General features: G+C 39.4%; 10 protein-coding genes and 1 long non-coding RNA gene across 13 annotated transcripts in view; 8 read left to right on the forward strand and 3 right to left on the reverse strand.

Annotated features, from left to right (window-relative positions):
* LOC128317451 (uncharacterized) overlaps positions 1 to 4108 on the forward strand; it is a 106616-nt gene extending 102508 nt beyond the window's left edge. Inside the window, exons 14-16 of the mRNA XM_053229357.1 lie at positions 2047 to 2124; positions 3348 to 3394; positions 3480 to 4108. Of these exons, the coding sequence (XP_053085332.1) occupies positions 2047 to 2124; positions 3348 to 3353 (84 nt within the window). The 3' untranslated portion in view covers positions 3354 to 3394; positions 3480 to 4108. The remainder of the gene's footprint in view (positions 1 to 2046; positions 2125 to 3347; positions 3395 to 3479) is intronic.
* Positions 4109 to 14450: 10342 nt separating this feature from the next.
* On the forward strand, positions 14451 to 22605 carry LOC113547594 (uncharacterized). Its single transcript, XM_053229363.1, has 13 exons — positions 14451 to 14687; positions 14865 to 14955; positions 15171 to 15521; positions 15600 to 15815; positions 16825 to 17113; positions 17206 to 17454; positions 19755 to 19863; positions 19991 to 20027; positions 20128 to 20205; positions 20319 to 20396; positions 20469 to 20546; positions 20797 to 20874; positions 21014 to 22605. The coding sequence occupies exons 5-13, from the start codon at positions 16978 to 16980 to the stop codon at positions 21026 to 21028; spliced, it is 858 nt and encodes a 285-aa protein (XP_053085338.1). The 5' UTR covers positions 14451 to 14687; positions 14865 to 14955; positions 15171 to 15521; positions 15600 to 15815; positions 16825 to 16977; the 3' UTR covers positions 21029 to 22605.
* A 3200-nt stretch (positions 22606 to 25805) lies between these two features.
* Positions 25806 to 40651, reverse strand: capn8 (calpain 8). The gene is made up of 21 exons (XM_026947989.3): positions 40328 to 40651; positions 39095 to 39164; positions 38094 to 38212; positions 37195 to 37328; positions 33611 to 33779; positions 32704 to 32787; positions 31823 to 31908; positions 31647 to 31721; positions 31141 to 31301; positions 29613 to 29782; positions 29334 to 29345; positions 28877 to 29088; positions 28292 to 28328; positions 28142 to 28207; positions 28003 to 28060; positions 27841 to 27905; positions 27620 to 27688; positions 27328 to 27406; positions 27009 to 27125; positions 26706 to 26764; positions 25806 to 26034 (listed from the first exon to the last, which is right to left on the reverse strand). The coding sequence occupies exons 1-21, from the start codon at positions 40562 to 40564 to the stop codon at positions 26011 to 26013; spliced, it is 2103 nt and encodes a 700-aa protein (XP_026803790.1). The 5' UTR covers positions 40565 to 40651; the 3' UTR covers positions 25806 to 26010.
* A 3216-nt stretch (positions 40652 to 43867) lies between these two features.
* On the forward strand, positions 43868 to 47030 carry LOC113547603 (uncharacterized). The gene is made up of 4 exons (XR_003404840.3): positions 43868 to 43956; positions 44148 to 44214; positions 45062 to 45300; positions 45530 to 47030. It is a non-coding gene; the product is annotated as an uncharacterized LOC113547603 (long non-coding RNA).
* Positions 47031 to 50939: 3909 nt separating this feature from the next.
* Positions 50940 to 70833, forward strand: LOC113547602 (calpain-2 catalytic subunit). Its single transcript, XM_034299624.2, has 21 exons — positions 50940 to 51458; positions 52174 to 52243; positions 57132 to 57250; positions 57559 to 57692; positions 59023 to 59191; positions 59319 to 59402; positions 59516 to 59601; positions 60018 to 60086; positions 60790 to 60950; positions 61772 to 61941; positions 63144 to 63155; positions 63260 to 63471; positions 64677 to 64713; positions 65023 to 65088; positions 65271 to 65328; positions 65411 to 65475; positions 65693 to 65761; positions 67059 to 67137; positions 67512 to 67628; positions 69278 to 69336; positions 69426 to 70833. The coding sequence occupies exons 1-21, from the start codon at positions 51111 to 51113 to the stop codon at positions 69447 to 69449; spliced, it is 2208 nt and encodes a 735-aa protein (XP_034155515.2). The 5' UTR covers positions 50940 to 51110; the 3' UTR covers positions 69450 to 70833.
* A 3447-nt stretch (positions 70834 to 74280) lies between these two features.
* capn1b (calpain 1, (mu/I) large subunit b) lies at positions 74281 to 104006 on the forward strand. 3 transcript variants are annotated; one of them, XM_026947988.3, is made up of 23 exons: positions 74290 to 74442; positions 77481 to 77506; positions 80995 to 81241; positions 88233 to 88302; positions 94606 to 94724; positions 95732 to 95865; positions 95945 to 96113; positions 96867 to 96950; positions 97386 to 97471; positions 97840 to 97914; positions 98303 to 98463; positions 98652 to 98821; positions 98974 to 98985; positions 99632 to 99843; positions 100045 to 100084; positions 100355 to 100420; positions 100562 to 100619; positions 100721 to 100785; positions 101441 to 101509; positions 101631 to 101709; positions 102539 to 102652; positions 103213 to 103271; positions 103502 to 104006. In XM_026947988.3, exons 3-23 carry the CDS (start codon positions 80996 to 80998, stop codon positions 103526 to 103528), a joined length of 2115 nt encoding a protein of 704 aa, XP_026803789.1. In that variant the 5' UTR covers positions 74290 to 74442; positions 77481 to 77506; position 80995; the 3' UTR covers positions 103529 to 104006. The 3 variants fall into 3 exon arrangements, with proteins under 3 accessions (XP_053085331.1, XP_026803789.1, XP_053085330.1); XM_053229356.1 differs by lacking the exon at positions 77481 to 77506 and having other exon boundaries at positions 74281 to 74442; XM_053229355.1 differs by lacking the exons at positions 74290 to 74442; positions 77481 to 77506 and having other exon boundaries at positions 80957 to 81241.
* A 396-nt stretch (positions 104007 to 104402) lies between these two features.
* mrps28 (mitochondrial ribosomal protein S28) lies at positions 104403 to 107697 on the reverse strand. Its single transcript, XM_026948013.3, has 2 exons — positions 107460 to 107697; positions 104403 to 105236 (listed from the first exon to the last, which is right to left on the reverse strand). The coding sequence occupies exons 1-2, from the start codon at positions 107661 to 107663 to the stop codon at positions 104886 to 104888; spliced, it is 555 nt and encodes a 184-aa protein (XP_026803814.3). The 5' UTR covers positions 107664 to 107697; the 3' UTR covers positions 104403 to 104885.
* Positions 107698 to 108725: 1028 nt separating this feature from the next.
* On the forward strand, positions 108726 to 111925 carry sde2 (SDE2 telomere maintenance homolog (S. pombe)). Its single transcript, XM_026947998.3, has 7 exons — positions 108726 to 108896; positions 109374 to 109491; positions 109674 to 109785; positions 109974 to 110143; positions 110452 to 110557; positions 110759 to 111161; positions 111334 to 111925. Exons 1-7 carry the CDS (start codon positions 108741 to 108743, stop codon positions 111550 to 111552), a joined length of 1284 nt encoding a protein of 427 aa, XP_026803799.3. The 5' UTR covers positions 108726 to 108740; the 3' UTR covers positions 111553 to 111925.
* A 2018-nt stretch (positions 111926 to 113943) lies between these two features.
* wdr83 (WD repeat domain containing 83) lies at positions 113944 to 119511 on the forward strand. Its single transcript, XM_026948007.3, has 10 exons — positions 113944 to 114728; positions 115818 to 115938; positions 116089 to 116194; positions 116335 to 116383; positions 116465 to 116591; positions 116866 to 116933; positions 117024 to 117132; positions 117326 to 117440; positions 117653 to 117805; positions 118757 to 119511. Exons 1-9 carry the CDS (start codon positions 114626 to 114628, stop codon positions 117797 to 117799), a joined length of 945 nt encoding a protein of 314 aa, XP_026803808.1. The 5' UTR covers positions 113944 to 114625; the 3' UTR covers positions 117800 to 117805; positions 118757 to 119511.
* LOC113547598 (persephin) lies at positions 118747 to 119031 on the reverse strand. The gene has a single exon (XM_026948014.3). The coding sequence runs from the start codon at positions 119029 to 119031 to the stop codon at positions 118753 to 118755; it is 279 nt and encodes a 92-aa protein (XP_026803815.2). The 3' UTR covers positions 118747 to 118752.
* Positions 119512 to 129582: 10071 nt separating the features above from the next.
* yju2b (YJU2 splicing factor homolog B) lies at positions 129583 to 136174 on the forward strand. The gene is made up of 10 exons (XM_026947999.3): positions 129583 to 129886; positions 130401 to 130429; positions 130507 to 130560; positions 130938 to 131020; positions 131228 to 131283; positions 132314 to 132374; positions 133200 to 133342; positions 133463 to 133635; positions 133717 to 133855; positions 134114 to 136174. The coding sequence occupies exons 2-10, from the start codon at positions 130427 to 130429 to the stop codon at positions 134590 to 134592; spliced, it is 1191 nt and encodes a 396-aa protein (XP_026803800.1). The 5' UTR covers positions 129583 to 129886; positions 130401 to 130426; the 3' UTR covers positions 134593 to 136174.
* Positions 136175 to 136557: the final 383 nt, after the last annotated feature.

Here is a 136557-nt window from a genome sequence, read left to right on the forward strand (position 1 = left end):
GGACCTGAAGCAGGAAACGCAGTTTACTAATCGAGTCGAATATGTGAACAAAAACAGAAGCTGCACTTTGAAAATGAACCAGCTGACAAAGAAAGACTCGGGAGAATATTGCCTTAGATTAGCTTATAATGATAAAGGTCTCTTCTCTGGTAGACCTGGAGTGGTTCTGAGTGTTACAGGTAATGTCCTACACTGAACCGTCTCTAGTTCTGGACTCTCTGCATTGATGTAAATCTGTTAACTCACTTTCCTTTATTTTTTGCATACTCAGATCTGCAGGTAAGAGTGAGTCACTCTGCAGTGGCATCAGAAGGACAGACTAGAGTAACGCTGAGCTGCATCGCCTCCTGCACTCTGTCTAACAACCCCACTTACATGTGGTACAAGAACGGACAGCCTGTTACTAACAAACTCACCAAACGCAACAAGCTCTACCTGAACTCCAGTGAAGATGCAGGCGATTACTCCTGTGCCGTGAGAGGACGTGAGGATCTCCGGTCTCCTGAACAAACTGTGACACGTGAGCCCAAAATCTCAGTCCATTATACTAAGGTATAGGGTTGTGGTAGCTCAGGTTCAATCTCAGAAACACCAGAGAGCAGCTATTAGTCCTCAACTGCTCAGCTTTATGCTGAGATTGGATTTTGCTTCACTTGTAAGTCACTTTGGATTAAAGTATCAGCCAAATATGTAACTGTGAAAATCCAGAAGTGCTTCGGAGACAATGCTATAAAAAATTATATTGTTCACAGTCATGTTAAATTCGGATTATTCAGGTGTTGTTTATTTTTCTATAACAGCAGTTCTGACAGTAGTTCCAGCTGCAAGACAAATCCCAAATATACATTAATGCTCTCACTGTAATACATGATAGTTTCTATAGTAACAGCTCAGTCACAGGTACGGCAGATGATCCACATATACCGATTTCAAAAAAGTGTGAAATTGTTGATATGGTAACGTTTTCTAACATTTATGGAAGTCAGCACTTTGTAACCTTAGGTTTTCTACCATGAGAAAGTCTTCAGGACAGAGAAGTTTGCATTGTGCAATTTCTTGGTAACATGACAAGCTGACTATCTCTCATCTTATTAACTTCAAGAGAGTGAGACAAATGACTCAAAACAAAACAAAATATGTTGTTCAATCGTAAATGAAGGCAAAATGCTGTAATATAAAAGGAATAATAGACTTTAGTGTTGTTATAGAACAGTAATCAGTTTCATGATGGTAACAGACTCTTTGTAACAGACCCTTTATTACACCCTGCAGTTGATTAAGGAATAAAAGTGTCTTATTCCTTATTTAAGGGAGTAACACTTTACAGATAGTGTTTACTGAAGTGCTGTATAAAGACTAAACAGATTAGTAAAAAGTCATTATACTGGAGTGAAGGTTTTTTTTTTTTACATGCTCAAGAGCATTTCACTTATTTAATTTCTCTGTTTAGAAAAAAATCGTGTATTTGTCAAAAAGTAACAGTATACCCTGTAACAGTAACAGTTACCTCTGTACATGTGCTAAGTTTTCTCAGGTGATGAGCAGAGCTCAACTGTGGTGTGGAAGCTGCATGCTGTATGGGGAGTTGGTGTACTAGTTATTGTTGTTCCGTGCATTAAGTGAGTGACTGAATCTTTTCATCATGGTAATGAATCTGTACCATAAACTTATTCCAGTGTTAAACATTAGCTGAATGAAGCAGAAACAGACTGAACAGCCATGACTTGTCATGTCATTTGTGTGAACAGGAGGAAGAGAGGAGCAGAGAGAGACACAGACATTCAGGTACTGAGAGAACATTTCACTTTATGTCTTTATCTTCATCAAGCTCTACATAAAGTTCCTATAAAGCTGTTATTGAATAAATGCTAAAGAAGTTTTCTCTTAATTTCTATCAGACTGTTCCGACGCCTGGAGGGGACACATACACGACACTGAACCCCATGACTATGTCCCCAGATTATGACACACTGCAAGTATGTATACAGTGTGTGTGTGTGTGTGTGTGTGTGTATTTAGTTCTCAAAACTCTCATTTTCCCCCTAGAATGTTCAAGGCTCTGCCAGTGACACTTACACAACTCTGAACCCTGCAACCATGTCCTCTGACTATGATACGCTGAGGGTAAGTCTGTAGTGTGTATGTATTTGTGTGTGTGTGTGTGTGTGTGTGTGTGTGTGTGTGTGTGTGTGTGTGTGAGAGAGAGAGAGAGAGAGAGAGAGAGAGAGAAACACCCAAGTTTGATGTTCCATATGCAGAAGTTTAATTAAGTCCACACACAATGTCAACAATCCAAAAATCAAAAAAGGTCACACCCAATCAGGGCAAATCCAAAAGCAAAATCAACAAAATGAACCAAGTCAAAATACAAGAATAGGAAAACAATAGATCAAAGGCTCAGAACTTACACACAGTGAATGAGGCAAGACTTTACACTGTGCCTCATTATGAATCTTTTACTAAAGTTATATGTAAATATTTGCATAAGGCAAACCGAACTAAAAATTTATTTCATATTTGCAAAAAAAATTCAGATTTTCTTCGTACTTGTGTGTATTTTGATGAAGGGGAACCACCTGTAGAGTGCTAAGCACTTTCCAGACACAGCTCTTTTGCATTTAGTGACACCCACAAACCTCCATATAAGGTAAAGCACACAGAGAGCTGGAAATGCAAAATGAAGACAAAACAGCTAACAGCTCATAGCTAAGCACAGACAGCGCAGCCCCTCCTCCTTTTTGAGGGTCTGGTCTAATTGTCTTCATTTATAGATTTGTATTGGCTTGCTTTCTTTAATTGTTTTTAATATATTTAATATGTTCATTAGTGCAACAACTGGGTTCCACGAAAAGTTCTTTCAATTTGTGTGTGTAATTGAAATACAGGGTTTTAGCTGTATTTATTGACAGAGACTAAAAAGCACTTCTGTAAATCGCTCTGGATAAGGGCGTCTGCTAAATTCTGTAAATAAAAATGTAAATAAATAGGTGATTTAAACTTAATTATTGTATATTTATAAACATAATCCATATATAAAAGTGCAGTAATCCATAATAATTATGATTTGAAGTTGATAGATGTTTACATTAGTTAGTCTTTTTTAGTAAATTTACACACACTCAGGAGCATGAGTAGGATATGAACAGTTTTGCCAAATTATAGTATTTTCATCAATACTAAATTTCATGTGTAAATGCTTCTCTGAATAAATCTGGTCATGTACTATCTGTGTGTGTGTGTGTGTGTGTGTATAAGAGACAAAGAACTGTAACCCCCAAAAAACATTCCTGTAAACAAGCATATAGAATGTTTATTGAATGTTTATTTTATTTTTGTGCATTTTACAGAAGTGACATGTTCAGATGCTTGAAACCTGTAACCACGTCCTCTGAGAGTAAGTGTGTAGTGTGTAAATGTGTGTTTGTGCACAAGGGTGTTTTATAGGGTCTAATGTGATAATATCCCGTGGTTTTTTTCAGGATGTGGCTACTCTGCTCAGTGAGGAGAAGTACTCCAGAACTGAAGAATGATAACTAACAGTTGAGTTTGGTTTGTGACTTTACATTCAGCATCATGAACAGCACAGGAAGGATGCTCAGGGTGAGAGGTTTAGGATTAGATTTTAGGATTAGAGTTAATCAACATTAAGACGTCACAACAAACTAAATTCTGTCTTAAGTATGTGTCGTTCGCTTATGTTATTCAGGCAGCTCCTTTGGTTTCTCAGTTGTCATTCTGCACATTAGTATATTTTATACATATTGTATATAGCTCTACAGCTTTTCTTCATTGTCATCCCTTCACTCTTTAACTGACCTCTGTTCATCTCTGGTCATGCTAACATCGGATTTAATCAGTTAAATAATCACTGAATGAATCAGTTGATTCTGATCTGTTGGATAAATTTCTTGTTACTTTCTTTTTTATTCATTTAACTAAACATTTTTACAACTTTGTTTGCTGTCATCTGATCCAGTATTTGTCATTTTCATGTGTTGTAAACTGTAGTGAAAAGCTGGATAATGAGAATTCAATTATGTTGGATAAAAGGTTTTTATTTACAAAAATAAAATTGTGCTGGTGAAATTTTACAAGAATGAACACTGTACACTGATTTAAGACCATAAAAAAAATTTACACTTAAAACTTAAAGCACAGTACAAAACATTTTATATAATGTATAGAACAGGGTAGATCAGTGTAATTCGTCAAAATATTAATAAAAAGGAATTAAGCAGAAAAAAAAGTTAAATAAGTAAAAATACATTTTCTGTCCCCAAATAAAAAAAAGACATTCTTCATTTCATTCTTTCAAATGCACAAACTCTCATCAGAAGTGACTGAGATTTCCAAGATGATCACATTACATAACACCACATGTAGGATTTGTTTAGTTGGGATTGTAAAGGCTAATATTAATGATTTGCTAACTGATATATTGTCCAATTCTTCATCTACCTCACTTTTGCTGTTGAAGCTGAAGATCTTGGAGCTGATGCTGGAAGTTTGGTCTGTCTGGATTTTATTCAGGTGCTGGAATGGCTCTTATTGGTTGAAAGCAATTTGGAGAATAATGTATAATATCTCTATCTGTGATAAAGTGGTTATTGAAGGTGAATGAATGGATAATATTTTATGGAAAGGCTTGAAAATCTCATCGGCTTAGGTAGACCACTTCTTGCCTGGTTTACATTTTACTCGACAGACTTTAACCATAATGTTAATGTAAAAGGAGACTCTTCAAAGTGCAGTATGGTGTCTCACCAGGTTCTGCTTTAGGCCTGCTTTATTTATTTATTTATTTATTTATTTTTCGTTCTTTTATATCCAGCCACTTGGACATACAGTTAATTCATAAATGCAGCGTTGGTTGTCACTATTACACCGATGACACACAGTTATATTTATCAGTGTGGTCAGTTTTAGCAGCAGAGCAAAGCAAAACAGGGAACTTTGTTAAAGATAGAAAAGTGTAGAAAAACAGAAGTTACCTTATTTTGAAATCTGGTTTTACAAATCTATTCTTGTGGTACCAAATCTTCCTGTAGCATGGCTATAGCTTTGTCTAGAAACCTAAAACTACAGTCAAGGACTTTGTTTAACCTTCTATGCAAGTCTAACATTTGATCCTTAAATAAATGGGTAGCTCTATAAATGCATGTGAGTTCTTGAGAAAGATTGCCAAAAGTAAATTGACTTGGTTTATTGTTTTAATTTAGTATTATTACTGTCACTTTTATTACTACTTTTTTATTTGTAAACTGAAAATGATGTGTGTTGAGCTTGAGTATGAAATGTTGAAGTAGCGGAAATGTCATCCATTCTAATGTGTAATAGACTTGACTAATGTGTGCCAAGTTCATCTTGCAGAAAAGAAGAGTGTGTGGTCATAAGTGGGAAGGTGCTTCTAAAGAACTGCTGACAAACTACTAAAAGCATACAGAGCTGTGAGGTCAAATTCAATCCGTCATGTCTGTGCTCATGGATCCTTATCTGGTAAAATCATGCTTCAAAATTTATCAGACAGTCTGAACAAACTGAAACCTGACTGGTCAGCGCTCAAAGCCTTTTGAAGGAACAGAGACAGACCCACATTTATAACAAAAGAGAAGCAAAAACTCACATCAGGACACAGTACATCTTCAACTAGTTTTAAAAAAAAAAAGTTAAGATAAATAGACACTTTATTGCATGAAAGAAAGGAATATAGTGTTAGAATTGGGTGTTAATCACACTTGAATGTCTGTTTTCATGTAAAGAAAAGGAAGAGAGTAAGATAGTGTGAGTGCTTAATTGGGATGTGCGGTTATATGCAAATAATCCACTTCACACCATCCTGTCACTGATTATTTTCCTATAACAACATGCTCCATAGTAGATTTTATTCCTTATATATTGAAATTTTTTTTTTTTTTTTTTTAAATAATAGGAAGTTTGTAGCAAACCTTACGGGTTCGGGCAGAAATAAGAAAACAGGAGGCAGGCTTGGGAACAACTCAGGTGTTTTATTCACCAATTTCACTTTCTCTTTCAGCTGTCTATTTATTTACACACACACACACACACACACACTCACACACACACGGCTCTGTGCTGGATAATTCTCTCTCTCTCAAGGCGCTTGTCTCTCTCCTTTTTATCCTCGCTCCAACTCACTGCAACGCAGAACACTCGTTATTAGAATTCCCCGCAGCGTGTCCAGCGTGTGGACAGAGGATTCTGTCCATGAATTGCTGGAACGTCACAGGGGGTCCCGAACAACCAAAAAGGAACGGTCACAAATTGGTGTAACCCAAACTTAGTGGAAAAGGCTGTTTTTTCGCAAGATATTGGAGTCAAGGGGATCTGCCAATATCCCTTTGTCAAATCCAGTGTAGAATAAAAGTGAGCCACGCCAACCGATCGAGCAACTCGTCATTGCGAGGCATTGGGTATGTGTCATTTAGAATTGCCTTTTCTAAAGAACACACAAAAATGGACAGTCTCACTGGCCTTGGGCACCAAAACCACTGGCCTGCTCCAGTCACTGTGGGACTCCTCAACTACTCCCATGTCGAGCATAGCCTTGAGTTCATCCCGAACCACATTTTTCTTGTGTTCGGGTAGACAATAGGGGCGGCTGCATACTACCACCCCTGGGGTTGTCTCTATGTGGTGCTCTGTGAGATCAGTGTGACCAGGGAGAGGCTAGAACACATCGGAAAACTCTGCTTGCAATTTAGCCACATTAGTGATTCGGGACAGAGAGAGGTGGTCTCCATGAGGGACCGGGGTGGATTGAGCTGCTGTTTTTAGATTTACCTCCGGTCCTAGCTCCTCCCTCTCTGGAACAACTGTCGCCAAAGCCACAGGAACTGCCTCCCTCCATGATTTAAGAAGGTTAAGGTGGTACACCTGCAGCGCCCCGCCTCTATCCATTCACCTTACCCAATGTCCCCAACCCGCCGTGTGACCTCAAAGGGCCCTTGCCACTTGGCGAGTAATCTGGAGCTCGACGTGGGTAGTAAAACGAGCACTTTATCTCTTGGTGCAAACTCCCGTAGCAGAGTACCCCTGGTATACAGCCGGGATTGACCTTTTTGCGCCTGTAGCAAATTCTCCTGGGTTATGTGGCTTAAAGGGTGGAGTTTTGCTCTCAGGTCAAGAACATACTGAATTTCGTTTTTACTGTTGGAAAGTCACTCCTCCCAGTTTTCCCGAATGACGTTGAGCATGCCGCAGGGCTTCCACCCATACAATAATTCGAATGAGGAAAACCCTGTGGAGGCTTGTGGGACCTATCGCACTGCAAATAACAGGGGCTCTAGCCTTTTATCCCAATTTTGTGTGTCATTGTGAGCGAGCTTATGAATCATGTTTTTCAACGTTTGACCTGCCCATCCGTCAGCGGATGATAAACACTTGTGCCAATTGATTTAATCCCCAACAACTTGTAAAGCTTGCATAGTGTTCGTGACATTAACAACGTACGCTGATCAGTCAGGATCTCTTTTGGGACCCCGACTTGGGAGATAACACGGAAGAGTGCCTCCACAACAATAAGTGCAGAGATATTGCCCAGAGGCACTGCTTCCGGATATCATGTTGCATAGTCCACTAGAACCAACACAAAGCGATGCCCTCATGCAGTTTGTTCTAATGGCCCAATGAGGTCCATGCCAGTTCAATTCTCTCGAAGGGGACCTCGATTAATGGGAGTGGGCGCAAGGGCGCTTTTGGGGTGGCCGGCGGATTCACCAACTGACAATCGCAACATGCCGTGCACAACCACAAATGCCCGGCCAATAGATGCAGGCCATGACACAGTCCAGTGTTTTATCCTCTCCTAAGTGCCCCACCATTGGATTATGGTGAGCCCCCTGGAATAATAATTCCCGACGGCTCTTCGGAACCAACAACTGGGTCGTCTCCTCTTGTGTTTGAGTGTCCTGTGTCACTCGACATAACCTATCCTTAATAATTGTAAAATAGGGGTGGGAGAATGCAGCATTAGGCTGAATTCGCTGACCATCGATTACCCTCACTTAGTGTGCCTGAGGCTCTCATCGCACAACTGCTCCAAGAGGAACTCCCCAAGGGAAATCCCTGCCAAGAGGGGAGGAGCAGTGCTCCCCCTGCTCTTGATGTCCCTCTGATGTGGAGCACCGTTTTTCACTACTGCGGGATCCATCCACAAACACTTCTCTCTCTAACGCTCGGAACCCCAGCCAATTTGTCCCCAGGATTAGTAGATGGGCGAGGCAAGGACTAACCACTTCCTCTACTCTATATTTTTGCCCCTGGAAGTGAATAATGACTGGCACTAGTGGATATTCACAAACATCCCTGTGCATACACCTCACTTTCACCAAACATGCCTTTCCCAATACATCACCTTGAACCAAGCATTGGTGAATTGAGGTCTGGTTACAGCCCGAATCCACCGATGCGTGGTATGTACCTCCTTGAGCACTCACCGGTATGCGGTACGTCCCGGCTCAATCAGGGGAGGCCTTTGGCGTGTCGGGGATCCGGACCAACGCCCCCACCTCTGTCATGTGGCAGTGGTCCTGGGAATGCCCAGGCTCCCCACAGCGCCAGCACACTGGCCCAGGCCTTACTCCCACACCTGCGGCCCCAGATTCACCCACCTTGGGGAGAGAGGAGACAGACACAGGCTCAGGGCACGGGTTTCTGGGGAACTGGCCCTCATTTCCATGGAGAAGGCACGGGGAAAGGGCGAGGAGGAGGGGGAGAGACATGGGACTGAGAGAGAGAGGGAGAAGGGAGGGGCTCGCCTGCCCCTGGATACGCTGCCATGTGGTACTCTGCCAGCTGGATTGCCTCGTTGAGCAATGCCGGTCAGTGGTGTGGGGATCTGTGTTTTCTTGTTGGTGGTTACCTGCACTGATAATCAGTGTGGGGATCATGTGATCTGCATTGTGTGGCTGCTTGTCTTGGGTCACATGAGGCATGTCACATGACACATTAGGAGATTATAAAGTTTGGCTTGTGGAGTTCACACTCTCTTGCTGCTGCCATTTGCCACTGCAACTAGACTCCCATCATACAGGTAATGGAGTGACTAGACTGTGTTTTAATCGATATAGGAACTGAATTCTCATGTTCTGTTTTAACTTTATCAGGGTGACTGCTAGAACAATGTGTTCCACTCTTCATGAAGGACACAGGTGACTGCGTGGCATTTGAAGGACTTGTGACCTCCTATTGAGTTGCTGGGCTGCAGACACTCTGGTAGTTTGTCTTATGTGATTTCGTTTTTTAAATTGTTTTATATTGGTATTTAAAATGTGTTGTCCCTTTCCTACTTCAGACATCTATGCTACCCCTCTCCACATCTCTGACCATCTCTTGGTCTCCTTCACCATCACCCTCCCTGTCCTGCCTAAAACCATCAGCCATCTATATTTCTCTCCCACTCGTAAAAACCTTCACTCTATCTCCCCTTCCTCCTTAGCTTCCTGCACCCTATCATCCCTTCCTGTCCCTGACTCCTTTTCCTCCCTACCATTAGAGCTTGCCACTGACACTTTCCTCTCCTCACTTTCCTCATCCTTGGACCTCCTCTGTCCTCTAACCTCTAAACCCAGGAAGATTTCCAGCCCTGCTCCTTGGCTATCGGATGTGCTGCACAGTAATCGGAGAGAATTAAGAACAGCAGAGAGGAAGTGGAAGAAATCGCAACTCGACACAGATCTGGTCTCCTATCGTGCTCTCCTGTCCAAATTTTCATCTGAAGTGACTTCTGCTAAGACTGCCTTCTACAAAGAGAAGCTGGAATCCTCTGCACAAGATCCTCGCAAGCTCCACAACATATTTTCTTCACTGTTCAACCCTCCGGCTCCTCCTGCTCCATCCTCTCTGACTGCTGAAGACTTTGCCACTTTTTATGATGAGAAGATTGGAAAAACATGTCAGACATTCACTTCTACTCCTGCTCCTACACTGCACACTGAGGATTCTCCTTCTCATTCGCTGACACAGTTCTCTAAACTAACAACAGAAGAGATCCTGCAAATCATCTTATCCTGCAATCCTACCACCTGCCCATTGGATCCAATCCCTTCGACAATGCTCCAGACCATCTCTCAAGACCTCCTCCCCTTCATCACCACTATCATCAATGGCTCCATAACATCTGGTCATGTACCAACTTCATTCAAGAGAGCAAGAGTTATTCCCATCCTGAAGAAACCCACTCTAGATCCCTCTGTCATCAGCAACTACCGACCGGTATCACTTCTCTCTTTTCTTTCTAAAACCCTTGAACGGACTGTCTATAATCAGCTGTCTTGCTATCTCTCACAGAACAACCTCCAAGATCCCAATCAGTCTGGCTTTAAACCGGCACACTCCACAGAGACTGCACTTTTGGCCGTCACTGAGAAGCTACATGCCGCTAGATCAGCCAAACTGTCTTCAGTTCTCATCCTCCTTGACCTTTCGGCAGCGTTTGACACGGTGAACCACAAGACTCTCCTATCCACCCTCATGAGTCTTGGAATTCGTGGTGCAGCATGGCAATGGTTTGCTTCCTACCTGGAAGATCGGTCATATCAGGTGACATGGAGGGGATCCACATCTGCTCCTCGCAGACTCTCCACTGGTGTTCCACAAGGCTCAGTACTTGGTCCTCTCCTGTTCTCCCTCTATACCCGATCTCTTGGTGCGGTCATATCCTCACATGGGTTTTCATACCACTGCTATGCAGATGACACTCAACTCATCCTCTCCTTCCCTCCCTCAGACTCTCATGTTTCTGCTCGGATATCAGCTTGTCTGGCTGACATCTCATCATGGATGACAACTCACCAGCTGAAACTTAATCCCACCAAAACTGAACTGCTGTTCATCCCATGTGATTCATCCCCATCTCAGGATCTTGCAATCTCGCCTTCGGTTACCGCACACAACCTTGGGGTAACCATGGACAATCGACTGTCCTTCTCCTCTCACATTGCTAATCTAACACGCTCATGTCGATTTCTCCTTTATAACATCAGAAGAATTCGTCCATTTCTTTCCTCACAGGCCACACAGGTGCTTGTTCAGTCCCTTGTCATTTCGAGACTGGACTACTGCAACTCACTCCTGGCAGGTCTGCCTCTGAGCGCCATTCGTCCTCTGCAACTGATCCAGAATGCAGCTGCACGACTGGTTTTCAACCTTCCTAAATTTTCCCACACCACCCCATTGCTGCGCTCCCTCCACTGGCTTCCTGTAGCTGCCCGCATCAGATTTAAAACACTGATGCTCGCCTACAAAGCCAAAAACGGACCAGCACCCACTTATCTCAAAGCACTTATCACACCTCGAGCGCCACCACGCTCCCTCCGATCCTCTAGCACTGCTCGACTGGTCCCTCCATCTCTCAGGGTACAAGGAAGGCATGCATCGAGACTCTTCTCTGTTCTGGCACCAAGGTGGTGGAATGAACTTCCCCTAGATGTCCGAACAGCTGAGTCACTGGCAGTCTTCAAACGACGGCTAAAGACTTACCTCTTCATAAAATACTTAAATTAGCACTTTCACAAAAACAAAACAAAAAAAAAAAAAAAAAACCTCCCCAACAGAGTTTTGGACTGATGGTATTCCTAGTTTGTGACCTACCGAGCCAATATCAGAATGTATTTTTGATAGACTTCAAAGCACTATTGTAAGTCGCTCTGGATAAGGGCGTCTGCCAAATGCCATAAATGTAAATGTAATGATTATGTACTTGTATTTGTAGCACTGGAGTGCCCCATTCTATCTTCCTGGGTTATTGTGCTGCGGGGAGTATTGAACACTCTTGCAAAGTAGGCCAATACTTCTTGTATATGTTGGTTTTATGTGTGCTGGTGAATGAAATTGGGGATTAATGTGTATTATTTCTTTTTAAAGGGACCAGGCCAGCCACTGTTTTGTTGTCAGTGTACAAGTCTTTTTTTAGTTTGTTTGTTGGTTGTTTTGTTTGCCTTTGGCTTTGTCCTTTTTTTTTTTGTCCTTGGTCTGGTGTAACCCTGCCTTGACCAAGCCAGCGCGGTGGTCATTGTGTTGGGAGCTGGCTGTTCTCCTCTTTTTTTTGTCTCTGTATAGGTTCTCTGTACAAGGCCGGATCTGCACCTCACTACTGCTCCTTTCAGTTGGGGGCTGCACTGAGGGGACACTATTTTGGTGTGTACTGGTAACATGCAACACGGTGTGGTATTTTGTAGTGGTAATTACTGACCTTGTGTGTGCAGTGTTTGCTACGTTGCATGCTTGTATGGTGTTGGGTTTGCTGTGTCTGTCTCTCACCAGGGCCTCCTAGGAGAGGAGCTGTGGGTGCCGTGCCGACCCGACCTTATTAGTTTGAGAAGCTCCAGCCAGTTTCCCTTCGTCTCTTTTTCACATTAGCAATTGTACCTACTCAAAATTGTAATAAATTTGAGCTTGTGTACATGCCTTGTGTAAACTGTTCCTTTGCGGGCAGGGTCTAGAATCAGCCACACTACAGAGAGAAAAGGGGTTTCCCCCTCCCATTTTAGGGGGTGGCGTAGTCAGACAGAAAAAAGTACATGTAGATATTCTGCGTGTCAGGTACCACAGTGGCACTGGACAACTCTGCCTTCCTTTCCAGAAGTCAGGCAACAAACTGCTCCAGTACCACAAGGTCAATCACATCCTCGGCGCCTCCTCCAGCACGTGTCCCGGAGCTTCTGGGCGAATGCTAACGGGCGGCCGAGCTCACAGAAGGTGTACGGAAGCGCTGACGGTGCTGTTCTGGGGTGCAGCCGACCCATTGCAAAACCGCCCATTTCAGGTCCGGGTAGTCCAGCATGTTGGCAAATGGCAGCTGCTGGGCCGCAAGTTGGGCTTCACCTGTCAGGAGTGGCAACAGACGGGCTGCCCGCTGACCCCCGGGCCAGCCCCATGCAACCACGGACCACTCATACAGTTCCAGAAATGCTTCGGGATCATCCCGCAGTCCCATCTTGGTGAGGGCGACATGGGGCGTGGCCATGGTCTGTGCTGAATAATTCTCTCTCTCTCTCAAGGCGCACGTCTCTCTCTTTTTTAAGCTCACCCCAGCTCACTGCGACACAGAACACTCGTTAGTAGAATTCCTCACAGGTGTGCATTTCTTACCACTCACCTTCTCCGGCTCCGCCCTCCATTCACAAACCGGTGCTCGACCACACCCCCACAAAGTTTTATGATGTGAAAATTTAAGATCAGCTAAGCTCATGGTAAAAGCCTGATCAGTTATAGATATGGTCACATTTTAAACAAACAAACAACCAAAAAAAAAAAAACAAATTCTACAGCATGATGTTATGCCAATGTTTCCATGTCAGGAGTCCTGGCTCCACTTCTCACTGAGCCTCATTTTTAACAAAGGTACTTCAGACTGTCCATCACTGCTGCTGCGTCCTTCAGCAGCATCATATACACCGATCAACCATAACATTAAAACCACTGACAGGTGACAGGAATAACACTGATTATTCATTACAATGGCACCTGTCAAAGGGTGGGATGTATTAGGCAGCAAGTGAACAGTCCATTTTTGAAGTTGATGTGTTGGAAGCAGGAAAAACGGGTAAGTGTAAGGATCTGAGCGACTTTGACAAGGGCCAGATTGTAATGGATAGCCAATCCCATGGAAGAGCTACTGTAGCACAAATTGCTGAAAAAGTTAATGCTGGCTATGATAGAAAGGTGTCAGGGGAAACCTTGGGTCCTGGCATTCATGTGGATGTTACTTTGACCACCTACCTAAACACTGTTGAAGACCAAGTACACCCTTTCAGGGCAACGATACTCCCAGTGGCCTCTTTCAGCAGGATAATACGTCCAGCCACACTGCAAAGATTATTCAGGAATGGTTTGAAGACCATGACAAAGAGATCAAGGTGTTGACGTGGCCCCCAGATTCCGCAGATCTCAATCCGATTGAGAATCTGTGGGATGTGCTGGACAAACAAGACTGATCCATAGAGGCCCCACCTCCCAACTTACAGGACTTAAAGGATCTGCTGCTAACATCTTGGTGCCAGGTACCACATCACACCTTTGAAGGTCTTGTGGAGTCCATGCCTTGATGAATTAGAGCTGTTTTGGCAGCACAAGGGGGACCTACACAATGTTAGGCAGGTGGTTTTAATGTTATGGCTGATCGGTGTATGATGATATCAAAAATGACTCAGAGACTCTATGAGTCATCTTTCACTTGGTCTTCTTGCATAAAACCCCAGTACTGCAAATGAAAAAATGTCATTCATTACCATTTATGGTGTACATGAGCATACAAGCATCCACATACAAAGATTGGACAGCATCTGTTATGATGTCTAACCACAGCTAAATTTCATGGTAAATTTCACACAGCAGTTGCATCATGTCTTCCTTTTTCTTCACAACCTGTTTTGAAATTATAACTGTGGCTCAACCAACGAAACACAAATGGACTGAAACTAGTGTATGGGTGTGCCGTTTCTTTGTAAATGAATACATTTTTCAAAAATGTTCAATATGTATATAATGTGTAAATTAATTGTAACATTTTCTTCATTTCAGGCATAAGCTCAGAAAAAATGGAAAGAAACTAACCTCTTGCCTTTCATCTGCCAGTCCTTACTTACTACCCACCACATGTTCACACCCCCACAAGACACACACTTGCCCATTATCACTCAGTGAGACAGAAAAAACCCCAAGAGGAGGTAAGAAAAAGCTCTCTCTACTTTCTGCTTATATTCAGTGAACCATATTTACAGATTAGTGTAAATATGAAGTTATTCATTATTAACTCTTAAACGATTTCACAGAAAAGATTATGCAAAGATACATTCAGAACACCTATGCATAACAATCTATGTGTTTTTTTGGCGTTCTCCCAGCTTATTGTGTTTTTCAGTGCAATAAGTGTAACAATGGATAAAAACTTTGAATCCAAGCTGCTGCTGCTGATGCTGTTCATGAATATTACAGGTAGGGCTGTAGAAACCTTTGTCTGCTACATGGAATATGTTAGCTGTGCCATTTTTCCAACAGGCCTAAACAAGAGAGCTACAGATACAAAAGTCAACTAATCACACATATTAATAATATAGTACCAGATTCCTGAATACAGTCAGGCAGGATGCAAGTGTGAAATTGTCACAAGTGTCAGATTTACTGTCTGTTAATATTTCATAACAATTCAGTTTCAGTATCAGCTATCCAGCACGTGAAAGTGTCATGCCGTAATGAGATCTGTGCTCTGAAGGAGTCATCTGTGAACCTGATGTGTTCGTACTCAAATATCGTCATCACCACTGGCTTCTGGTTCAGCCTAAAGGACAAAGCTAAATGGAGGAAGGAGGAACAGCCAGAGGACTTAGCTTTAGACTCAGACTATGCAGGACGTGTGAGCTACACAGAAATGACAAACTTCAGCTCGACTCTTACAATAACAGACCTGAGAGAGAGAGACTCAGGGGAATATCGCCTCATGTTCTTTACGGATAAAGGAGAGAAATATCTGAGCTCAGCTGGAGTTACTCTAACAGTTACAGGTAACAGAGCAGCTAGTCTGTAATAACCTGTGCTGTTATACATGTCTGTTATACACATTCACCTTTTATTTCATTTAGACCTGCAGGTGACCCGTGACTCCACAGAACAATCTCTAACCTGCCGCACTTCCTGCCTTCTGACATTTGCTCTTCACCGGTACTACTGGTACAGGAATGGACATTTCTTCAACAATTACACAGACAACATGGAAACATTCCCTTTAAGAAATGCCGAAGAAGGCAGTTACTCCTGCTCTGTTCACGGCTATAATGAGATTCTCTCTCCTCCACTGTGTGAGTATTCATTTTGCATCATTAATTAATAGGGGAATCTTGACTTCAGTTTTGCCAACTCATTTCAGGGGAAAGTAGTTTATGCATGCACAAAATGTTGCTAGAAGTTGCCAGATGATGGCATAGAATAATTTGCATACTCATTTAATCATTGTAATCATTTACACATCAAAACATGTTACGTGAAGGAGGAAGATTTTCTGAAGAATAGATTAGAATAGAATTTTATCTGAATAATATATAATATATATGTTCCTTTTTCGGCTGCTCCTGTTAGGGGTCGCCACAGGGGATCATTGGTCCGCGTATATTTGATTTGGCACAGTTTTTACACGGGATTCCCTTCCTGACGCAATTTTTATCCAGGCTTAGAACTGGCACTGAGAGCGCACTGTTGCACACAATCCCAGTGGCTGGGGTTGGTTCCCTGGCCAGGAATCGAACCGCTGTGGCCTAACCACTAGTCCTCCAGGGACCCAAATAATATATACTGTATATAATGGATTATAACTTATTTCTTAAAGAAAAAAGTGGTGTTTGGTCATAAACTAACTATGTATTTACAAAATTCTATCATTTCTATGAAGAAAAGAGAAGCAGTGTTGAAGAGGAGTCAAGAAATAGACACAAATGAAACGGTTACACATGGAATAACAAGCTTTTAATGTTTCGTCGGTGTTTTTATTTTAATACTACTTTTATTAATTTATTGTACAAAAGGACAAAAGTGCACAGGTGGAACAATGGTGATGGGTGATTAATCATTGGGAACATTAGCTCTCGCAAACACTACACATTCAGGCTTTATATCGGACTTCGGTGAGTTGCGAGAACCTGCTCTTTCAACTCTCAAAAAGTCGCTAGGCTGTTTTTTTATTGGGAATATGTGAGTAAGGTGAATAAATAAAAAATGAATAGATAGATAGATAGATAGATAGATAGATGGGCAGTAAATGTTTAGCACTTTTTCTGAAGGAGTCTGTCTTCCAATCACCTGTTTCCATTTCAGGTGTTGGCAGGAACTGTTGGAGTGTGACCTACCCAGAGAAAAGAGTCTGTGCTTTGGCAGAGTGTCAGTGAAGTATTCTGGTATTATGTTCAGTCCATTGAACACTTACAGGCCCTGAAGCAGGAAAAACAGATTGATAATCTAGTTAAATATATGGATGAAGACAGGAACTGCACTTTGAAAATGAAAAACCTGACAAAGAAAGACTCGGGAGAATATTGCCTTAGTTTTCTTAGTAATGATGGCAAAAGATTCCCTGGTAGACCTGGAGTGGTTCTGAGTGTTACAGGTAATGTCCTCCACTGAACTGTCTCTAGTTCTGGTCTCTCTGTTTTGATGTAAATCTGTTAAATCCCTTTCCTTTACTTTTTGTACATTCAGATCTGCAGGTAAGAGTGAGTCACTCTGCAGTGGCATCAGAAGGACAGACTACAGTAACGCTGAGCTGTATCACCTCCTGCACTCTGTCTAACAACCCCACTTACATGTGGTACAAGAACGGACAGCCTGTTACTAGCAATCTCACCAAACACAACAAGCTCTACCTGATCTCCAGTGAAGATGCAGGCAACTACTCCTGTGCCGTGAGAGGACATGATGATCGCCACTCTTCTGAACAAACTGTGACACGTGAGCCACAAAACTGATAATAATATATAGGGTTACATTATACTAATGTATAGGATTGTAGTAGCTCACGTTCAGTCACAGAACTGCCAAATAGCAGCTAATTGGAATTCGGAACTTGGAATGACATCATTTTCAACCTCGATGCATTAGAAATACAAAGTGGGAGAAATAATTATGGCCGCCTACATGTTTGTCTTTTGTTAACAATGAGCTAGCCAGATAACTGTGATGAGTGAACAGCGAACTATATAGCCAATGCTAAAGATTTAATGAGTGAATATACACAGATCAGCCATAACATTAAAACCACCTCCCTAACATTGTGTAGGTTCCCCTTGTGCCACCAAAACAGCTCTGACCCGTTGATGCATGGACTCCACAAGACCTCTGAAGGTGTGCTGTGTTATCTGGCACCAAGATGTTAGCAGCAGATCCTTTCAGACCTGTAAGTTGCGAGGTGGGGCCTCCATGGATCGGACTTGTTTGTCCAGCACATTCCATAGATGTTCGATCGGCTTGAGATCGGGGGAATCTGGAGGCCAAGTCAACACCTTGAACTCTTTTTTCATTTTCCTCAAACTATTCCTGAACAATTTGTGCAGTGTGGCAGGGTGCATTATCCTGCTGAAAGAGGCCACTGCCATTAGGGAATACTTTTGTCATGAAGGGATATACTTGGTCCTTAACAATGTTTAGGTAGGTGGTCAAAGTAACATCCACATGAATGCCAGGACCCAAGGTTTCCCAGTAGAGCATTGCCCAGAGCATCATACTGCCTCCACTGGCTTGCCCCCTGGTGCCATCTCTTCCCCAGGTAAGCAATGCATGCTCACCCGGTCGTCCACATGATGTAAAAGAAAATGTGATTCATCAGACCAGGCCACCTTCTTCCACTGCTCCATGGTCCAGTTCTGATGCTTACATACCCATTTGTAGGCGCTTTCGGCAGTGGACAGGGGGCAGCATGGGCGCTCTTTCCGGTCTGCTGCTACTCAGCCACATACGCAGCAAGCTGCGATGCATTGTGTGTTCTGTGATTCATAGCCAGCATTAACTTTTTCAGCAATATGTGCTACAGTAGCTCTTCTGTGGGATTGGACCAGACAGGCTAGCCTTCGCTCCTCATGGGCATCAATGAGCCTTGAGCGCCCACGACTCTGTCGCCAGTTCACCAGTTGTTCTTCCTTGGAACACGTTTTGGTAAGTATACTGGGAACACCCCACAAGACCTTGCCATTTTGGGGATGCTCTGACCCAGTCATCTAGATATCACAATTGGGCCTTGGTCAAAGTTGCTCAGATCCTTGCCCATTTTTCCTGCTTCCAACACATCAACTTCGAGAACTGACTGTTCACATGCTGCGTAATACATCCCACCCCTTCGCTGGTGCCACTGTAATGAGCTAATCAATGCTATACACTTCACCTGTCAGTGGTTTTATTGTTATGGCTGATCGGCATATCTGTATGTTCACGTCAAGTCAAATTTAATTTATAAAACACATTTAAAGAGTAGTTGATCCAAAGTGCTCTACATAACATCATATTGCATCACATTAAATAACATCATATGACAAAGAATAAAAATAAGTTTTAAGAGAAGATTTAAAAATGGCTAAAGATGGGGCAGACCTCACATGAAAGGGGAGACTGTTCCAGAGTTTGGGACCAACCACAGAAAAGGCTCAATCACCCTTTGTCTTAGTACAACAGTGGGGGACAGATATGTTGTATAAGTTATGCTGACTGATCTAAAGCAAATACTTTTATACAGTATAACTCATTTAAAGGTTGGAAGTGCTACTTTGTGTACTGCTGATGCTGGGCACAGCCATGTTGATTTGTTGCCATTTACGGAACTCAGAGGAACTCAACCTAGTGATAACCTAGCTATAACCTAGTGATAACAGGAACTAACTTTCGGATATGTTCCACAACATTAAAAAGTATGATGTGCTTTTCTTCCATTAATTTGAAATAAAGTAATTGTTGGAAAATTACTGTGGTTTAAGTGGAATAAAATACTTTAGCATGTGCTGTTGTAGGAAAATAATCAGCTGTGTTGTTGATTATTTTATAATAAGCAAATGTTTTAATCCTTAATTCAGGGAGTTAAACTTTACTGGTAGTGTTTACTAAAGTGCTGTATGAAGGCTAAACAGATCTAAAGTCCTTCACCTTGTGAGTAGTTACTAGGTTTACTAGGATTTGTTTAATTTCTGCTTTTATAAACATAATTTATTGCACACACTAGCAGTATTTGCATCTGTACATGTGCTGAAAGCTTTTCTTTATCTCAGGTGATGAGGAGAGCTCAACTGAGGTGTCGAAGCTGCATGCTGTATGGGGAGCCGCTGCACTCATTCCTGCTCTGCTTCTCTCTCTTCTTACTGCCGTTCTGTGCATTAAGTGAGTGACCGAATTCTTTCATCATTACAATGAATCTGTACCATAAACTTAATCCAGTGTTAAGGATTAGCAAAATGAAGCAGGAACAGATTGAACAGCCATGTTTTTATGTTCTTTGTGTGAATAGGAGGAAGAGAGGAGCAGAGAGAGACACAGACATTCAGGTACTGAGAGAACTTTTCACTTTATGTCTTTATCTTCATCAAGCTCTACATTTAAGCTGTGCAATAAATAGTAAAGACATTTTCTCTTCATTTCTCTCAGAGTTTTGCTATGGCTGAAGATGATACATATACAGCAACAAACTCCATTTCTATGTTTCCGGATTATGACACTCTGCAAGTAATTATGTCTTTCTGCCTCTGTGTGTGTGTGTGTGTGTGTGTGTGTGTGTGTGTGTGTGTGTGTGTGTGTGTGTGTGTGTGTAGTTCTCTAAACTTTCATTTCTCCCCTAGAATGATCAAGGCTCTGCCAGTGGCACTTACACAACCCTGAACCCTGCAACCATGTCCTCTGATTATAACACACTAAGGGTATGTCTGTATGTGTGTGTGTGTGATCATGCAGAGAGTGTTTATTTCTCTAAACTTTCATTTCTCCCCTAGAATGATCAAGGCTCTGTCAGTGGCACATACACAACCCTGAACCCTGCAACCATGTACTCTGACTATGATACACTAAGGGTAAGTCTGTGTGTGTGTGTGTGTCTGTGTCTGTGTGCGTGTAAATGCCTCCTGACTATGTTAGTATTTGATCATCCATAGGCTATGATTCCTGGAATAGGCTATCGATCTTATTGAAGATGAATGAATAAAATGTTTTCACTTTTGACACAAGTTCTGTTTTTACGAGGAAGCAAAAAAAAAAGCATACACTTACATTTACAATAGTTATTTTTTTATTTCTATAAACAAACTGTTATTTCTTTCCTAGAATGTTCAAGGCTCTACCACTGACACTTACACAACCCTGAATCCTGCAACGATGTCCTCTGATTATAACACGCTGAGGGTAAGTCTGTGCTGTGCGACTTTACAGAAATGACACACATTCTCGAAACCTGAGAGTAAGCGTGTAGGCTGTAAGTGTGTGTTTGTGCAAATGGATGTTTGGTATAGTGTATAATGTGATGATGTGTTTTTGTTTTCAGGAGGGAGGTGTCTGACTCAGCAAGAGGAGAAATATCTCATAACTGGAGAATGATAACTAACAGTTAGTTACTTTACATTCAGCACCATGCATAGCACAGGAAGGATGTATTTGGATTTCATCCCCTGAGGACACATCCCCACAGTGAAGCATGGTGGTGGTAGCTTCATGTTGTGAGTTGCCCTTGGCATCTTGTTTGCTTCTATATCTAGTCCCCTCTTTACTCAGTCAATGGCTTTTGGTATACGGCGTCCTCCATACGTTTCTTCACTTCACTGCTTCACGGGAAAGTCAATAAACAAGTCCTGCAGTGATGCTCAAGGAGCAATAGGTAATTTAAAAAAAAAGATTTCTATTTATCTATTTTGTATTTCAATCTTTAATTTGTTGCATTTTTATCAGTTTTGTAATACTCAGTATACGCAGTATAAATAAAGTTTATTAATGTTTTGTTGCATTTTTAGCCATTATCTATCCATAGTTAGTCCCAGTGCTGGTTTCAACACAAATTACAGACCTTGCGTCATTTGCATGCCATTTCATGACACCACAGTTGAAAATTGTGTTTGGTCAAATCGAAATATGATATTAATAACTATTTAAATTACAATATCAGTGTAATCTCATATGATTAAACTGCACATCATTTGGTATCAGAAGAAATTGCATGCAAAAAGGAAAAAACATGGTAGAGCAATATGTTCAAAAGATATGTCACAAATATCTTATGGCATTGTTAGACAGAAAGTGTGTTGAAAAGTGATTAAATAGAATTAAACAGGAGGAATGTGAGTTTTAATGTGAGAAAACATTCAACATCCTCCAACTGCAAGCTAGTTGCATATACAGGCCATAAGATGGTGCCATTGGCCATTGAGTTAAAGAGAATGATACAGGATTGAGTACATCTCAATCATAATCATGAAAAATAATCATAATCATGAAATCATACAGCAGGATACACCAGTAATACAATTAGTAGCACAATTACTACCTTATAAAGCCAGGAATGGAGAACAACTCAAAATTCATCTGAGATTCAGACTACAATGTTTATCTGTTTGTGAGTATCTATGAATATATTAAGGATGTAACAAAATACCACTATCTGTATCTGTTTAGTGCTCTAAATATCTGTATCTGTATTCAAGTTTAAACCTGAAGTGCACCTGGAAAGGGTTTTTTGTTTGGTTGGTTTTGTTTTTTTATGAACCCTACCACTATGACCACAGAAACTCTGAAAACACTGAAAGTGTGACAGTTCCTCAACCTCAGCTACATCACTCAAGTTCAAGTATAATTATCATAATTCTTGTATATGTATATATAATCATAATTCTTCTTCCAAATATAAGTTTAAAAAATATCTCGAAATAGTTTTAATACTCATTTCAAGCTTTACATTTTCTTGTTGTATTGGCATATAATTTTGCTTCTTTCTACAAATAAATGCTTAAAATTAGCAAAATTATATGCCAATAGAACAAGACTATTTCAAGACTATTAGTAAAAATGTCTAGAGCTAGGTTTTATTAATCTTATATTTGTTTTGTTGTAATCTTGTAATAGGAAATACCAGATAAATTTGACTATATTCAAGACTATATTCAAGATATTTCCACTTTGTCCTTTTTTGCAGTGTAGTCTCAGCGTGTATATGTATGTGTATATATATGTGTATATATATATATATAGTTATAGACCCTGATTATATATTCATACATTTTATCAGGGATATTGCTAGACAAGCTCTTAATTTTTCCATATTTGCCTAAACCAATAAACATGCCTGGTGTAATCAGTTTTTATTTTTGTTTCAATAAAATCATTATTCGTCTACAGATTGTTGACAATTTCCCTCTCAGTCATGCTGAATTCTGCAGAAAAGCTACATAGTATTAACACTGTTAATGAACTGTGAGACACTATGGTCAGTGTTTTGTAAAGTAGAGGAACATACTCCCTTTGGTTTAGAAAAGTGATGTTAAAGTACAATATTTGCATTGATAAATGTATGCAGGATGTATAGGCCTACTGTTTTCATAAAAAAATTCAATAAGAACATCTGTCTAGTGACATGCCTGATCATAAAGATATATATTCAGATTTGCATTTATACATGCACGATTTACATTTAGATATTCAGAATTATAACTATATATTCAGATTTGCATTTATATATTCAGAGGTATAACTATATATTCTTATTTACATCTATATATTCAATACTATATATATATATATATATATATATATATATATATATAATACAGACATAGATGTCTGTGCTATGAAAAAACGTATCTGTAATGACCTCTTCGTTCAGGAATATTTTCACCCCCTAAAGGGCAAAGAGTTTGCTGTCTTTAACAAGACATGCAACCGTACAGGATTATAGACAGCCTTCCTCTAACACACCTTAATAACAGTCCCAGAGAGGGCTGTGTGTGTGTGTACAAGGGTGTGTGCTTTCTTAATAAGCTTGACAAAGGTGTTTTGTTTACATTGCACTCTGGATAGCAGCAGCCAAACCCTGATCCTGGAGATTCCAGTGCTGTTTTAACACACATTTTTTCAAGAAAATCCCTGTTGCTTCGTTAAGGAATGTTTTACTTCCTCTGCCAGCTTGAAGATGTGCTAGATGAGCCCTCGGAGCTGGAGCCAAGAAGTGGAGGCAACATAAGTAAGGAGCTTATTGTAATTGCACACATCATTGTCGAGATCAGCTGTAACTGTTTTGTGCCACGCTGACAATCCACTGTAACCACAATATTTCACCTTGTGTTGGAGTGTAAATACACAAAAAATGACACAAATCATGACTTATTCTAAATATTCAACATAGCACTACAAAAGCATGAAAAAAGTTCATCACACTCCCATGACCTTGGTTTTGTATCTTGTTTTCACATTAAGTCGTGTGCACAATTTACTACTATGTTGCACAAAATTAAAAAAAAAAGAATAGTAGTTAATTTTTACTTCATTCTTTCTGTTTAAGATAAAATGTTGGTCTTTTTTCGGCTGCTCCCGTTAGGGGTTGCCACAGAGGATCATTGGTCCTCATATTTGATTTGACACGGTTTTTTACCCCAGATGTCCTTCCTGATGCAACCTTCCCCAGTTTTATCCAGGCTTGGGACTGGCACTGGAAGTGTACTGTTGTGTGCCGGGAATTGAACCTGGGCCCCAGTGGTGAGGGTGCCGTGGCCTACCCACTGTTCCTCCAGAGACCTCTGCTTAAGATAATATATTAGGCAAAAAAAATTGGTTGTGAGTTATCAACTGCTATTTTATAGGATTGCAGCCAATCAGTGTGGGTGTATGCTGATCATAAATTCAAATTAAGCACCTGCGTAAGCTGAGTCTGAATATCGGGAGGTTTCCTCGTGTAAATATTGACATAAACTGAGAAAGTAAGTCACCAAGTTAACTCAGCAACACTTGGATACTTTCTATTGGATTTTTCATTTATAAATGACACCAGAGAAGCAAGCAGGCAAGATGGAATTATTATCATGGGAACACTGTGCGTGAGGTGGGAATACATATCCTGGATGGGATGCCGGTCCATCACAGTCATTGTTCTTATGAAGTGTGTTTAATTTATTTAGGTTATTTAATAGCCGCTTTGTTAGTTAATAGTGCTTTGTTTTATCTGTTGACTGCAACATGCTTTTCCATGCCATTATAAGTAGGAAGTCGGTCCCAGGAGTGGATCCCTTTAAAACATGGTGCGAGCCACAGAAAGTAAACACTAGATCACTGTTTTCACTCAAACCAGAGATCTGTTTATCTGTTTACACATGACCAAACGTACTGAACTCGGGTCTGAAGTGCTAATTTGAGAACACGCTCTGAGAACACTTTCTCAGAAAATGGACACGTAGAGTGGGAGATCATCATGGAAGTCTGTGGAATTGAACAGGTTTAGATGAACTGGATTGGCTAAGACTTGTTCAGAAATGTGAATGATCAGAAAGAAACCTCTGCGACTTCAACAAAACCTATCTACTTTTTTTTTTTCTTTTTTCTTTTTATCTCTGTCCAAATGTAAAATTCATATTTGGCACATGTTTGGTCCTAAACTTAAAATAAAATAATACAAAAGTAATACATCATATATATATGTATATATATATATATATATATATATATATATATATATATATATATATATATATATATATATATAGGACACCGCAGGACACAGGTCTGTGGGAATTCAGCTTAGGGCCAGGCATAGCCACTGTGTATATATATATACACAGTATATATATATAGTAATAGTATAGTAATAGTATAGTAATACATCATATATATATATATATATATATATATATATATATAATGTAACATTTTGCAATGGCAATAGCGCATTGTCATATTGCCCTACCTTAGAGTGTGACTACACAATTTTATTCTCAACCTTATCTTCAATTCTCCCTGAAACGCCTAATCTTTAATAACACATTATGTACCAGTTGAACACATGCTTATCGTGTTATCATAAATCTTCACTATCAAGTAACAGAAAAGAATTACCCCATTAATAAAGCAACATGTGATTGAGAGGCTTTAGACAAGGTTCCAGGTTTAATCAGGGAATGATTAGTGTTACATTATTACTGTTATACAAGAGTACAGATAGTACACCACTAAGATACCACTGAGCCATGCATTAAAAAAAAATCTAGAGAAGCTTTTTAAGCTGTTTCCAGAATTTGTGCTTTTGAAAGACAAATAGTGTATTAACGATCGGAAAGCACCAAAAGATCAGCCTCATACTGGGATACAGGGCGAGTTAGCATTTATTATTGCATTTCATATTTTCATTTGTCTAAACAAATACCAGTGCACATCATACAACTGGATCGATAACGAAATATGTAAACTCAAACTCCAATTTTCACCGTTTTGGTTAAGAACACAATCATCGTGGAACAAATTGGTGCTATCGGCTCCGCAGTACACCGCAGGAGACAGGTCTGTGGGAATTCAGCTTAGGGCCAGGCATAGCCACTGAAACACAAACACACATTATATTAAAATATTAAACATTATGTAAGGTATAAAACAGGACAGCTGTGCTGTTACCATCACGAACTCAATTATTTTCCTAGAACAGCACATTCTGACGTGTTTTATTCTTCTTATACCTCATATATTTGTCAATCCCTACAATGTTTTAGTTATTCAAGAACACAGTGTACTTTTACGTGTTGGAAAACCTAAAGCTATAGTTTTATCTCTGACTGTTACAAAGAGATGACACTGGAGACTCCTTCCAAAAATTCTAAATTGATAAGAAATGAGGAGACGTTTAGGCGTAGGAAATGATTAGGCATTTTCTAGGTGTGCATCGGATCTGGGATCACATAGGATGCAAGGGTTAAAAAAAAGTTGCTCAAATGGGAGGTTTAACAGCATCCTTAGTAACTGCCTGGGTCACAGTGGTTTCAGTTTGATTATATTTTGGGAAATTGAACCCAATAAAAGGCTTTACAAAATATCTCGGCCAGATATCTTGGTCAGGTTGAGGAACTGTCAGTGTAGTGTTAGGTTTCTTGAACAAATTCTGCTTTAGGCCACACCCACTTCAGGTACAGATACAGACACTGGCATTGCCTTACACCCCTAATACAGTGGAATCATTTATAACGTTACACATAACCATAAATGAAGATGTTTACCTGCATAATATCCAGCTCAATCTTCCCAGTATTGTTCTTGTCAAACTTCTTAAACATATCTGAACACAACCGGGAAAAAAAAACATGATGTTATCATAAGGATGTTTCACAATGCAGCATTGCACAGTTAGCTGGATGACTGTGATGACTGTAGATGTTTTATTAGTGGACCTTACCATAAATACTTTCTTTAATCTTAAAGCAACTTGAGATTTGTGTTGTTGTTATTATAATGTGGGTTGCCAACCAAAAAGTTTAACTCAAAATTGTTCGGTAATCCTAATGTAGGTTTGATCCACTCACGGAAAAGCAATTCCATACGGATTACGCAGCCTACGAAGGCATCGAAGTCGATGGCGCTTTGCTGATCAGCATAGCGCATGACTATCACCTCCAGGATGGCCGTGTTCAGCTGGAAGCCTAGGAGAATCAGTTCGAGTGAATTAGTTTTAGTTCTCATGATAAAATTGATTACGGGCATCAATTCAGTTCAAGTTAACGAGCACAATGGCCAGGTACAGTAAGTCTTTCACTTGCTCAGTGTTAGGGTTAGTGTATGATACATGTTAGTGTATGAAAAAAGCTAAAAGTATGTTCAAGATCCTAGATTAACAATACCTACCTGCTTCGCTGAGAGCTTCTCTCAACTCATGGGAGCTCATGGTGCCCGAGTTGTCCGTGTCATGGTTCTTGAAGATCTCCTGTTAAAGTAATGAGAAATTTGATCTACCTCATATTGTGGGTGGGGACATTTAGCTGGTCATGAGGAAAATTGCTTTTTGTTTTTGTTTTTTTTTTCAAAACTGCAGATTTTATTTAAAGGTGGAATAGTCGATTTTTTTAATTCCTTACTTATAACGTACATATAATCTAATAGTAAGAGAAGCATGGGTGTGTAGGCATGTGTCATGTACCATATATTTCTGTAGCTTCAACCAGAGTGTGTGAAACTCCAACAGCCCGAGTTTCCCGCTGCCATCTCTCTGAGTCCTGTCAAGGCTAAAACTAGATGTTAAAAGTAAATGTTGTCTGGCAAATTAACAGCGTTGCAGTCAAACTGCCTACCCTCAAGTATAATATGTCTGAATAATTGATTGACTCTTCTGAAGGAAGGGGTCTTAGAATAAAAGGATACATCCAATAGGCTGACAATATGGCGGCAGGTCTCCATGCTGAAGCCATCCGTCTTCAGGTCAGTTCCTACGTGAAACAAACCAAAAGAAAATAGGAGCACAATCTACAATATGGAAAAACAAGGAATAAGACGGAAGATGCATGAGAACGAATGAGCTCTTACGCTGAGACACAACTCTGTCCAGAATCTTCTGCAGCTCTAATGCTGAAATTTCAGAATCCTGCAGAAGAGACGACATGATTAGAGCTGTTCCGGGAAGTAGATTAATGGAGCTACATAATACTTTGACATGTTGACATACATTTCCAGCAATCTGCCTAAAGAGGTGTTGGAAATGTGGGTCCACATCTTTGTCGGAGATCTTATCCTATCAGACAGAATGTGGTTAGAGCAGTTCTTATCAAATAAAAAAAACACACAATTCAGATGCCATTCAGAATATTTTGTTTACCTCTTTAATATTGGCATTGATGTCCGTCTCCATTGGGCTAGAAGAGCAAGATGGGATTAGTCGGGGTTAGTCAATGTAATAGGAAATTAAACTTATTAAGTTTCCACAATAGAAATAACATTGGATATCATTATTATCAACATTATTCAGTTTAAATAGAAATCTGTTTTAACATAGATGTTTGTATTACACACATCTGTTCTAAATAGTTGAGTTCTCATAATAATGCTCCTTCCCTTAAATGAACCAACTACTCTATAAGGGCCAAATTCAGAGTTGACTTCAGCAAGTTCTTGTGTGTTTAAAGTGAAAAACTCCATCACAGACGCTTGTATTCAACGTATATTTGGCACCCTCAAAGGCATGAACTACACACGTATTCATATTTGTATAATATGAACAAGGAGTACAGAAAATCTGCTGCGTAACCCGACTCTGAATACATGGAACTTTCCCCATGTAGCTATTAACCAACTTTTGGACTTAAGTCACCAAATCTGATTACAGCCCTTTGTAGCTATGATTTAGGACAGATATTATACCCTGAAGTGTTTTCGCTTAAATCTACGTATACAGCAATCATACCCGGCAGTGGCGTGTTTCTCAGCAAAAACACGGAGTATAAAGGTGCCCTTGCGGTGTGGCTCGAACGTTGAGGGAATAATGACGTATTCACCGGGTGGCAGTTTGAAACGGCAGCACACCTCACGCATGTTTATGAAGGTGTTACTCATGGCCACGGCTCTCTGACGCAGCAAGACGTCTGGGCCGAGGTGAATGTTATTTTGACCTTTATACTGCAGGACAAATACATACACAACAGCCATAAACCGGGTTTTCCCATTTGGTTATCACATTAGCAGAACAAGAAATCAATTAGGATTTTAACTGTTCGTATTGCAAAATTGTATTCATGTGATAATTTGATAATTAACATTCACAAATACATTATGGATGGTAATCCATGGTGCTAATTGTTGTCTTTTAACACCTAACACCTGATGTTGACTGGATGAGAAAAAATGCATTACTCCATACACACCTCATCAGGAACCTGAAACACAAACCCACACAAGAGAATATATATATAAATAGTCTTTTATTTCTAGTTGACTTCGAGCACTAAAATGAAAACTGTCCTTTCTGCCAACTGGAGGTTTAAAACCGAAGATTAAAAACAGTAACATTGCAACATTTTTTAGTGTTACCAGTGCTCAATATTGTGCTATCACCTTAGGGTACACTGCAGTAACCTTGTCTTAAAACCCCAGAAACACCATCATGCTTTGGTAACACCATGGACTGTGCGCTAGGTCATTACCTTGTAGATAGCAAAGCCGATGGTGTTGAGGTCTCGGCCAAACTGCCTCTCTTGGCGCATGTCCTTCTGCATCAGGCCAACCAAAAAGGAGCAGCCGTCTATTCCATCGTGGGGGTCATCGTCCATCTCATCCAGCTTTATCACGTACTGGGGGTTTGAGCAAAAGGTTGCTAGATAGAACACAATTTCAGACATTTAGAATAGTGTGTCTGACCATGCAAAAGTCAAATGCATTGGCAAATTGCTCTCGCATGAGAAGAATAAAACACTTTGGGGCATGCCTGTTATTAGAAAATAATCAACTTCAGGGTGTTAACAGTAACTTTGATTCACATCAGGATGCATCACACCACCCCCTCGTTGATTACTTTCCTATAACAGCCATCCCCAAGTGTTTTATTTCTTTCATAACATACGGAGTTGACCCATCCTTAATGTACAACACGCAACATATTTTGTCATTAAGTCTATTTAATATAACATGCAGTTTTATTAGATTTTACTCCATAACTACAGCAACAAGGTACCAAGGAACATTCGACTGTTTCAATGACTTAAAGCAATGCTTCACATCTTTCATTATCTTGTACATTCTGACCCTTCTCTACCTTTTAAAAGTACAATTGGAGGTCTCGGATTTTGTGGTTTGAGCTGTGCAGTTTGATAGTAAGCTTTACCGTTTCTTGCTTTCTTCGTAGTTCATCTTCCAGCTAGAACTGTAGCACTGGCTAGCAGAAAATTGCTGGTGGTCAGGTTAGCTTCAGAAGAATGAAAGGGGATACAAACATCCATTCCTAGTCTTGGCTGATTTTGGGGCTGTATGGCATTCTGGCTATGCCACGTGTGCGCTGGGGTTAAAAACAATTAGAAGCCAGATGCCAGTTGAGCTCAGGGGGATGGTAACAAGAGCTCAGGACACTTCCCCTCACTACCACTAGAGGCTGCAATCACCTGAATGGTATTGCAACCACTTACAACCACTTTCCAGTTACCTCCTGGTTTAATAGTATGTAACTAGCTCATGTAATCTTAGTCATTGCGAAGTCTTGCCATACCTAGTGTTTGTGTAAGTTTAGAGCCTTTGTTATGCCTTGCTGCATTTATCTTAGATTATTTTCTGGATTACTATTTGGCTTTGTTTACTGTTTCTGTTTTGACTTTCTGACTGCCTTAACATGTTTGGGTTTTGGATTGTGCTTTGACTGTGTCTGCCTAATAAACCTCTTTGCACATGGACCCTTACTCCCTCTCCCATTCCCATGTGTTACAGGGACTAGGCAATTCTCAAAACAATCCACCATTGTCATAATCCACCTTGTTAAAAAAAACAGTATTTATTGACTTTTTTTTGTTAATAGCCTATTTTGCTGGTCATTTGAATTGACTGGGTTTTATACCAAGCTGGATAACTCAAAAACAAGTTGTCTATAAATGATGTCAGCTATTTTAAGAAAAATGTCCTGTGTTATGTTAAACCTTCTCCATTCTCCTAGCTCAAGCTATATATAGTAAGAATAAGACTAAGAACCTGTGTTGTTTCTGCAGCCACCAGCAGTAGAGCCAACCTTCCAAGTGCCCTCAAATTGATGATAGCTCCAGCGGGCGATCCCTTCACTCGTCAGCGTATCAGGAGTCAAGTTACATATCTCCAACTTGGAGTACTGCTGCACAAAATCTGAATAAGCCATCCTGAAAGAAGAGCATAGGAGTATGTGTGAGTGTGTCTTTATTACATATGTTGAATTTGCTTATAAGCAAATGCTGACACCATACATTTGAAATAACATGCAGAAAGCATGCAACAGAAGATGTAAACCAGACTTTTGAATTGAATCCTGACACTTTTAGGGTTTGGTCTACATTATTATCTAAAATCATACATTTGTGCCCAACATATTAATGTCAAAATACAAACACTTCATAGAAACTCTTTTCGAAAATCTTTTAATGAAAATCTGTGAAGTGAGAGACAAAGTAAGAAGAATATGACAGACAGGAAGGAAGGAAGGAAAGAAGACAAAGATAAATCCATACCAGAACTCTCCATCATCTGCCGAGTGATCAAGTTTGGCCTTCTCCTCTGGCAGCACTCGGTCCCACTCTCTAGAGCTGAGAATGATAACATCAAGAGATTTTTACACTAAGAGTTTTCACACTAAGTTATGGCATGGATGATAAATAGATGATCCAGTTGGTCTAATGAAACATACTCATCACTCCAAGCTCCGGTCCATTCCACTTGACCCCATGGATTTCTCAGCCGCACCAGTTGAACCGGGGTGCCATACACATGAACCTAGGAGCATCACACAAGGGCTGCATTCAGAGTAAGTGACTAAAATTCAAAAGCTATGTCAATATTTACACTGGGAAAGTTCTCTGTATTCAGAGTTGGGTTACACGCATGCTTAAGTTGATTTTCTGGGTGGCCCGTTCATGCCTCTGAGGTTGCACTGAAATAAATGTCTAATAGGAGTTTAGTACACTGCCAATATATTGCTGCATTAAAAATCGTCCTAGTTGTAATTTTCACATTAATCACTGCAAACTTGTCATAATTTAACAACGTGGCTTAAATCCTCATTATTCAGAAATGATAAAATAGCACTTGATCCAGCACATCCTGTTATTTTTAAACAATGAACTAGAAGTGCAGCAACATCTAGCGCAAACATTGTACACTATTGAGAGCTGCACCAAGTGACTTGAAGTGGCACAAAAAATACTTTTTACCTGTTATATTGTGCGTTGACAGTTTTGTGCTCACAATATAATTGCTGTTCTAGTTATTGTCATAATGCTGTTCTCATTTTGAGGAGAGCGTACTAAACTAAGACATTTGATTCTGTTTTTACTTAACAAATTGACAAACCAAATGAGCATTTCATATTTCCCTGGAACGCTCTGAGATGAATGAAGACAAGTTCATCTTTAAATATTTGCACAGTGGGAAAGATAGTAAATGCACAGAGTGGTGCAGGTCTTTAACCGGCTGTGACAGTTTCTAAATGTTTACAAATATTTAAAAATGACTGTTTGACTGTACGTATATGCCACTGACCAGGATACGAGAGAGAGAGAGAGGCCTCACCACTTCTGCTCCTGTGACAGAGTAAGCATGTCCCTTCACCAGCTTCTGTCTGGTCACTGCTTCCGAATCATATGCACTAGTGATCTATTCATGAGAAGAATAATGACATATTCATTTACATATCCATTTCGGTCACACTTTATTCATATCAAGATTACAACTAGTAATTTAAAAATAAATAAATAAGTAAATAATAAATAATTATTTATTATTCTTGAATGTTATTTCAAATTCCAGGGTAAGCACACCTTATATAGATGTGTATTAAAGTGAAATAAATCGGAATCGAAATATATGTGAAGATATGGTTTGCTTTACGCTTTGCTCCATATGTTTCAATTACATGGTAAACTGCTACTTGAAAACAGTTACTAAGAAAAATTTGCAATCAGTTGCACTAATGAATATTACACAACGGGTTTTGCATTACTAAACAAATTAGACTGATTGCTCACCTGCAGAATGATGAATGAGGCTTGACCTATTTTGACATACTGTTTGAAAAAGCTCGGCTTGAAGAGCTTAAGGTCTTGCTTGTTGAAGTAATAAGAACTACACAACCTGCTTGGTGTAACTAGTAAACAAATAGTATGATTAACTAGCTAATACAAGGGAGTAAATTAGAAGTCAACCTTTTTCACAAAAACCATTTGGCTGATTTGGAACATTCAAGTGTGTGGTCAAATTGGGAACTCATTGAATGTCTAATAGCAGACAATCAAAGAAACTATCTAATGGGGAATAAGCTTTATTAGAGCAGATAAAGCCCTTAGGTGTGTGGTGAAATGCCTGTAGCCCTTAAAAGTCTGTGATGGTACCTTTGCCATGAATGGTCATATCCAATCATATGTTTTGTTATTTGTGAAAATAATGATGCAAATATAGAACAGATAGTTTCTATGCTCACATCTATGGAGCAGCCGAGCAAAGATCCACGATCCAGTGCTTTCCTGATGATGTTGAACAGAGTAGGGGGGGCTTTTTGTAGTTCATAGGTCTCAGAAATTCCACCGGTAAAATCCTCAAAGCCCTCAGTGGTGCAGCCTCCAGAAAGAGCTTCATAAGAACTGTTCACCCTTGAAAGAAAAACAGAACTTGGACATGGACCTGGAACAGAACAGACTGGTCATATTGACTCTGAACCCCTGAATAAGCTGGATAAACGTGCGGTTTGTTTGAGCAGATCTTAAAATAGCAATTACTCATTCAGCTTGATGTCATGTAAAGTCTTCTCTCCGCATACCTATTGTATTGCTTTAAAGGAAAATATAAAATCAGTTGCGAGAGCAAACATCAGAGAAGAAAATGAGAAGGTGTCCATTTGAGTTGAGTGATCATTTTTGAGCCAGCCTTTGGAATGGTCCAGAGTTTGGAAATCCAGAAGAGACTACTTGAAATGTAGAAGACAGAAACATAGTAAATAAATCATCCCAAGTGATCCCAAGTGACAATATCCCACGTGATATGACCTTCAAATATGTAATCTTCCATTCTACTTGTTTTCGTTCTGGAACGCCAGTGGTTTCCTTCAGAAATAGAGGACGCAAATCATCAAGTGGGTTTGTAACACAACACACACTGATGGACAATACTTGGAAATAGTGCCAATACCATACATTATTGTGAATACGACAACCAGATGGTCAGTAGCTTGAGAGCCCTCACTGGACAGAGGCCTTTCTGGTTGCATATAAGTTTATTAATATACTATAGCATCTAGTGTATAGTGTCTTTGGCAGGTTGTGTTCGGCCACAGTGTGACGTGATTGAAGTCTGGTCTCCACCAGTGTTGTCTTAAGCAAAAACGGTGTCTTAAGTGAAAGCCACTTTATATCCATATCTTCTACTCGTTTATATGGCAAGTTGCACAAACTGCTTAGCACCAAACCCACTGTGGCCATTGATTTATGTGAATGTTAGAGATGCTCCAATCCTTTATTAAAAGGTTTAACTAGTTTATGCTAGAGACAACGCTGATATGTACACTTTTAGAATAGACCCCAAAAGAAAAGAGTCTAGCTGACTCTGCAAAAGGTCCAAAACTTTGTTAATGATGCAAGGTAAGGGTTTATGCCAAATGTTTTTTAGATTGCCTGCATATACCCGGTGTGTATATGGAACATGTACACTAACAAGAATATGTCTGACCCTTTATGAAAATACCATTATGCTGGGATGGTATTTTTCAAATACTGGTCATTCTGAAACCCATAAATTCAAAGTGTGTGGTCTGTTGTGCCACAGACACTTGTTCGTCAGGGACTTCAGGTCTGGTCTGATGGATAGCAAGCATGGAGGACTTGTCAGTAACGTTAACAGCAGGAGAAAGGATGGTCTGATTGAAGAGAAAGTGGCTATCAACACATTGCTTATATTGTCTTTCTGGTTGAGCTTCAGTGTAATCCACAGCAATGGTAGTGACAGAAATTGCATCTCACATATCCTGTCCCAAAGTGTTTGTCTCCAAGAATCACATTGAACAAGGATTTGTCTGTCTGTTCACAAACAGAGCAACTTCCACACTTCTGTAGGTGCTCCTCATTAGCTGAACAACCTTTGCCAATTCTCATGGCGCATGACTGCCGAGAGGCAATGGGTTTGATTGAATCACCCTGATTGGTAGCACTCTTAAGAGTGCTCATCTTTCAAATTGTTCATCTGAAACATTATCAACACTAGCCACACAGATTTCATTTAAATGATATTAATGCACTAATTTTGATACCTGAACTTTAACTTCCCTCTTTGATGGTCTAATACCTCAGATTGTGTGCACACTACTGTTGACACCTGCCTTTGTGATATGGCTGCCAGGTGGTAAACAAATGGTAAATATGGTGGTAAATAAAGTGGCTCACCTGACACATGAGTTAGGCTGAATGCCAACAGTCTGTGAAGGAATCAGGTGACACTCTTTGTGATTTTATCTGAGCACTACCACATGCAAAATCAGGACATTTGTTTGGCTTGGCTCAATCTGCTGTTGGGACTGTCCACCCAGCAGCCAAATGACCAGATAAAGAGGTACACACAGATATTGCTCTAAGGTCACTCGCAAATACTTTTTGAACCCCCTGAATGCTGAAACTACCCAAAAGGGACAGGTACATCATGCCACCTGTATCCCACAGCAGTTGAATGCATCCTTCAGATCTATGGTGATGAGGTGGATTTGACCTTTTTTTCCATTTCTTTTTTTTTTCAAATTATCATGAAGAGAACCCAGCCAGGTGTTCTGGCCCACGTATCTCTATGGCCTGTTTCTGTAGTAATGACTGTACACATTCACTGGCAATCACTGGCAATCAGTATAGCCAGTTGGTGTGGGTCTTGTGCCTTGCTGGACAGACCATTGTCCTTGGCAGTGGTCAACAATGAACTGTAAGCGACTATGTATTTTCAGATAAGATACCTATATGTTTTTTTTACTGCCTTGAAGCTTGGTCATGCTCTGATCTGATCTGACACTAGCTCTTTTTCATTGTTGGGTTTACACTGGGGTGCCAATGTAGCCACATGATATCCTGCATAACTCCATTCATCTGCTGTTGCAGTTTCTGAAATCCAGCTTTGCAGGAGTATTGCAGTGGCTGGATATGTTTTGTTTAGGAATTACTAAATCTTTGGAGTTTTTTTCTCCAGATTTGGGCAAACCATTCAACAGAATCAATTGGATAACTTAACAGACTCAAGTATCTTGATTCACTGAACAGACTCAAGAATTCAGCACTTCAGTGATGGCAGCCAAGGGCCCCTAAAGGGTGCTTACTGCCTTAAAATGTGTAGTTTGTGTTTTGGACAGAAGACGGCAACAATTTAGTGCCTCCCAGGCCTGTGCGCCAAAGACCTGCCAGGTAGACTACTAGTGGCAGGTGGTGCAGTGTGTACCAGGTACCAGGCTACTGACAATGGAGTTTGAGTTAGCAAACTTGCTTTCTCATCTGCATTAACACTTCCAATGATCTGCACTTCATTGCTTTCTCTGCCATTGCTTGGTTAGTGTTGCCTCTGTATTGCTATTTGGCACATGCCTGCTGCCAGCTCCTGTAATCTGTGTTCCAACACAATAAAGACAATCACTCTTCCTCTTTTATGGGACTGATTATCCAAGTCTTTTATTTTCACGTCTTTCTGATCGTGTTCTTCGTAGTGGCTTTGCGCGCAATGCCGCATTAGAGGAATGTAATGAAAATGCAGCAATATTTCCATAGCCTATAGAATGTGTGACGTAGTGGGGGAACGTTTATAGGCTACCCACATGGAGTCATGAGGGAATGAGCAAAATGGTACTCCACTATTTCTGAAGGAAACTGGCCAGAAACTAAAAGAAAGTACAACCTAGGTGGCCAATGTGTGTATTTTGGGCTGTGGCTGGATTTGGCAAGCAATGTTTGCAGACAATGACTCAGGCTTATGTTAGACTCACCGCCTGTTATCTTGCAGTGCTACTGACACAACATGAAAAAGCATCAGTGTTATTTACACACTCACTTAGCGTAGGCTTTCTCCAGCAGAGCGCTCCAGAACTCGTTCCCTTCAGCTGAGTGAACAAACAGCAGCTCCCCGTTTCTTGTGGGCAGCCGGTCATCAATGACAACATCCACCCACTCACCATAATGCCAAAGCTGTGGATGGAGAGGTTTAAGCAAGTGTTAGATTAGAGGTGATAAGTAAATCTGTAAAAGTAAGTGTAGCATGAAATTTTCCACACCCTTGTCAAAGGCAACAAAAATTGAGGCTATCTAGGACTAGGCCATAACCAAATGTGGCTAGGATTATGTCTAAGAAATTAATCATTAACATGCCTGGTGGTTATTAGCTTTCATGGCTAATTAGAAATCAAAAGCCAATCTCTCTGTCATCAAACAAATTAGATGACTTGTGCTGGTTTAAAGCCAAAGAAGGTTAAATAGGTGAAGAGAGTCTCAAATGTGCCAAAATGGGGCCGTGGTAGCTCAGGACATATGGTGGCCAGTGATTGGAAGGTTATGAGTTCAAATCCCAAGACTGCCAGTGATGCACTGTTGGATATTTGAGCGAAGCCCTTAGTCAGAAATATACAATGATAGGATAATGTCTCACTTGAAAGTTGCTTTGCTAAATTTATTAAATTAAGTTATTTTTTGTGTAACCATTGTCAAAAAGCTCTACAGAATTACAGCTCTTTATCTATCTCTCTAATTAGCTTATGCAATTTAGGTAATTGTAGCCTGCTAGCTAGCTCCTTGATGCTATTAGTAAGCTGAGATGGTATGTCCGTGTCGACAGTGTAGGGAGTGATTGTGGGTAGAAAAAACTTCCAATGAGAAAATGTATAGGTAAACAGGGTCATTTTTAAAACCTTACTAAACCCTATCAGCACAATAAACAACAAAGTATGTTAATCCCACCTGGAAGTGAAAGATGCCGGCATACTTTTCAGTGAAACTCTGGTCCGCAGGAACCACCCGCCCCAGAATGTCAGTGTCCAGAGTCAGAGAGGCAATGGCCGCTAGGAGCCAACAGTCACCTGCAGGAGTCAAAGGTCATATAGCAGGGTTAAGTGAATTAAAATTCAACAGCTGCACAACTTCATCAGGGTGCTTTTAGGCATGTACAGTGCACATTTCAAAATACAATTAAAATTTATAATATATTAAAAAATATTGCCTGAATTCACTCACAGCATTTAAAATATGTATTATGAATGCATTCTTAAGCATTGTGTGTATCTTATACCTAATAATGTGAATGTAGCATACTTTTAAAAATGACTTAAGGTACATATTTGGAACTGAAGGACCACTTTTGTACCTTTAATTACACTACGTACACCTTTCCAGGTAAAAGATACACACTAAAGCTACAAAGGATGTACCCTTTTTAACTTCTCTTTGTATTTGTACTATATGGAATTAATTCCATATTATGTCTTTCAGAATAACCCCGCCCACATCCACAGGGCACAAATCCCTATTTACATGACTATGTACCCAGTGAATCTCTTGAGGAAAAACAAGAGTCCTTTAAAGATTTGAGATTAATGGTTTTGTGCAGATTGCATGGTAGTAACACCCAGAAAAAAATCTCTTTGTTTTGATGTAATGTGAATGACTCACTCAGCTTACACCACATTACCAGCCATATGGCATGTAAGTGTGTTGCGCCATGTCTTAACTTTTTTTTTCGTGCTGATGATCAGCAGAGCAAGTCAGAAATTTAACCCTGCACGATCGCCTATCACCCATTTGACACCCACAGAGTAAAAAAATGATCAATCATGCATGAGACTTTTTGATTGATTACAGTATATATTACAATCAGGCATGGCACCAGCAGTCAAACAGTTCTGAATCATTTATTAACTCAAGTTAAGGTTGAAGAGTTACAGTTTTAAAGGTTCTCAGCTCACCTAGAGCTCCCTGGCGGATGTCAGTCCTTGTAGCTCCATCGCAAATGAACTGAGGGTTTGGGCAAAGCTCCTTAAAAACATCAACGGGACAGAAACCATGATTGAAAAAAATAATTAATCATCATCACTGAATTCTGAATTCTTGTCAGAAGGTGTTTCTATATATATATAATTATAATTTATCATTTTCTATAACAGCAGCTCGGACAATAGTTCCAGCTGCAAGACAACTTACAGGGTTGTATTAATGCGCTCGTTATAGTAATAAGTTATAGTTTCAGTAGTAACAACATTCACGGGGACTTGTATGGTGGTCGCTCTACATAATTTTAAAAAACGTGCTGTTATTTAACAACAGAAAATGCACAGATATTGCTTTGATGAAGCTTTCTGTAAGGAGATGTTGTTTTTAAAATGTTAAAACATTTAACATTTATGAAAAAAGACTTAAGACAATGTCAGCTCTTTAATGTAAAGCCATTAGGACAGAAGAGTTTGTGATTTGTGGTTTCTCAGTTATAAAGTGTTATATAACACATGATAACAGGAACTAACTTGTTTTGTGGATGTTCCACACCATTAAATGTAACTATAAATGGACAAAAAATATGTGTTTTTTTTTTAAATAAATAAGAAATTGTAATTGTTTGCAAATTGCTGTTGTTTAAGAGCAATAAAACACTTCGGTACATTCTGTTATAGGAAAAGAATAAACTTCATGGTCGTAACAGCAACCGTTACACCACCCGGTTGTTAATTATTTTAATTATAACAGCATATCCCTACATTAGTGGTAGCTGCAAGTTTGCTTCCATATTTGATTTTGCTTGTCATTGCCCTGTTATTAATAAATAATTGATGGATTTGTTCCGATATTTCTAAGCAAACCACACAGGATGAATATGCAGTGTGGTTCTTTTGTGTTTTCTGGTATTTGTATTATATTAATATGGCCAACACAGACCACTTAACAATGCACATTAAAGAGAAAGTAAACAGAGGAAGTAACTGCAGTGTACCTTTGTGATGAGTTTAGTGGTTAAAAAAAAATAGGTTGGAGTTATTCTGGAGAAGTACTCAAAATTGTTTTGTATATCAGAATAGGTCTACTTTGAGCATACATCAAATCATTTTCTATTCTCTACCAGAAAGGAAAACCAACACTGACTAATTTGCATAGGAAAAAGGCCCCAAAGGTACAGATTATCCATCACACACTGGCAGAATTCTTACCGATGGCCTTTTCCACTCCATTCCCATGGTCTTGGAGGAATATCGGCCCAGCTGGTTGTATCCTAAAGAGCGGGATTCAGCAGGGAACGTGGGGTCGCAGAAGAGTTTGCCACTCTCCAAGCACTCACGTCGCAGCTTCTCAAAATCCTGGTTGTTGAAAGGAATAGCATTGTCATTGCCTCCCACTCCTTCATCTTTGTCCTTCTTCTTGGCCAGAACATGGGCTATGTTGGACATCCTGACACAAGCCTGGTCTCAAGTTTCAGCTAGTCTTAAGAGTCTGGTAAAGAGTGTGAATGCTTCACAGTGTAGCTTGACAGAATTTATGCTCTGAGCTTATGAGGTGTTGAAGGGCGGAGTGTGGATGGTGGGGAAGGGGGAGTGGCAGGTATTTGTTTACCTGTCTGCAGGTCATCTGCCATCTAGTGGGTGAATTGAATCAATATAACACAATTGGCACACCTGAAGATCAGCTGGCACACAAGTCTAGGATGAAACTAAAGAACGTATTAGCCTATTTGTTGTCTGGTGCCTAAATCTAGGCTAAAGACACCTCAATCTCTACCAGGTCTTGTTCTTTGGGCAAACTCTGCCGGCCTTTCAAGACTGGAGTTGGGCAGAGCTCCTCTAACGTTTGATACAACACACATTTAATGATAGAATAAAGAATAATTTTTAAATGGAGGTGTGTAAATGTGAGTAGGCTTGAGGACAGATATTGGATCTCTGTAAGATACTGAATTTAGAGCAGAGAATCAGATGTTGCCTGTTTGAGCGCTGGACTAATTTCACTCCTAGACAATGAAGGATAGCCAATGATAACCAAGCATTTTAGATCATCATTAGGACTCCTGCTCTGTAGATGCCAGATAAATGAAAAACACCAAGTTGTGAGTCAATAAATAAAGGTAATTAAAGGAATTAAACCAAGTCCAAGCCAATTGATCAAAACGGGCTTTTGTGAATTAGCCTAAGAACTTCGGAAATCTCTCCTTAAAGCACATAAATGGCACTTTTGTGGCTTTAAGCACTCCTGATTCTGGCTCAGGGGATGATTGTTGGTATACCATAGCACTGTTTAATGCTTGAATCTGATTGGTCAGAAGGTGTTGATTAATTTTCTATAACAGCAGCTCTGACAGGATTCCTGGCTGTTATTCAAATTACAGGTTTTTATTAATGCATTTGTTCTACTGTAACTACATTTATTTAACTTTTATGGAAGGAGTCTCCAGCGTCAGTGCTTTGTAACAGTCTGTAAGTTTACTGATATGGGAAAGTCTTACGGATAGATGACAGTTTCTAGGTTACATGACTTTTTTTCTGCTTTTTTTTGTCTTATTAACTTCAAGAACAAGAAAAAAAAGCGAGGCCGGTGAGGGAACGACTGTTTACCACTGCTGTAATGTAAGTGATAACAGGAACAAGCTTGTTTAATCAATAGTCCAACATTAATGTAACTATAAATGGTTAAAAACTATGATGAATTCAGTTGTTTACTCTCAATCCAGTTGTTCGCTATTTCCCTATTACACCATGTGCCATTGTGTTAGAGCAGAATAAGCATCTCAAAATAAACATCACAAATATTGTTGCACTATTTTTCAAGACAGAAAGTTTAAACATAGTGTCTTGTAAATAAGTCGTACACCAAGCCTATATACGTAGCTATACAGAGGTCAACATGAATTCTATTGTGGATACACAACACCAGAGGGAGCCATAGTCTTACTACTGTATTTTAAAAGGCGTGACACTGAGAAATCAGTCGAATTAGATCACTGTGACATGAGATTATTGATGTAATATTACATTTGACCTCAATCCTGGAATAATGTATACATGACAAATAATTGACTGGAGGCCAGGTATTAAGTATGATATTCATAGTCAATGACTCACGTTACACAATTTGTGGCCACGACATCATACACAACAAGCTGTAGTGTTTCCCTATAATCAACAGCACATGGGCCAGCTCAGAAGTTTCAGACCCACCCAGGCCACCCCATACACCCACGACAAATTTTTAAACCACTGACACCTACATGTACACCTACTGCAATGTACACTCACTAGACAGTTTATTAGGAATCCCTGTATGTCTGCTCATTCATGCAAATGACTAATCAGACTAATCAAACACACACAAATAAAAAAAGAAATGGGTGGGCATATTAAAAGTGATATTTCTAAATGCCTCACATGCATGTAGCTACAATACTAACTCAAATCATGGCATTTCTTTAATGCAAGATCATTAACAAAGTATTAAGATATCAAATATTGAAACAAACAGCTTAAAGCACTTTTTTTTTGCTTTCTGTCTGTCTGCTCTGAACGTATAATTTCACTGCTTTTCTTGGCCAGTCGTGAAGTGTAGGCTACCTGCCTTCTGTAACAGCTAGCTAGCTAGTCACTAACTATCAATGCTGGCTATGGCTAATGTAAACTTTCAGTTTACATTAAGGTACAGCTGCTAGTCTTGGGAAAAATCCACTGATTTTCAGAATGAATTGTAACAAAAATATGTTCATATGTATAGACTAATAAAGATGCAGTTCTACTTGCTAGGTAGTGATACAGCAGTTAATACATGTTAGCTAACTGCGAATGAGAGTCGAAGGGAAATTTGCGTTGGATTAATGAATGTTTTTATGACCATATACACTGGTAATGCATGTTTATAATATTTACAGATATTTGCACATTATATTTACTAAACCAGTGCAAGAACGCAGAGAAACGAATGCTCCATGCTGTGACATATGTGGGCCATAATGCTTTTGGAGTAAAGTGGGTTTTATGCTCATGAAATTAAAACGTGAACCCGAGTAAACCAAGAAACTCAAACCATTTGTTAGCACTCATTTATGAGACGCATTGTTGAGTGTCCTTGTGTGGCAAAGTATACCAAAGTAGCAATCTTTCATCTATGGGATGGTAACAATATGTTCATTTATCCACTCCATCTTTGATTATTTTCTGATACTCTCATACCCCCAAGTGTTTTAGTCCTATATTTGGCTTATTAACAGAGGCTGGTAAGGGGAACGACTTGCTTATCACTGCTATAAGTGAAAGTGAAAACAGGAACTGACTTGTTTCAAGGATGTTCCTCAACAATGTAATTATAAATGAATTAAAACAACAACAATTCATGTATAAATAATTGTCAGCATTGGCAAATTGCTGTGTTATAAAGAGGTAGAAAACACTTCGGATGTGCAATTATAGGAAAATTTGCATCAGACCACATCACATCACCTTTCCATTGATTATTTTCCTCTAATAGCACAACACAAAAGTGTTTTATTTCTTACTTTTCCAGTGAAAGATTGCCGTGTGTGCTGGTGATCATGAAAATACAACGAGAATATACTGTACAAAGAAAATAGGGGTGGAATATTTTAAAAAGGGAAATCTGTATTGAAGAATGCCTGTAATCAAGTATAAAATAAATATCTTAATGCATCTTGCCAAATGTTTTTAAAAAACTGAAATGGCACAAGACGTATTGATGGTTCTTTCTTATTGCTGTAGGTGCAAGTGAGTAAGATTCGGGTGGAATTGGTTCGTCTCAGAAATCCCTGGAGTCACGTGGAGTGGAGCAGTGCCTGGAGCGATGGGTAAGCTGTTAACTGATCAGAGCCAATCGCAAATATTTGTGCAAAATTATATTTTTAATAAGTTATGGGTAAGTAGTTATGCAATCAAACATTGTGTTTTTAATACAATAAAATCCACAGTAAAGTCCACATGTAATTTTTTTAATAATCACTATTCAACTGGACAAATCTCATCTTGTCCTCATCCTCAGCTCCAAAGAGTGAGATCAAGTCTTACCAGAGGATAAGGCCAAGCTCGGCTGATGATGGAGATTTCTGGTAAAGATGAGGTGCCTTTTTTTAGTATTTCACTTTATTTACCACAGTTAGTCCACTTAAGTTGTAAAACTCTTTCACGAGGCTGAAACACGTACTGTTCCATAAACTTACAGTCCGTTTTCCTAGGAACGCCTGTTCATTCATGTTCGATCAGCCAATCATGTGGCAGCAGTGCAATGCAAAAACTCATGCAAATACAGGTCAAGAGCTTCCCTTAATGTTCACAACAAACATCAGGATGGGGAAAAAATGTCATCTCAGTGACTTTGAACATGGTTCGGTTGTTGGTACCTGATGGGCTGGTTTGAGTATTTCACGCACAGATTTTCATGCACAGCAGTCTCTAGAGTTTATACAGAATGGTGCGAAAAACAAAAAACATCCAGTGAGCGGCAGTTCTGTGTGTAGAAATGCCTTGTTGATGAGAGAGGTCAGAGGAGAATGGTCAGACTGGTTCGAACTGACAGGAAGGCTACGGTAACTCAACTAACCACTCTTTACAACCGTGGTGAGCAGAAAAGCATCTCAGAATGCACAACACGTCAAACCTTGAGGAGGATGGGATACAACAGCAGAAGACCACATCAGATTCCACTCCCGTCATCTAAGAACAGGAATCTGAGGCTACAGAGCTTCGGTTATAGAATCTTAATTAACACCTTTAGAGAATTCAACAGCACTTTTATATAACTCTCTAACTCAACACACTCTAATAGTGCACAGTGATGGTGAAAAATTATTATTAATAAGAACACTAACTAGACACATTTTCTAGAGGTTTGGACAGAGCCATAGTACAGGAGGACTGAAGAATTTCTCACTCTCTCTCTCTCTCTCTCTTTCTCAGGATGACATATGCAGACTACATTCAGCGATATTCAGTGCTAGAGATTTGTAACTTGACTCCAGATACTCCAAACGATGATAATTTGGGATGTTGGAACTCTTCCCACTTTGAGGGCATATGGAAAGTGGGCACTATGGCTGGTGGCTGCCGTAACTTCCCAGGTGACTGGCTAAGTTTGCCCAATGCCAGACTTTACAGCATTGAACAGCATCAACAGGATTGACTTCTACATCTACAAGGTAACATCCTAATCTTATCAATAACACTGCAATAACGTGAAAGGATGTAGCACCATTTACTAATGTGAGAAGAGGTCTTATCAGAAGTATTCTTAGGAGAATTTTGAAGTAAAGGTGATGAATAAAATTGGAAATTTGTTTTATATAAAACAAGAACTCTTGGTGTGTTATATAACTAGCTATTCTGTATTGTTATGGCAATATTCTTTGGTGTGTGTTTGCCTTTCAGGTTCCAAATAAGGTGTGTATTGCATGTAGCAGTGGTGTAGTCCAGTCTGAAGTTTATGGTATACTTCCAGAACCTCCAGTCTGCGTGCTACTAATACGAAGCCAGCCTTTATTCCCTTCTACCTTCAAACCACCTTTGTGACACATATATGGTCAAAACTTTGCGGATACCTGAGCACCACACCCATATGCGCTTGTTGAACCTCCCATTCCAAAAACATGAGCATTAATATGGATTTGGTCTCCACCTTCCTGCCACTGGTGTCGGGCGAGGAGCATATGAGTCAGTGTTCCAGTTCATCCCAAAAGTGTCCAGTAGGGTTGAAGTCAGGGCTCTTTGCAGGCCACTAGAGTTCTTCCACACCAAATTTAGGTTATTTCATGCACAATAGTTTGTATAAAAAGTTTAGCAGAGTGACATTACCAAGAACAAGACGTCCCTCTTCTGAAACCATTTCTCTGCTGACTTGGATTTGTGCTTTGGGTCATTACCATGCTGGAAGGTGACATTTTTCTTGATGTTCACCTGTCTAACAGAGGCCTGTAAGTTTTGTGCCAAAACCTATTGGAATTTGGAGCTATCCATGATTCCCTCTATCATGACCAGAGAGCCCCAGTCCCAGCTGAAGAAAAATATCCCCGTAGCATGATGCTCCCACCACCATGCTTCACTTGTATTTGCACCAAAGATATCTTTTATAATTACACCCAATTTATTATTTTTTGTACCTTAGTCTCATCAGACCATAATACACTTATGGCTTCTGTCTAGCCACTCTACCCCATAGCACAGAAATGTGAAGAATATGAGACATTGTTGTCACATTCAAGGAGGGACCAGTACTTGGCAGATATTCCTGCAACTCATTTAATGTTGCTGTAGGACTCTTGGCAGCCTCCCTGATGAGTTTTCTTCTTGTCCTTTCATCAATTTCAGAGGGACGTCTTGTTCTTGGTAATGTCACTCTGGTGCCCCATTTTCTCCACTTGTTGATGATGGCCTACACAATGTTCCATGGTACATCTAATGTTTTGTACCCCTCTCCTGATCAATAGCTTTAGACAATAAGATCCTGTATATGCTTAGAGAATTCAACAGCACTTTTATTTAACTGTTTTGTTTCAAATTACTGTTGCTAAAGGTTGTTCTACATGTTACTGAAAGATAATGTATACTTATTTTTTCCCACCTGGTTTCTGAATGTAAGTTTACTTTTGGGAAAAATTTAAAATATTGAAGTCTGTTGTGTTTTTTTTGTTGTTGTTGTCACCTGAGGTTATTTGTTTGTTCGTAGAAGTTGGTGAGGACCACTCAATTGTTCTTTAGGTCCTAATAAATAAAACCTAGAACTGAAGGACGGTGTACTCTCCTTTTCCCATGACTGTGTTGTTAAATTTTTCCTAATTTTATTCTGGGGTATCGTTGTTTTCGTCTTGACCTTATCTGAGATCAAGATTAAGACAAGATTGTCTCAGTCCTAGGGCCAGTTTGTGTATTTACTTGGGGCAATTTTATACAAATGTCAGTCTCATCATGGAAAATTAATGTTGTGAGGAAAGAAAAATAAATAATCTTAAATGCTCTGATTGAATGTTTAAAAGTGTTATTCATCAAGAACATGTTTCAATCAGCGACACTGCACTGTCACTCCAGAGGGAGCAAGAGACCAATTTTTTTCTTTTTAATTAACGTCAGCAATGAGGCTAAGGTGATTCTTAGTTTATTCTTAACACCTTTTTAAAAAATTTTCACAGTTAATCAGTCATGTGATGTCTTTGTCAAGACTGTTTTTGTCACCAAGGTTGTTCAGTAATATACAGTCTCCTCCGAAAGTATTGGAACAGCAAGGCCAATTCTTTTGTTTTTGCAATACACTGAAGATATTTTTTTGGGTTTGAGACCAAAAGATGAATATGAGATGATCGAGCAGAATTTCAATTCATGGTATTTACATCTAGATGTGTTAAACAATAGAACATGGCACCTTTTGTGCCAGACCACCCAATTTTTAGATAAGCAAAAGTATTGGAACAGATGGTGTTAAAGTAAATAATATTTAATATTTTGTTGCATATCATATCCCTTGATTGCAGAGACGACCCACGGACATCACCAAACTGTTGCATCCTTCTTTTGTAATTCCACAGCTTCTTTCAGTTGTTCTTTGTTTTGGGGGGTTTCTCCCTTCAGTCTCCTCTTCAGGAGGTGAAATGCATGCTCAATTGGGTTAAGATCTGGTCATTGACAGTCTAAAACCTTCCAGTTTTTCCCCTGATGAAGTCCTTTGTCGTGTTGGCAGTGTGTTTTGGATCATTGTCTTAGGGTGTGATGAAGTTTCTCCCAATTAGATTGGATGCATTTCTCTGTAAATTGGTAGACAGAATGTTTCTGTAGACTTCGGAATTCATTCTGCTGCTACCATCTTGAGACTGAACCATGACACTACCTCCACCATGCTTGAAAGGTTTTAAGGACTGACAGGGCTTGGGGGTGGGATAAGCACACTTTGCAAGTGTCCCATGTATGTGTGTATACATACACACACACACATACACACACACATATATATTTATATAAATATATATATATATATATATATATATATATATATATATATATCAGATCAAAATCACAACTAGTTTTAGAATTCATTCAAGTGTCTTTTATACTATTTTTAGAAATTTAGCAAATATACCATATTGCACTTGTGATGTCAATAATTATGATCACTTTCTGCATGTCTGAAACATTTATATGAATATCTTTGAATATTTGTTTGAATTCCCTCTGAAAGGTTATGCGTACTGTATGAGATGCAAATCGATGCACTGATGCTATCTTTGTGCAGGAAATGGGACACATTGCAAAGTCAGTTCAGTGTAAAGTGTGCTAACCCAGAGCCCTGTCAGTCCTTAAAACCTTTGATCAGATCAATAACTAAACATCTCCTGAATAACAATCCGAGCAGATACGATTCTCGCTCTGCATACCAAATCAAAGCAGAAGGTATATATTTATACTGCAGTGGCGGCTGTTGGTTTTTAAATAGGGGAAGCACAGATATATCTCCATATCTCTCTTTGTTCTCTTTCACTTGAGTGAAGCCATGCATCTGAGCGGAACCCAAAATGACATATTAAAAGCTTGCTACATTTCCCACTCCACCAAATCCCCCTGCTTATTAAGATGTTTTTTTTTTAATTAAAAAAAACACCATTTACTGTACATAAAATCCAAGAGTGCATCATTTAACCATGGCTTATGGGTATTTCATTCATCCATTCATACATAGATTATAGCGCTTCACTTTTCCTCTCTCAACTTGTGTGTTAAAATTATCCTTTTACATACATATATACATACATATATACATATATATACAAACACACACACTAAATATTTATATATATATATTCTATTCTAACTGCAAGAGCTTAGTGACATAAGATTTGACTTCCACTTATCAGGCCAGAAAATAAAGATGAACTGTCCCAATATACACTATATGGCCAACCATATGTGGACACCTGACCTTCAAACCCATATATGGTTCTTCCCCAAACTGTTGCCACAAACTTGGAAGCCCACTATTATATAGAATGTATCTGTAGGCTGTAGCATTACAATTTCCCTTCACTGGAACTAAGAGGCCCAAGCCTGTTCCAGCATAATGCCACTGAGCACAAAGCGAGCTCCATGAAGATATGGTGTGCCAAGATTAGAGTAGAAGAACTCGAGTGGCCTGCATATTAAACCTTGATCTCAACCCCAATTAACACCTTTGGTATGAACTGGAACGCCATCTTCATGCCAGGCCTCCTCGATCAACATCTGTGCCTGACCTCACTAGTGCTCCAGTGGCTGAATGATCACAAATCCCCACAGCCATGTTCCAAAATCTAGTGGAAAGCCTTCCCAGAAGAGTGGAGGCTGTTATTGCAGGAAAAGCGGCAACAACTCAATATTAATGCCCTGTTTTTTTTTTTTTTTTTATAATAATGGGATGTTCAATACTCAGGTGTCCAAATACTTTTGGCCATATAGTGTATCTCAACCTTTTAGTAGCCAGGGACCCCTTTAACTGGAAAATAAATTCCACGGCTTTATTTCATGAACATTATTTACATTTTTCAAGTAATATTTTTTGGAGCCATACAGCTTTCTCTTCCTGAACTTTCCACAGACAGAACAGATTAGATCAGATTTGACTTTGGTGCTTGGACCCCTAAATATAATACCTTTAATAATGTGGCTTGTTATTGTCACCACTGTAACAAAACAAAACAAAACAAAAAAAAAAAAAGAGAAGCAGTGATGTAACAGTGGAGTGAAACAATTTGCTTATATTTAAGATAAGATAAGATAAGATAAACTTTATTAATCCCTGAAGGAAAATTCAGGTAGTCTTGTAGATAAGTAAGAAAGAAAGTAGTAAGAGTAGTAAAAAGTAGTGAGAGTAGTAGAAATTAGTCAGAGTAGTAAAGTAATGAGAGTAGTGATTAGTCATCTGCCATTGGCTAAGGTGTTGTAGAGCCTGATGGCAGTGGGGATGAAGGATCTCCTGTATCGCTCAGTCCTGCAGCGCAGTGAGGTGAGTCGTTCACTGCAGCTGCTTCTCTGGTCCATCAGGGTGTTGTGTAGGGGATGGTCCGGGTATTCCAGAATGGCCTCTAGCTTCTTCTGTGTGCTTCTCTCCACCATGGCCTCCGGTGCTTCAAACCTCATTCCAGTCACTGAGGAAGCTTTTTGCACCAGTTTGTCCACCCGCCTTGCATCCTTCTGCTTAATGCAGACTGCAGCATAAAACGGCACACTTGCTACTGTAGTTTGGTAAAACATACGTAGCGTCGTCCTGCAGATATCGAAGGACCTAAACCGTCTTAGGAGGAAAAGCCGTCTCTGCCCTTTTTTATATTGTACATCTGTGTGAAGTGACCAGTCCAACTTATTGTCCAGGTGCACTACCATCTCCTTGGTTTTAGAGGTGTTTACTAGGAGGCAGTTTCTGTGACTCCAGTCACTTGAAGGATTTGATCAGGGCTCTGTACTCCTCTTCCTGACCATCCCTGATACATGCAGCAATCGCAGGATCATCAGAATACTTCTGAATGTATCAGGATTTGGAATCGAATTTGAATTTGGAGCTCAGCCAATCAGATCTGAGTACTCAGTCGCGTGCGAGGGGATTTGTGACGTGTCACAAGGGGCTAGCATAAAAAGAAAGAAAGAAACAAATAAAAAAAGAAAACTAAAGAGCAGTTTCCATTGCGCCGTTTAATCGGCTTGGATAATGCAAAACGAGTCGGTGTTCCCTACATAGGTGCACTACGAAGGGGATGAAATCGCAGCTTTAACTCCCTACCTAGTGCACTTTACGCCAAACAAGAAAAGAATTGTTATTCAACCAGCAACGTCTTCCTGCTTGTTGTTCTGCAAGATAGACTAGATTTTATTCTAAGAAAAAGTTCCATCCTAGAATATAATATGATATAATCTTATGTTATTATAATAATATGTATGGTTTAAGATGTAAACACTTCCTGACGCACAGTTCAGTAGGTATCCAGGATTCCTAGGTTGCATGACAGATGAAACCACGCCCGAGGGAGGACAAGCCAAAAACTTCCTTAAAGTCACTTCTGCAATCGCAACGCGCACTTTATTCGGATTCTCTGGAGAAGAAGGTTCAAGCATGTCGGGAGTGGCATCCACTTTGGCCAAGAAGCGAGCCCGGGCTGCGGGTTTCGGCACCAACGCCAGCGCCAACAAGTACCTGAACCAGGACTATGAGGCGCTCCGGAGCCAGTGCCAGAGCCAGGGCCAGCTTTTCTGCGATTCTTATTTCCCAGCTGCGCCTGAGTCCCTGGGCTTTCAGGAGCTCGGACCAAATTCCTCCAAGACCAGGGGTGTGCAATGGAAAAGACCTGGAGTAAGTAGAGCTGAATAAGTTTGACTTTGATTGCAAAAGTGTGGCTGATGCTGGGCAGTGTTTCTTTTGAGAATGTTTCTGGAAAATATTCCATGCAGATTTATTTTTAAAGGGGGGTTTCTTTTCTCATCCTGAAGCCAATTTGGATGAGAAAAGAACTTGTTGAGAAACTGGCTGGGGGAAAACCAAGTCAAGAGGCAGAAGCAGATTGTGCAAGGGAATAGTTCTGTCATATTCACAAAGAGGGATGCAGCATTTTTCTTACCTGTTGTAATTTATTCCTATAAAAATACAGTTTGTTTATCTTCTCCATTTTGCCTGAGGGGGGTACAAACTTTTGCACTGGATTGTTTTGCAGTACTGGTGGAAGCACATACTCATTTCTGACCTATAAACCAAAGTGAAGTCATATTAGATATGACAAACTATATATTTTGATAACTCTGCATAGTTTGTTTTTGGGGTTTTTTTTGCATTATATAATTTGTTAATTTGGATAAGTCTCAAAATCTCAAAAACGTTGATGATATCTTCGTTTTATTGCGTACGAATCCTTATAAACGAACAGGTAGTTAAAGATGGGTGTCAGCTTTTACCAACAGCAGTGCACAGCCATTGTAAGACAGGATAATTGCTCCAGGTGTGTCTACATTTGTGTGTGTGTGTGTGTGTGTGGTTTTTTTTTTTTTTTTTTTTTTTTTTTTTTTTTTAACAGGAGCTGTGCTCCAGTCCTCAGTTCATCATTGGAGGAGCTACACGGACCGATATCTGCCAAGGAGCTCTGGGTAAGCTACACGGCAGCTGATATCAAAATTACTGTAGGTGCTATGGTATCTATTCACAACATGTCTGAAACAGGAAGTGATGACTTTCTCTCATGCACGCACACGCTCACTTAAAAACAAATAAGCCGGTGGTTGCTACCCTCCTTTAACCACCCTGACTCCCAAGTGGTTAACTCCCTGAACTGGTTCAGCAGCTTTTTTTTTTTTTTTTTTTTATTACATATTATGCAGCATTGTAAGTAATTAAAATCACTAAGGTTTGGCATTTCGAGCTTCCCGTTTCCTGCATGCCAATAAATAACCTAATATTACGCAGACGCCGAAATGCCAAGCAAGGTCTAAGTGTAAAATTCGACATTTAGAAGCGTTAACCTTGAACACCTCGGACTTGCTAGGTCAAACAAGTATAAACAATGAAAACAAAGAATCACCTGGAGATCTGGGTGTGTCACTGGATGTACACGTATTGTCAATTCTCATGTGTCATGAGGAAATGGGATTGTCCTCCTGGACTCACTGTTTAAGTCACAGATTTGGTTCATTAATTAAAAGCCAGGTGATTACGACACATTATCATGATGACATATTTGAACACTGACCAAGAGCCGGTTCTGATGCTACCCAAAACAAATGATATCCATGATGGACTGAATCATTTTTTGAATTGTATAAGTTTAATTGTATTTATATTCAGTATTAAGGTGATTTCAAATTTCCCCTAACAACCCCCGCTCCCACCCCAGCGAGCCCTTTTGCCCCAATTGTGTACTTGATTTTTTGTCTTTTTAAATAAATAAAAAATAAATGAGTAAAAGCGTTTCATTCTGATTGGTCAGAAGGGACTTGTATAGCGGACTCACTACATTAACAGCTTTAAAAACATCAACAAATAGATATGTATAATTGTTGATACGGTGAAGTTTTCTGTAAGGAGATGTTTATTTAGCATTTCTGGAAGGAGTCTCCAGTGTTAGTGCTTTGTACCAATCTGTAAGTTTACCTCAGGATAGAGAAGTTAATGTAAATGATGACAGGAACTTATTTCGTGGATGAAATGTCCACAACATCAACTGTAATTCTAAATGAATAAAAAAAGTATGACATGTTTTATTGGAAAATGATCAACCTCTGAGTGGTAAAATAATTTTTTTAAAAAAAGGGCGTTATTGTGATGAGATTTATACGTTTGATATGATGTGATTAATCAGGATAAATAATCTTGACTTCAATTTTAAGGCAAAAATGATCAGGATTATCATTTTATCCATTAATCAACAGCTCTAACTTGTAGTACTAGAGTACCGAGTGCAGGTACACATCATGAAATATATCATCTTTAAGCAACATTTTTGCATTTGTTGCAATTTACATTTACAAATCGAACATAGTCACATACTGTAATAAGCATTAAGCCGAAATTCCTATCTATAACCAATATGGCCACCATATGCCATTCAGTGCTTACTGGGTGGAGCCCAGGAATGTCTGATCAATCTGAAATCTGGTGCACTGCATCGTTATTCTAACCTGCAACTGGATTTCAAATAATGACTGGGTTGTTTACAAAGCATGGCCACCGTCAGCCAATCGGCTTTGACAAGGCATTTCATAAGGTTAGCGCGGAGCTCCCATCACCAAATATTTATGGTGGCATTTGAGGTCTGTGTAACTTGGCAAGACCTGGCCACTGGAGGCTGTATTTGCGAAAGGTGCTTGGACCCCGCAGATCACTCTTGCAGCTATATTTCTTCTTCTCAAATTCCTATCAGCTTTACAACACTTTAAAAAAAAAAAAGACTTGGGATCAGCGTAGGTGTCTGTCTCGCTAAAAGATTAACGCTGTACACATTGCAAATGCAAAAACACCCTTATAATAGAGCATGTAAAGCCTCTAAACAGGTTGTTCTGCAATACGGAGTATTAACGTGCATTTTTCTGGATGTGATCTTGTTTCGCTTGCACAAAAGTTACTACTGAAATATGATCCATATGCAGGAGAGAAGACACACACACACACACACACACACAGTCCACAATCCTCAGTATGTTCATATAGCTCTAAGCAACAGGATCAGGTTCAGCTCTTCTGTAGCTTGCGTGACTCTGTGACCACAGCCGACTGCGCTGGCATGCAGGACGATTTGCATGTTTTTAATCCAGGGTGATTTGTTTAGTGTTTTCCTCACATCATTTATGCATCTACTCACTTTTTTTCCCCCTATAGATTAAACTACTGAACCTACGAGCACATGAATAGTTCACAAACGAGTCTGCACTAGTAGACTCGGGGAGACGTGAGTGCTCGGGGTGTTTCTCACAAATACATTTACTGCTTCTTTTTTTGCCTTTGGCAACAGACAGAGATTCCAGACGTAATATTCTAATAAACAAAATGACTTTTCTTCCCAGTTGAAAAGTCTTTCTTAAAAAAGTGCGTCTTAAAAACAGATACCAACATGGAAAGACCTGATCTGAGCAGATCAAAAATCAAGAAATAAGGCGTAAAAAAAAAAGACATTAGATATGTTTATATTCAAATATTTGGTGATTCTGGTGCTAATTTGTTGGTTGGCATTGTATTTCCATTATTCCTGTGAGAAATTAATGGCTGGGGCAGTGGGGGTAGGGTTTGGGGAATATTGTCAGCAATCTCAAATGTAAGAGATTATGATCATGTTTCACTGTTAGCTTCTAAAAAGAAAAGAGGTTCCCTTCTCGCTCACCATTTTCCAGCAATGTTCAGCATCATATTAACGAGAAATCCATTGTGGAAGTAGCCATCGGAGACGCGAAACGCTAGATCCTAAGTCCCAGAGTCTGCTCAGCTAATCGGCGATCTGCAAGGTGACAAGTGACATGCCGTTAAAGCGTGAAAGATTTGAAAGCTGATCTGTTTGAACAGAGTATATAGATAAGGAAGTGAGCGAGTTGAAGAGATTAAAGCTCCGCCGCATCGCTGTCTTTAGGTAGATAGGGAGCGAGGGCCCCACAATGAGCTGGTAGTTGAACAGCATTTAATAACAACGTGCCCATTATGCAAAGCATTCAGAATGGATTTTTCATTAATGGTACTGTCACACCTACTTTGTTTGGTGTGGACCAGTCAAACCTTTATTATTAACAGGTGTGAACATTGTTCCTATGCTTGGGTGTGTTAAACTCCCAAATTCCATGACGATTACGGGAAAATTCTTGATTAGGAGTGAAAGATTTAACGACAACAACTATTCTACTGTTCTGTAATTCAGCACATGTAGACATGTCAAAACTTGTGTCCGTTTTAAGAATGTATGTCTGTGGGTACAAATCTTTTGTGTTCAGCTTTTCCCTCTGGATTCGTGCCAAGTCATTGAGCCAGAAACGCCGAGAGATTACATAATGAACGATAAAGTTTAGAGTGAATATTATGCATTGCTGTCTCTCTGCACACCTGCTTCTTTGAGTGGCGCGTGCCAATGGTTTTGCGTCTGGAGTTTGAAGAAGTTTATTAAACATTCCACATACACACTGCGGCCCTTCAGCATTCCATTAGTGGTCACATGACACAGAGAAAAGAAGAATCACCCTAGGGATTTCAAGACTGTCCATAAATAAACAAGTACTGCACAGCGCTGTAAAATTCTCAATTCTGATTGGTCAGAAGGTGTTGATTAATTTTTTTATAAAAACATTTCTGACAGTAGTGCCAGCAGTAATTCAGGTCATATGTGTGTATTAATGCGCTTGTTCTAATACTTTTGGGTTTCTGTGGTAACAGCTCATTGACAGGAAAATGAACAAAAAAAAGTCAGTCTGTTATGGTGAAGCGTTCTGCTTTATTTAAGATTTATGGAAGGAGTCTCTAGTGTCAGCGCTTTGTAACAGCCAATAACATTTCTGCCACAAGAAAATCTTCAGGACTTTGTGAACTCTTGTTATGGCCCAGATCTCGAGGACCGAGAGAATTTTTTCTCCATTTCATTCAAAAGTTACTGGGAACAAATTTGCAAGTTAGACCATTTAGCTGCGCCTACTTAGATTTTGAGCTGATTTGCATAATATATGAAAACTCCATTCAACACAAAATTGGTGTCAATATACTTGGTCCAATCTAACATTCGAATAGTGATCTATAACCAATATGGCCACCATATGCCATTCAGTGCTTACTGGGTGCAGCTGCATCGTTATGCTAACCTGCAACTGGATTTCAAATAATGACTGGGTTGTTTACAAAACATGGCCACCGTCAGCCAATCGGCTTTGACAAGGCATTTCATAAGGTTAGCGCGGAGCTCCCATCACCAAATATGAGGTGGCATTTGAGGTCTGTGTAACTTGGCAAGACCTGGCCACTGGAGGCTGTATTTGCAAAAGGTGCTTGGACCCCGCAGATCACTCTTGCAGCTATATTTCTTATTCTCATTATTATTATTATTATTATTATTATTATTATTATTATTATTATCTCTGTGGTAGGTTACTATGGATTTGACAGGTCTTATGAGGATCTTTATCACAAGACATTTGTCCTGTCATTCTATTACAATATCAGTGAAATGTATTATGATTATGTACATATACTAGAGTTATATTATTACAATAATTGTTGTCGTAAAAAAAAAGTAATCGAAACTGTGAGTTATGTCAGTCACATTTTTTAAAACTTGTTTACCTTGTTATAGGATTTCCTTTACCAAATACTCGTTATGCTTCCTAGTCCAAAAACACAAAACCTCACAAGACAGATGTTCTTAGGCTGCTTAGTAAATTGGACATGGGGCTGTGATAATATTGTAATGTGTCATGGGTGCTGAATATTGCAATATGTTGTATAAATGATTATTGGCACATATCTAACATGCAGTTTGAACCATTTGAGTTGAGGATTTCTGTTTCTGTCTCTCAGGGGACTGCTGGCTCTTGGCGGCCATTGCCTCTCTCACGATGAACGAAGATGTGATGGCCAGGGTGGTCCCTAAAGGCCAGGATTTTGGATCTGGCTATGCTGGAATCTTCCACTTTCAGGTGTTCATGTATACCAATCTCTTTTAGGTCCAGTAAATGTTTTCTATATCACAACAACGGTCATGTTACACCCATCAATGTATTTAATTCCAAAATCTAGACATCTCATAATGTCTGGCTGAGATGTCCTCTCCACGTTCTTGTCCTCAAAGAGAAAATGGGTGGATGGAATTTACAGTTAAAGGAGCAGAGATTACAGAACAGTTTTATTCTTAATGGCAGTGTTTGACTTGATCATGTAGAGATTATATTTTAATTTTTAAGATATCGTTTTTAAAAAAAAGTCCTTCCACACTTGCTGTCTCTAGTTCTGGCAGTTTGGCGAGTGGGTGGACGTCGTCATTGACGATCGGCTACCCGTGAAGGATGGAAAGCTGCTGTTTGTCCACTCGGAAGAAGGCAACGAGTTTTGGAGCGCCCTATTGGAAAAGGCCTACGCTAAGTAAGTGTGTCTTTGCTTCTGAGCACTACTTTAGATTTTATCCAGACCGTGCTCAGAGTTCTGGATGGCTTTGTGTCTTCCCTCTTCCTTAAAAAAATTTGCCCTTACCAGTCATAGTAAGTAGCTAGTGAGTTTAGGTGCATCGCTAAACAGTCCAGTGGGATTTGCCTTATAAGGTGCCCCAGTCACCTCCATTGGCTCCTCTCAATTCTAAGGAGCAGCAGCATCACTAAAAGATAAGACACACACTTTCTGCCTCTTCAGATAAAGCAGCCGTCAGACCGAACAGCCAATAAAACATGACAGAAGAGTCAACTCACTGAAGGGGAAAGGACGCGTGATGTGAAACACGTTCATTTGTTTGTCGTAGTGGTTACTTTTGCTTCATGCCAACTCTATCTAGATGACCATTGACCTCACAAGCCTCAGCCACAGCCTCATCTGTCTTGTCCACTGACATAAGCTAATGTATTTGTGTCAAAATTCAGATTTGTCTCTCTGCCTGCTAAAATTTTCTCATTAGCGATGTTAACACCTCCGCTACATCCTTAAGGCCCACCATGTCATCAAGCTACATTGATTTCCACTTAGATAGTGGTAGTAGCAAAAGATCCAAAACTTTTAAAGAGAGGTGGCCTTGGTCTGCAGTTTGACTGCAGTGTGAACATGATTCAACCTTATTTGAAACCAGCTCCAGGAAGTGGTCCACACATGGTGTAGATTTGAGGTTTGGGGCTGGCATTTTTTCAAAAGGGGAGCTGCTAAACTTAGCCTGAGGAGAGAGTTAGAGTGCTTTATTAATACGATGCATTTTTTCCTCTGTCTGGGTCGAAAAGCGAAAACATGAAGAAGAAAGAATGCACTAATAATGGATACAGTTTGCAAAATCAATCAGCTCAACAGCAGCAATTCTTAAAACCTCACAAACTTAGGATCGCTAATGGAGAAAAACGCAAACTTTAACGTTGTCCTTCTGAATGCATGTAAGTTAGAACATTTTATTTATTACAAGCAATTCTGAAAAGATTTTATTCTATTATGAAATAAAATAAAAATGTAATTTATATACATAATAAAATAAATACATACTCTCGTGCCATTTTATGCCATTTCAATAAGCTAAAAGGGAAAGCCACAGAAGAGGAAAAAAATGTTCTTAGGCTTGTGTGTGGGAGAGAAAATAGTGGGTAAACGGTTACATAAGATTTAGTGACTTTAATTATACTTAATGGCTGAGTTCAGGAATTGAATTTTGTGTGTGTAAACATTGTTAATTATCCCATCTACTCATCAACTACTCCATTTGATATTTTTTCAAAACTTTCTGCAGGGTGAACGGCTCGTACGAGGCTCTGTCCGGAGGCTCCACCACCGAAGGTTTTGAGGATTTCACCGGTGGAATTGCTGAGCAGTACGAGCTGAGGACCGCGCCAGCAAACATATTCCAGATCATCAAGAAAGCGCTGGCGTCTGGAGCACTGCTTGGCTGCTCCATAGATGTGAGCGCTGTTCATGCACACTCTTCTCTTATGTTTTTAAATAACCAGGCCTGGCTGAAATAAGCTATTCATACGGGGTCTGTGTGTGTGTGTGTGTGTGTGTGTGTGTGTGTGTGTGTGTGTGTAGATCACGAGTGCTGCTGATTCAGAGGCCATCACTCGGCAGAAACTGGTGAAGGGACACGCCTACTCGCTGACAGGGGCTGTCGAGGTATAAAAAAAATACATAAAAACATATACATATTTATAAAATCATAATTTCACATTCTGTGTGTGTGTGTGTGTGTGTGTAACATTACCCTGTGTGTTGTGTTTTGTATTAAGGTCAATTACCGTGGCGGTTTGGAGAAGCTGGTGCGCATGAGGAACCCGTGGGGTCAGGTGGAGTGGACTGGAGCCTGGAGTGATGGGTAACACACACCCCACACACACACGCGTGTGCGCACACACACGCACTCACAACCGACACACACTCTTCTCTGCTTTAGTACTTTAGTACTTATTACAAGTGTGCAGAAAACTTTATATTACAAATATGGGTATAATGTATATAATATAAATATATAGTAATATAAATCTTACATTATAAATATATTATATTTATAAATACTGTATATACTGTAATCTAACTCCCTTAAGCTATAATATAACATTAATGTTATACTGTACTATAGTAATGTTAAAACCTTTTCCAAACCTGTATAAATTCTACTTGCTATTCGTACGCGTGGGCGTTTGGCAGGATGTTGTAATAAATAACAACTTTTTTTTTTTTTTTTAAAAATGAATACATTACTACATTAATGCTTTATTCTTGATATTGCAGCTCGTCTGAGTGGAACTCTGTGGATCCTTCGGAGAGGCCAAACGCCAACGCTGAAGATGGAGAGTTTTGGTAATGTTAACTCTCATGTTAAAAATCAAATCTATTATTAATAATAATAATAATAATAATAATAATAATAATAATAATATATAAGATGTTTAGCACATTATTAAGTGTTTCATGTTAAAACACTTTCTGATTAAACAGATTGACACGAAATGATATCGGGTTACAAATACAAAATCATGTTATCAAAAAATATAAGACTAATAATTTTGAAACACTATAGTCAAATAAAAGAAATTGTAAATTCCATCTAACATAACTATCTGAAAATTTAATTTGTTAAATTAAATGGTAAAAAAAAACAAAAAAATCTTTTATTTAAAAAAAATAAAAATAACCAAACTAATGGATTAGAAACAAGCTAATCTTTAATCTTAAAGTTTAAAAAGTGTATTTTTAAAAATTTTTTTTAAATAATCTGTCAGGTACCATTATATGACACAAAATAATTAAGTTAAAATGTTTTTCATATCCCAGTTGTTTTTAGTATCGCTATAGCACATCCTAATTAAGCCTTTTAGAGAGAAATAAAGTTAAAAAAAAAAAAAAAATAGTTTTAGCTAAGATTCAATGCAAAGCCATGTCACCATAAAACAGCGTAACCACTGGCTAAAAATCTGATTCCGGGTCCTTGGCTTAATACAATGTGGTGACATTTTTACTTTGAGCGCGTGCATTCTAAGTCGTGTTGTATGTTTGCGCATAGGATGGCGTTTTCCGAGTTCCAGCGACAGTACTCGCGTATCGAGATCTGCACCCTGACCCCAGACGCCATCGTTAGCGACCAAGTCAAGCCATGGAGCGTGACCAACTATAGCGGGACCTGGAGGAGGGGCTCCACAGCGGGAGGGTGCAGGAATCATCCTCGTAAGCACAGTTTATGAACTAACTAAAAACCCACAGGTCGGATTCAATCATTTTAGACCAACCTGCTAGACAGGATTTAGGCGTGTCTTGGTTGGGAAGAATTGAAAGACAGGTAGGATATAGGGGCTGGGCTTATTTGGGTTTAAGAATCAATCAAAAGTCTTTTATTCTATGTTCAAACCACCAAACCACCAATTAAAAGACAAAGAGACAAGAGGTTATTCGTTTTACAGTGACATTTTACAGAGAAGTGGGCGGGGCAAGTGATGTGGAAAGGTTGGTTTGCAGTTGGTAGAGATGCCAGAGTGATGAACAGTGGCGTACCGTCCACCAAAAGTCAGTGACTAGGTTAGGAGGGCAATAGTCAGAGAAGTAACCAAGTTACTAAGGTTAACACTCAACATGGTGCTACCACCACCATGCTTTGTGTACTGTGGGCAAGCTGTACATACAGTATTTGATATATTGATTTGATTTATGCATGCGGCAGACCCTGTTATCCAAAGCGATGTGAGAGCAGGTACAATCCAAGCACCAGAGTACATAAAAGTTTCTTACAAACATTTGACACGCATTTGACAGAACAAAAGGGTCTTATGGTCTATGGACTTGAGGAAAAAAAAAAAACGATTCATGTTATTAGTCATCAGTAACGTCCTTATAATCTTCGCCTTTAAATCATTTTTACTAGACAGCACACACAAACAAACCCACTGATTTAGTTTAGTGATTTATTGCGTGTTAGATTAGTGTCCGCATTAAAATCAACAGGATTTCCTTCATCCTGAGCCAGTCATTGTTTCATTGTTTCACTTTTGCAGAAACGTTCTGGATGAACCCGCAGTTCGTTATCAAGGTGAACGAAGAGGACGACGACCCGAATGACAACGAGACGGGCTGCAGCCTCGTCGTGGGTCTGATCCAGAAGAACCGGCGCCGTTTAAGAAAGGAGGGAGGGGACATGCACACCATCGGCTACGCCATCTACGAGGTCAGAGGGAGAGGCGCGGATCTCATGGGTCTTTTTATATCCTGATCCTGGAGTATATACGAGATTATAGGGATGGGATATCCCAGTGAGATCAACTTAAAAAGGATACATTGAATTTTTTTCGACACTATGTGGTTAACATAAGTTTTTCCCCCCTTTTTGTCAGTTTTATATAAAAAAAATTCTGATTCTTTTCTGGTAAAGATCTCTGGTTATACTGTATAATATCACGATGAGCCAGAGCACTACCGTTGTATGAAAATGAATTAGGAAAAGGAAAAAAATGGAGGCGAGAAGAACCGCTGAAGAGCTGGATGAAGGAAATGAGGAAATAGAGTAGAGGATGTAAAGAGAGTTGGTTTATTGTGACACAAAACAACGTCGTGATATTCTTGGAGAAAAGGAAATGATTCATCAGATGATCGAGCATGTGTTACCACTGGGGAAATTTCCAGTGCATGGAGTGACCTTGCCGTATGTTTGTGTGTGTTGTGGTGATGGCTGAGGACGTATCATTTGTGTGATCCCACGTTTTTGGGAAAATTTTAGACAGATTTGTAAATTGGTATCAAATCTGATGCATATAAGTGGATATGAATATTTGAAAGCAGATCATTCCTATATACAGTACTGTGCAAAAGTCTTAGGCACATGCCAAGAAATGCTGTAGAGCAAATATGCCGTCAAAGGTAATGAAATTAAATGTTTCTACGTTTAAAAACTACTATAAAGAGCAGTAAACAGTAATAAATGAAACAAAGTCAATATTTGGTGTGACGATCCTTCGCTTTAAAAAAAAAAAAAGTAGTCTCAGGTACAATTTGTGCAGTTTTATAAGGAAATGAGCTGTAAGTGTTACTGAGCATCTTGCAGAAGCAGCCACAGTTCTTCTGGAGACTGACTGTCACACTTCCTTCTTATTTTTGCCTTCATTATGTTTTTTTTGTCTGAAAAGTGTCTCTTATGTAATATCCTGCTTTCTTTACTGACATACAAACATTTTTCTGGAACATTTAATTTTGTGCTGGAAAAAAGTTATTTCAGCCAAAAAAAAAGTTTGTACTAAAAAAAAAAAAAAAAAAAAAAAAAAAAAAAAGGGCGCCAAGACTTTTGAACAGTACTGTATGTGTGAAAGTGTTGTGTATGTGACGTTGATATGTTCATGATAATCTGACACGTTTTTATCTTCTGCATTTCCACAGGTGCCTTCACAGGTAAGAGCACTAATAATTTAATAACCATCTCTTATTTATGTAGAAATGTTCATACATACAATGCAGGTTTTTGTGCATTTCCTGCTCTTCTGTCCTTCCACCAGTTCCAAGGCCAGACAAACTTGCACTTGGACAAGAACTTTTTCCTGACACACGTGCAAAAAGCTCGCTCTGAGACCTTCATCAACCTGCGCGAGGTCAGCACGCGGTTCAAGCTGCCTGCTGGCGAATACCTCATCGTCCCCTCCACCTTCGAGCCCCAAAAGGACGGCGACTTCTGCCTGCGTGTCTTCTCCGAGAAGCAGACTGAAACACAGTAAGCATTTTAGATCCTCTTTCACAGATTAGCTCAGATTAGATAAGATTATTTATGGCTGATAATCAGCCGTATGTTACACTGTAACGTTCCGGTCATGTCTACACTAATACAGATACATTTCAGAACATTATTTTCATAACAAAATATTATTTTGATCCCCATTGACATTTGTATATTGTGCTTCATTTATTAATCTTTCATTTATCAAGTTCTATAAATTCTAAAAAAATTCCTAGAAGATTTACACAACTTTCGGTAGTGCTGATTTTCTTCGCATTAGTTCCATTCAGCACTTCACTGCTGATTTACATTTAGCCACGCCCACCAAACTCCATAAAAGGCAAAAACAAAAACGGTGTTTTTAAAATGTATCCGCGTCAGTGTGTACAAGGCCTCAGTGTGCATGATACTGTTACCATGGGAACAATAACACACATATAATGAATTTATTTAAAGAATGAATGAATGACTGATAGAAAACAGTGAATGAATGAAACAATAAGTGAAACACACAACTAGTGAATGACTAAAAAACATGAAAGAATTAATGAAAAAATAATTAATTAATTAATGGATGAATGATTGTGTGCGTGAATGAATGAATGAATGAAAAAGATGGGAAAGAACTGAAATGAAAATTGGGAAAGAACTGAAATGGAAGGAAAAAATTAAAGAATGACAAAAAGAAAGAATAAATGAAAGCATGAATGGAAGAATGAATGAATGAATGAATGAATGAAAGGGAAAGAATTAATGAAATAATGAATAATGAAGAAACAGTGAATTAACAACTAAAGAAAAAAGAAAAAAGACAATGAATGAAAGCATGAATTGTAGAAAGACAGAAAAAGAAGAATGATCGGATTGATGAACGAATGAATGATTGGGAAAGAATTGAAATGAAAGTGGCAGAAAGAAAGCATGAATGCAAGCATAAAGAGAAGAAAGACTGGATGAAAGAATGAATGGACGAATGAATGAATGAATGAATAGTAGAAAAAACAAATGCATAAAATAATAAGTGAATGAATGAATGAGCAAAAGAGTAAAAATGAATGAAATAATGAATGGAAGAAACAATGAACTGATGACTAAATGAAACAGAATGAATGAATGAATGAATGAATAATTCAATAGTTATTATTCAGTATATGTAGAGTACATGTACTTCTTGAGTAACAGGACTTCTTTTCCTCTCTCAGGCGGTGCGATGATCCTGTCGATGCTAAATTAGTAAACGTGAGTTTGGTTTTAGATTTTTTTAAATTATTTTATTATTAAAAAAATAATTTTTTTTTTTTTTTTTTTTAATTGTAGTAGCCTTCATTAAAGCTCACAATTCATTAATCTTACTCAAAAAAATAGAACAGATACTCTGAGATTTTAGGTTCTTGAAAAGTTACTGCGTTTATAAGGTTTATAATGGAAAGTATTGATGATGTCATGTATTGATGATATAAGGTTTCTAACTGAAAGTATTGATGATGTCACAACACCTGACGGAAATTCTTTTCGTAGATATAAACACGTCTGAGCTTTCCTTTTCAGGAAACCGTGTCCGACAGTGAAGTAGAAGAAAGCTTCAGGAGCCTGTTCATGAAACTGGCAGGAAGTGTACGTACAGAGCTTCAGCCATTTCTCAAAAAATATCCAAATCACTTGAAATGAACGCTTTCATGTCTTCATAAGCATTTTAGTTTTAGCTTTGATATTAATAATGAAATGCCGCACTGTTCAATCTTTTAGTCATAGCTAGCTGTGTTTTCTGTTGAAATCACTCGTCTGTCTCTTCCCAGGACATGGAGATCTCTGCTGCAGAGCTCAAAACAATACTGAACAAAGTTGTCTCGAAAAGTACGTATACTTTTATCATCCTGTTGAACTAATCGTAATATAGGCGGACTTTGTCTTACCGGATTGTGTTTCGATTTTCAAGGAACTGACATTAAGACAGACGGCTTCTCCCAGGACACATGTCGCACCTTGGTCAACCTCATGGATGTATCCTCATGTTAGCACACTCAGTATTATGCCAATGTCTGACATAGTCTTGTAAGAACTTCCGGTGGTATCGTACACCTTGATAACGAGTCAGTCGGAAGTAATTTCCCATGGTCATCATGGACGTTTGTAGGAAACCAAGTTCTCCAGGTCCTCCATGCAAATTCAGCTTCTTATGCAGCCGCCATTTTGAATATTTCCCTTGACTGACGCTCAGGACAGCGGAAATGGGAAGCTTGGTCTGGGCGAGTTCGCCACGTTGTGGAAGAAAGTGCAGAAATACATGGTAGGAACATAAGATCAATGTTCTTGGATTATTTTAGTCTCGCAAGAGTCTGAACGGAGTGTGTTTTTTAACTTTTAGATAATGGTAACCGGTATTTTCTATGAATATAGCCCCAGCGTCCAAAGTATCACAGCGTTAAGTAGTAATCAGACTATCAGAAAACCCCTTTCTAATTTTACCACATGAAACAGTAAACTACCGTAAATTTTGGAGTAGCATGCATACTGTGGAAATAACACGAATACTGAAAACTCATTACAAATGGTCAATCCACCAAACTTGCTAGAATAACGCATTTTAAGGAAAAATATGACAGACTGGTCAAACTACCATTACTGCTAGCATAGCATGCCTACCATTAACACTACTGAATGTGCAACTACCTATTAATGAGTGAGTACTGAATGAGTAAGCTAACTGTGGTAAAACGAATGATCAAACCACCATAACTGCTGGAGTAGCATGCCTACTCTTAAAAACGCTAGTTAATGGCCAATCTAGAATATCTGCTAGAGTAATACATTTTCATTAAAAAAGTAATGAATGGTTGAACTCCAATACCAGCTGGAATAACACCTCTTCAAGATAAGCAGTAAAGGATACTACCGTAACTGCCAGAATATCATGCCTACCGTAAAACCACTACAGAATGGGCAAACTACTATAACTATGCATGCAATGGTCAAAATGAATGAATGAATGAATGGTCAAAATACCATAATAGCTAGAAACATCAACACCGTTATGAATGTTCAAACTACCGTAATGACTAGAAATATTACCTCGTCATTGTTATTGTTCTATGTAACTTCGCAAGAACCGGCCACTGGGGGTGGTATTTGCTGAAGGTACGCTATATTTAGGGGTTCAATCACAAGCTGCTTGTCACCTTATTGGAATTGTAGGATTTTTCTTACTATTAGGGGTCCAAGCACCAAAGGTGCTGGAGCCCTAATGTAATTGTTAGGATTTTTTCTTTGTCTTTCATATTACCATCATAACTACAATAGCATGTGTACCATTAAAGACGCAGCCAAATGTTTTTTTTCAGTTGTTCTGTAGCTATCATACTACCATACTACCAAACTACCAAATTGCTGCTGGAGTAGAATGTCTACCATAATAACAGTAACAAATGCGCAGCTTAAAATTGGGGCACTACAAAAACCACATTGTTGTTGATGCTCGTTTTACAGCCGGAAAATGTAGTACCTTTGATACATAGCTTCCTGAATGATCATTCTAGATTGTTTGTAGTTGTAATTAACTTATTAGTATTTTCTTATGGTTGTTGTAGGACATCTATAAACAAAATGACATGGATGGTTCCGGGAATATAAGCACACCAGAGTTTCGTGGGGCGCTGGCGAAAGCTGGTAAGTCAGACACACACACTCGTCCCACATCAGTCACAAGACCTCTATTCACACACTGATCTGATAAACACTCACAGCTCTGACTGTCTACTGCTTCCCACAGCAATACAGTATTGTGAGTACAAGAACATGAAATACCAGAATGCACGAAATAGTGCATAGAATAAATGTTTTAATTTTTAATATTATCCTATGGGTTAATTCATCCATGTGTTTCTGGGACTTTCTTCTTTTTTTTTTTAACATGGTATACCATCACATGTTATACTCCTACGCATTATCGCACTGGTTTGAATATATTCTAATATTTCCACTGTGAATCGGGAGGAAATTTTGCCCGTAAGATCTCCGAATCTGTCTTTTGTTTTTGATAGGATTCACTCTGAATGATACCATCTACCAGCTGTTGGTGGCTCGCTATGCTGGTCCTGACCTCACCATTGACTTTGATGACTTTGTGGGCTGCCTTATGCGATTGGAGCTGATGTTCCGTAAGTGTAGTCCTAAATTCTGCATAGAGAAAAAAAAATAACAATATAAGCTATAAGGACAAAATTATGTGGACACCTGACCACCACACCCATATGTGGGCCTTCCCCAAAATGTTGCTGCAAACTTGAAATGACTTAGTATGCTGTAGCATTAAGATTTCCCTTCACTGGAACTAAGGACTGGGATGTTCAGCATGCACATATGAGTGAGATGGTTAGACGTCCACATACCTTTGGCCATTGCTCCATTCTAAAGATGTTTTTACGGTAATAGGCATAGATGTAATCTATGTACTGCCTCAAAAAGAATATACCAGTACTCATGTCTATCCATAGTATTAATGTTATAAAAATAAGCAAACGACAACGTAACACCTCACCCATGCCTGTTAGAAGTGCGCCAAACACCACTCTGTTAGTTTGGCATATGAGAAAGTAAACTACCAACTACCACTAATTGCTGGAGTAGCGTGCGTATTGCAGGAGTAACATGAATACTGCGAAAGCGTGAACGAATAGTCAAACTATGGCAACTATGTGAAAACACTAACGAAAGGTCAACTGCTCGAATAACACGGCTTCAGTAAAAAGACTTATGAGAGCAACTACCATAAGTACAAGATAAATACATCTCCTCTAAAAACATTAATGAAAGGTCAAACTACCATAAGTGCGGGAATATAGTGCCTACTGTAAAAAAAAAAAAAAAAAAAAAAAAAAAAAACCCTAATGAGTGGTCAAACTACGAACTGCTAGAATAACTCAGCTTCAGTAAAAACACTTAAAGATTAAACTACCATAAATTAAGAACAGTACATCTAGTGTATTGTGACAAATGGTCAAACTACCGTAACTGCCAGAGTAACACGCCTACCGTAAAAACACTAATAGATGATCAAATTGCAATAATTTCTAGAATAAAATGTCTAGCATAAAACTCTACATAACCATTGCAAAGAACATCTATAGTAAAAACACAAATGAATGCTCAAACTACCATAACTGCTGGAGTAGCACGCCTTCTGTAAAAACATTAATGATGAGTGAAATTGCTCTAGCTGCCAGAATAACATGCCGACCATAAAAATACTACGGAACGAGCAAACTACCATAACTACAGGAACAACGTATCTGCTGCAGAAACACTCATGAATGGTCAAATTACCATAACTGCTAGAATAGCATGTTGACCATAAAAACACTACATGGCCAAACTAACAAAATATGTCTCCTGTTAAAACCCTAACGAATGGTCAGTGTCCTGTATCTGCTAGCATACCACGCCAACCATAAACACACTAGCCAAACGACCATAACTACAGGAGTCTAGCAAGTTTTCCGAATGCTATTATCTTGTTAAGCTAGCTCGTTTACGTTAGCCTGCACTGATCAATGGATAGGCTTTGCTGAATGTATTGAGCAATTAGCATAGATAGTCTGTTTTTCTGCATGTTAGCTTGCTAGCATTTCAGCTAGTTAGCCGTTGTTATTTCATGAAGCTGCCACAATATGACTCTAATTTCTTTTTGGGGCACAGTAGCTACCTTTCCTGTCCTAATGGCAATGTTCTTTTACTTTTTCAATCTGGACTAAATATTTGAGAACGCCCCCATGACCCCTATCTTGCATTTCTCTTTCCTGTTGTTTAGGAGTTTTCCGGAAGATGGATCCACACAACACCGGTTTCTTGGAGCTGGACTTTCAAATGGTTAGTTTACCTCAGGTTTCTCATGTGGAAATATATAACAGAAATGTATCTGTTTTATCTAAATACTGTTTTCTCTCTTGTCTCCACAGTGGCTGTGTTTAACTATGATCTAAACAGCACCACCCAGAGCGCAGCAGACAAGCTAAGAGTCCCATACTAAAAATTCTCCATTGCTTAAACATGATTATTAAGGCAGGCTGTATGCATAAGGAACATCAGGAACATTTATTTTATTTTATTTTTTTGTCTACAATAGATTTAGTTGGAACGTTAAACGGGTGCTATTATACCATATACATGGAAGTAGCATGCTGTTATGGGATTGTTAGCTGTGCGTAAAATATAAAACTATACTAATTAAAGATTTATGTCTAAGCAGATAATATTATAGGCTATATATATATATATATATATATATATATATATATATATATATATATATATATATATATATATATATATATATATATATATATAAATAATAATAAATAAAAGATTATCTTGTCACTTTCTGGATGCTTTTTTGATAGACGTTTACCAAAGATTGAATTGTTTTTATATTATCGTGAAAAAATCGAGCCATCACAAAAAAAAGTTCATGTTGCCTTGGAATACACACAGGCTAATATCGAATGTTTTATATAGCGTGATATTTGTTGATGTGACGATATTAGATCATTCAAAATCTGCCCTTTGTTTTATTTGCTTGAAGGATAAGGGATGAAGGTGAGGGAAAATTAGGGCTACCTATAAAAAAACACTACGCTACTCTGAAATTTATTAAATTTTATGGAGAAATTTATAATTTTGTGATATATCTGACAGTTAAAGTACCCCTGAGGTTTTAATTGAAAGATTGAAAGAGAGAGGATTCAGGGAGCGTCACACATGAGCTCATTTTGTGACATCACAAAATAGACACAAGAGCTTGAACCTATCACAGAAGCGTATGCTAAAATATGCAAATGATTAGAAGGTAACTGGGAATGTTTAGCTAGAAAGAAGACATGTTTGGATTGAATGAATCATAGTTGTTATGGTGTTTCGTATGAATCACTTCTAATATGACAATGCTAATCAAAAACTGCGGGTTGGCGCACACATACAGGGCCACATTTGGTCGTGTTGCTGAAGGGGTGGAGTTTTTGCCATTTTCAATTTGCATATTAATGCGTATTCATAGATCCTTGCATTCTTTGAAGGGAAAGATGTAGGCCTGCTAATTTTAGGTGTTTTTTGGCATTGAAAAGCATATTAAATAATTTGTTTTCCAACTTGCATTACATTTCTGATTTAAAATGAAACCCTCAGGGGTACTTTAATCAAAAATGCTGCATGATTTTGTTGTGAGTTTTGTGTTTTGGTGGGTGTTTGGTAGAGTGGCGTTTTTATTGTTTGTCTTTTTTTTCTCAGCGGTGGTGTTCGGAGCTGTTTCACAATGTACTGACAAATCGATGTATTTCGGCTTTTCCTTAACATTAAACATCTTTAAAGGTTTCTTTCTTGAAGCTGCAGTCATTTTTCGTGTGCAAGACCTCCAAACAGCTCGACTACAAGTGACTTAGTAGGGAGTGTTTAAAAAAAAAAATAAATTACATAGATACTAACTTAAAAGGTATTAAAACTTAAAAAGTGTAAAAAAAAAAAACCAAAAAAAAAAAAAACCACAATTTACATGGGTGTAGATATTAAGATTATGCAAATTAGGTGTTTTTAAGGTGTTCAAGGTGGATTTAGTGGAGAGCAATAAGTTACATGCAGACAGGTAGGAAGAAATATCTGATTTTTTTATGACAGCAAACAGAAAACAACTTAAAAATATGAAAAAAATGAATATATATATTATATATACAATGGATATAAAAACACACCCCCGTTAAAATGGCAGGTTTTTGCGACGTACAAAAAATGACATGAAGATAAAACATGTCAGACCCTTTTCCACCCTCATTGTGAAATTACAACGTATAAAAATTAAGTGAAAAACAGTCAAACATTTTAGGGAAAAATAGGAAAAATTAAAAAAGTTACAATAACCTGGTTGCATAAGTGTGCACACTGTTGTTTTTTTTTTTTTTAATAAATGGGGATGTGGCTGTGTTCAGAATGAACCACTCACATTCAATCTCATGTTCAAAAGTAATTATCATACAGCTGTCATCCATGAAATTATTCTGATTAACCTCAAAGAAAGATCAGCTGTATCTGTAGGATTTTCTTCACATCTTCTTGGTTTCATCCGACTGCTGAAGCCAGGGTCCGCGGGGAGCTTACTCATGTATGGTGTCTAACTTCTTGAAAGATATCAATAAGGAGAGGGGTATAAAAGAATTTCCAAAACATTAGACGTACCATGGAACACCGTGAAGGTCATCATCAACAAGTGGAGAAAATGGAGCACCACAGTGACATTACCAAGAACAGGACGTTCATCCAAAATTTACAAAAGGACGAGACAAAAACGTACCAGGGAGGCTGCCAAGAGACCAACAGCAACATTAAAGGAACTACAGGAATATCTGACAAGTACTGATTACTCTTTGCATGTGACAACAGTCTGGTGTATTCTTCACATGTCCAGGCTACGGGGTATGATGGCTAGACGGAAGCACTTTCTCACAAAAGACATCCAAGCTCGTCTAAATCAGCCCACGGATTGCACAGATCTATGCGGCAAAATGTGTTATGGTCTGATGAGACCAATTCTGAAAGGTATAATAATTCCATAATTCCAAAAGGTATGTTTTGTGCAGAAAAACAAAACAAAACAAACAAAAAAAAGGCACATCACCAAAAGACCACCATACCCATGCATATGGTGAAGCATGGTGGTGGCAGCATCATGCTTTAGGGCTGCTTTTCTTCAGCTGGAACTGGGGCTTTTATCAAGGTGGAGGGAATCATGAATAGCTACAAATACGAGTCGATTTTAGTGAAAAACCTTCAGGTATCTGCTAGTAGGCTGATGATGAAAAGGAATTTCATGTTTCGGCACAAAAATGACCCAAAGCGTACTTCCAAATCAGCAAAGGAATGGCTTAACCAAAGGAAGAGCAATGTTTTTGATTGACCTAGCCAGAGCCCAGACCTGAATCCAACTAAAAATCTGTGGGACGACCTGAAGCGGGCTGTGCACAGGAGATGTTCTTATAATTTGACGGATCTACAATGTTTTTGCAAGAAAGAGTGAGAAAATATTGCCATGTGCCAAACTGATAGACTCTGAGCCAAAAAGACTGAGTGGTGTAATAAAGTCAAAAGGTGCTTCAACAGAGTGTTAGTTTAGGGGTATGCACACTTGTGCAACTAGGTTATTGTAAAATGTTTCTGATTGTTTTTCACTTAATTATACAGTGCCTGGAAAAAAAAAAAAAAGTCGCACAATCTAATATTTTGTTGCGCTGCATTTAGCTTTGATTACGGCACGCATTCGTCCTGGCATTGTTTCAACAACCTTATGCAACTTCACAACATTTATTTCCATCCAGAGTTGCGTTAATTTTTGGCTGAGATCTTGCATTGAGGACAGGAGAGTCTTACCACTCCGTAAAGTCTTCTCCAGCACATCCCAAAGACTTTCAATGGGGTTAAAGTCAGGACTCTGTGGTGGCCAATTCATGTGTGAAAATGATTCCTCATGCTCCCTGAGCGACTCTTTCACAAGTTAAGCCTGTTAGCATTTTCATCCTGGAATATGCCTGTGCCGTCAGGGAAGAAAAGGTCCATTGACGGGATAACCTGGTTATTCAGTACATTCAGGTGCTCAGCTGACTTCATTTTATTGCCACACAATGAGGCTGAGCCTCGACCTGACCAACTGATGCGACCCCAGATCATAACACCGCCTCCAGAGGCTTGTACAGTAGGCACTATGCATGACGGGTCAATCACTTCATGCATTTCCCTTCTTACCCTGACACGCCCATTGCTTTGGAATAGGGTAAATCTGATTTTATCAGACCACATGACCTTTTTCCATTGATCCACAGTCCAGTCTTTATGCTCCCTAGCAAATTGAAGTCATTTTTTCCGATTAACCTCACTAACAAATGGCACATTCTTGTGGCCACACAGCTGTTTAGTCCAAATCCTGGAAGTTCTCATCACATTGTGCATGTGGAAATGCTCTTACTTTCACTATCAAACATAGCCGGGAGTTCTCCTGTCGATTTTTTACGATGCGACATCACCAAGCGTTTTAAAGATCTCCGATCGCGATCATTCAAGATTTTTTTCCGACTACATTTCTGCTGTAAAGTTGACGGTTCACCACTATCCTTCCAGGCTTTAATAATGCACTGGACATTTCATAACCCAGTTCCAGTGATTTCAGCAATCTCCTTAGTTGTTTTCTTTGCTTGATGCAGGCCAACAATTTTCCTCTTCAGTAACATCTTTTCCACGACCATGGGATACGTAATCTGCCATGGTCGTTTAAGAAATGAGAAGCTACACACTGCATCATTTAAGGTTAAAAGAATTGTTGCCAGCTGAAACATATTAATCACTGCAGTAATGATCCAATCATAGGCTCTTAAGTATTTGCTTATTTAAACCCAAACAGCGACCTTTTTTTTTGGCCAGGCAGTGTATGTTATACACTGTAATTTCATATTGAGGGTGGAAACGGTTCTGACATGATTTTAACTTGGTTTCATTTTTTTACATCACAAAAACCTGCCATTTTAACACGTGTGTAGACCTTTTATGTCCATTGTGTGTGTGTGTATATTTATATATATATATATAATATAAAAGTGTCACCAGAGAAGTGAGAAGTTTAGATTTGTGTGTGTGTGTGTGTGTGTGTGTTATATTTCCCAGATGTGTGCAGGACCACAAGAAAAAAAAAACACAGGCTTGAATGTTCCCTTCCCTACCCTTAGTCCACTATTTATGGAACAGGGTCGATTTGGGACACGCCCTTAATATCAGTCACTGTGAGGCCACGCCCCCAGGGTAGGGCTGCGCACTGCAGAGATTGTGCACTGTGTGTGTGTGAGTGTGTGTGTGTGGGTGATGACTTCATCTCATCCCTTTTTCATTTAAATTCATGTAACCAGCTGGGTGCTGGTCGGCTCAGGCAAATCGGAGAGAGAAATAGTGGTAAGTTTGCATGCTTCCGGTTTGTTTTGTTTTTTTTGGATAACCTCTGTAATGACTATGACGGGGCACCGGATGTGCGTGGACTGAATATATAAATATATATATATATAAATGGACGAGTATGTTTTGGACCCGGGTGACTAATACTGCCGAATATTTTGACCAAATATGCCTTGTTTTTGTTCTAGAAGTTTTCCAACACATTAGAATACAACACCCAAATGAATAATCATTAAGTAGTGCCAAAACAAATGTGAGCACACGGATACATTATCCACACACATTTAAAAAAACATTGGCTCGAGCAGAGTAACGTCAAAATGCGGTCTAAAGTGTGTCTCTTTCGCTCGCTTAAGTGGTCATTTGTAACAAACCTAGCATTAATAATCTAATATTCAACTCTTTTTTTTATAATGCTGAAACGGCATAGTTTACATGAACGCTTATACCACGGCGCTGTTGAATCCTCGATTCTGATTGGTCGGAAAGTGTTGCTGAATTTACAGTTTGAAAAGTAGATCCGGCTGCGAGGCAAATCACAGATTTATATCAATACGCTTATTCTGTAACATTACTGTAGCTATAGTTACAGCGGACGCACAACAAATCTGCGACTAATCATAAACCGATTAAAATATGTTGTTATTTGACAAATGTATAAGCTAATCTTTGATATAGTTGTTTGTTATTGCAGTGTGTGATTTATGGAAGGAGTCTCCAGTGTCAGTGTTTATGTAACAGTCACTGAGTCTTCAGGATAGAGGAGAGGTTACGCGTTCCGGTTTCTCAGCATCGTGACAAGGTTAATAATGTAAATAGAGAGGCTGGTGAGGAAACGACTTAGTTTATCTGCTATAACAGGAACGAATTTGTCTCTGTATGGTCAATAAGCTCCGTGTCATCCGTTAATGAATTGAAAATTGTAATCGTTAGCAGATTGTTGTGGAATATGAGGAATGAAACGCTTCAGGATGTGTTTTGACGAACGTCAGGCCTCATCACGCCACCCTGCTGTGGATTATTTTATCATAACAGATTGCCTGCGTATGTTTTATTCCTTGGTTAAGAACTGTTATAGCAGGCAAACTATAACTAACGACTGTGTGCTTCAAAGTCGGATCGGCACGAGTTTACATTCAGTGCGTCATTGAATGTGTCATTTTTGCAAACGGAACCATATAAACATCAAACCTGACTTGGTTTGATGCATTTGACTTGCTGAGGTATTTTATCACCTGTACATCTTGACTGTACACCTCCGCTCAGGGTTAAGGCAGTTTTTCAAGGGTTCATTGGAAGCTAAGGACCATTAATTATCCAAAAAGGTTCTCTTTGGAACCAGTTCTTGTAGGAAAACATTATTGCAGGGTGTTTTTTTTTTTGTAGAACCTTTCAGCGCTCCCAAAGATGTTAACATTTTAAAAGATTGCATTCCTTCGGGATACTGTATTGCATGTTCTTTATCAGCTGCCAGAAATCTCTCCGTAATGCTTTAGGTTTGATAGCTCTCTGGAAGAAAAAAAAAAAAAAACATGCTAAGAATACAATTCTTATGACTAGTGGTGGATCAGAGTGTCTGTATGTGTGTGTGTGTGTGTGTGTGTGTATACTGGAACTTGCTGATTCACTCACTGAATCAGAGACAGATCGATTAGGGCTGAAGAGGTTTATGGTACATGGCAATCTGCTTACGAATTCACATTTTAAAAATGGTCCATAAAACACTTTGAATTTTTTTTTTTTTAATGCAGTGCAAAGTTACATATAGCAGAAGAAATATTAACACGTGTAACAGATAATAAAAGTATATACTATACATAACTATATCAAATTTTATAAAAGAAAACAAAGACAGTTATGTGCCATTCATAATAACGTCATCATTTTTATGAATTTTTCAGAAATTCTGTATCAGAAAGGGTTTTAATAGATAATATCAATATGAGTTATTGATTATATCATGCAGGCTGCTTACAAATTCATTCAGCTCATTAAAGCTAACAGCTAACCTTTGAGTAAAGTATGTTATGATAACAAAGATTAATTAAAAGTTAAGTTCAGAAAGGAACTACAACATCATCTGCATCATTCCCTGACATTTCTGCTCCAATTCCACCTTCAAACATGTTGTAAAATATGAGTGAATGATTAACACCAAAGGAAAAAATGTGGTTGTCCAAGATGGCCGCCCTCCATAACAATACAGTGTTGAGCTCTGCTGTGAGGGTTTGATTAATCATTAATACAGACCCACTGTGTCTTGAAACACATCAGAAAGTCGATGTGATATCACTGAAGAACCGAATGTGGTTTGAGGAAGATAGTTTACAGGAAAAAAAATTTGCGTGAGGGACTTCCTTTACTTGTTAGCAGCATTAGCATCTGATGTCCAGTGCAAAACTAAACAGGCAAAGCTCAGATTTCAGACATGTTGTGGCTGGAGTAAGGGGAAACTTTTTGCTGTAAAACAATGTAAAAATACAACTTCTTCTCATTCTTCTGAAGATTTAATCTTTTTTTTTTTTAATGTATGTTATGCTACAAGGGTTAGCAAATGAATGCCTTAAAAGTGCGACATGAATTAGCATTAAATCGATTTTTTTCCAGACAATCATTAAGCACTGGAACACTTGACTTGAATGAAATGGAGATTATGTAGACAAATGATGCACTCCCATGACACCTATTTGCAATACACAATGCAAAATAAAAAATGAAAACATTTTTTAAAAAATCATTTGACTCACCCTTGTATTATGATAACATTATAATTGGAAAGATACAAGAGGGACCATGTGTATGAGATTCTCCTCTGTGCCTCAACACACACACACACACACACACACACACACACACACACTCCGTGTGAATCATGTATATGATTCAGTTATGTGATTCAGCTGGTTCGTTTAAATGATTCTCCTTCCGTTTTTAATTTATGATTGTTTTTGTTTCTCTGTTTTTATTTTTATTTTTTTTATTTTTAAAATCTGTTGCTCTTTTGCTCTGTGATGGATTCAACTTCTGTTTCTTCTAAGCCTGCCGCTGCAACAAGGAACTGCAGGTACACGTGTGTATGTTCTTCCGAATATTACGTTTCCTCGTAAACCAAACTTGGCAGGTATGAGTGTATGATTGGATGACTCATGACGTTGATTTAGCATTTTCGTAAGGAGTCTCCAGTGTCAGCGCTTTGTAATTGTTGACAAATTGCAGTGGTATAAGAGGAATAAAACACTTCGAGACGTGCTGTCATAGCAAGATAATCCACTTCGGGTATTACTGCGATATTTTTAATAAGACTCAGCTACACCGTTTTGGAATTCTTGAGTCATATTTCAGGAATTCGGAAGTGGTGTAATTATTTCGTCCAACGTTGCTAATATAATTACATCGTATTTTCTGTAATACCGAGACGTCATCACAGCCATAAAGATTTCAAACAGAGAGCGTAGCTTTAATGCAGATTCGTGCATTACGGTGAAGACACGGTGACACTTTGACATTTCATTTTACCATCATGGAGTACAGTATCCTTTTATATATGATTCTGCATGACCTTTTTTTTATTATTAGAATGTAGGCTTTTCTGAAACTAAAATATGCAAAAAAAAATTTTTTTAATCAATCTTTAAAGGAGCAGTTTGTCATGTTTAGCGCTCTCTGCTGCCTGTGAAGAGAATTGCAATTGCCACTCTGTTGAAATGATTGGAAATCGCTGAAATTTTTAGTGTGTTTTCAGTATTTTTAGAAGTTTAAAAATGGCAGACTGAGCCTTTAAAGAGCACGTGAGCATTTTGAAAAAGTTCTGTGGAAAAAGCAAAAATAATCAACTTAATCCAGTGCAGTTAACGTCATGCTGTGAGGCTGTTTGTATACTATCTTGTGGTTGCTCATGTATCTCGATATGTTGCTGGCTTCTCTTCTCTCCTTTAAGTGCATGTTCCATTTTCACTGCATCGAACGCTGTGTGTAAAAGCTTTCTGTCATCTGCCATTTTAGAATGAGTGAGTGTGTGTGTGTCTGTGTCTGTCTGTCTGTGTGTGTGTGTAGGAATGTAGACGCTCTGCTTGCATGATTACAGCTGTGTATGTGCTGAATGCTGGTAATAGCAGTCCACACACACACACACCCTCGAAAAAGCTGTCTGTGTCAGTCTCTGTTTCTTTTTCACACGTGCGCTCATTTTTTTTCTAATGCTGCATACCTCTCCTGCACAAATCTTGCTGAATGTCTCTCTGACTGACACACACACACACACACACACACACACAGAGTCTAACTGAATCTGTTTCTCTGTCTCACTTTTACTTTCTTATCCACTTTCACAAGCACTGCATGTCTCACTATCTAACAGTTACAGTATGTCTCTATTTATTTCACTCTGTCTCACTCTCTCTCACACATACACACACACATACACATAAACACACATTGCATGTCTGAGTAATACACACTGAGCTTGAGGCCTGTTCACACCAGAAAACAACACAGCTAAACATCACAAAAGTGAGAACTATTTATGAACGTTTTTTTTTTTGTTTTTTTTTAAACAGACTGCTGTACGTAATGTCATTATGGTGGTCCGTAAGTGCAAGACATATTAAGGAACCAAAAACATGAGCAAATTAGTAACACATCAACGTGAACTCATAGGAAAAGTGCATTATTAGTGTGTTTTGCACTTACAGGTCACCATGTGTCATCCTTCTTGTAAGCAAATGAGAGGGGATACTATAAGGACTTTAGCATAACCACTTTTCTAAAAAAAAAAAAAAATATTATAATCATCATCATGGGAAGTTCCAGTTTCTCATACAGGAGCTCAGACTGTGCAATGAGTGGTTTCACTGTAGTTCCAAAACAAACTGTGGGAGAGCTCACAGCACTACTGCAACTGCTACAACTGCTCCTTAACAAGCCTAGAGAATTATTGGCACCCTTTATGGGGGGAAAAAAAAATGGATGAAAAGGATGTATAAACTTTACATTCACTCACCATCCAATTTAAAAAGTGTTCCTCTGCTCATTCATGCAATTATCCAATCAGCCAATCGTGTAGCAGCAGCACAAAGCATGTCCTGGCCAAGAGCTTCAGTTAATGTTCACATCCCAGAAACAGTGGACACAGATTCACTTTCAATTGTGCCACGTGATTGGCTACTGATCTCCTGGGATTTTCACGCACAACAGTCTCCACACAGAATGGCGCGAAAAACAAAAAACATTACGTGAGTTGCACTTCTGTTTGGCGAAGAGAGAGGTCAGAGTAGCATGTCCAGATTGGTTCGAGCTGACAGGAAGGCTGCGGTAACCCAAATAACCACTCCTTACAACCGCGGTGAGCGGAAAAGCATCTCAGATCTCAGAAGCATCTCGGAACCATTGAGCTACAACCACAGGAGACCACATCAGGTTCCACTCCTGTCAGTCATGAACAGGAGGCTGAGACTACAGTGGACACTGACTCACTTTCAGTTGTGCCACGTGATTGGCTGCTTGGATAAATGAATTAATGAGCAGGTTTATGGGCGTTTTTTCTTTTTACTTTTTAAACCTTTCCTCTGACAAAACACATTTTCATAAGTTTTTTAAATAGCAGGAAACCTTTCGCAAAAAATGAATGGCGTAGCTATAAAAAAAATCAGGTAATCAGGAAGTAGGAAATGGTGAGGGAGGCAAAGATCAGTTTAAGAATTGCATAATTGTATTGGTTCTGTGGTTTGTCAAATGAACTGTTAAACACTACTTTCATAACAAGCTGCTGTTTGGAAGTGTAGCTGAAAAGAAGTTCTTCTTGAGCGCATCACATGCAATGCAACTTTTAAGCTTTACCAAGAGTCACTGGAACTAAAATTTGAATCGTGTGTTCTTGTCAGATGAGTCAAAAATCATACTTTTTGGCCAGTTTGTAGGTCTGGAAGAAACCCTCATACCAAATGTTTTATATATGTAATTAGATAGACAGATAGATAGGGTGCCAATAAATTGTAAAGTTGAATAGCTAGATAGATAAAGTGCCAATCATTGTAGATTTGATTAGATAGATAGATAGATAGATAGATAGATAGATAGATAGATAGGGTGCCAAAACTTATAGAGTTGAATAAATAGATAGTCACATTTAATCCATCTACACGTATATCTGAACTTACTGACATTAGAGGATGACGATCAGAGCTATTATTCTTTTCTCAACAAATATTAATTATAGGGTGCTAATAATTTTGAAAAAAGTGTTCTTCAGACAAAGGGCATTACTAAAGAAATAGTTAAAATAGAATTACAAAGCATCCCAATATGTTTAAGCTCAAAATATCACTTATTGCATGTGTTAGTGATTTTATCGATTTTAAATGTTTTCTTGTTTTTGTTTATGACGGGTGCCAATAATTTTGGAAATGAGTATTTTCTTTTTGTTTGTCTTTATTGATTTAAGTTGTGTTTGGTGTTAACAGGCCTTTAGACACTGACAACCTTCCTGACATACACATTTACTGTCATTTCTTATACACACACTCATTTACACATGTCTCCTGTGCCCCCCTGTAGCATGTACGTGTTTGGCGGGATGTCGGCGAGAATTCATTACGATCGCCTGCGGGCAGAGGGAGCGGGCACCAACGAGAAAGCGCTGCCCTTCCTCAATCAGGACTACGAGGCACTGAAACAGGAATGTTTGGAAAATGGCAGCCTCTTCGAGGACCCAAACTTCCCGGCACAGCCGCACTCGCTGGGATTCAAGGAACTAGCGCCTCACTCGTCTAAAACACGTGGAGTCGAGTGGAAGCGGCCCACCGTGAGTACATTATCTACACAACAAGCTAGCTAGCTCACAAAACTAATGTGAATCTTCACCACTGACAAGGATACAGGAAACGTGGGTGTGTCTTTGAGCCTATATATCAACTCCGAGACACGCCCCTTTCAGTGTTTCTGAATAGTCACTCCAAAGAAGCAGATAGGAAGGAACATCTGTTTTATACATGCTGTAACATAAGTGCTAACAGGAATGTTCCGCAACCTTAACTGTAAGTGGATAAAATGAAAAACTTGTTTGTCCTCTATCAAGCCTAGGGGTGAATTTAATAGGAACTAAAAAGACAGACTCGTAGCGCGTCCTTAAAAATGAAGTCTTAGTATTTCCTTTGCTGGTCACTTTAACTGAAATCAAACCTCAACTTCAAATCATGGACAGTCATGGGAAAAAGAAAGTACACCCTTTTTTTGACAGCAACAGATTTCAATATGTAGTCTTTACTTTTCCCAAAAAGTAAACCAACATTCAGAAAGCAGGTGGGGAAAAAAATAAGTACACCCTTCCTAATTCCACAATCATTAAGAGAGTAATTAGCAATCAGGTGTTACTGCCTTTACGTTAATCATCAAGAAGTGTGACTACCTCTAGAAAAGCAGAACCTTTGGCAGTTTGGTGGTCTGGAGCAGTCGGGTATGTGTCTACATCATGTCAAGAAGAAAGGCCAGCAGCCATGACCTTAATTGTTGCATTTGTTGCTTATCAATCTGAGAAAGGTTATAAGGCCATCTCCAAACAATTTGAAATTCACCATTCTACAGTGATGAGAATTGTTTACAAATGGGGAACCTTCAAGACAGTTGGCAATCTTCTCAGGAGTGGGCATCCCAGCAAATTCAGTCTAAGGACAGACCGTTTAATGCTCAGAGATATAAAGTGACCTACAGGCCTCTATATGCAAATTAAATGTTCATGTTCATGACGGCACAATCAGAAAAAGAGACAAAACAAGGCTGGGAAAAAGGCCTTCTCTTCAAAAAGAATATGACAGCATGACTTAGGTTTGCAAACTTGCATCTGAAAAAAAAAACACAAAAGTTCTAGAACAATATCCTTTGGACTGATGAGACCAAGATGTAGATGTTTGGTCAGCATGCACAGTGCCATGTTTGGCGAAAACCAAACATCTCGCCACAAACACCTCATAACAACTGTCAAGAATGGTGGTGGAGGGACGATGACTTGGGCTTGTTTTGCAGCCGCAAGACCTGGGAAACTTGCGGTCACTGAGACAACAATGGAAAAAAATGAAGGTGCTGGAAAGACCAGGTCAAAGTCCAGACCTCGACCCCACTGAGATGCTGCGGCACAAGCATATTTTAATAGAGCTGCGCATAAACGAATGCGCTCAAACCTCAATGAACTGAAGCAATGTTGTAAAGAAGAGTGGGCCAAAATTTCTCCAAAACGATGTGAGAGACTGATGCTACAGAAAACATATACTTCAAGTTATTGTTGCAACTTTTGGTTTACTTTTTGGGGAAAAAAATGACTATATATTGAAATTTGTTGTGTTTTTTTTTATTTTCACATGAGATTATTTATATATAAGTTGGTGAGGACTACACAATTTTTATCTAGGCCCTAATAAATAACAGCACAGAATTAAAGGAGGGTGTACTTTCTATTTCCCATGACAGTTTAAATAATTCTGACTGGAATCCAACTGCAGTTTTTAATAAAAACTAAGGGGGAAAATGCTGTTAATGAGCTACACAACATTTTAATATAATTTAACACACAGGAACTGGTTTGGGTTCTGTGAAAAGTTTCAGGAATTATGTTGGATATGGTAAATATTTGCCTCAGCTACCAAATATTTGAGTAGCCGGATGGTTGAATAGTTAGATTCATATAAATGGCTGCTCTGAGCATAAAGGAGTACAGTGATGTGTGTGTGGGGGGGGGATCACTTGGCTTTAACTGGCTTGTGTCAGGCTTGTCTAGAGCACACAGTGCAAGAGGCCCACTGTAGGGTTTTTCTCTTGCGGTTGATGTGCTGACACACACGGATCATGCAACAACTGTTCTGTACTTTGTGGTACTACATGAGGTCTGCCTCGTCAATCTGTGCATCAGTGCATTCTGAGAAGGCCTAGTCTAAAGCACTTCTCTTTAGAGACAGCGATACAGTGTTTTTATCAATCATATTTCATAAGGAGTGAACCAGAAATGTCTTCCAAACCATATATGGAATACACAGAAGCTGTAGAATGTGTGATAGTTATACATTCAGTGGTGACTTCATTGGATACACCTTCAATGTGACCTATTTTGTAGACGTGTTTTGTGGTAAAATGGTCAACGTGTAGCTACAAGGTGTGCGGTTCTACATGTTACTGAATTATAGGGTGTACTTATTTTTTTCACACCTCGTTTCTGAATGTTGGTTTACTTTTTTGGAAAAAATCACAAATACATTAAAACCTATAATTGAACGAGGGTGCACTTTCTTTTTCCCATGACTGTAGCTATTTATTCTACAGTTCGGTTGAATGCTCGAATTTCATTGGTCAGAAGGTGTGCGTTATTTTTGTATGACCACTCGACTCAGATAGTAGTTCCAGGTGTAAAGTGATCGATAGGTTTATATTAATGCACTCGTTCTTATACGTTATTGTTTCTATAGTAACAGTTCGTACACATGTTCTAAGACTAATAAAGAAATTTTAAAAATGTGTTGTTTATAACATATTATATGTAAAACATGTAAACGTTGACGTAGCGAAGTTTGTTCTTATGTAACAATTATGGAAGGAGTCTCAGGTGTCAGCGCTTTAAAACATTCACGGTGCTTTGCGAAGTTTATCAACCCAGGACAGAGGAGGTTACGCTTTCCGGGTTTCTCGGTAACATGACAAGCTGCGGTTTTTTTTCCAGAGAAGGACAGAGATTCTTTTGATTGTCACGTAACTGATAACTTGTCTCACGGACGTTAAATCATAACTATAGAAATGTGTGATGTGTTGTTTATTAATAACAATAACTAGCTAAAAGTTATCAGCTGTCACATACTTTCATCACTTAACACGTCACTTTCGTCCGAAGCACTCGCTGTAAATTTCGCATACATAATAATAAACCGGCTAGCTAAAAGAGTACAGCAACAAAATTGTCAAATGTAGTTCCGCCTCCTTTCTTTTCTTTTTTTCTTTTAATTTGACTGACGCCAGTGGCGTAAATTTCTTCGTTTTCATCGAAAGAAACAGTTTTATCAAACAATTGGTATGTTTGTTTGATTTGTTTTGGGTTTTATGGAACAGCTACTCCATCTACATGTGATAGCCGACGTACTTACCAGGCAAAAATTTGTGTACCTTTCGGACAAAATACAGGAGAGTTATTCAGAAATTTATAACAGAATGATTTAGGCGTGAAGATCCTTTATTAACACAAGTGACGAAAATGTTACAATATGAATACGCTAGAAGTTGCGTTAACAATCTGTTGTTCGCGAACGTGTCGCCGTGTTGTAGGGAAATGGCGACTCTCGTATGTAAGCCTCATATATGCGTGTAGCTTGTTAAAGATATGCTGTATGTAGTTGTTTTGTTAATTAGAAGGTAGAGAAAGATTTCCTGAAACAATTTCAGCCACAGCAAATATTACAAACTTTTATTATTTTTTTTTTTTTTGGAAGTCAACTCTTAATGAGCTGAACCAGTAAGTGAAGTGTGAGTCACTGAAAATTCCCATCACTGTTTTGAATTTCCCTTTCTGAATCTGATGAATATTCTTTAATGTTGATTGTTCGCATTTATAACTGCCTCCAAACTCTTGCGTCTTCCGAAGAGCCGTTCAGTTGTAATATTTGACAGCCCTTTAGCCACGCCCCCACATTCCTCACCATCATGTTCTAACACTCCCCTATCATTAAAAAAAAAAAAAAAAAAAAACTATTTTACTGTTGAGTTTTTTGCTTTGTGTTATGGATTGATGGTAGGGTTTAGGACACACCCACTTTCATTTTCACCTTTTAAAATTTTTAAACACTCATCTGTGCTAAGTAAGCGACATGACTTTGCAGCTTTGAGTGTAAATCTACTAAAGGCTTGCTCTGACAAGCAAGGGTGTTCCATTCCATTGTCTTTAAACAGCGTAGATGATGCATACTCGTGACTCATAAGGGGAAGCGACCGAGGAAAGATTATGAGCTGTTATGGAATGCTGGCAGGTTCCTCTGCTCTTGAGTGGAAAGAGTTTCACACACACACACACACACACATTCAAATTCGGAAGAGCATATGAAAATTAAGGGTGGATGTGGATATGTGCATATTGTATATTATCCCCTTGCTTGGAGATACGCATTATCTCTGCATGTTTAATAGGCAAAGCTTCAGGCTGCACTTAAAAGCTTGACTTTATGAATAAATAATGTGTTTGTTGTATTAGCCGGGGGAGGGGGGGTGCAATTATTTTTGAATCTGGTATAATCCTGTCACACTATAGCTCTTTGGTGAAAAATGGTGTTTATATACCTTATCATTTCTAATGGAATGTGTGTTATCTATATTTTGTTTCCATGATATACAGTTATATCATCACAGGCAAATTTATCGTATCTATAGCAACAGATCGTTCACAGGGTCTTTTATGGCAGACGCTCCAGAATAACTGAAGTCTAATATTAAATGAAATGGTGGGAAAAAAACAAAAACTAAAAAGCGTTGTTATTTAACAAAGAAAAACACGGAATCATTGATATGGTGATTTTTTTTCTCTGTAAGAAGACGTTTATGTAACATTTACAGAAGGAGTCTCCAGTGTAACATTGTAACATTCAAGATAGAGCTTTTGGCACTTTTTCCGGTTTTGTAGTAATGTGTCAAGCTGCGTTTTTTTTTGTTTTTTGTTTTTTTTAACAATTTTTTTGTCTTATTAAAAAAAAAGCGAGGCTGGTGAAAGAATAGATGCTACAACAGGAACCAACTTGCTTCGCAGATGTTCCATAGCATATAACAAAATGTAGCTATTTTATGTAGCTATTTGGTTCAAGAGTAATAAAAGTTCAGGAAGTACTGTTAAATAGGTAAATGATCAGATCCTCTTCATGTCAGGCCAAATGACACCTATAAACAATTATTTGGATATGATTTTAGTTTGTATATTGGCACTGATTAGATGTCAGGGCTTTAAAATGCTGTATACCGATCAGCCATAACATTAAAACCACTGAGAGGTGAAGTGAATAACAGTGATTATCCCATTACAATGGCACCTGTCAAGGGGTGGGATATAATAGGCAGCAAGCGAACAGTTAATGTGTTGGAAGGAGCAACAATGGAGAGACTGACAAGGGCCAAATTGTGTTGGCTAGTGTACTGGGTACTGGGTCAGAGCATCTCCAAAACGGCAGGTCTTGTGGGGTGTTCCTGGTACGCAGTGGATAGTACCTACCAAAATTGTTCCAAGGAAGGATAACTGGTGAACCAGCGTCAGGGTCATGGGTGCACAAGGCTCATTGATGCATGTGGGGAGTGAAGGCTAGTCCGTCTGGTCTGATCCCACAGCACAAATTGCTGAAAACGTTAATGCTGGCTATGATAGGTAGGTGTCAGAACACACAGTGCATCGCAACTTGCTGCATATGGGGCTGGCCTCTTTTATATTGCCCTCCCACACTGCAAAAATTGTTCAGGAATTGTTTGAGGAACATGGATAAAGAGTTCAAGGTGTTGACTTGGCCTCCAAATTCCGCAGATCTCAAGCCGATTGAGCATCTGTGGGATGTGCTGGACAATCAAGTCTGATCCATGGAGGCCCCACCTCGCAATTTACAGGACTTAAAGGATCTGCTGCTAACATCTTGGTGCCAGATACCACAACACACCTTCAGAGGTCTTGTAGAGTCCATGCCTTGATGGGTCAGAGCTGTTTTGGCAGCACAAGGAGAACCTACACAATATTAGGCAGGTGGTTTTAATGTTATGGCTGATCGGCGTAGGTTATACTTTTGCTTTTAGTTTGTTGTATAAACACTGGCTCTTTTTTTTTTTTTTTCCATGTGGACCTGTCTCTTATCAAAGCAGCTTGTCAGCTGGTTTCCCGATTAAATTAGCTACAACTGTTTACGTCATCCAGACTGACTGAGCTTAATCTGTAATGCTGCTTAATGACGAATCAGCTCTGCACACAGTGTGTTGATATAGTGTTGTATTCTTCATGCAAAAATATTAATACCACGAGTTCTCCGTCCTAGTTGCCTTCTTCACTGGGGAAAAAAAAATTCCAGGCATATACCATTGAATTAATCACTAGATTTGTTTTCCTGATCATTATCACTTCTCATATCATTACTGAAATAGAATTAGATGGAGCTGACCGAAGTCTGGGAAGGCTGCACTAGAGTTTTAGATTTTACGTCTTTAGAAATGTTTATTATTATTGTTACAGTTTAAGGAAGGAGTCTCCAGTGTCAGCCGGTAAGTTACTGTTAACCACCCCGAAGTTGATTATATTAGAACAGCAGAACATCCCGAAGTGTTTAATCCCTCTTATATAAGAGCAATTTGCCAACAGTTACAATTTTTATTTATTCAAGAACGAAACGTCGCAATTTTTTTTAAACCGTTTATAGTTACATTTAATGTTATGGAAGATCCGCAAAACAAGTTAGTTCCTACAAACTGTAAACAATCGTTCCCTCACTAGCCTCTTGACATTTTTTTTTAAAAGAAAAAAAAAAAAAGTGCAACACAATCTGTCCTGAACACTTTCCCATGGCGTAAAAAAAACAAACAAAAAAAACATTCGTTTTACATGAAATTGCAAAGTGCAAAAAGGAGGCCAAAGTGCAAATGAAACTTTAGCCTTGTTAGCGAGTGAATATTTGCAACGTGGTGAATTGAGAATATATATAAAGCACCCAAAGACATTTGTATTCCACTAGTTCACGGTTGGAGCTTAAAAAAAGGACTGATGAAACACCTTGGCTGAGTGTCATTGACTTTCTGTTCTAATTTTGTTACAGGAGCTGGTGGATGATCCTCAGTTTATCGTTGGCGGAGCCACCAGGACCGATATCTGCCAAGGAGCTCTGGGTGAGTTTTTGAAATGACCTTCTGTTCCCCTGGAGCATGCTTTAAGAGAATAGTACCCTTCTTCAGGCGTGTTTTATTCACGAGGCTTTAGCAAAACCAGTTCTTAGCTGCAGACATTTTAGGTGTGGAACAGTCACACTGTCTGGACTGAACTAATTTAAATTTTTATTTATTTTAACGTTGCTCAGGTTACATTGTAAATCTCACGCTTTGGTGGTGGTGTTGTGGATTTGATGTCCAAAGAACCTTTAAGGTCATACACTTTCTTTAGAAGATTCTTTGGAAATCAAATCCACAGCAATTCCAGTACCAAAGTGTGGTTTTGCTCCGGATGCATAAAACGTTCCTGGGAACTAGACCCAGGACAGTTTGGTTACTGATACGTGATCTTTGTATTATTTTAATCTCAGAATGTTTGCAATAATCGGGCTCTGCTCAAACTTTATTCACCTGCTGACGTAAATAGTGAAAAGATGCTATCTCCGATGCACCAGTCCTAACAGGCAGAAAGAAAAACAAAAGGATTTCACAACAAAAAAAATGATTTATTTTTTTTTTTAAACATACGATGAAGTGATAGTGACAAAGCAGCAAGACGACGGTGCAGTGAAACTGTGAAAATAATAGGCAGGTTCTCCAAGTTTTTTTTTAACAACCAAAAGCCCAATTTGGACGGGATTATATTTACACGAGGCCCTGGCGTAGTTTTTTATTTTACAGGCGCTCTTCTGTGATTTTATTTCCTTTAGGATTGGCCATTTTGGTGTTTTCGTCCGTCCGCCTCAGAGAAAATTGCGGGTCGAATTAGCTAGAGATTTTCGCCAAACTCAGCAGTCGTCTGATAACTTTAGTCTGTATACACATGTCCGTGCTTTTCTATGCGGATGTGGCCTTAAATGTTTTTTGACCTATGCTACTTTCCGTATTTAGTGTCGTAGCGCTTGTATCAGCCGTGTTGTGAATGAAGCATGATCATATGACCACGTGACGCAAACCTCTGTCTTCGTAGAAAATACAACCTGCTAGAAACTCATTTTTATTGCTGTCCCTATGCGAGAGGTTTTTTTTTTTTGATCACTGACGAGACATTATTCCAGATAAACTAATCTGATCCTAATAAGGGCGCCCCAGAATCCCGCCCACTTGTTTCCTATTGGCTCACGAGACTGAGGTTTCCAGTTACGTTATGTTAATTCCCAAAAGTGATTTTTTTTTTTTTTCTAAGAAAACCTTTCAAATTTGAGAAAGATTTCTAAAGAAACGTTGTATACCGAATGTATTAGTCTAGCTAGTAGGAATTGCGAGTTTGCAGACTGTCTTTGTTAGCTGCAAAAGTAATTATTCCATTCAGGTAGTCAGCACTCATGTTGATCATGCAGCATCATAATTGCATAACTCAGGGTTTGGCTGAATGTTATGTGAAATTTAATGTGGGTGGTGTGTCAACAGTCACAGAAAACAGGAAAACCACCGTGTGTTGTGCGAGTCGGGTATATTGTTTGAGTTTGTGTATCGCGTGGGTCGTTCTGGGCTTTTTAAAACGCTGCCAGAGTGACTTTATGGTGGCCAGAAAAGCCATCAAGCTACACAAGTCGAACAAACGCCCAGGAATCGGATTTTGACCTGCAGGCTGCTGCTTTAAAAAAAAAAAAAAAGAAAGAAAAAAGTGTAAATTCTTGAGCGTGCTCACAGGGGTGTATGTGTGAGGGAGAGTGAATGCGAGTGTGTGTTTCCTGGGCGTGTGGAGTGCAGAGCTCTGTGCCTGAGCGATGAGTCACACACAGTGTGGTTTAGCAGAAAAGAGAGCTTGCAGGTTTGGCTGCACGCCATCGCCTTAGATAGTGTGTGTGTGTGTGTGTGCGTGTGTGTGTGTTCAGAGAGCTCAGACAGTTTGGGTTTGCCGAACAGGGTGGAGAATGATTCTGTTTCGTTGTAACACGGTTTATAGTCACAGCACATGATAATAGACAACCAGAGAAACTCACATGATATAATAACGTGTGTTTATGGGAGTGTGTGTTTCACGAATGTGTGTTTGCGTGAGTGTGCGTTTCATGAATGTGTGTTTGTGTGCGAGCGTGTGTTCTTGTGAGTGCGTGTTTCATGAATGTGTGTTATGGGAGCGTTGAGAGAGCAAACAGGATGGCAGTGTGGAAAATGGAGTCGGACTCTGCCAAGCATTGTTAACCCACACATCACTCTCTCTCTCTCTCTCTCTCTCTCTCTCTTTATCGTTCTCTGTGTCTCTTTCTTCCTCTCTCTCTATGCCATTCTCTTGTTACTCTCTGCCTTTCTCTCCATTTCTTTTAAAATGGTTGCTGTTGCTCTCTTTCTCGACACATCAACAACACCCCCCCCCTCTCTCTCTCTCTCTCTCTCTCTCTCTCTCTCTCTCTCTCTCTCTCTGTCTCTCTGTCTCTCTCACTGTCCCTACTGGTGCTCTGAGGTACTGCAGGCTGTGTAGCAACAGTTTTCTGTCTCAAATGGCATCATAAATTATAATAATTTGTGATACACATACAGTGGATATAAACAGTCTACACACCCCTAATAAAAAGGTTTCTGTGATGTAAAAAAATTAAACCAAGATAAATCATGTCAGATCTGTTTCCACCTTCAATGTGATGCATCAACCAACTACATTCAAGTGAAAAACAAATAGGGGGAAAAAAAAGAACTTACAATAGATAGCCTGGTTGTAAAAGTGTGCACACCCCTTCACTAATGCTTTTGCTTGTAATACAGCACTCAGTGTTTCAGAGTAAGAGTCTACCAACTTAGCACATCTTGATTTGCCAATTTTATTCCATTCCTCCTTGCAAAAAAGTGCTCCAGATCTATCAAATTGTGAGGGCATCGTTCTGGAAGGTGAACTTCTTCTTCATCTTCGGCTGTCTAACAGACGCCTGCAGGTTTTGTGCCATAATAGATTGGTATTTGGAGCAAAAACAAGACACCTTACCCACGGTGAAGCATGGTGGTGGCAGCATCACGCTATACGGCTGCTTCTCTTCAGCTGGGACTGGGGCTCTCGTCAAGATAAAGGTAATCATGGATAGCTCCAAATACCAATCTATCTTGACTAGAGCCCCAGTCCCAGCTGAAGAGAAGCAGCCGTATAGCGTGATTCTGCCACCACCATGCTTCACCGTGGGTAAGGTGTCTTGTTTTGGCACCAAACGTATCTTTTAGAATTATGCCCAAAAAGTTCTACTTTGGTCTCATCAGACCATACCACATTTTGCCACATGGTTTGGTGTGATTTACGTGGGCTTGGGTGTATTTTTTCCCCCCTCCATGAGAAAGGGATTGTTGTCACATGCAGGGAATGAACAGTACTTGCCAGATATTGCCGTAGCCTTATTCCTTTAATGTTTCTGTAGGTTTCTTAGCAGCCTCGCTGATATATTTTCTTCTTGTCCTTTTGTTCATTTTGAGAGACATCCTTTTTTTAACTGTTTACTGCACATTACCACTTAAAATCCCACCATCCACCTGAGTTCTTGCCATTGCCACTGCCAACAAGCAGTTCCTGACCTCACAGCTGATGATATTATTACACCCTCCTCTACTCTCCTTAAACCTGAAATAATCAAAATGCTCATTTTCTTGCTTTTTTTTTTTTTTTTTAACCCTGTGGTTCTGGATGAATAAATCATTTACATGATTTTTTTTATATGGTAAATATTTAGCAAGGTAAAAATCAATATCGGACAATCTAACTTACTGGCAAACTCAGCAAACTTTTAGCTGCTGTTGTATATATGAGAAAAAATGTGATGTTGCCCAAAAAATTGAGTATGATTACATTTAGGCAAGAGTTCAAATCAGATAGTTACTTTCCAAATATGCGGTTTTGTAGCTTATGCAATTGCTTCCGTCTTGGGGAAAAAAACAAGTGTCGGTTTTTGTCGGTTTGATTCATTTGCATCGTGCCCCGAGCGAGATAAGTTCCCAGAGAATCTCAGATTTTTTTCAACGATCACTGAATTTATTTAGCGAGTAAGCAAGATTTATTTATAAAGCACATTTAAGACAACTTACATAGACCAAAATGCTGTACACTGAATACAATGGTACAGGAAATAAAAAAGCGTAAGAAAACGAAGGAGGCGTGTCTAATAGCGCTGACGGCGATCACGCTTGTGCATTTCAGAAATTTTGTCAAGTGGTTTCACCTCCCAGACCTGCGAAACCTCAGGTTCCGCTTTTAATTCCACTGTATTAATTCATCTGGCAGAGGCTTTTATCCAAAGTACCTCATGTTTTTTTGTGCTCGTGTGAGTTGGTGAGTGGGCGAACATAATGCTCAGAGTGGGCGGAGGCCTTGTTTATTGTGTTACTGGCAGAAACCTGATCATTACGACTGCAAAGCTTTTCCATCCTTCATCACTCTTGTGTAATTTAGTCACTCGTTTGCTCTACGTGTCTCTGTCTGTCTGCGGTTTGGTGTTTGAATGTGTCTCTCTCTCCCTCTGTACAAGGCCCTATCCCAAATTTCCTAAATTTTCAGCTTTCTCACAGTCTTCTTTTGTGTGTCCTAGCAAGGAAGTAGGGTGGGGGATGTCAACGGCCAAAGTATTTCAGCGGCTCGAACAGGGCACATGGAAAAATACTGTAGCAGAAGAGTGTAAAAAAAAAAAAAAAAAAAAAAACATGAACAAGCACGCCTCCTGTAGCGAGATCCTCAGTTGCAGACAATCATGTACATTTATGTAAATTATCTAGTTAAAGGCAGCTCATTGAGAGAGGAAAGTGTTTTCACATACATTCAGAGATGTTTTTAATTTTATATACCCTATCTGATCTGATTAGAGAACTTGTTTTTTTTTTTTAAAAAAAAAAAAGAAGTTTAAGATCGACGGCTCATGCCGCTAGTCAGAAGTGCTTACGTGAAACGCCATTGCGAAAAACAAAACCACGTCAAATTGCTGTCTTTTTTTTATACAACATAATTAATCGTAATTAATGTTTCCGTTTTAAAATGTAACTGTTACTGTCTGTTATTCAGTCATGTTATTTGTTTATCCAGGAGGATATATTATAAGCGAGGAATTTTATGTAGCTGGACCTTGACGATCTTTAGTCGTTGCGCGTCGCATCATCGAGCGCCCACAATTCTCCCGTCAGACAAATTTTACGAAGTGCCCCGTTTCACCGCACCGTTATTCCCACAGAAATCCTTTGCTGGTTATCCATCTACATTTTCCACAGTCAGCCTTGTCACTTGTTCGTTTGGCGGACATCTCGCGAGTAAGAACTGCTAGCCAGTATTTGCGAATGAAACGGGAATAATCCGAGGAAGAAAAAAAAGAATGTGATAGCAACGCTCCTTGGAACGCTTCTCTTTCGAGGTGTTTAGTTGCTGCCCTCTAGTGTAAGGATGACTCAAATGACTCATGCTTGTTTTTTTTTTAAATAGTGAGCGAAGCTGCCTCTGGGCTAGTCTTGCGAGCTTCATTATAGAGTCTGGTACATTCCGTGAATAAACACGGCCATAAAGATGCGCTTACTGACTAAAACAGTAGACGAGCTCAGACCTTTTCCTGCTGACATCATTTGCGAAATTATACAAAATAGGCCTTTGTTTGTTTTTGTTGTTGTTGAAAGTGTGTATACAGAAATGTGGAGAGCTAGCCAGATTACAAGCGTCAACATTCTGAAGGTCGGGGCCAGAAAAGTGAACAAAAGATTTCGTATCCCATGGGCGGAGCATCGGAATACAATTTCGCCGATTAAACTTTCTGGGCGGGGCCTATTATTCTAATGAGCTCACTTTTTAGCCAAGATTTCCAGCCTGCTGGAGAACTAAATACAACCCTAAGCAGTATGAATCAGGATGGTTCTAAGGAGTTATTATTTGGTAGATTAGGTGCATTTACTCACTAGTTTTGCTCACTAGGTTAGATTTTTGGTTGCTGCATTGCTGAAACTCCAACAGACTATTTAAGACCATGCACGGTTTTGATCAAAACATTACATTTGTGATCGGCATGAGAGTTTATGCAACCTTTTCTCAAATTACTAGGCACTGAAATGCTACAAGTCTTCAGATACTTTAGAAGGTCGACACTGAATGACGTAATGAGGGTTGGCAAGATGTTTAAGGACCCAGAACCAGTAACTTTGACCCTTTGCTCTACTGCTAGTTGTGAGGGAGTAGTGTTTTATCTCCCATGTTAAAAATTTCGTAGTGAGGATAGCTGTCCATCACTGAGAACGGCTTTGTAATTTAGTAAGATTTACAATTCTATTTTTTTTTTTTTAAAGTGTTTTCCACAATTGTCTCACTCTCTCTCTCAGGTGATTGCTGGCTGTTGGCTGCTATCGCTTCTCTCACTCTGAACGATAAGCTCTTACACAGGGTGGTTCCTCACGGCCAGAGCTTCACAGATAACTACGCCGGTATTTTCCACTTTCAGGTACAGCTTCTAATAAATTCCTTTACACAAGTTTAATATTTCACCGAGCCGAGGACTAGGAAAACTAGGTTGCCTCTTTTTTTTTTTTTTATCTAAATAATTTAGGCCATAAAAACCAACTGACACCATGGCACTGGTCATATTTCAAACTTTTACAGCTCATATGAGTCACAATAGTTCCCAAGTCCCAACATACAGACTAAAAGCAGAAGGGTGGTTGTTGGATGGTCACTGGGTGGCCATAACTAGTGTGGGCGTTTCTAAAAAAAAAACCAGCAACAGCAAAGTACAAATGTCTCCATCACATTGTATTATAATTATCGCTATTCTAAAGACAAGGATGAAGATAGAATCAAAGCAGCACCAGGCTACATCCAAAACCGCATATTACCATCGTAAATTATATAACAGTCCACCAAAAAAAGGTGTTGGTCCCGTTTTGACATTGCGTTTATCATGTTAATGGGCGTTATTGGACGTTCAACCTCAGCCAAGCGGAAAATACCGCAACAACAATCCGTATAGTGCCAAGATAGTATTCCAGCCACATAACAACTGTAATGAATGACTGGATCATTTTTTTTTTAAAAAAAAAACAGGCTATTTTAGTTTGCCTGTCACAAACATGTAGCATTTTGAAGATATTTTTATACGAATGCCTGACTGTGACGCGCTACACACTAGTTGAGGCGTCCACCTGTTTTTCTGCGAATGTCGAATATTCGCAAAAGAAATCACTTAGCGGAAAACTTGACGTATGGATAAATAGAAGATGCGATACAGCAGGGATACTCGACCGTTTTTTGGTTTAGTGACCCCATTTTAAAGGATCGAAATTCTCAAATTCTAACGAAAGGACTGGGATTGTGCGTCGCACTGCAGCGTAGCAGAGTCAGGAGATAAAGTTTTATAGCATTGCGTATAATATTTTAATCGTACACACAAAGCACTGATTTTTTTTTAGAAATTTGGTTGGCCAACAAATCCAAATGTCGTTGCTTGTGCAGTTCTGGCAGTTCGGCGACTGGGTGGACATCGTCATCGACGACCGCCTGCCTGTAAAGGACGGAGAGCTTGTTTTTGTGCACTCGGAAGAAGGGACCGAGTTCTGGAGCGCCCTGCTGGAGAAAGCCTACGCTAAGTAACGATCTTTATAAGTGAGTACGTAGCAAATATTCATGCAAGCCTGGCTATTTTTATCAGTTATGTTTGCGTTCCAGGCTGAACGGTTCGTACGAGGCTCTGTCTGGAGGCTCCACCACCGAGGGCTTCGAGGATTTCACAGGCGGAGTGTCTGAGATGTACGAGCTGAGGTCAGCGCCCAGAGATCTGCCCCGCATTATCACAAAGGCCCTGGAACGAGGATCGCTGCTCGGCTGCTCTATAGACGTGAGTCTACACGGCGCCACCACGTGACCTGGAGGAGCAAAATGCAGCAAAATACACATAGCCATCAGTGTGGACAGCCAAGATCTAATAAAACTTCTGCTTTAACTCTCGACTTCATTAAGTCCTTCTACCTTTTATTCTATTCATAGGCTATTTTATCTATTAATATCACTTTATAGGTATACGTTTTTTTTTTTTCACCAAATGTGTCAGTGTAAGTTGTTTGCCAAAAAAAAAAGTTCTCTATTGGTTTGATGTTCAGGTGCTGCATTTTAATGGGTTGCTCTGAGGAAGAGCTTATTCAGTCCAACACTTCCAGATGCGGGAGCTGCCTGAGAACTGATTTTCTTTAAAAAAAAAAAATAAAAAAAAAACTGCAAATCTGAATCTGTCATCCTTCTACATCGATGCATCGTCATTTTTCTGATGGAATCTCTTTGCTTTTCCATGTGGTGATGAGTGATGAAGAGATTTGGTGTGTGTGTGGGTGTGTGTGTGTGTACAACCTATAATTTATACCCTAGGGACACAGGATATAGCAATAATAGAGTTCCCGGGGAGCAGTTAGAGCCACTACAAAATAGATTTTTAGCCATGTTTTTTTTTTTTTTTTTTTTTTTTTCCTCCTCTCCTGTGGTTTTCATTCACTTTCACATACACTATTACTTCTTATGAAACTTAATGTGGTTTTGCTTTTATGGAAAGTAATCAGCTTTTCTGGGGTTTTTTGTTTGTTTGTTTTTTTGTTTACAGATCACTAGTGCCTTTGACATGGAAGCGGTGACCTTCAAGAAGCTGGTGAAAGGTCACGCTTACTCTGTGACAGGACTCAAAGAGGTGGGTCGTGAGCACTGCGTTTATATTTATCTAGATCTCTAGCCTTGTAATCAGCACAGCTGCTTTTGAGGAAGGAGAAGAGAAAAGTGAGCGATAAGAGAGAAGTGAAATAGAGGAATTCCAGAAAATTGATACTGATAGTCACTAGTTCCTAAAAATTGACACGAATCAGATGGATGACTGATAAAATGGCAGGTGGAGAAAGATCATTTGGAAATCAAATTGCACTCAACAATCTAAATGAAGCTGAATAGATAGAGAGGTGATGAATTAGAAAGATTTAAAAGTAAAAAAATTTAAAGGAAGGAAGTAATAAATTAAGTCAGAAATAATTAAAAGGATTAAAAGGAAAAAAGAGTAAAGACCCTTAAAAGGGACAGCACATAATTATTCTTTTAAATAAGTGTGTGTGTGTGTGTGTGTGTGTGTGTCTAGGTGGATTTCCGCGGTAACACTGAAAGGCTGATCCGTATCCGAAACCCATGGGGGCAGGTCGAGTGGACAGGGGCGTGGAGTGACAAGTGAGTCGGCCAATCAGAATGAGTCTCATGTTCAAAGTCCAAATCATCTCTAAAATGCAAAATATATCAGATCTAGAGGATAGGACACCCACTAACGTCATATTTTAGTGCCCGACTTACACACTCCAGCCTTTTTATATTGTTGAACACAATAGCTCTTTTATATAAATATATTTTTTGAACTGATTTTTGATGTTCAGTGAGAAATTTGGACCAGAAGAAATGTAACAGGTTATTTTGGATCTAAAGGGCTGAAATTAGTAGTCTCAGACAAACCAGAAATCCCATTCTGGAAATGAAAACGAGTCTGTATATGAAAGCTGTTGGGTTCTGAAATGTGTGCTAACATCACCGTGCTTCTTCCTCAGTTCATCCGAATGGAATCAGATTGATCCGTCTGATAGAGAGGAACTGAACTGCAAAAAAGAGGACGGAGAGTTCTGGTGAGTTGTTTTTTTTTTTTTTTCTTTGTGTTGGCAGATAGTTTTATCCAAAGCGACATAACGAAGTGAGACAGAATCCAACCCAATCCATCCTCACTAGCACAGAACATTAAAAGTGGAGCTACTAATACTATCCAGATGTAGAAGCATGTTTACTACTATACCTTTTTTGACATACTATTTAGTCTACTAGTGTGTGGCTTGGGATTAGTGTGTACCAGGTGGCTCAATTTATTCATATACTATTGGGAATGCTAAGATTTGTCATGTAGCTTATAACATCTACATAGATGTTTTGATCTTGTTGCTCGTCTGTGGAACATTCTTTCAAAATTCAGCCTAGGTTACCTAATCCTGTCCCTCGTCCCGTCCTGTTTCTTTCTGTCAGGATGTCGTTTCAGGAGTTTAAGCGTCAGTTCTCGCGCTTGGAGATCTGTAACCTGACACCGGATGCGCTAAGTGATGACAGTCTGAGTTTCTGGAACACCATCAAGTTCGAAGGCAACTGGAGGAGAGGGAGCACAGCGGGAGGCTGCAGGAATCATCCCAGTATGCAACGCACACACTCGTATAACATACTAATGATCTAAACACTGTACATGTCATATAATTTTGTTTTACAATATCTCCATTACACACACGTCTACATATTTACACTGTATTCGCAGTTCACTAATCACACCGACTATACAGGGTGAGTTTGTTCTATTCATCATTTCTCCCTGTCTATCCATCAGACACGTTCTGGATCAACCCGCAGTACAAGATCACGCTGCTGGAAGAGGACGATGATCCCGATGATCCCGAGGTGGCGTGCAGCTTCCTGGTGGCGCTGATGCAGAAGGACCGGCGGCGCTACCGTAAGCACGGCCAGGACATGCACACCATCGGCTTCGCCATCTACGAGGTCAGGGATCCGCGAGCATAAGATTCTGAAAGTTGCGATTAAGTGAAATAAGCAAAATCTCTCAAAATTTGCTGTTTATTTGTATTTGAATTACAGTATCGATGAAATTGTGCTAATGTGACATGTCTGCCTCTTGTCTTTCCCTTTTGCAGATCCCAGACGAGGTAAACAACTTGGCTGTACTGGATTCCAATTACATTTGGTTGGGAAAGACACTACAGTAAAATTGGCGAGCTTGACGTAAATCGGTTTCGTGTAGCTAGCTAGTTAGCTAATGTAACATAATCTGCGTCAGCGTATGTAGCTCATTAGTCCATTCGCACTTCAACACTTCAATTTTTGAAAGCATTTTCAAGTTGTGTTTTCATCAAAATTGTAAGTAGAAAAATCGATAGAACTACTGATATTTATTAAGGTGCGAACATTTACGATTTTTGACTCCTTGCTACGGTGATACGTGAACCACCTTGAAAACTACACTTTTCTGATTTTTCACGTAAAGAAGTGGTCAAACCCCAGTAAAATAACATTTGTGGACAATCTTCTTGTTGTGAGCCAATAGAAAAAAAGTGGGCGGGACTACAATCTGTTTAATCGATAGGAAAATGGGGGCGTTGCTCGTTATTAAGTAGCAGTTTCACCAGACTATTACCTCAATTTTTCGTAATGGTGAAAGGAAAAAAAAATTGCCTGTTCATCTGGTTGTTGTGGTAAAATATTTTTTTTTGCTAGGGTGGCACCTCTGTATTCAAAGTTAGCTAGCTAAAGTAAAACTGCACTCGATATGAACGAACGTTTTTTGTTTCTCAGTACCGCGGTTGCCAGGGCGTTCACCTGAAGAAGGAGTTTTTCCTTCGTAACCAGTCCTGTGCTCGTTCTGAGACCTTCATCAACCTGCGGGAGGTGAGCACGCGACTCCGGCTGCCTCCGGGCGAATACCTCATCGTTCCCTCGACATTCGAACCCGGGAAAGAAGCCGACTTCGTTCTCCGCGTGTTTACTGAGAAACAGTCCGAGACGGAGTGAGCGACGTTTATTTGTTGATTTATTGATTCATTTGAGATTTATTTACGCTTTCTCAACAGAGAATAATTAACCACAGTTTTACATTTGTATCATTTATTATTTACTTATATACTTATTTGTGTAGTTAACATTTGAGTTATGCAGTGAATTTACTTGTGATAAATGTGACACTTGTCTATCTTCTATTTCTGTTTCAGAGAGATGGACGATGAGGTGTCGTTCACACTGGATGAAGAGGTAAAGGCCATAACAGATCTAGCGAATTGACACTAATTTAGGGGTTCTTGTTATAACTGAATAAGATTTTAATCATCCAGCAGAAGTTTAGAAAGCCTGCTATCTACCCTAACACACAGAATTAGTCTACTGAATATGATTATTAATAATAAAAAAAACACAAAAATACGTACTGTAATAGACACACAGACTTCTTATGGAAAAACACAGCTAGCTTTTTAAGTAAAGGCAAGCTTACTAACATTTGTGTGTGTGATATTGTGTCTTTAGGAGGAGATCACCGAGGAAGATATTGACTCCTCGTTCCGAAACATGTTTGCTCAGCTTTCCGGTGAGGTAAGTGTGTCATTTGGTGCAACAGTTGGTCATTTGGTGCAACAGTTGGTCATTTGGTGCAACGATTGTGCACATACACATCCAAACTCTCAAATCGCTATCGCTGTTCTTGCGGTTATGTAACACATTCTCCCTCTGTAGGATATGGAGATATCAGTCCATGAGCTGAGGACCATCCTGAACAGAGTAGTGTCCAAACGTAAGCTTGTATAAATGCTATTTACGGACCTGCGTGTTTGTGTGTGTGAGAATGAGAGTGTTAACAAATGGTGGTGTTCTGCTTTTTTTTTTTTCCCCTAGACCGGGATCTGAAGACGGACGGCTTCAGTATGGAGGCATGCAGGTCTATGGTGGCCCTCATGGATGTATCCAACAATCGCTTCTTAATAAACTAGATTAGACTACTGTGTTGAAATCTAAACTTATGATCTTTAGCTTATTTATAAACTGTTTTAACATTTTTTCCAAAGAAAACATAAACTTTTGGTATAAATCACTGATCACGGATATATACACACAGCCTTTGCTTATAGATGCCTTATAGATGTCAAAAATTCCATGTTGAATGAAGGTTTTTTCCACATTAGATTAAGTGTACGTCTCTGTTACATCATGTGTTTATTGTGTACATACTTGTAAAAAGAAGTGTAACTCAAATAACTACTCTTTACAACCATGGTGAGCAGAAAAGCATAACGATTCTACATAACACGTAGACAACATGTAGACATTCTACGTAACAACATAGCAGCATGTAGAATCTTGAGTTCAATGGGCCACTATAGCAGAAGATCACATCAGGTTTGATTCCTGTCAGCAAAGAAAAGTAATCTGAGGCTACCGAAAGTGGACGCCGAGCCTGTCCCCACCGTAGCCTCGGCTAGCTGACACGCTCAAAGATCACGTTTCTTCCCCCGATTCTGGTGTTTAAAGTGAACGCGAACTGACGCTCATGCCTGTATCTGCACGATCTTACGCATTAAAATAAAGACACACCACCTTGACTGAGGTGAATCTCAGAAAGACGGAAGCGCCCGTCTGGGAATCGTAGAGTTCCAGATCCTGTGGAATAAGATCAGGAAGTGGCTGGTGAGTGACAAACAGAAGGACGTCTCTACTTGTAGATCTTTTGTGTAGCTACAACTTTTAACTCGAAAGCATAAGACCGTGCCGTTGTTTAATTCCTGGCTTCTCTCCACCATCGCTGCAGGGAATTTTCCGGGAATTTGACCTGGACAAATCAGGAACCATGAGCTCGTATGAGATGCGATTGGCCTTGGAGTCTGCTGGTAAGGCGACAGATGTCTTTATTCAAACGCATATTTGTTTGAAGACATTACTACTTCTGTAAGGGTTGAAAAGGGATGACAATAATTCCATGATAAGAAAATTTTAAATAATGGTTCTGTAAGCATTATTTCATGATCTATAGATTTAAAAAAAACACCATACTCATTTAAAATCAGAGAAACTACTCTGACATTTATTATGGTTCTTACATATCTAAGATCTCCACAGTATCACGTTTTCCTTGAATGGTGATCACTTTCTTCATTTGCTTCTAAATGGATGTGGAGAGTTGTACGTTAAAAAAAGTCCCACTCCTGTCCATTCCCAAACTAATGACCAATCCTACACGCTAAAGCTGAACAGTATTGAAGTACAGTCCTTCCATTGGTGTGAACAGCATTGTGTGAAAGAGTGGAAAAAGCTCCCAGACGTTGCTGTGAATGTTTGTATCCTCCCTCGAAGGAAGGCAATTGAGCTAGAAGCAAGCTGTTGATGGACATGAGCTTCCTTGCTGCGCGCTCTTAGTTTCAGTGTCCGCAGTTTCAGCTCATCCACACGAGCACATTTTAAGAATCGGTACATTAAATAGTGTAAAACGATACACATAATTATTATTTTGCCAATTTATTACACAGATTTGTTTGGTTTTCAATGTTAACGGTGTAGCCTAAAAAGCATTGAAGCTAGAAATGCAAATGTGCCAACAAGTTTTTTGGAATTACTAGTCGACTAGTACAAATTAATACCACTAATAGCAACATTTCTCTATTAAATCACTCCATTCTAAGTCATTGTTACTTTCATTGAAATCTGTTTCTCCGTTTTTAGGGTTTAAGCTCAACAACAAGCTGAACCAAGTGCTGGTTGCGCGTTACGCCGACCAAGAGATGATCGACTTCGATAACTTCATCTGTTGCCTGGTCAAACTCGAGGCCATGTTTAGTAAGTAGCTGCTCTTATCACTTAGTATATTAGTGTGATCTTGAAGATATATACATTGAAGATACACAGATTGTTGCTCTGTTTGATTTGTCAGCCCCCTTTTACTTCATCAACCATTTCAGTGATAACATGATTATTTTATGATCTATCTAAGGACAAAAATGATGATGCGGCATGTTATTATAGGAAAATAATCAACTTCACGTCTCAGAAACAAGCTAGTTCAAGTCGCAACTATAAACAGTCGTTCCCTTTTCACTTCCTGTGGGAAAAAAAGAGAGAAAAATTGCACTTTGTTACTAAGTCCCTCTGTCCATAAAACTTAAACTCGCTGACTGTTCCGAAGTCCTGACACTGGAGACTCCTTCCATAAATGTTTAACAAACATCTCCTTTCAGACAAATTCACCATATTCCCCATTATAATTATACATAATCTGTTTATTTATATTTTTCCTACTCCCCCTGTACATAATGTATATGTGCAAAGGAAACTGCTTGCTTATTGAAGGTTTCGTTCCGTAAATATTAATTATACTTATTATATCTCTGTCCATACAGGATCCTTTACGCAGATTGACAAAGACGGCTCCGGGGTCGCCGAGCTTAACATCTCGGAGGTGTGTTCTTTTCGGATGGTTGCGTTTGCGTAACGTAGTACTTTTATAGAGAAAGTGTCACTCACTGTCTTAAAGTGACTATGAAATCAAAATGGCTGCTTTCTGAGCTTTTTCTATGGGATTTTTTTTTATTTTTTTTATGGACACTGTATGAAAAAAAATTAAGTCATATTACTCAGTGGTGTTAGTCCTTGAGTTTACAAATTAACACTTGTCTGTCTCGGTCACAGTGGCTGTACCTGACCATGTGCGGCTGAGTTTCCTGAACCAAGCTGCGTCGAGAAAATTCAGACGAGAATGAAGATCCCTCTCGGAGCATCGATAATCCTAGGATGCAGGGAAAACAGTCGGCGCAGTTTAGTCTGCCTTAACCACTTCAATGCTAACTAGACCCACCTCAGACACCTTAGTAATGTTTAATGACTATGCAACATGAAGAGCTTAGCCACCTAAACCTACATGATTTGCGTTGCACTACATACACACAGCTGCATGTATATTAAGAGCAAACAAATCTTGCACCGTGCCTAAGTGCATGTCACTAATCTTATTTCATAGCCTTTGATAACCTAGAAGATATTTTCTCTTATTTGGACTTGTTAAAAGTAGACCACTGCATATCTAATGCGTATCTAGGCGTGTGCCGGTAACTGGTTAGACGATACATCATAATGTCCGGCCTGCACGAGATTATCATTGGTCACAATGTTTCTATTTATCCAAACTGAGAAGAAATTTTAAAAAAAATGAATGGGAGATCCATCTAAAGTGCTGCAGCTAAAAATGGTAATCTTCTTAAAATAATATTGTGATGATATCAGTAACCAGATTTAATTGTTAGACAATTATCATGATGTAAACCTCGCTATCGGCACATACCTATTAACATTTCACCGTGTATTTGTCTCTAATCTCATATGCAATCTGAGCTTTCCACTCTGCCATTGTAGCCTCAGTGAAGATTATTTTATAGTATTATTTCATTGCAGGTTGTTTTCTTAAACAATCGCTGCTTAACAATAAAGTCGTGATTTGAGAAAAAAAAGTGTTTTTTTTCTTTATCACCTGTGTGTGCGTAAATGACATTTGTACATAAACTGCTGAAATAAATTAGCAGAGCAAATGCATATGCCAAGTTATATCAGTGAATTCTGTATTTTTTTTAAAATAAACAATGATACATGGTCATTTTTATCCCTTTATAAATACACTGAATATTTCGGAACGTCGTGATGCCAAGAAAGCACAAAGTGTTAAAACTCCTCTGTCCTTAAGATGTCGGAAAACGTAAAAAGTTAGCTTTACACTTGCGTGATACGAAGCGTTGACACTGGAGACTCCTTCCAAAAAAGCTCAGTAAATGTCTTCTTACAGAAAACGTCATATCAATGATTACACTTTTTTTAAGTGGCGCATCTGCTGTACAAATCCCTGTGTAAGTCGTTGCTATAGAAACGATAACGTATTAGAACAATAATTCAACTTAAGAAATAAACTTTACCAAGCCGTTCCTTTAGACGTTCAGAATTTCAAACACAATTTATTAATCTCTGTTCACAGAACAACGACAAATATTTAACAGTCCCCGATGAGTTGTAGCTACTCTGTCCATAGCTACTCTTTCTCTTTGGCCTCTTTCCCCTCGAGTAGTCCGAGGAGGGTGGCGTCGGCCTCGAGCAGCGTGGCGTCGGTGTTTGCGCCCAGGAAGCGGGAGGTCAGCTCGAGGTCCTCCAGCCTGAGCCGAACGACGCTGCCCCGCCGATATTTATCGCCGTCCGTCTTGGGCCGCTTGCACACGCAGTGGAACTTGCCACCGAAATCGATGTACAAGTCGTCCTGAACCACGTGGAAAACTTTGCCGATGACGATTTTGTCCTTAGCCGGACCCATCTGGATCAACGGCGAGTGACGCAACAGTGACGCAAAGGACTGGGTGTCGTTACGAACCTTGTGCATCTTGTGGCTCTGCGAGAAAAAAAAACGGAAAAAAAACAGTTTACAGTAAACCTTTAGAAGTAATAACAAAACACTAGCTTTAGTTCACGGAAATAAGTCTTTTAATTAAGTTTGGGAGGATGATGGCAGCATTTGTGCTTCTGATATAAAGGTAAAGGCCAGACTTGAAGGAACTGATTGTGTATCTTTGGCAAAGGCAAGTTCAAAAATGTTCACAAAAAAAAAAAGAAGAACATGGCACTGAAGGAATTACCACTATAGCTGCGGAATAAGTTTACAAATGTTAATTTTGATTCGTAGATTTTCATTAGTTGCTCCAGTAGTGGAATCTCGTAAGGATTTAAACACTTGAGGGCATGCTGTTCTAGGGAAATAATCAATGACAGGGTGGCTTGACATGTTACCTAGAAACCAAAGGAGATGGTTTCTAGGTAACATGTCGTTTAACATCGGGTCAAGGTTGGGCCTACTTTGGAACTACGTTTATGGTCATAACTTTTGAACCAAGTGTCCAAAAAGCCATCCCTGGATTCCATGGGTCGAGACGAGTTCAACGCACCCTATGACGTCAATTTCCGCCTCATTAGATTTTCCGCCATCTTCGATTTTGTACAATCATCACCAAATTTGGTACACGTCATCTTCAGACTAAGCCTCACAAAAGTTATCAAAAGAATTTTGATACTCCAAAGGGTTTTCCCGTAATGGGCCACCGAATCTGACAGCAAAGCCGCCAAACAGGAGTTGAGGCTGTATCTCAGCAACAACTTTGAGCACTGGCACAAATATTGGTAGGCATCTTGAGGACCATGACCTGAGGCTATGCAGCAAATTTCATGCCAATGCCACCTACTGGTCAAAAGTTACAACAGCATGCTAAAAATGCTTACTAACTGCCATTTATTGCAATCTAACTGCCATTTACTGCAATCTAACTGCCATTTTTGCTCCTCCTCCTCCAACTTTTGTCCATTTTTTGCCAGATTTGGCTCACATCATCATGAGACCTGTCTGAACAAAATTTATCAAAGGAACTTTGACATTCAAAACCGTTCTCCCATAACGGACTGGCAAATGCATCAAACAGGATGAAAGGCTGTATTGTCAAGAGACTTGGTCTTCAGGACTTCACCCTAATGCCCCCAAAATGTTTAATGACTGTGCCACCTGTGGTCAGAAACTGACAACTTCCCCAATTTTCCTAATTTAATTTCACAGTTCTACATTCCTATGATTCCCCAAGGTAAACTGAAGTTAACGCTCATCAGTGTCTGAATTTCAAGAGTACTTCCTGTTTGCCAATTTGAAATTCATGCCTAACAAACATTATCAGGTGGTAGCTTAGTGGGTAAGATGCTGGACTCCTGATTGGAAGGTTGCGAGTTCAAATCCCAACACCACCAAGTTGCCACTGCTGGACCCTTAACCCTCAACTGCTCAGTTGTATAAATGAGATAATTGTAAGTCGCTCTGGATAAGGGCGTCTGCCAAATACCATAAATGTTATCAAATGATTTTTAAAAAATCCTTTTCCATGTTTTATATATTTGAATCTCTTTGTCTAAAGGTACAGCTCTGCTTTCCTATGATCGCTTGGGCAACAACAATTGTAGCACATCTGTGAATGTGCAGCTCACCAAGTCCGGGTGCTTGGCCCCACCAAAAATGCTTAATAATAATAATAATAATAATAATAATAATAATAATAATAATACTAGTAATAAAATTCAAGAGAGAAAAAAGAGACTATGATTAAGAAACAACTGTTTAGAGCTGCTACAGAGCAAGTGATAACAGGTGTTATCTGTTTCATGGACATTAAATTAGTTATGTAGTACTGTCTGTTCTGTCTTGTGCTGTCTGCACATGTTTGCACTTGTGCACTTTACGTTTAATTTATGTAATTTATGTAGTCCCCGTAGTTCTATGTTGTTCTGTGTTGTCTTATGTAGCACCTTGGTCCTGGAGAAACGTTGTTTCGTTTCACTGTGTACTTGTATATGGCTGAAATGACAATAAACTCCACTTGACTTGACTTGAAATGTAACTATAAATGGATAAAAAGTAACATGATGTTTATTACATTAATACATTAAAATTTGTAATTACTGGCAAATTGATGTGGTATAAGAGGACTAAAACACCTCAGGTGGTACAATGAACACTTTTTTTTCACACAATCTGATATGTACTGAAATCCAATGTATTCTAATCAGTTTCTTGAGATCAGACCTTGGTGTCCTGCTGCTGTTTCAGCTCGGAGTGAAGCTCATAAGCAGCAGCAAAGCCACTCTTCTGTTTCTCTTCTTCTCCTCCTGCAGAAATCCCTTCATCACCACTGCTGTAAAATCTGCTGCCTAGAAAAACTTCAGGTTTTATTAATAAACACGTTCCTCTGCGTCTCGCGCTGCTCACAACCTTGTACACAGCCGCCATTTTGAGACTGAACCACTCTCAAACGGCTAACAAGTCAACATTCTAGTCCCCTAAATAGGGCGCACATACAGCTAGCTTGTGTACTGTATGTAGTGCTTATGTACAGTTAGCCGAATGCGCTGTTTGGGCTTCAGCCATAGCATCATGTCATTGTGAAGAACGAGGGGAGATTTTGTAGATTATAGCTGAGGAAAAGACATATAAAACAACAAACCTCCTTTTATGAATATATCGTATAAATATAAAAATTACTTAACTACAGCATGAGGAGTTTTGAATTTCTTTTTAAGAAAAATTAAACAACGCGATTTGCTCTAAACTTTAATGGTCTCTCTGCGTTTCCGTAGTGACGTATAATTGCGGCGCTGAAAACAGGATGGTTTTTTCCCCCTTAAAATTACTAAAGGGAAAATAGGATTTACAAACAATTTGGCATATTAGTGCAATCGTAGCCAACACAAGAAGTTTCACAAACTGGGCACAAAATTACAAAATATTTAGAAATTAAATAACAACAACAACAATAATAATAATAATAATATAAAAGGTTGTCTATGGTGCTTCAAAAATTACATTACAGTATTATCATCCATTTGTTCATTTTGAGTGATTCAATTTTTTGAGTAAACAAATAATAAAAACAGCAAATAAATAAATAAATATTCATGTAAATTAAATGAAATATAGATTTATCTGTGTTATTTCAACCAGGCAAGGCAAATTTATTTATATAGCACATTTCAAGGCAATTAAAAAACAAGATAAATTAAAAAGAACTATTAAAATATAAAAATTAAAGTATAATACATCGAATAAAAAAATGTATGTTGAAGTGTTGTTTAAAAGAGCTGTAATAAATAAAATATTACTAAGGAAAAGGGGGAAAATGTAAAACAACTCAGCTTGAGAGTGGATTTGCGGGTTTTTTTTTTGTGTGTGTGTGTGTGTGTGTGGAGATAATACACGGCATAGCGCTTCCAAAAAAAAGAAAGAAATTAAATAAAATTTATATTTTATCGATACATTTTTTGTACAAGCGTAGTGCGCATGCGCGGTCATTTCTCTTCCGCGTAGTGCATGACGCCATTAAAACGCGACGGCGTTGAAGTTGAAAGCGACGACGCAGTAAACATGGAGGTCTTCGTTGTTTCTCCGTCTTTAAGATTTATTAACTTTACTGTTCCACACGAATCGACGGTCAGCGACCTGATAGGACTGCTCAGCCCCGGAGAAGTAAGTTTAATAGTGTAAATTTAATTTAATTTTATTTAGTATTGAGCGCTCAAGCTGACTGCTATGTAGGTGTTCGCTAACGCTCTTGGCTAACATGACAGAACTGATTATATAAGATACAAAAATGGCGTTGATAGATATGCTAGCTTATATAGATGTAATCATTTTTTTCTTTTTTTTTTAATATACACAAAGGAGGGACACAACGTAAAAACAAGAGTTAGATAAGTCTGAGGCATTCATATTGTATGAGAAGAATACCAAATGCTGAAAACATTACTACAGAGTAATTAAACAATAGATAAATATATTAAAAAAATTTGGACTTCTGGACTTCCTGTTATAGGAAAATAATCAATTATTTTATGTTTGTAATAGTGTCTGCTTCAACTGGGGCCGCATCACAGCACCCTGTTGTTGATTATTTTCCTATAACAGCATTTTTTTATGCCTTACATAATTATCTTTCCTATTTAGGGCATCTCGTGTGTGGATTTCTACGTGAAGAACAATGGCCGAATATCAGGTGGCGACGAGAGATTGCAAGCTGGAGCGGTTTATCGCCTCGAGCCTCGCTTATGTGGAGGCAAAGGAGGTAATTTTTTTTTTCTAACTGATGATGTTGACTGTGTGTCCCCAGAAAATCCCCAGAAAAAATAAACTAAAGAACTCTTCATTTATTTCTGAGCTACACTCCAGTTGCGTTCTTTATTCTCAGACTGAACTGTGCATGCGTCTTCCCGTTTCCGAACCACGTCGAATATGTTTGTGTGACAGGTTTTGGCTCCATGCTGCGAGCTCTCGGGGCGCAGATTGAGAAAACCACCAATCGAGAGGCCTGCAGAGATCTGAGTGGGCGGAGACTCCGAGATGTCAATCACGAGAAAGAGTAAGGCTCAGCCACATTCAAAAACTGAACGCTGCATGTCCTGTTGGAAGTGAATGGGAAAGAGACGAAGGGGAAATGGGGAAAGCCAACAAGGGTGCACTAAAAATGAAAAAGTATTGGTGCAATAATGATGATGAGTGTTGATGTGAGAGTAACGAGGCAGCGTTTGCGTGTTTCTTCGAGCTCAGAATGGCCGAGTGGCTGAAGAAGCAGGCTGACCGTGATGCAGAGAAGGAGCAGCGGCGTTTGGAGAGGATTCAGAGGAAACTGGCCGAGCCCAAACATCATTTCACGGACTCCGAGTACGAGCAGCAGTGTCATGACCTCTCCGAGAGGCTGGAGGACTCCGTGCTCAAAGGTTTTTTATTATTTTTTTTGTACTTTTTTTTTTTTTTTTTTTTTTTTTTTACAAATTGGGTTTTTCACATACATGTAAACATTATTATTATTATTATTATTTTGGTAATAATATCTGTGAACAGCAACATGTAAATTATCTAGGTGCCTCGTATGGCTGTAGATCATTAATTAATTACAGAGTTGCTGTTTCACTTATTTTTACTTTGCTAACAAGGTTTCGGGTTTATGCTCATCCTAAGTAAGCCTTTTCTTGGGCCAGAATTGAAGCAAGTTAGATTTTTTTTTTGGTTTGTTTCCTCCTTCCAGGCATGCAGGCTTCATGCAGCGGCGTGGTCCAGGCAGACGAAAAGCCACACCGCAAACGCCCGGCTGCAAAAAACGGAAACGCGTCTTCAAAGAAGAAATGCTTGTGGTGAGAAATCCAGCAGCCACAGTGCTCTGGAAAATGAGGAAATGTAATACAGAAATCATTCTATGTCACATTACACTCGGGTACATGCTGTTAGCTATTTAAACACCTGTAAAAAAAACTGTATCTCAGACACTTTTGCACAAACGGATCCTATAATATCAAAAGAGAGCTTTAACATATCGATGGTTCTGATTTCCTCAGGACCGGCCTCGAGGACCTTGAGGACACGGACAGTTCGGATGGAGAGAATGATGAGAGTGAAGCTGAAGCTGAAGCTTCTTCCTCCTCCGCTTCCTCTTCCTCTTGCGCTGGTCCTTCCTGCAGCTCTCAGCCAGCCGCAATACCGACAGCAGCAACTAGGGAGCAGGAGAAAGCCGAGTCTCAGGACCGACCCAGCAGCAGCAGCAGCAGTTCCAGTGCCGACTCAGCACCCTGCTCCCCGTCTCCCAGCCAGGAGAAAGCAGAAGTGAAAGAGGAACATGGAAGGACAGAGCATAATGAAAAAGAAGAGTACAAACAGAATGTCAGCGATAAACAGGAAGTTGAGAAGGGCGTAATTGTTGAGACGAAAGTTTGTGCAGACACGCAGCCAACTCAGCCAGAGGTGAGGAGTTTATCTGCAGAGAAATATAGTTTCTTTTTCACAGGCCAATCTCACACACACACAAGAACATGATGATGATGATGATGATTATTATTATTATTATAATTATTATTATCACATTTCACTACAGTGCTCATTTCAGAGACTGTGTATCTCTCTCGCCCTCTGTCAGGAAGCGGACGCTCCTTTAGACCTGCTGTCAGTGAGCGGGGTGGAGGAGCTGGAGGCTCTGGGTCTGGAGCGGCTGAAGGCCGAGCTGACAGAGCGAGGGATGAAGTGTGGAGGGACGCTACAAGAGCGTGCCTCTCGTCTCTACTCCGTCAGAGGACTGAGTGCTGATCAGATCGACTCGGCGCTCTTAGCCAAACCCAGCAAGGGCAAAAAGAAATAACCAGGACACACACATCATTTTTTTTTCTTTCTTTTTACTCTTTTTATTCCCTTTTTATGTGGTAAAATGTAATTTCGATGCTGTCTCCTTGCTCACGTTAAGGCAGACTGGAAAGGAGGCTTTCTGTCTGTTAACGCAATTAGGTGCCTTTACCCTGATACAATATTGTAAGACTTCACTTTATAATTTCATCCAGAAGAGAATCATTGTAACATTTAAGGGAAATAATAAAACTGGAATGGTTCTTTTTTTCCTCTTTGATATGGATTTTGTTCATTTTCAGTTAGTTATTAAACTACACTTGTATGTATTTTGTGTCTACCGTTACTTGTAATACTGTAAATAAAGCTTTGGAGGAAAAATTACAGAAAGTGTTTTCAGATTTTTCTCTTCTCTCAAATATATGTTTAGTGTCCATGTTTTGCTTCTCAGGTTTGGCATTACAGAAGTAATATAAAATTGTAATGGAGATAAGTGTTTGAAGTAAACAATAGGATAAAGTGCATCCTAAAAATGATTGCACGCTTGATTTAAAAGTATACACTCGATAAGTTAATCCTAAATATACTTGTCAGGGTGTTTTAAATGGTCACTAAGATAAGATAAGATAAGATAAACTTTATTAATCCCCGAAGGGAAATTCTAGAAATATAGATTTATATATATTATATATACTATGTTGCATGGCTAAAAGCTATCGGCAGCCATTTTGAATCTGGAAACAGTTGATTTGATTAATGTTTTTAGGACCTTAACAACTACTTTATTTTGCTGACACAAAAGTGTGGAGTTGTTAACAAAAAAGAAAAAATCCACCATGAATGACTTCTATATGACTTCTATATCAGAAATATATATATATATATATATATATATATATATATATATATATATATATACACCAGCATTTCAATTTGCTGTGAGACGTCAGTGCTACACACAACTGCTAGCTTCTCACAAGACTGGAATAACTAAAATACAGCAAATGAGCACTAAAATTAGCACTACCGACAAATTAGCACTAAAAAACACATGCCAGATATTTCAATAGAAACATTTTTAATGTTTCTGAGGGTTGAGGTTTCTGTTAAAATATCACGTCTCACATAAACATGGCTAAGTGATTTCTGTCTCTGAGAGTGAAACTAGCAGCAGCCATTTTGAAATGTGGAAACACTCATTCACAAGATTCAAGTTTTAAATATTAAAAATTAAAAAGTAATTTAAAAAAAAATGAAACAGTTTCTATTTGTATGTTTTTGTCAAACAATTTTGTAAGGAAGTGGTTTCAGCATCAACTAAGCGAGTTGCTAATTAGTTATCGCAAGTGTCTGTTAATGTGTTAGCATTCTGTGGCTCCTAAAGCTGCAAAAGAAGCGAAACGTTTTTCTCAAAATGGCTACATACAAGTTAAGTGGAACATGAATACACATATATTTATTTTAGTTTATTTTTTGTTAATTTTTTTCTGCAAACCGTAATTTTTAAAATCAAAACATGCATGAAGACTAGTGATGGGTCGCTCTTGCACGATTCATTCATTCTGAACGAATCTTTAATGTGACTCGGGAAGAGCGAGTCGTCTCGGGGAGTGATTCATTCAGTCGCGCAGCATCCTATAGGTTCTGTACTGGAATCAGTTCACCTGCTTCGAGTCTTCGGTTCTGAGTCGTTTGTTCGTCACGTGACAGTGACAGTCCCATAAGCTTAACCAGTGCAGCCTGAGCCGGAAAGAGAATTGATCAGTTCATCTCTCGAGTCTCTCGAGTCGTTCGGTCTTTTGTCACGTGACATGACAGCATTGGATCGAGAAAGTTAATTTACAACCTTCCTTACAAACGGGTGCATAGTAATTATTATTATTATTATTATTATTATTATTATTATTATTACATAACACCACAGATCTTCAAGAAACAGTAACAGAAACATAGTGACAGAAATGGACAGACCTTTTTTTCATTCTAGGAAAATGCTTATTACACATCTTTTGATAATTTTGTGATAATTCCTAAATATGATCCAACATACAAAAAATACAGTTTTACGTTATAGTATTACTGACTGAGGTACTGAGCCGGGAAGTGGTCACGTGACAAAAGAACGAACGACTCGAACGACTCGAAAGACTCGAGAGATGAACTGATCAATTCTCTTTCCGGCTCAGGCTGCACTGGTTAAGCTTATGGGGCTGTCACTGTCACGTGACGAACAAACGACTCAGACCCGAAGACTCGAAGCAGGTGAACTGATTCCAGTGCAGAACCTATAGGATGCTGCGCGACTGAATGAATCACTCGCCGAGACGACTCGCTCTTCCCGAGTCACATTAAAGATTCGTTCAGAATGAATGAATCGTTCAAGAGCGACCCATCAGTACTTGTCAGGTAAGAGGTGAGGTGAGCTAATCATAGACAAAAGTTCCAGGTAAACAATGAATTAATGTTTTCTGTTTCTTATAGCATTTTAGCTTTGTCTTGTTTGTAGTGTGATCAACGTTTGCGTAAGTAGTAGATGTGTTAGGGAAGTAACACGTAACATTTTAATTATATTTTGCTAAAATGAACGAAATGACTCGAAAAAAGATTCAATCATTTTGCTAAACGAGACTCAAAGATCCGAGTCGGTAAAATGATCCGAACTTCCCATCACTAGACTCCAAGTCAGCAGGGGCGCTCAAGTGCATAAAGTTTATTTATCTACTCAGGGAAAGCTCCAGAGGAATCAGAGGCTGTGTCTGAAACTGCACTCTTTTGTACTAAGTAGTGCACTAAGTGTATAAAAGGTCGCGTAGTAATTAGGCACACTACGTAGTACGCTAGTACTTGATTTAGGACGTAACCATAAGCTTGAAAAAACGGGCAGGGGAAGGCGCTAACTGTATAGCAAGACAGTTTTTAAAGTTTCTTAGCTAGTTATTTATTTTTAAGTTTCTGTGTTTGTCTAAAAAAGTGGCGCTTGTAAGCAGGGTAATGAAAAAAGGCTTGTTTTGAATAAACCCTATCTCAGGTTTCGCTATGTTTAGCAGAGTAGTTTAGCAGGGCTAAGCTAAAGCAGAGAGGCTGAGAGAGGGATGGCGTTCCCCGAGCCCCGGCCGCAGCCTGTCCGCCTCCCGCAGCACCTCCTCCGGGCTGTAGACTGCCAGCAGGGCGCTGTCAGAGCGGTGCGCTTTAACGGTAAATAAAATGAAAAAATGCTAATTAAAATATAAATTAAAAATACATAGAAGTAGATCTATCTGACGTGAAAACGACCATGAAAGTTATAATAATTGTAGGCCTCAATTAGATACTATAAATTGAGTTTTTTTCTTACTTAACGACTAAACTTACTTGTTTTAGTGAGTTTTATCTTCTTAATTATAATTAAATGTATAATTTTGAATATTTGCAAGGAATTTATTTTAATTTTATGGTTAATTCGTTGATTGTGAATTTTTTTAATGTGCCTTGTTAAAAATACTGTGTTTAATTTTTAACTGTAATTTTTATTTTAATTTTTTTAAATTATTATTATTACTAGTATTATTATTATTGTTGTTGTTGTTGTTATTATATATTATTATCTTTCACTGGTTTAGAAAATGTGGGAGAATCATCCAAATATGGAAATCTAAAAAAATGTTTTGTGAAAAGTATTCATATGTGGTCAAAAGTAATATACAGCCACTACACCAAGTTTTTTTTCTTAAAAAAATAATAATGATTTTTAGGTGAATATAGTCTTTAAGTGCCTTATCAAAATATGCAAAATGCACATTTATTTATTTATTTGTTTGTTTGTTTTTATAATGCAGTTTTAAAAGTCTGGGAGAAGATGACATTTTGTTACCAGACATGAGAAAATTTGTTTAAATGCCTAAAAATTTAGAAGATCATTTCTCAAAAGTCTGTTTTTCCTTTTTTTCCAATCTAGTAAACAAGTATTAAAAATTAACGTTAAAAATAAAGTTGGGGAAATATATAATAATAATAATAATAATGTGGGCTTGAAATTGAAATTTCACCAGAAAAAGTAAATAATCTAGGGGCTCATAAATAAAAATGTGCATTGACGTGTAAAAGAATAATACTATAAATAAGGAAATGTTTAGTCAAAATAAAATTAACCCAGTTTTCCATTTTACTGCAAATGTGTTTAGAAGGAAAGGAGCAAATGTGAAAGAAGTCGTGAACATTATTCTGCAGTTTCGTATAGAGTACAGTAATAAGCCGTCAGTCCTTTAGTATTCCGTGTCCTAATAAAAGGTGAAAAATGTTTTCCAGCTGATGGGAACTACTTGATCACATGTGGCAGCGATAAAAGCCTGAAGCTGTGGAGCGCGAGCCGAGGAGCCCTGCTGAAGACGTACAGCGGTCACGGCTACGAGGTGCTGGACGTGGACGGGTGAGAGTTTCACGTCTCGCGTAGCGATGTTTAGTGCGTTTGCGGCCACAAACACACACAACTACACAGCATGCTGGAGGTTACGCTTGCTCAGTGGTGTAGCTAGTAAAGGTTTCATTTGTCCTCTCCTGTTTTTTTTTATCTTCACAGCTCTTATGATAACAGCCAGCTGTGTTCGTGCAGCGCGGACAAGACGGTGATCCTGTGGGACGTGGCGACCGGGCAGGTCACCCGCAAACTCCGCGGCCACGCAGGGGTACGAGCTGTGGAGCTGCTTGGATTTTTTTTTTTTTTTGCTTTATATTAGTGTGGCTACATTCAAACCTGCACACTACTACACTAAACTAAAAGTATTCAAATACTTACTTCTCTTCTTTTTCACGTGTCTTTCTTTAGAGGGTGAACTGCGTGCGATTTAATGAAGAGGCCACCGTAATGCTCTCAGGTGAGTCCGTGTAGCCGTAATGTGCTTCTCGTGTGCTAATCGCCTCGTATTTAATATTAAACGAGACTGTGTACGTTTCAGGTTCTATAGACGGCACAGTGCGCTGCTGGGACACTCGGTCCAGGAAGATGGAGCCGATTCAGACCCTGGACGAAGCGCGAGACGGCATCAGCAGCCTGAGAGTGGTCGAGCATGAGCTGCTGACTGGGTAGGAACCCAACTTATCACTCCTCGTTAATGGACTCGTTCTAATAAGTCACCGTTTCTATAGTAACTTAGAGCGGACGCTGTGTGTAAACCCAGACATCTGAGTACGCTGTTAGAGTTATCACTCTCAAACACGCCAAACGAGCAGTCTTCTTTTCTTCCCCCACTACAAAATGGCAGATGAGCCAGTCGACATGTGAAGCTTGAATGATTGACAGTTGCATAGGTGTGTTGAGCTAATCGAAATTTACACCGTGTGTGTGTGGGTGTGTCAGTTCTGTGGACGGCCGGGTGAGGCGCTACGATCTGCGGATGGGCCAGCTGCACGTCGACTACATTGGCAGTGAGTGTTATAAATATTTGGCAGGTTTGGGAAGGTCTCTGGGAAAGTCTCTTATTTGTTTGTTTGTTTGTTTGTGTGTGTGTTTGGCAGGTCCGATCACGTGTGTGTGTTTCAGTCAGGATGGTCAGTGCACCTTGAGCTCCAGTCTGGATGCCACTGTGCGTCTGTTGGACAAGAGCACAGGAGAGCTACTGGGAGAGTGAGTCATAAAAACACACACACACACACACACACACACACACACACACACACACACACACAGAGTCAATGAGAACAAATCGAGTTTATTAGGTAATCATTTTGCATCTAAGGATTCATTTGTGGCTGCTTAATGAAGTTTCATGTGTGTGTGTGTGTGTGTGTGTGTGTGTGTGTGTTGTATGTGTGAACAGATATACAGGCCACCAGAATAAAGACTACAAGCTGGACTGCTGCCTGTCTGAGAAAGACACTCACGTACTGAGCTGCTCCGAGGACGGTCACGTGTACTGCTGGGACCTGGTGGAGGTGTGTGAGGGACATTAAACACCCCCGTACACACACACAATACCTCTAACACACCCCCAAGACAAAACAGAGGATGTGAAATCTTCCTATGCTGCAGTATTAAATGTCTGATTGGTTGTTTAAACAACACAATTTTTTGAATTTCTCTTTGAGAATGAAGTGATTTATCTGTCAATCTGAATTGAGTCTTTTTTTGTGTGTCTGTTCATCAGGGCTCATTAACACTGAAGCTGCCCGTCGGAAAAGCCGTCGTCCAATCGCTGTCCTTTCACCCCACGGAGCCTCGCTTACTGACAGCCATGGAGGGGCGTGTCCAGATCTGGGGGGCGGAGCCAGATGAAACGGACACGGCTGAGTAAGGCATGGTGAGAGCCTTCACATGACCTGGACTTTATTTCACCAGAACATTGGCGTTTAAATTTTCAGTTTCTTTTGCACTTCACTGTGATTTAAATTTATTTGGACTCAGATCATATTATTCATATTAACTGGTTCACAAAGCTAGGATGTTCTTTGTCGTAGTACATTTCGCAAACAAGACATCATTCTTGACTAATGTCAGTCAAAAGCGTGTTCTTGGTTGATTTGGTCAGATGTTAAGAGCTGAAAATGAACACACTGTGTTAGAAGCACATGAAGCAAATGGTACATAAATAAGGACTCATTATTAAATACCATATTTGAATAATAAGTATGTAAACCAATAATAAGTATGTAAACTAAGTAAAGCAATCAGTTTCGGAAAATTGATAAAATAGTATTGAAATACTATATTTTGAAAAACGAAAAGAAAATGGCTTTATAGTTTATGATTAAAAGAACATTCTAAACTAATAACAGTTTTTACGCGGGTAATGAAGACAATATAAAATCATGTAAAATCTTTATTGGAACTGTACACACTGTATGTACACAGCACAGATGAACAACAAAGACTAACAATAAATATAAAAGACTTAAAAAAAACGAAAACAATAAATAAATAATTTACAGTACATAAATATATTATTAGTTTGCTTTCAACCAACGGTTGTTTGGACCACGCAATCCCTCAGCGGTGTCTTACCATCCTCGCAAGCTAAAGCCGAACTTTTCAGCATCACTAGCGAAAGAAGCCACGTCAAGATCAAGAGAAAGCAAGAGGCACGTTTGATACGCAGCGTGTTTGGATACGCGGTCAGCGTTATGTTACCTGCTGTTCCTAAACACGAATCTTATTTACAGCCTGAGCGATTTTTTTTTTCTTTCTTTCTTTCTTTCTTTCTTTCTTTCTCCCCCACCAAATATAAATGTCCATGTTGTTTTAATTTTTTCAGCCGATGCAGGAGCAGGCAGAGGCGGAGAGCTTCTCGACCTTGTGCCAGCGGTGGGCGTTGTCGAGGAAAGCCATGTCCTCATGCCGCGTCGGGCGGCAGCATGGCATGTGGTGCCAGGTCTCGGTGGGGGGCAGAGCACCGCTCAAGCGCAGATTGGTGAGGGTCAGCTCGTGGTTGGAGGGCACACGCGGGCACGCACCACTGCAGTACTTAAACAGCACCATTTCGTCCGAGTCGTAGCCGAGGCCAAGGTCTCGCACCTGCAACACGAACATATGGATTCAGGGAATTGTAAACGTCTGCGTTAAGGTTATTTGGATGTCACGGTTGCTGACTTTTTCAGTTAAAATACCAGTTAAAATGTATTTTCGTCTGCTGCTACTTTCGTCTTAGCATGTTCCTAAGGTTATCATACATGACGGCTATCAAACACACAGAAGAACACAACATTGTTGACCAAAGCTAAACCAGACACCGATCTATTTTTGGCTACTGCTCCTTGGATTTTGGCTATTACTGCTGTTTTGTTTTTTTTGTTTTTTTGTTTTGTTTTGTTTTTTGGGGTCTCCTTACAGCAACTATCTCTTTCAGCATGTAATGACAGGAGATTTTAGGATAAACTCATTCCCCAAAATATCTTCTAATCAAATAAAAGAACCATAATTTACAGATTTTAATGTTTTGATATATAAACAACGATGTGCAACGAGACTTCTGTACAAGGATTTCATAATAAATTTCTCCTTTAATTTTCACCTTCAGCTTGTGTGTTTTTTAAATGGCTGATTAATACCGTGGAACAGTGATATTTTTATACTAAGTTACCATCCTGTGTGAAATTTTAAACCATTCAGAAATGTGCCTTCTGGTAAACTTTGTAAAAAAAAAAAAAAAAAATTTAAACAGATGTGATATCTGATATGTGATGTCTCGAACCTGCAGCAGAATCGAATGCAGCCCACATGGGTCCTCTGCGTGGCGGCGTGAACGCAGCACGCTTCCTCCCCACCGTCTCCCCGATCCCTCCTGCTCGTCTCGTTCTTCTTCTCTTCCTTCTCTCCTCGTCTCGTCTGCGAGGTCCGATTCAGAGGAAGTGGCTTGTTCTTGGATATCTGACACTGAAAGACATGGAAACAAGGAGATTTCTCAGTCCATAGATCATCTAAGATCTGATAATCAGCTTTTCTGAGGCATTACAAAACAACTCCTCTTGTCCACGTTACAATACTCCTGCTAAATCTTTTTTTTTTTTTTTAAAAAAAAAGCAGCAAAAAATATCCATGAGTAATGTGTATTATTATTTCGGTGTATGCAGTCTAAATACCTTAACACAAGGCATAATAAAAGAATAGAAAAAAGAAAGTCTATGAACACTGTGCTGTAAATAAAGGTTCACTGTACCATTAGTTTAAATACATTTTCAAATGATTAAATATTAAAATAGAAAAATGTTAAAAAAAAATAGATTTCTAGAAATAAAATGAGCATTGTGCATACAGTTCTACATCTGTAAAGTTAAAATACAGTCTCACTAGAATACATTTAAATATGCTACTAAATTATTAAAAAAAATAGATCAATTGGAGGAAAAAAAAACAACCAAAAAACCTGACTCTTCTACCTTCTTTGTAAGGTCATGACCTTTTTTAAGGCTTACCCAGTAGCGTGTTCAGCCAGTGACCCTCTCCCACTTGAACGCAGAACAGCAGCATGGTGAGCTTCAGAAGAGAACACATCTTTCTTTTCCTCTTTTCTCTTTTCCGTATCTCTGTCGTCCTCTGTATCTCTTCTCTGCGTCGCGACCAAGGCGAAAAAGTGGATGATGCTGATGTGTACCAGAGCCTGCTTCATATATGCTTGTCTCAGGAAGATGGGGGCTCAGCTTAGCCCCACCCCTTCTCACCTGTGCTCGGGACAAAGCTGATCTCAGAAAAAATATATACCGAAATGGCATAAATATCGATTCGCAGGTGTTTTCCGATGCCCCGGGCACATGGGAGGTGAGAATAAATCATTTAAAGCATTTTGAAGCTAAATCATTTAAAGCTGTTTGTAGAAGAGCGGGGCAAGGTGTCTGCGATCTTAATCCGTCAGCCAATCATACTCCGGGGCTTGATCTGAACGGGACGGTTCGTATTCTGGACCAGCGCTCGGTTCAGCACACGTGACCTGTTGGATCAGAGGTTGAAGATGAGGAAGTAAACGGGTTAAATCCACGAAGACGAGACAGACCGAAGGATAATAATTAAAAAAGAACACAGCAGACCTCGGCTAGATATCTTCCTGGAAAAATTCCGAGAACGATGACTGACTTCTGAAATCCGAACATAAATTCAGGGATTTTATCAGAAATGTGCCTTTTCCCCCTACTTGCAACATTCCTAAAGTAACTCTGAGAAGACTAATGCCGAAAGAATCGTGGAATGTGTCTGACTGGCAGAAGGATTGCAGCACGGTCATGTGTTCCTTGCGCTTTATAAGGTTATGCTCAGGGGGAAGACGCTGAAAAAGTGTGGAGATGTCGGCCGTTTTTCGTGTTCTTATCCTACTGCCTTTCAGTTTTGTGATAACTCGCGAGTGCTGACCTGTTGACCTCAGGCACTTTCCACCTAACCAATCTTTGTTCAGTGGTACAGACACTAAAAAAACAAACCTGAGACTTTTGGTAACTTCTAGGGGCCCAAACATTTATTAACATCAAAACAGCTTTACTATCTTGCTCCAGTGTTTTCATTTCTATATGTGGCAGACACTTATTTAAGGAGCCAACAGTGATACACATGCTACAGAACTAAGTTTCCATCAAGGAAACATGGTGACTTACGAGCTTCCTATCAGACCTTCTCGGAATTTAATCTGGATTCACTTTTAAAGGATCCTTTGGCAAGGAGAGGGAAGGTTTCCACATATGACTTTGTCACTTTATTGTGAACAAGCCATAGAACAGCTCCTTCTTGCCTTCCTTCATGGAGAAAATATGCCACAACCTAAACTCTGCCTAGATGAGACCATAGTCAATAGTCGGAGAAGCAATCAAGACGTCAAGAGTAACACTCAACGTGGTGCTGCCACCACCATGCTTCACTGGGTGGATGGCGTTCTCACGGTGGACCAAATGTAGTGCTTTGTGTCGAGAAGTTGCATTTTGGTCTCCTCAGACCAGAGATCCTTTTTCCACATGTTTGCTGACTCTCCAGCATGCCTTTTGACAAACTCTAAACAGGATTCCATATATTCGATAAGTTCCTGTTATCACTTATAACAGCTATAAACAGACATTCATTTACAAGCCCCTATTTTTGGTCTCTTGAAGTAAAATAAAAATACAGTTTGTAGTGTTGCTAAAATTTTAGTGCTGTTTTAAAATGGGTTTGATAATGGTGTAATAAGTTTAAATCTTGACTGATTGAGGGTCAGGGGCTGTAATTAGTCCAGGAGCTTGATTTTGTAGGCTTCACAACTTGCGTCAGATATTCATACATATCATACATATACTGGATCAATGCACACAGCTTTTTGGTGACTTCAACCACAGCTTGACAGGAGGCCATAAAAAAAAAACCCTGAGCTTTAGAGGGAAACTTCAACGCAGAATACAACACCACGGAAAGCCATCCATCACGCACAGGATTAGAGTCAGAATTACTTTCCACTGCTGTTGTCCTGATGTTGGCCCAGAGCTAGCTCACGGTTTACCTGCTTGCTGCACCTTGTCTGGACTATGGCACGACACAGCAGCCAACAGATAGTCTCTGTTCTGAAGAAGTTAAATTGTGTTATAGAAGAAAAAAACAATCTGCATATTAATATCCAAAAATATCTGGAGACAGCCCTTATCAGTGGATTCCTGTTTAAGGCATACGTGCTGCATTGCTGAAGGAGGTGTTAATGACAAGACACATGCCGAAAATTTTTAGCTGTAGGGTGGGATGCTCCGGAAAGCTCAGTGAGAGCCATTACCGTATGCCAACTTTACAGAACGTTATGTCAGTATCACACAGCACTGTGACCAAACTTCCACAAAAAGCTACGGTCACAAAAGAAAGAGAGATTCCATCTTGAGACCCTACAGTGTTTTGCATATGTATTCACTCCCCTTTGAACTTTTCCACATTTTGTAGTATTACCACCTGGAACTGATGGGCTTATACTGTATGTCACAGATCGACACAAAATAGTACGCTCAATGTGATACTACCACCACCATGCTTCACTGGATGGATTGTGTTATCAGGGTGATGAGTAGTGTTGTGTTTTCTCCAAACGTAGCTCATTGTGCCAAGGCCAAAAATGTTACATTTTAAATTTTGTTGACTCTCTTCAACATGCCTTTTGACAAACTCCAAACAGGATTCCATATGGTTTGCCACTCTTTCATAAAACCCAGTTTTGTGGAGTGTCCAGGCTGTGGTTGTCCAGTGAACAGCTCACATCTTAGCTGTGACTCTCTCCAGCTTCTTCACAGTTACCCTTGGCCTCTTGCTTCTGAGACTAAGATCATCCTTACCTGGTGGGCGGCCTCCTCTAGGCAGCATTGTGGTTGTGGTTATTCTTTGCATTTGTTAATAATGGATTTAATGGCACTCAATATTAAAGCAATTCTTGAACAATTGACTTGTCATCTAATAGCAAGGAATGATTGTGTAACCTATACCATTACCCAAAGCACATCTACTACTGTATAGCAGTGACTCTGACTGTGTGTGGCACAGCAAGATTGGGGTTTTTAAGAAACCACAAACAGGCTTTTGAAGCCTAAGGGATTGTCAAAAACTAATGATGCCGTACAGGGAACTTAGAAATGGTTCTGCACTATATGGTCAAAGGTTTGTAGTCAAAAGACCATCACACCTTTGTCTTGGTCTTCCCTAAATTGTTGCCACAAAGTTGGAAGCAAACAATTATCTAGTTGTCTGCTAGATGTATAGATGCCTTTGTATCCGGTAGCATTAAAATTCCCTTCACTGGACCTTGAAGGGACATGACAATGCCCCTGTGAACAAAGTGAGCTCCATGAAGACATGGTGTGCCAAGGTTGGAGTGGAAGAACTTTGAGTGGCCTGCACAAAATCCTGACCTCAACTCCACTGAACCCCTTTGGGATGAACTGGAATGCCGACTGCATCCCAGGCCTCCTCGCCTGCCCCCGCTAATGCTCTTGTTGCTGAATGAACACAAATCCCAACAGCAACGTTCCAAAATCTAGTGGAAAGCCTTCCCAGAAGAGTGGAGATTATTATAATAGCAGAGGGGGAATGGGACGTTCGAAAAACACATATGGGTGTGATGGTCATGAGTCCATATAGTTTTGGCCATCTAGTGTATCAAGTAGAGCAGAAACTGTTGAAAGTTTCAACTTTGCGTGTCTTACAGTCCAAGTAACAAATTTTTAGTATAAATACATTTCCCATAGTGTGGTGGCAGCATGCTTTTATCACTCCTCTGTCTGACTTAATTAACTGGATTGAACTGAAGATGTGGTTTCCATACATCTCTACTGCACGTAGGTCTATTTTTGTCTACTCCGGCCATATGTCTTCCAGCAGGCCTTATCTTTGACCTGATGGAAATAATAAACCGGAGAAGAAGGTTAAGGTAGAGAGAATGTTCTTCTTTGACTGTGTGTGGAAAGCATAGACGCCAATTGCCCAATTGGATTTTAGCTTCTGGATCTGATTAAATCATGAAATCTGGCTTAGTTCAATCCAGACATTAAAAACCAATCAATTACCTTTTTGGAAAACTAAGGGGGCCAGTGATCTTTTAGAGTGCGTGTCAGCAAAGTGAAAGTCTGATTCCTGGGGCATAAAGAGAAGGGAATCTAGCCAAGTTTTTCTTAATCTACCTGCTGTATATTAAGTCCACTCCTCTCCTTTCTGTTAACTGCATGTTTTATAGTGTGAGGGTGAGCTATTTTTTCATTGTATGACACTAATATGAGATTCCTGCCATTCTGCACTCAGACAGGCCAAGATTCCACAGTGTCTGTGTAAGGGCATGCCAAAAGGCTTGCTGTATCTTCCACTGTACTCCTCCTCATGGCTTTGCTTCTTGCAGGAACTCACGGAAGGAATGTTTCTTCCCCTTCATCTCTCCCTCTCCAGGGAAGGATTTAGAAAAGATGAATGGCTATTCCACCTCTCCTTCCTTGTGTTAGCTGTCCATCTGTCTGGCCTTTCGTCTTTCTCTGTCTTGCACGTGAGTGTGTACTGAAACATGGACGCTTTCGTGTATTCATGTCTACTAATGTTGTAAAGGGAGACCATTTTTCCAGAGCTGGATTCTGTAAAGAAGATACTTCCTGAACTTCCTAATAAACGAGCTGTATTCATCATCAAAGGCAGTGGGTTTTGAATCAACTTGGTGACTAATTACAAATCCCTTTGCAAGCTGAATCAAAGGAAAAACATGAAAATGTCAGTCTCTACAAAGCTTTGGTCTTCTAGGAGATGAGTGTGACTCAATCTAAAGGCATAACTGGATTAAGTATGGAATAAAACACTCCACGCTGTGCTGTTAAAGGAAAATAGTCGACAACAGGGTTGATGGTGTGATGCGGCCCAACACGAACAGAGTTCTTGTTACCACCCTGAAGTTGATTGTTTTCTTATAACAGCATGTCCCGATGTCTTTACATTATCTTGTACCACAGCCAGTGATTATGATTTTTATTTACTAAAGAATGACATGTCATACTTTTTATTTGTTTAGTTACCTTCATTTTATGGAACATCTGCAGAACAAGTTAGCTCCTGTTATAACGTAGATAATAAGACAATCGTTCCATCACCAGCCTCTCTTTTTTTTCCCCTCTCTTTTGAAGTTAATAAGACAAAAACGCAGCATGTCAAGTTACCAAGAAATGGTAAAGTCTTTCCTGTGTCGGAAAACTGAAAGTTACAGCTCTGACTGTTACAAATTGCTGGCACTGGAGACTCCTTACAATAATGTTAATTAATATCTCCACACAAAAAACTTCACGATATCAACGTATCAATAATATGGTTTTCTTTGTTAAATAACATCTGTTTCTTAGTCTTGGATTATGTGGAGTGTAACAATTCCATAGTTCTCTGGACCTCTGGACCTAGTGTTGTTAAACTATTCACTATAGACAGTGGAAACGGTCTGTAAGTATATGACTGCTTGAACATATCCAGTTCAGCTCATCAGTTAATGGCCTGATTGTATCAGTGTAAGAAATCATCAAACTGTCCAGGACTTGAAACATACAGGACCTCTAATGCATCTAGTGGAATCTTTAAAATCTGTCCCAAATGTCTTTAACTCCCATAACTGGGTATGTCCTGCATTGAATTTGTTTTGAATTTGTTTTTTACAAATCAGTGGTGCAGCGGGTAGCTTCCTCACAGCTCCAGGGTCATCGGTTTGAGTCTGTGCTCAAGATACTGTCCATTTGTCTGTGTGGGTTTCCTCCCACCTCCTAAAAACCATGCCAGTAGGTGGCTTGGTGACTCTAAATTGCCCTTAGGTGCCAGCTTGTGTGCATGATGCCCTTCGATTGACTGGCGACCCATCTGGGGTGTATTCGTGCATTGTGCCCAGTGCTGTCTTAGAACCCCTATGAGGAACTCTTGAAGAACCTCTTTGACAAACACTTAAATTCGAATGGAGGATTAAAAAAATTCCATCCAAACATTTTACAAATTTTCACTGAATTTTAGAAAAGACAGCAAAAGAATTTGCGCATCAACGTGTAATTCCGTCGTGCACCCTTTGTAAAGGGCCTAAGCATATAGATGCACTGCTGAAGTGGTGGCTGGTTGATTCAGGAAGGCGCAGGTCTCTTCTCTGGTCCATATAGGGTTCGTCTGCTTTGGGTAGGAATGCAGGGGCCGTAATAGGAAGCATTTTGTGGGAATTAGTTCGGAATCTGAAGCTCGCCGCGCGGCTGCTGTTTACGCCGTAAATTTGACCCGGCAAACCTGAGGCGGCGGACAGCATCCGGGCCTCCTCCACCGGCTTGAATTTTCCCTCCTCTGTCTCTCTGTTCCTTCACTCCATCCAGCATCACTTGTCTACAGTGGCTCGATTGGACTTTTGGAAGAGGGTGAGACTGGTTCTTGATTCGAGTCTCTGATTTGTCTGATAGTTCGCTAGGCAGGAACTCAGCTTTAGTAAAACTACTGTTTCTCTTTTTCTTCTATCACTTTATTTCCAAAATGTCTTTAAATCCTACAATCCTGCATTGTATATTGTGAATTTTTCCCACGTTTACAGATATGATTTAATTCATGATCCAAGATGGGGTTTGAACCTCCAACCTTGTGGTAACCTTTGTGCACGAATGGTCATGTCAAAACTGTCAGAACCCCAGTGAAGAACTCTCAGAGAACCATTTCAGTCCATTTTCAGTTACTACGTTACTCCATAACTACACCTTGCCATTGTGCTATCAGTTTTCACTGACTTCTTTTTCTTACATATATTACATATAGGAGATTTTGAGTTTTCTTTAACTTGTTCATTATAAAATGTTGAAGTTTGGTACAGTACATTATTTCTACCACTGTAACAAAATTAAAACAAACAAAAAAAAAAAACATCTCTGAGAACTTTGTTAGTAGGCTTTATGTAGGCAGAGAAGGTGGTGCAATGCAGAGGCAACATTAAGCCAGGCATCGCATGATGCCTTGTTTTCTGGGCAAATGCATGTGACTACACTAATTGTCTGAATCTAAACATCAGTATCTGATTATTTGACATTTTTCCTCTCTATTTCAGGAGTTTTTGCAGTATGGTTACTTTGAGCAGAATAACATCTGACTAAATGAAGCCATTTTGTCATTGTATTTTGACGGAAGATTACTGAAGAACACAAATTAATCGTCTGTGATTGATGTGAAGTAGTACGCATGGTATGACTGGTGACATGAACTAACACTGTAAAACTGTCTGTTTTGTTTAATAAAGAAATGGACCAAAGCCTGCCATATCTAAAAGGGCACCCTAAAAAGTACTGGAATATTCCCTGTCCTGTGTGTCTTGTCTCGGTACTTCATGGTAAAAGATGGAAAAAGCCTCAGTCTGACCGCCTGGCACTGTCTCAAGAGACGAATTCCAGAGCCGTTCCATCAGAGAGTGATGGGCAGAAAGAAAATGGGAATACCTTTGCTTCGCAATGGGTGGACATGGCACAGCTGCTGTGAGTGGATATGTGCCAGATGAAGAATGGTCAAATATTGAATGTCCAATATCCATGCCAAGCGCTGATCTTGCTATCCAGAGGGTTTCCCCTGGTGCAGAATTGGCACATCAGCTTTGATATGAGAGGACATTTCAATAGCACAACATTCTGGTTAAAATAACACAGTTAAGATCAAAGAATGAATGAAAAATGTATGGATGCCCAAAGTAGAAAAGGATATAAATATTTGTCATGTATCCATACAGGTGAATCTTAGCTGACAGGAATGGAAGCCGGTGTGGTTTTCTGCAGCTGTAGCCCATACACCACAGGGTTTGTGTATAAGTGCTGTGCATTCTGAGATGCTTTTCTGCTCAGCATGGTTGTAAAGAGTGGTTATTTGAGTTACTATAGACTTCCTGTCACCTGTATCATCACCTCTGACCTGTATCATTGACAAGGCATTTCCACCTGCAGAACTGCTGCTCACTGGAGATCAACAGTTTCTGAAATACTCAAACTCGGATAATTTTTTTTTCCCATTCTCATATTTAATGTGAACATTAACTGAAGCTCTCGATCTGCATGTGTATGATTTTATGCATTGTGCTCCTACAACATGATTGGCTGATTGTATTAAGGTGGTCAGTAAATGTACATCAGACGTCCTGTATTCTGGTGGTGGAATGAACTTCCTCACTGGCTATGTGACCATGTTTGGAAGTATAGTGGAGAATATCCAGTATGCCTATTAAATCCCCTGAAGCAGAGCAGTAGCTCAGTGCCCGAATGTTCCCAACCCTGAACCTGGAGTACCCCCTGTCCTGCACATTTTGGTGTTTTTCCTGCTCTATCAAATCAGGAAGGCATGTTAATTAGCTGATTAATTGAATCAGGTGTGCTAGAGCAGTGAAAACATTAAAACTTCCAGGACAAGGGGTACTGCTGGACCAGGCTTGGGAACCAGCCGCCTGTTGCACCAGCAGAGTTTAATCCTAAGTCTGGGTGTAATTGAGCCAATGTTGGCAAAGGAGCACTTTTGATTAAAAACCCTGCCAATATTGAACCAATGCTGGCATAAAGTTTGCAAAGAACCAAGTGTCTATAGCAATCCTGCCCAATGTTGACAAACGGGCACTTTTCATCCCCTGCCAACGCCGAGCGATCATTGACAAGGTGGATTTAAAGGTGGCTGAAAGTCTGTCAGGCCAGGTGGCATACGGACAAAATTATGTGTGGCCAACTCTGGTACCCAAACTTGGCTCACTGGTGGCAATGTTGATTTAAAGGTGGCTGAAAGTCTGATGGACCAATATTTGCCCATTGGCCCACCAGAATGGCTGACATTGGGCCAACCTCAGTTTGCTCCCTGCGTCCTCTTTGTATGTGCTGTTACAGACACTGTATTTCTGCAAGGGGTCCATGTGATGTGATCATACACCATGGCTGTCAACAATACGTGAAGAAATCCTCCTACCCAAATACAAAGAAAACCATCTTTGATTTGGGTGTAAAGGTCTACAAGTGGCAGCATTGTTTACTTCATTGTTCAGCAGAATTATCGAGTAGTTTTATTTACAGCGAAAGCATCACCTTCTATGGCGTGGGTGTAAGATTTACGTTATAACTTGGTGAAACTGTGGATATGATGTGAAGAGTAGTAAACCTTGGTGGTGTTGGAGGCCACTGGCAACTATTGCAATAGAGAGAGAGAGAGATTAAAAATATAGCTTGTGAGAAATAGGTATTAAATCTTTAGGAATTGGAACAGCAGTGTTTAATTATAAGGGATACAGGGTTAGGGAATAGGATGGAGATAGGCTGTACTGCACACTCCAGACCAGTAGGTGGCGGAAACGCGCCATAATGTTTGATGACAACTTTCTTGATTCCAAGAAGAAGAACAAGACGCAGAAGAAGACGCCTGTTGCTTCTAGTTCGTTTGGCAGACGAGACTGACTAGCTTCAGGATTCTAGACTTGGTAAATATTGCTTTTTAAACTGTTATTTTTCAAATGTACCAGTTTTACAGTATATGATATGTACTGAAACACAAACTGACGCAAAGAAGCTGTTCTAAAATTCAAGCAAACGGTACAACATAATAAGCTGTTAGCGTGTTTGCTACTACGTGAGTAAGGGTCTCTCTGTTTACTGCGTCATGATTGGATAGTGGGCCCTGAAAGAGGCTGCTGATTGGATGTCACACGAGGATTAGTTGCTTTTAACCAATCGTAGCAGAGAAGGCGGGATTTGTGGGAAAAGCAAGGCATTAATGCTTTGCTAGCGTGCCTTCATAGCTAATGTTATACAGTATATGTGGAATTTAAAATATCTTGTTCAGCATCTTGCAGAAAACTTTGATAAAGGTATTTAGTCACTAATGGGTAATAATGACGTAAAGATTTACTCAGTTCATCATGGTATATTCCTGATCTGATCTCTCTTATCTCCTCTCTCTCTCTCTCTCTCTCTCTCTCTCTCTGTCTATCTCAGATCTCCTTGGCTGAGCTGCTGCCATCATGGTTGGTGCAAAGTACAATGTGTAATACAATCATAACATCCTTTTTTTTCTTGTATTGAATACCTGTGTCTTCTTTAGGGAGAGAGAAAAGGAGTGAACAAATATTACCCTCCAGATTTTGACCCTGCTAAGGTGAGTGGTATTTTCTTTGCATTCATTCATTCTTTCATTCCTTCATCCGCTTTATCCCAGTCGGGGTCGCAGTGGACCCAGACGCTATCTTGGATACACCCTGGGTGGGACAACAGGGCATCATACACACACACACACACTCTCTCATCCACACCTAGGGGCAGTTTAGCACAACCAATCCACCTAATGTTTTTAAAACCTGACCAGAAGAAAGACTCTTTATTCCACCACTTAACTTTATTACATGTATTTGTATTAAATGACATATTTCTCACAGCATAATGAACAATACCTGTGTAAGGAAAAAATTATGATGTCAAACTGCTACATGTTGCTTCCTGCTGAAACCTTGCCCTTTTGTCTCTCTTGGTCTGCAGCATCGCTCTATCAATGGCTACTGGAACACTCATCCACTGCGCGAGAGAGCCAGGAAGCTCTCGCAGGGCATCCTCATTATCAGGTAACACACACACACACACACACACACACACTCCGTCTTTCTTTCTCGCAGTGTTTGCACTCAGCCTTTATAGATGCATTTATCGGACGCTGTATTGAATTGAACTGAAACAGTGTGCTTGTAGATTTTCTAGCTGTTCTGTTCAGCTCACTCAAAATCTCCGAAATAAAAGGGAAACTGATATGGTAACCAGTGTGTGTGTTGCAGGTTTGAGATGCCCTACAATATCTGGTGCGACGGCTGTAAGAATCACATAGGCATGGGTAAGTTTCCCGAGGTTTGTATGTGAAACGGCTCTTTTAATCTTGCACTCGAACCTGATGAAAATGTCACTGAATAATTTTTATTATAGTTCAAAGGGTATAGGGTATAGTTCAAAATATAAAAATTGAGTGTAGGTTGCTTTCCCTTTAGCCGCGACACATTCTTGATAACACTGCTCACCTCAGACTGTGAGAATCAGAGCAGATTAGTTTACACAGGTTTTCTGAAACTCTATCAAAAGGGGCAGAGATCCTTCTTCAGCACATGGTTTGGTTAAAACAGATGCAGGTAGGGGGCGTGGCCTAAATTTTGGGCGCACATATTAAGCAGTAGTAGCCAAAATGTACAGCCTACAGTTAAAGACAATTTAAATGACGCACTAATCAGTGTGAAAACTGGTTGTTTGTTGTCAGATTAGCAAAGAATGTACGCAAACCGTACTAGCTACATAGCAGCCGGAGGCTCTGTGACTTCCTTCCAAGCTTTATGTTTCTTCATAATGTCTTTCCACACATTTAGTGAGAGAGCTAGATGACAGGATAACATGACGGTTTTAAATTTTCCTTCCTTTTTGTGTTAATGGGAACTAATTGCGGGTGCTAAAGTTGCGAGTGGGGAACTGAAGAAACGTCGGACCACATGCGCTGTATAGTTAGTCCCAGGAATTGTCCGAGTCAGTTGTTTGGATTTTTCGCTTTACAGGTCGCATCATAACTAATTTCGGTTTAGATGTCGCTTGGCGTGCGGTTGCTTGGTGCCGTCACTGAAATCGCAGCTCCGTGTCGAACACGCGCATAGAAAATGAATGATCGTGTGTCATTATGTCGCTTGGTAGCATCAGGGTAAAGAAGAAGGCAAACATGTCTGTGCTGCGGTAAGACGTAAACTGTAGGATTTTACTTTGATCCAAATATTCCTTTAAGAAAATCATTAACATTAAAAACAACTGTGTTAGATTTCCCCTTGGTTTAACCTCACACTCGTATACATAACCTTTATATCTGTTTTTACTGTTGTTTTAATTTTTAGGGGTTCGATACAATGCGGAAAAGAAGAAAGTGGGCAATTACTACACTACGCCAATATACAGGTAACCTGGACACCTTTTACGTCATATTGAAATGGATGAATGGTGATATTCTGCTGTTTCTCAAAACCTCTACATAGAAAGGCTCTCCAAGCATTTAAATATGTTTGGGACTGGACTGACTATCAGTCTGAGACTATTGAAACAAACGGTAACGAGTATCTATTATTCTAGTGTTATTGAACACCGTTACAGTTTTCTAAAAAAAATGCATTAAATAAATGTAATATTTTTTGGGCTGTTTTTCTGGTAACAAACCTAAATATCAGTATTCAGATCATGTATGGTGAGAAAGTCTTGTATCACGATAGACATTTTTGCCAAATCATTCACTGTTACTGTATTGTGTTATTATTATTATTTTTTTAATTCCTCTTCCATTTTCTTCCTGATTTTGTCTTGGCTGATTCCCACCCACCAGTCAGCTCGTACGAATTTATTACAATTTTTCAAACAGCTGTTCATGCTGCGTCACAGGAGAGCGTAAACGTCTAAGAGTGCTCTCCGCCCTCTTCCACATACATGAGCTCACAGACACCTGTGATTGGATAGTGTCACTGTGATTGACAGGAGAGAGAGAGAGAGAGAGAGAGAGAGAGAGAGAGAGAGAGTATGCCCCCTCCCCCTCCCTTTTCCTTGGCTACTTGTCAGAATTGTCACAGTAAACTGATTTCATAGTAAAGAACAATAGAGCAGAGATCTTCCCATGGACATGAAATGTAAATTATTTTGTATGTTTACATAAAAATCAATTGTTTTCATTGAACAAACTTGTACAAAAGTTTTTTCGTTCTCAGCATATGTTATACTGTTTTTGTTGAACTCTAGGTTCAGAATGAAGTGCCACCTGTGTGTGAACTACATCGAGATGCAGACAGATCCAGCCACGTGCGATTACGTCATCGTGAGCGGCGCGAGGCGCAAAGAGGAGAGGTGGAACATGGCTGAAAATGAACAAATACTCACCACCGGTACGCCACACACACACACACACACACCCTGTATACGCAAATGTTTCCACCGCTGCTGGAGTGAAAACTCCTCGTGCTAGTTGTTTTCTACACTCCTTGTTCTGTGTGTTCGTCTCTCAGAACGCACTGAGAAGGAAAAGCTAGAGACCGATCCCATGTACAAGCTGGATCACGGCGGGAAAGACAAAGAGAAGCTTCGTGCCGCCATTCCATCTCTCTCCGAGCTGCAAGAGCACCAGGCTGGATGGAAAGACGACTTTGAGCTCAACAGCGCCCTCCGCAGGAAGTTTAGGGTTCGTTAATTCAGAAGTTTTCTGCTTTCAGTGGCTTCAACATGATTGCGTGTATTATTATGCACGTGTTTTGTAATACAGGATGAGAAGAAGGTCATATGTGAAGAGGAGGAGAAAGATAACGCCGTGAGGAAGAGGCTGGGTCTGTCTATACCTTTGGTACCGGAAAAGGACGAGGACAAAAAGCTTGCCTCGTTACTCACCTTCCAGAGCCCTGACTGTAAGAAACTGCTGGTGACGTCATGATGAATTTATTGATCAAATCCTCTCAGGTTTAAAAGCTATAAAATTTAAATAAACATTTGCCATTTAGATTGTGAGAACTTTATGTCTAGCTTTAGCAGTTTATACACTTTTTAGGTCATGTGACTCCACCAAGAGGAAACGGTGAACAAATATCAATGACAGAAGTTCAATGACTACAAACTATGCTTTCATGCTTTTTTTTTATGAGTCATTCTTTCTTTTTTTTTTACAGCATATGAGGGTAGACAGCATACAAAGAGGCAGCAGATCGCCTCTCGCTCCTGGTTTTCTCCGTCTTCCTCCACTCCATCGGGGAGCGCTGTGGGAAACCTCCTGAACAAACTGGGCCAGAAGGGCAGAGACGCCGCCGCTGCCAGAGCTCTTAACGCCACTCCAAGCAGCTCTCTCGTCCGCAGGAGGTCAGATGGTGGCGGCACGGTTGTCGATAATGCCAGCCTGACATCATGTTCCAGCCAGGCGTCTGTTTCATGCCCCAACATCGCCGCTTCAGACTTGGAAAATGCTGATTCGTTTCCCGTACACTGCTTAGAGGAGACACAGGACACCTGTAGACTAACCACAGAGGAGCACGCTGGAAAGCCAGCTCCAGAGGTGCATTGTGGGACGGAAAGGCACAGTAGCATTGAATCCTGCTCTGCAAAGTCACTAGTGGCAGATTACAGTGACTCAGACTCCGAATCGGGTCAGTGAAGAAGCAAGGGAATGGACTGAAATCACAACTGCACACATCGCAGCCCATCTGATCAAAAAAAGAAATAATTTATCAACTTTATAAACTCCGTCAAAACTTTATAAACTCCGTCATGGGCTCCGACAAAACTGTACAAATAGGACGCTCGCAGTGGTTTCGGAAAGTTTGTCATCATTAAAATTGTCACATCGCCTGCCTGTACATGATATTTAACTATTATACAGTCAGTTGTAGAATTATTGGCACCCTTCATTGTCTAAAATGTACGTTACACCTAATTATTTATATTTGCAGCAACTTCTACTGTGACTTAATGCAATAGATTGAAACATGCCCTATCTCACAATTGCTACTGTTGTATAAGGTGTAATAATAAATCAATAGTAGTGTTTATCGAGGTCTTCCAGTAAATGTGTTATCTGTGTTTGCAGAGAGATGCTGAACCTTGGAACTGTCAGCAAAAAAAAAAAAAAATTGATAGTGGGCTTGTCATTGTAGATTATTGGTTTAATTTGTGCCCCAGATAGTCAGTTGGATTCAGATATAGGGTAATGGAAACTATCCTTAAAGCAGGTCAGGACCTTCAGACTTCCCTGTAGAGATTACACACTCATGGTTCTTAGTAAATTGATGTTCATGACATTATGTTCATTTCCTAATCATTCCTATTTTACTCATTTTTTTTACTTACAGAACATTTTCACAGTTGCTAGTCTTGGCATTGAAGTCCGCACACCACTATTAGCATGTACTCATTTCATTTCATTTTTATTTCCATTGTTCTGCTGTAAAATTTTGCTGAACCCCGTGCCCATTGTAGCCTCAGTTTCCTGTTCCTGACTGACAGGAGTGAAACCCGATGTGGTCTTCTGATGCAGATCAGAGATTCAACTGTAAAAACTAGGCATGTCCGGATTTTTTTTTTCTTCAATTTTTGTTACAATATGAATATTCAGTACTGACATTGGCTATTAGCTTGAGGCTATTTTCAAGCCAACAGCTCAAGTATCGTTTTTGACATGCCGAGATTTAAACAGGAAAATCACATGACCTCTGAAGTTTGAATCTATGTTTATTTGTGGTTTCATAGTAGATTAAAATCTGATTTCTGGACAGTTTTATTTCTTAAATCCAAACGTTGACTGGCTAAACTGAGCCTTGAATCTGAAATGTGACTCAAATCTGGTAAAATTGTGAGGTTTTTTTTTTTTTTTTTAAATTTAGGCTACAGAAACTCTTTCCTGCTCCAATCAGATTTGAGCTTTCTGTCTAACAGAGCCAAAAAACAGTAATGAGGGCAGGTCAGAAATCTCTATGTTGCATTTTTTTTTAACGGAAGCAAGTGTTACATCAAATCCTTAAATCTTTCTTGTTCATAGTCCAGTTTCTGATGGTAATGAGTCCATTATATTCAGACAAGATTTGTTTTACAGTTGATATTAGTCAGTGTTTCTGTCAATACAAATACCTAGTATGTTGTGTGCAACAAGTCTTAGGTAGAGTGAACCAGATCAGCCTTTTACACTGTTTGTTTTGTTTTTTTTCCAATAAAATAAAAAGTCACAAACGTTTCTCACTTCACCTATAGTTAGACCTATTTCTTACTTTGATTATATATAATTTTTTAATCTACATGATTTCACTGGAACCAGTGTCTTGAAATTTAACCAAAAAGGTTAATATAGGGGGTTCAAACAACATTTGACTTGAAGTAGCTAACTTTTGCTAGTCGCATTACTTGATCACTGGGTTGAATAAAGAAATCGGACTGGCCTTCTGTGTAAACAAAGACTCAGCGCAAGGTTCTTTTGCCAAGACAATCTGCATCTAGTATTCACATACCAGATCTGTGTTCAGTACAGACCCTGATCCCAGGACTGAGTAGGTATATCTGTTCTTACGGTATCCACCTGTAACTTCAGCTTCGAGCTTCTGCACTAACTCTTCTAACATTCTACTACTGT

The sequence above is a fragment of the Pangasianodon hypophthalmus genome, chromosome 25, assembly GCF_027358585.1.
Source record: "Pangasianodon hypophthalmus isolate fPanHyp1 chromosome 25, fPanHyp1.pri, whole genome shotgun sequence".
NCBI classification, from domain to species: Eukaryota; Metazoa; Chordata; class Actinopteri; order Siluriformes; family Pangasiidae; genus Pangasianodon; species Pangasianodon hypophthalmus.

Coding starts and splice junctions, on each gene's coding strand:
- LOC113547594 (XM_053229363.1), top strand. CDS start 16,978: ATGGATGAAGACAGGAACTGCACTTTGAAAATGAAAAACCTGACAAAG. Junction 17,114..17,205: donor AGTGGTTCTGAGTGTTACAG/GTAATGTCCTCC, acceptor TTGTACATTCAG/ATCTGCAGGTAAGAGTGAGT. Junction 20,547..20,796: donor CTGACTATGATACACTAAGG/GTAAGTCTGTGT, acceptor TTTCTTTCCTAG/AATGTTCAAGGCTCTACCAC.
- capn8 (XM_026947989.3), bottom strand. CDS start 40,564: ATGTCCAACATAGCCCATGTTCTGGCCAAGAAGAAGGACAAAGATGAA. Junction 32,788..33,610: donor TGCTCGGCTGCTCCATAGAT/GTGAGCATAGAA, acceptor TCTCATGAATAG/ATCACTAGTGCATATGATTC. Junction 27,689..27,840: donor ATATTGTCAGCCTATTGGAT/GTATCCTTTTAT, acceptor GACAGGACTCAG/AGAGATGGCAGCGGGAAACT.
- LOC113547602 (XM_034299624.2), top strand. CDS start 51,111: ATGACAGATGAAACCACGCCCGAGGGAGGACAAGCCAAAAACTTCCTT. Junction 60,951..61,771: donor AGGGTGCAGGAATCATCCTC/GTAAGCACAGTT, acceptor TCACTTTTGCAG/AAACGTTCTGGATGAACCCG. Junction 63,472..64,676: donor GAGAAGCAGACTGAAACACA/GTAAGCATTTTA, acceptor TTCCTCTCTCAG/GCGGTGCGATGATCCTGTCG.
- capn1b (XM_053229355.1), top strand. CDS start 80,972: ATGTCTCCTGTGCCCCCCTGTAGCATGTACGTGTTTGGCGGGATGTCG. Junction 94,725..95,731: donor CCGGTATTTTCCACTTTCAG/GTACAGCTTCTA, acceptor TTGCTTGTGCAG/TTCTGGCAGTTCGGCGACTG. Junction 97,472..97,839: donor ACAGGGGCGTGGAGTGACAA/GTGAGTCGGCCA, acceptor CTTCTTCCTCAG/TTCATCCGAATGGAATCAGA.
- mrps28 (XM_026948013.3), bottom strand. CDS start 107,663: ATGGCGGCTGTGTACAAGGTTGTGAGCAGCGCGAGACGCAGAGGAACG. Junction 105,237..107,459: donor AACAGCAGCAGGACACCAAG/GTCTGATCTCAA, acceptor TTTTTCTCGCAG/AGCCACAAGATGCACAAGGT.
- sde2 (XM_026947998.3), top strand. CDS start 108,741: ATGACGCCATTAAAACGCGACGGCGTTGAAGTTGAAAGCGACGACGCA. Junction 108,897..109,373: donor GACTGCTCAGCCCCGGAGAA/GTAAGTTTAATA, acceptor TTTCCTATTTAG/GGCATCTCGTGTGTGGATTT. Junction 111,162..111,333: donor CGCAGCCAACTCAGCCAGAG/GTGAGGAGTTTA, acceptor GCCCTCTGTCAG/GAAGCGGACGCTCCTTTAGA.
- wdr83 (XM_026948007.3), top strand. CDS start 114,626: ATGGCGTTCCCCGAGCCCCGGCCGCAGCCTGTCCGCCTCCCGCAGCAC. Junction 115,939..116,088: donor GAGGTGCTGGACGTGGACGG/GTGAGAGTTTCA, acceptor TTATCTTCACAG/CTCTTATGATAACAGCCAGC. Junction 117,133..117,325: donor ACAGGAGAGCTACTGGGAGA/GTGAGTCATAAA, acceptor ATGTGTGAACAG/ATATACAGGCCACCAGAATA.
- LOC113547598 (XM_026948014.3), bottom strand. CDS start 119,031: ATGTTCGTGTTGCAGGTGCGAGACCTTGGCCTCGGCTACGACTCGGAC.
- yju2b (XM_026947999.3), top strand. Junction 132,375..133,199: donor TACACTACGCCAATATACAG/GTAACCTGGACA, acceptor GTTGAACTCTAG/GTTCAGAATGAAGTGCCACC. Junction 133,343..133,462: donor TGAACAAATACTCACCACCG/GTACGCCACACA, acceptor TTCGTCTCTCAG/AACGCACTGAGAAGGAAAAG.